At 30.3% G+C, this 106,733-nt stretch overlaps 6 protein-coding genes across 7 annotated transcripts; 1 reads left to right on the top strand and 5 right to left on the bottom strand.

Moving 5' to 3' along the window:
• Nucleotides 1-7,903: 7,903 nt before the first annotated feature.
• On the top strand, nt 7,904-14,316 carry LOC135959742 (uncharacterized). The gene is given in 3 exon segments (XM_065510771.1): nt 7,904-8,159; nt 8,272-8,463; nt 14,093-14,316. Coding segments are annotated over 3 exon segments (672 nt in total).
• Nucleotides 14,317-18,500: 4,184 nt separating this feature from the next.
• Nucleotides 18,501-48,287, bottom strand: LOC135961381 (juvenile hormone esterase-like). The gene is made up of 6 exons (XM_065512881.1): nt 48,221-48,287; nt 21,419-21,675; nt 21,210-21,353; nt 19,329-20,228; nt 18,973-19,271; nt 18,501-18,912 (listed from the first exon to the last, which is right to left on the bottom strand). The coding sequence occupies exons 1-6, from the start codon at nt 48,285-48,287 to the stop codon at nt 18,726-18,728; spliced, it is 1,854 nt and encodes a 617-aa protein (XP_065368953.1). The 3' UTR covers nt 18,501-18,725.
• Nucleotides 48,288-52,605: 4,318 nt separating this feature from the next.
• Nucleotides 52,606-76,323, bottom strand: LOC135961379 (uncharacterized). The gene is made up of 11 exons (XM_065512879.1): nt 76,000-76,323; nt 75,239-75,441; nt 73,507-73,653; nt 72,534-73,424; nt 71,962-72,260; nt 71,727-71,896; nt 58,680-58,918; nt 58,488-58,628; nt 54,447-55,337; nt 52,879-53,177; nt 52,606-52,815 (listed from the first exon to the last, which is right to left on the bottom strand). The coding sequence occupies exons 2-11, from the start codon at nt 75,437-75,439 to the stop codon at nt 52,638-52,640; spliced, it is 3,456 nt and encodes a 1,151-aa protein (XP_065368951.1). The 5' UTR covers nt 75,440-75,441; nt 76,000-76,323; the 3' UTR covers nt 52,606-52,637.
• LOC135960248 (juvenile hormone esterase-like) lies at nt 64,947-69,296 on the bottom strand. The gene is made up of 5 exons (XM_065511492.1): nt 69,062-69,296; nt 66,719-66,865; nt 65,732-66,622; nt 65,262-65,560; nt 64,947-65,198 (listed from the first exon to the last, which is right to left on the bottom strand). Exons 1-5 carry the CDS (start codon nt 69,260-69,262, stop codon nt 65,021-65,023), a joined length of 1,716 nt encoding a protein of 571 aa, XP_065367564.1. The 5' UTR covers nt 69,263-69,296; the 3' UTR covers nt 64,947-65,020.
• Nucleotides 76,324-78,844: 2,521 nt separating the features above from the next.
• LOC135960247 (juvenile hormone esterase-like) lies at nt 78,845-92,111 on the bottom strand. Of its 2 annotated transcripts, XM_065511490.1 has the most exons (6): nt 91,983-92,111; nt 88,074-88,285; nt 87,367-87,507; nt 79,588-80,478; nt 79,228-79,526; nt 78,845-79,148 (listed from the first exon to the last, which is right to left on the bottom strand). In XM_065511490.1, the coding sequence occupies exons 2-6, from the start codon at nt 88,281-88,283 to the stop codon at nt 78,950-78,952; spliced, it is 1,740 nt and encodes a 579-aa protein (XP_065367562.1). In that variant the 5' UTR covers nt 88,284-88,285; nt 91,983-92,111; the 3' UTR covers nt 78,845-78,949. The 2 variants fall into 2 exon arrangements, with proteins under 2 accessions (XP_065367562.1, XP_065367563.1); XM_065511491.1 differs by lacking the exon at nt 87,367-87,507.
• A 4,461-nt stretch (nt 92,112-96,572) lies between these two features.
• Nucleotides 96,573-103,079, bottom strand: LOC135960250 (juvenile hormone esterase-like). The gene is made up of 4 exons (XM_065511493.1): nt 102,590-103,079; nt 102,340-102,525; nt 98,346-99,186; nt 96,573-96,753 (listed from the first exon to the last, which is right to left on the bottom strand). The coding sequence occupies exons 1-4, from the start codon at nt 103,077-103,079 to the stop codon at nt 96,573-96,575; spliced, it is 1,698 nt and encodes a 565-aa protein (XP_065367565.1).
• Nucleotides 103,080-106,733: the final 3,654 nt, after the last annotated feature.

The raw sequence follows: 106,733 nt of genomic DNA, 5'->3' as shown, positions 1-106,733 counted from the left end.
ATTTGAAAATGGAGTTTTGAAACAGCCGTAAAAAAAAATTATTTTTTTTTGCCATAACTGCGAATAGGTTAACGGTATCCTACGAAGACAAAAACTCATATACAAGTAAATATGGACATATTTTAAGTAAAAATGAGCTTTTATTTTAATTTTTCTCGAAATATCTTAATTTTTTTCCTAATTTTTTTGTTCAAGTGGCCTGAAACATGTTAATGGTCTTGCGAATTTGTAATAACTTTAAAATTTTTTAATCAAATTTTGTCATTTATATCTCATTACAACGATAATTACGTACATATTTCGATTCTTTTGCATTCAATTGCAAAAGTATTTAGTTAGTAGCAAAATTTTGTCAAAAACTGAAAAATTTGCATTTTTCTCTAATTTTGGCGATAATACAGTTTTTGGGTCATTTTGAACCAAAGGAGATACAGGGTTAATTTCCAACATTTTTTTTTAATGTAATTAACATTAATATAAATAAATCTATATATTTCTAGAAAACAATGCAGAAAGTTAACGAGTTTCACCTATTTATTCCATATTAACAGTACAATTTTGCATATATCTGAACTTTGACCTCGATGCGCGTCCAGAAATCGTTGCCCGATTTGGCTCAAATTTTCAGCACTTAACATTTAGGCCTAGTGTCACAATATTCCACCCGGCACTCTTCAAAATTTTAACAAAAATTTTTTTCCATACAACTGATTGTCACTCTAATATACATACGTCGTTGCAAAGGACTTTGAAATATCTATCATTAGATATTCATATTGTCTATATTAATGACTTAGTAATCCAGATATAGGTCAAAAATAGGTCAAAAATCGAGGTTGTCCTGGTTTTTTCCTCATATCTCAGCCATTTGTGGACCGATTTTGCTGATTTTAAATAGGAAACTTCTCGAAAGCATGTCTGAAAGAATTATTGAAGATTTGGATCCCGAAGATATCTGGGGTCTTTAGAAAATTGATTTCAACAAACAAACATGGCGGACATGGCTTAATCGACTCCGCTATCTATAAGGATCTAGAATATATATACTTTATAGAGTCGGAAAATTATATTGTGGAAATTACAAACGGAATGACAAACTTATATATACCCTTCTCACGAAGGTGAAGGGTATAAAAACTAATTGATCATGGTGCGATAACGATCTCCATTGACCGTAATGCCACCGGCTTCATTTTTGAATGAAGCGTTTAAACAGCACCAAACTGAATATAATGGAGTCTGTAGTGTCTGTTGTGGATTGGTGCCATTCCATATATGCCAATTTTGTTTATTAACATACCCATTAAGCCAAAAATCAGCCTAATCGATGAACACATTTTTGCGATAAAACAGTCGTAAATTTGAAGAATTTGAAAGCGTTGTTCAAGCTCCAATCTATTCATCATGATTTGCTAGAGTATACTGATCGTAAATGTCAAGAAGTGCAATATGACAGTTCGTTAGACGGTTGACGCTTTCGTAAGTTCAATCGGGCTTAAAAAACACCCTTTAGTTAAAACAAGTAAGGAAGTATAGTCAGTCGAGAAAACAAAAAAATCAACATAGAGGATCTGCTAGCCAGCTAGCTTCTTTCTTTCCACAGATAGACAAACGGACAGACATATGTAGCTAGAACATCTTAGAATCTTATGAGGACCCAGAATATATATACTTTATGTGGGTATTCAAACGTAATGACAAAATCAATATAAAAGCAATATATTCTTTGTTCAAATTAATCTAAAATAAGTGAGAGTTCCATATTCTGCTGTGCCGTCTCTTAGATTCTATATGAAAAATATTAATTTTTGGTGAAAAAACAATTGGAGTTAAAAAAAATTTTGGATGAAAAATTCGAAGTAGTCGCCATTTGCGTGCCGATTTTAAATAGTAATCTAAGCTGAATTATAACGTTGACGTATTTAGACAAAATAATGACAAAACTTTGTCGTTACAAAGTTAGAGAACTTCTATACTGATCACATCTTTAAAAATGCTGGATTTACAATAGATGGGATATCTTCTTAACGCAGTTTTTATTTTTAACTAGCTGACCCGGTGCGCTTCGCCACCCCAATTAGAAGAAAGAAATAGTACTATCAAGTCTCACTTTGTGAAACTAATTGTAAATGTCTAATTTCATATTTCTGGGTCCATTATTATAGAAAATGCAAAATGTGTTCCTAATTTTAAATTTTTAGGTTTATTATTATAAAATATTCAAAAAGTACCATTGCAATAAGGAAATAGTACCATTGATTATCAAGTTTGAATTTTAGATTTGTATATCATTTCCTATATTATCAACTAATTTTGTTTCTATAATACTTAAGATTTAATAAATTATCACAAAACCGAAACCGATCGGTTTTTAATTTTTTAAAACCGAAACCGCGGCTTTGGAAACTCTAGGTCCATTATTATAGGAAATCCAAAAAAGTACCCTTAGAATATATAAAAAGTACCAAAAATCCCCCACTCACTCGGGTCCATATAAGCTTAATTTCATGGCTTTAGGTTCATTGGTGTAGAAATTACAAAAAGTACCATTCGAATAAAGAAAAAGTACCAAAAAGTCTCCCCTAGAATTCTAACTCACTTAGGACCATGTATGTTTAATTTCATGTTTATAAGTCCATTGCTATAGAAAATTAAAAAAAAGTACCATTAGAATAAACAAAAGGTACCATGAGGTATCCGCTTGAATTTTCAATCACTTAGGACCATATACGCTTAATTTCATATTTCTAGGTCCATTATATTATAGAAAATTCAAAAAGTACCATTATAATATAGAAAAAGTACCAAAAAGCACCCACTTGTAGTTTCCCACTCACTCGGTTCCATATAAGCTTTATTTCATGTTTCTAGGTTAATTGGTGAAGAAATTACAAAAAGTACCAATCGAATAAAGAAAAAGTACCACAAAGTCTCCCCATAGAATTCTCACTTACTTAGGACCATATATGCTTAATTTCATGTTTCTTAGTCCATAGTTATAGAAAATTCAAAAAAGTACTATTAGAATAAACAAAAAGTACCAAAAAGTCTCCCCCTAGAATTCTCACTCACTTAGGACCATATATGCTTAACTTCATATTTCTATGTTCATTATTACAGAAAATTCAAAAAGTACCATTCGAATATAGAAAAAGTACCAAAAAGCAGTCACTTGTAGATTCCCACTCACTCCGGTCTTAATTTCATGTTTTTAGGTTCATTGGTGAAGAAATTACAAAAAGTACCATTCGAATAAAGAAAAAGTAAAAAAAGTCTCCCCCTAGAATTCTTACTCACTTAGGACCATATATGCTTAATTTCATGTCTCTAAGTCCATTGTTAAAGAAAATTCAAAAAAGTACCATTAGAATATAGAAAAAGGACCAAAAAGCCCACACTTGTGGTTTCCCACTCACTCGGTTCCATATAAGCTTTATTTCATGTTTCTAGGTTCATTGGTGAAGAAATTACAAAAAGTACCAATCGAATAAAGAAAAAGTCTCCCCCTAGAATTATCACTTACCTAGGACCATATATGCTTAATTTCATGTTTCTAAGTCCATAGTTATAGAAAATTCAAAAAGTACCATTAGAATAAAGAAAAAGTACCAAAAAGTCTCCCCCTAGAATTCTCACTCACTTATGACCATATATGCTTAATTTCATGTTTCTAAGTCCATAGTTATAGAAAATTCAAAAAAGTACCATTAGAATATAGAAAAAGTACCAAAAAACCCACACTTGTGGTTTCCCACTCACTCGGTTTATATATAAGCTTTATTTCATGTTTCTAGGTTCATTGGTGAAGAAATTACAAAAAGTACCATTCCAATAAAGAAAAAGTACCAAAAAGTCTCCCCCTAGAATTCTCACTCACTTAGGACCATATATGTTTAATTTCATGTTTCTAAGTCCATTATTATAGAAATTTCAAAAAAGTACCATTAGATGAACAAAAAAGTACCTATAGTTCAGTTGACACATTTTGGTACCTAAATATTATCCCCTATTCCTAACACTAACTTCACTCAAATACATATCAGCTAACTTTAATGTCGATAACTGAAATAATTTAAAATTTTAAAAAAGTACCATTAGGAGAAAAGTACCAATTTCCCTTTTCTTACTTGAACACCCCTCAAGTTTGAAATTTAAAAATATTCCATTTTGCCAAAATTGTTTATGCTACAGGCATGTATCAAAATATTAAAATCTGTGTTAATGTGCCCAAGAATAAAAATTTTTTAAAAAAAGTACCAAACTGTTTACCCGGATTTGGCCCAATATACACCTTGGTACTCGAGTTCCAAATAACACCCTGTTAGTTAATTTTTGTATGAATCCAGGAACCAACGTTAAAAAAATTATCAAAATTGGCTTAATAATTTCAAATATAATGTATTTTCCCGATTTTATCCCCTTTTTTGCTCCTTTTTTTATCGCCATTGAGGTGGTACAATTTCATTCAAATAAATTTCTGTAACGTGGTGGGAGCTCATAATAAAATATTTGTATGTCTATGTCAAATTATAGAAAAACATATTTTATGAAAAAGTACCAAAAATTATCACAATTTTTATCCCTTAAAGGTTCGAATTTCCAAAAAGTACCAAACTTATATTTTTTATTTTTTGTTAATTAAAGAATACGATTTAAAATTTGTTTCTATGTTTATTGGTTTAAAAGATACATAGGGTGCAAAAAAAGTACCAAAATACAGTTTTTACCCGTTTTCTCCCCTAAAAGTTTCGAATTTCCAAAAAGTACGAAACACCTGTCAGCTTATTTTTTAAATGGAGTAACATGCTATTTTAAGTTTTTTTGTATCTTTATTAGTTTTGAAGATATAAGGTTACCGAATTTACCCGTTTTTACCCTTTTTTACCCCCTAAACGTTCGAATTTCCAAAAATCCCTTCTTATCGGATCGTTTTGGGGAGGGAGGAACCCACAGTTAAAATTTCGTGATTCTAGCTTCAGCCGTTTGGGCTGTGCGATGATGAATCAGTCAGTCAGTCAGTCATTCAGTCAGTCAGTCAGTCAGTCAGTAACGTTACTCTTTTATATATATAGATAATTAAATATGTAATTTTGAAGGGTACATATCTGTCATTTATTCTCACTTAGTTGTTGATCATTATAATGTAAAGAACAAAGTTTTTTTTGCTTCGAAAATGTCGAATTTTGTGCCAACAAGGCGTCATATGCGGAAAGTTTTTCTTTACTTCTTTAATTTAAAAAAAGTGATGCTGAAGCACTCCGATTGCTTACCGAAGCTTATGGTGAATGTGTTTCATCGACATTACTCCATGAAGATTGTTGTCAAATTCAACAAGAGCTTTCAAAATCATCAGTAATTCCAAAACCTTTGCAAGTAGCAGGCTTGATTCAAAAGCAGAGAAATTGGGTACCATACGAATTGAAGCTGAGAAACCTAGAAATACAAATTTGTATGTTTGAACTGCTGCTTGAACGCTATAAAAGAAAATCATTTTTACACCGAATCATTACTTGCGATGAAAAATAGATTCATTACGATAACCCGAAGCGTAAGAGAACCAGCCGAATCGACAGCAAAGCCAATTATTCATGGCGCTGAGGTAATTCTCTGTATTTGGTGGGAGCAAAAGGGTCCTTGCTATTATGAGATGCTGAAATATTACCAGAGCATCGCAGGAAACCTACATTAACAGAAAAACGCACAGAATATGCGGTCTGGCATGAAACTGTAATATTCCAGGCCACATGTTTCAATACTTGCTAAAAACTATTTAGAAAGAAGTGGTTGTGAAGTTTTGTCTCATCCGGCTTATAGTCCACACCTTTGCCCGTCCGACTACTAGTTGTTTCAATCGATGCATAACGCTTCCCTTCAGAACAGAATATCATATATTGACTTGATTCGTTCTTGGCCCCAAAAGATGAGCAGTTCTTTTGGCTCGGAATCCATATGTTGCTAGAAAGATGGAAAAAGGTCATATGATGCTGAAAATTATCCTATATTTAAATATTTCATATAATTGAAATAATTTAGTACTTTTAATCTCAAAACTGTACTATTACTTATCATTTGAGTTTAATTATCCATACCTGGACTAAAACAGTGACATGGTGGGAGTGGGTACAAATGTAATTTATAGAGAGAAAAAGAGAATAAAAATATTTAATTTGATATTTTTTGCAGGCGTTTTTTTGCAGTGATTATGAAAGTGTTTTATAATAAACAAGTAAGAGAGCTAAATTTTTTTTTTCCGATTTTGACCCATTCATTCTATGGTCTTATATATGTCGTTGCAAAGGTCTTTGAAATATCTATCATTAGATATCCATATTGTCTATATCAGTGGTGGCCAACGAGAGAGTGCTTAAAATGCATATGTAGTAGTGAAAAAATAAAAGAGTACACAAATGGAAATGCGTGTGCTTTGCACTGAAAAAATTTGTTAGGCGTTCATATTGTTGAGATTACGAACATTTTCGTGAATTTACACGTACACACAGCAAGAGCGTAAAAATACAAATAACTCATCTAGTTGGAAACAATAGATCGTAAAAATACAAATATTTCATTCTGTCGCTTGATGTTGTTGCGTATTTTTTATTTTTAACCCATACATGCATACAAATTACAATTTCTCTTTTTGCGCTTCCCTGGTATATATTAATGACTTAGTAATCCAGATATAGGTACAAAATCGAGGTTATCCTGGTTTTTTCCTTATATCTCAGCCATTTCTGGACCGATTTTCTCGATTTTAAATAGCAACCGAGCCGGAAGAATTCCGGAGATATGGAGGCTTCGGAAAGTTGATTTCAACAGACAGACAGACGAACATGTCTTAATCGACTCCGCTATCTATAAGGATCCAGAATGTATATACTTTATAGGGTCGGAAAATTATATTGTGGAAATTACAAACGGAATGACAAACTTATATACATATACCCTTCTCACGATGGTGAAGGGTATAAAAAAAACATACACATTTTGTTATTCAGTTCTGGTCAAATCAGCCATATCACTATAATTACTTTACGAAGTCCTTTTGGAATTTCTTTTGTTCTCTAACCTTTATTCATTTCAAGTTATCGCTAAATATTGATTTCAATAAATCTATGGTTACACGTAGCGTTAACCTGTTTAAACCACACCTCGCCCGGATCAATGTCGTGCATATTTTCAAACAAAAAATCATTGATCATGGTGCTGTAACGATTGCTATGGATTGTAAGAGAGCTTCGGCTTCATTTTTGAATGAATAAATAAGGTCTGATGATGCCACCAGCATATAAACCGCACCAATCGTGCATTTGGATGTAATGGAGTCTGTAGGGTCGTCTATAAGTTGCGCGAATCGATAACTGAATTTCAAAGTAAATTTGTATAATTTGATAGCATTGTTCAAGCGTCAATCTATTCATGATGGTTTGCCATAGTATGTCAAAAAGTGAGCTCAGTATAGATAGTTCGTTTGATAGTTAACCCTTTCGTAAGTTCTATAGGGCACCAAATTAAAGGTATTTTAAAGATTTGGGTGGCCCGTAATTTGCATTTGATACAAAAAAAAGAAACAGAATTTCATGCATTTTTGAAATCCCAAATTTGTAAGGCCACGCCACTGTGTTCATTGCAGAACTTTCGTTTACATGTTGAAATAATGTATGTTGTTTTATGATTTTTTTTACAACCTATTTTAAAAATGTTTTGAAAATAAAAAATAAGGACTCTATAACATGCAACAGGACTTGCAGGTAAACAAAACAACAGTAAAAATAACCCCAACACATAAATGAATCGATTAGAATTTTTGCAACTAAACAATCAGTTCATAAAACATACTGAAACCGTTTACATCACACAAAAATACAACGAACGGTGAAGACGTGAGTGAGTGAGTGACGTCATGGATTTAAAATCAAAACTTTTATGGTTAATAATACCAATCTATATGCTGCTCGTTGTCGATGAACTACTCTATACAGAAGCATTTTTAAAATCAGTAAGAATCGATGAAATTCCCTTTGCTTTATCTGTGAAAATTCGCAATAAAACTCGCGAAAGTTCATTAAGACATCCCGTGCCGGATGAATCGAAAAATATTTATGCCATGAAACGTTTGGATCAACATAAAAGTTTTCTAAAAATCTTCAATATTCCATGTAAGTTCCAATTGCTGTGAAAAGGACTTTTGAGGATCATATGCTTTCGCAAATCGCCATCATTATTCCATTCATGTTTGTTCATTTTTCATTGCATTCTTTCGACTCTTAGATATAATTTGCTTTTTTGCGGCCAAAGGTAAATGGCCGTTCATACCGCCGTTTATGCAAAATCGTGTTGATGCTGCCGCTCGAACACTGTTCAGTCAAAATGATAGTTTTATTAAAACGTTTTGTCAGAAATGGATACAGATTAAGGAATGCTTTCGCCCGCTATTTTGTAAGTAGTACATTGTTAATTGTGGTTTGTACATTAAACTGAAAGGGATTCAAGTTCTTTTATAAATACCTATACAATATTTGAGAATTGTAGCAGAAAAATGTTCCTGAAATACAAATATAACTTGATTGAGCTTCACAAATATATGTTTCAAAATATCTCGTATTGTATATCGATATTAAAACATGCAGACCGTGGGTGCAAATATCAAAATGGTCCTAGCATAGTCGAATAAACCATTGAAAGTTATTAAAAAAATGGTATTACTTTTTCGCGGTTGTCAAAAAAGTCCACCCACAAGAGTTTGGAGATACATTTTTTTTTATCCAAAAACGCAAATAGTTTTTTTTTATAAATATGTCAACCTGGCTCGAATCTACATTTAAAATTTGCGGCAACGGGAAATAATCCGCTTTTTTACTATTAAAAAATAAAACAAGTAAAAGAGCTATATTCGGCTGCGCCGAATTTTATATACCCTTCACCAAATTATACTTCAAAATAAAATTTTTTAATAATTTTAAGTAAACAAAATTTATTTATTATTTATAGATTTTTGGTAATTATTTGAACTTTTTATATATATATATGAATTAGGCTTCCCATATTCTAATTCCTAAAATAGTAAGTTAAATAGATGATATTTACCTTGACAATGAAGATTGTTGATGACGCCCTTGGCAGGGTAGAAAATGCATTCCAATTGGCCAATTGTCTAAAATTTTAGTATTCAGTGATATTCTTTGTATTATTACAAATAAATTATAATAAAAATGAAGTTAAGCCTAATTAAAAATTTACTTTTAAAATTTATTTATTTTTTCCCAGTTGTTTTTTTTATTTTTTGGAAAAATTTTTTTTTTGGATTTTTTTTAAATTAAATTTTTTTTTTGTTGTTTAAATTTTTTTTTAATATTTAGCGAAAAAAAATTTTTGGTGAAAATAAAAATCGGGTTATCGAGGTTGTCCCGGTTTTTTGCTTATATATCAGCCATTTGTGGGTCGATTTTGTCGATTTTAAATAGCAACCGAGCCGGAAGAATTTCGGAGCTATTGATGTATGTATCGTATATGTAAGTGCTTCGGAAAGTTGATTTCACCACACAGACGGACATGGCTATATCGACTCCGCTATTTATAACGATCCAGAATATATATACTTTGTGGGGTCGTAAATGAAAAATGTAGAAATTACAAACGGAATGACAAACTTATACATACCCTTGCCACTCATGGTGAAGGCTATATAAATCGTTTTTGTGGGTGAGGGTTTTATTCCAAAATGAGCCGAAAAAATTTTATTGTAAATAACACAACATTTGCCATCGCGTGGTGTCAAAATTTGGTTATAGCCCTAATGTGCATATATAAATTATAATTTATTATTATATGTATATTTGTTTCAATACCAAACAAACCGTATTTGTGGAATTTCAGCCAGCTAACTCATTTTGTTTGGGCCTCATCGAGTTTTCAATAGACAGACAGACGAACGGACTAAGCTAAATCGTCTTAAAATATTATGAGGACCCAGGATATAAATATATACTCGTTGGTTCAACGACCAATATTTTGATATGTTATAAACAGAATGACAAAATCAATATACTCCCCTTCTTTTTTGATGGTGGGTATAAAGACCGGAATTTCATTTGCACACCAGAAGGAAGAAAAGCTTAAACCTTTAGCTCTAAGCTACCATTATATCAAATACCGTGACCTCTATAGCGTTACAAATATTCTATAAATAATTTAAATTATAAAAATAAAATCTACAAAATTTTAAATATTGTTACGTTTTAACCTTTTCAAAGCGTTGGTTTATTTTTTTAATTAAACCGGATACTTTTGATTGCAAATAAAAGCCGTTTAGTAGTTTAAAAATTTTAACAACTCTTTATTTAAAATGTACAACAACAGAATTAAATAGTCAATCAATGTTTTTTTATACATGTTTATAAATTCGCAAAAATACAGGCACACTTTACAATGTACACGAATTCACTTGAAAAACACAGCACTCAGTTGATGTTTATTCGATAAGCGTCTCTGATAAACTCACTAACGACTGCAACCTCTGCCACTATTTATAACACTGCCATCTGCACTCTAGATTGCTCTTTAACTGTCAAAGCTCGAATATTCTAGATCTTACTAATACATACGCCATCTGTGGTGTACTTTCTACAATGTTCTTTAACTGAATATTCGAATTCGAATATACAGTCGCAGCAAACAGCGTTGCCAACTTACGATCAATGGTCAACTGAAAGCTTTTATTCAATGTTAATAATGCCCACAGATATGTTAAAATTTGGGCACATCTATTTGAAAGCTTTATGCAACTTTAAATCAGCTGTTAAAATCGTTATATTTGAATTCAAATACAATTTCGTAACAATATAATAAAATACCACCTTTTTCAATTGGTGTCAATTGTTATTGTACATTTTTGTACATTTTAGTAATAATTTAATTCAGGATGAAATTATCGTTACCAAAGTAACTGCAATTACCGTTAAAATACCGAAATTATCCAAATATATAAAAAGTCTGCAATTACAATCGGTTCATGTCCAGGTTTGAAGAGCATATTGAAAGTGTATACCATGGCGTATGATTAATATCATGGCGATTAATTAATATGTTTAATCATTTAAAAGAAATCACTTTGTAAAGGCTTGTTAAATTTATTTGAATTTAAGCTAAATAAAGATATACTTTTGAATATAAATTTGTAGAAAAGCGACCAACTACTATTATTCAAACAAATCAAATTGATTTTGAAATAATAAAAAATAAATTACATTTGCTGAAATCTAAAATTTATCAGTTCAAATCAAGGTAGTCTACCCTTGCACAGTGAAGTTCTATCGGAAAAAACGTTTTATCTTCTAAACTACTGTTCCGATTGCAAATTGATGTACGAACGAATCATACATAAGGTCAGGTGCTATCTGAAAATGATCTCCGATCGACTCAGAATTACTTTCTGATGTCATACCGAAATTTTTAATTTATATATATCTACACAATTTTATGAAGTTTGGTCCATAATTTCTCATAGCTCCCATATAAGGCAGACTTCCGAAAATCAGCCACTGAAATAAATTATTGCAATTTTAAAAGAACATTGTTTTTCTTATTTACTGAGTGTAGAGTCAGGGTCGACCGACCTTACTTTCATATTTGTTTAAAATTTGTAGATTCCATTAAAGTCAATTATTGAAATTAAAATTTTGTATTTTTCATTTTAATTATTTATAGAATATCGGTAACGGTATTTAGAGGTAATATTTTGATATGTTATATCGGTAACGGTAATTGCAGTAATTTTGGTGTGTTCAAATTTCACATAATTTCTATTTTTACTATTTTCTGGAAATTTTAGCAGCCTGTAGGTAGACAAAAAGAGGGGCTAAACTTTAAATAAATTTAGTATACGTAGATATTTTTAAGGCCTTATTCATAATCAAGTTTTAAATTTATTAAAAGTTTATAAAACAAATTTTGTATAGAAAATTTAAATTAAAAATAAAACTAAATAACAATATTAAAATCGTGTTCAATAATTTTAGACCAAATAATTGTTATAAATGCCCACATTTTCCACTACATCCGTTTATATTTAGTAGAATAAGAATACAGTATTGCCATTCATGAATACTAATCGATCGTGTCTTAGCTAAGACAAAAACCAATTAAAATAATGCCCCAAAGTATTTACTATGAAATGGGTACAGTAAAATACTGTAAGGTGGCCAGCTTGAAAATATTACAATTTTATAAGATTGTGAATAAAAATATATGTAATAATAAACACAAATGAATTTTTCATCAACAAATATTAAGGTAAACAAAATTTATTTTAATTCGTTTTTTATATTAAACAACGTGCTTTTTTCCCTGTTTAAATATTTGTTTGTTGGATGGTATAAATGGGTGTGGTTCTCTATAACACAGGTCAACAATTAAATAATACCTTTTGGAGCCGAGATATCGTAAATTTTTTTCCTACGATCTGCCTTTATTTGTCGATATTGGCTGTCATAAGTAAATTCGCGTGCCCGTTTCGCAATCTTATATGAACACTCAGTTGATGTTTATTCGAAAAGCGTCTCTGATAAACTCACTAACGACTGCAACCTCTGCCACTATTTATAACACTGTCATCTGCACTCGAATATTCTAGATCTTACTAATACATACGCCATCTGTGGTGTACTTTCTACAATGTTCTTTAACTGAATATTGGAATTCGAATACAGCGTTGCCAACTAACGATCATATCAACTGAAAGCTTTTATTTAATAATGCCCACAGATATGTTACAGATATGTTACAGTTTGCTATTACAATCGTTATATTTTAATTCAAGTACAATTTCGTAACAATACTAATAAATGAAGACTATACCTAATAATTTTTTATCTTGACAACCATTTTGAAGTTTATCATGATAAAAATTTATCAGGTATAGACAGGGGGTAATAAATGACCGAAATGTGTGTTCGATACATTTGTGCTGCATACAGCAAACATAGTGAAAAACACTTGTTTCAATTACTTTAAGATCGAGATTAAGGTTCTGAATAAGCCATGGGTTCCAAACATTACGTGTAAAGTGTGTAGTGAACATTTAAGACAGTGGGGAAGCTTTAAACGTATTCATTTTGGTGTACCCATGATTTGGTCGGAACCGAAAAAAACTTCTATTTTTGTGTTGTTAAAATACCAAAAAAAAAATATAAATCCTGATTAACCGACTGCTAAAAAGCCTCTACTGGACGGGACGTACCATCTCTTATTAATCAATCTAACAGATTTGTTGGACAGTGAGAGGTGGATGTTTATTTCGATTAACATGTGTGAAGTGTTAACGATGCCTTCACTTTTTTCGCAAGTTACCTTAAGTGACTTGATAAGAGACCTTGACCTTTAGACCTATAGTAAAAATAATATTTATTAGCAGGTATTTTTTAACATAATTAATAATGTTTAGGATATATTCAAAATACACAATTCATATTACAACCATATTTACGAAACGCTATTAAAACTAAATAATTTAACGTGATAAGTGACTAAACGCTATGTGTTTCGGAAAACTCCTCAATCTAAATTAGGTATGAAAAGCCTCAAAGTTCACTTATTCACTGAGATCCCCCAAATGTTTCATAAAATATATAAGTAACTAAGTATTATAACTTTTTCATTGACGTATTTATTGACGAAATAATCGCTTTTATTTGACTATTAATCTAAAATAGTAAAGTACCACCAACATTGGCAAATTCTTATCTGAACAACTGATATGCACAAGAAAAAGAATTTGGCATTGTACTGACTACAAATTAGCAAAATCATTCAAAAATTAAAGTTAATCAAAAATGCAGATCTCAAGTACATATTTTGCGTTTTGTCATTTAGGTATAATCAATTATAATTACACTATGCTACACCATAAATAAAAAGGGGTTTTTCATATTTTTAAACAAATTCCTATAGTAAAAATTTCATTTGTCAAATTTTCACATCCACAATTATTTAAATACCCCATATTACGTATTCATTTAGATCTCATTCATATTTAAACTAATCAACATTCTTTCGTTTTCTTTCACAGCTGCCACCACAACGGCCGCAAGTTTAGATGTGGAAACAGTTTCCAATCAACGCTGTAAATGCGCAAATCTTGTGGCTAATGATGCTCCAGTTCCTGTGGTTTATTTTGATCGTGATCATATAGGAAATATTAGTTTGGAAACAATTTCCAATACCATTGAGTTTTTGCAAAATTTTCTGCCACCACCCACCAGAAAAGGCAAACGAAAAAATCGTGTGCGTTCCCGTGTCGATGATATGGATATTGAATGAGAATTTTACAAATTGATTAAACGAATTTTAATAATTTAAATGTATTTAATTAAAACTATTCAAATAAATATTTAAATTAATTAAAAACTAGTAAGACAGTGATATATGGATGTGCCGAATCTTAGATACCCTTCACCAAATCATACTTAAAAATATTTTTTTTTAAATATTTTTAGGTAAACAAAATAAAAATTTAAATTTTTTTTTCGAAATTATTTTATAAAAAAGTTTTTTTTTAAATTTTTATTTTCGAAATTTTATTTAAAAAAAGTTTTCTCCAATTTTTTTTTAATATTTTTAAGTAAACAAAATTCAATTTTTTTTTTTGAAATTTTTTTATGACCAAAAAAATTTTTGATGAAAAAAAAATTCGAGTTAAAAAATATTTTTCCCGATTTCGACCCATTCTAGGTCCAACTTATTATAGCTTTATATACATCGTTGCAATGGACTTTGAAATATCTATCATTAGATCTTATATTGTCTATATTAATGACTTAGTAATCCAGATATATATCAAAAATAGACTAATCAGAGTGACTATAACTATAGCTGGTAGATCATTAATGACTTATGTATATTCATTGATACTGAATTCAAATGACAACATTGAGGGACTTCGAATAGTACTTGAAGAGCTTTCGACTTATAGTCTCTGAACCATACACATCAGAGTGTGTATGAATATATATATAAGGAATACAAGATACAGCATAAGGTCATGATTTTCTTTATCGAATTATTTTCTGAAATCTGTATAAATAGTATCAATGAAGTTATAAATTTTAAAAATCCAAAATCGTGAATCCGAAATGACAAATTTTCCATGACTCTGGCGTATAAATCGGGCTGAATTTGACCGATGGCATGGTTTATGTTGACTTTGAAGGCCGCCGTAGTTAGTGACTTGAAAAAGTATAATGAAACCAAATCATATGATCTTGGTAGTCAGTTCACATCATCTTCACGTAAGATGACCATGCCCTCAAATCGCTCGTGCAGATCGCTCGTACACAAGAAAAAGTATCGGCAGCCAGTTTACATCATCTTCGCGTGAAATGACCATGCCCTCAAATCGCCCGTGCAGAAACCCAACAAGAAAAAGAATAACGGGATCGAATCGCACGATATCGGTAGCCAGTTCTCATCAGCCCTAAAATCGCTCGTACAGAATGTTCAATGTCCTGTTGAAACCACATGGTGCTTTTGGATCTCATGTGTATTGGGATCGTCCCAAATTCAACAATTTTGTTGTTGACGTACCTATACATCCAGAAGTGTGCCTCATCTTATAATGGATAAACAATGTTAACAAATTGAATAAAATACAGGTGCCTATTATGAATTAAATTCGATTTTCGACTGTAGTCGAAATAGCTGATCTAACGAATTGTCATTTGGTATTATTGCGAACATTCGTTGCTTACAACCTTAGACCTGCATAAAATTAACGAAAATATTTCAGTTAGTGATATTTGGTCCACCAAAAACAAATAAAATTTCAAATAAGTACTTACATTTTCAACAATTTTTTTAATTTTATTTACAGTGTCGAAAGCAAAATTGTGTTATAATACGAATTTTACATTCCATAGTCGATATTCGATAGCCAACGAATATCGTTTGTCGAATGCAACTCATAATAGTAGGGGCCACAGTCATGTAGCTTCGGAAGTCCTTTAAGAAGACCCTTTATGATGTCGTTAATGAATGTTTTCAAAATTGCCTCTGAACTAAAATAACACAGGGCAATAAAATCGAAAAAAATTTAGAGGCTTTTTAAACCATTTGATGAATTGTGGTTCCAGTAGTACAAATATGGTACAAATTTTAAATTCTATGGAGAAGTATTTTTTTAATTTTTTTTTTTAAATTGTGAATTTTTTTAGATGTTTCTCCACATAATTTATGATAACTCAAAAACGGTAAGTCCGATATTATTGAAATAAACTTAGAAATGTTCAAATTTCCATAACCTTCAATATGTTTATATATTGCGTTTTAATCGGCTCAGTAGTTTCGGAGTTATAATAACAAATTGAAGTAAAAAAAATATTTTTTATGTAAAAATATCAAATTTTTTTGTTTTAAAAAAATCATGAAAAATCGAAAACAGCAGAACTAGTTCAGGTTTATTACTTTGTCGCAAAGCCACGTACAATAGCAACAAAATGAGATATTGGAGATAAAAATTTATTGATTCTTTTCGAATTTATTCACAATTAAGTTAATTCACCCATTTTCACAAAATTTTATTATTTTGTTTGATATACATACAATTAAGTAGTTAATGTTCTTCTTTGGATTGATAGAATTTTGAAAACATTTTCCCCATGCTATGTACAAATTTTCCTATATATATTGAGTTTTAATCGGCTCAGTAGTTTTGGAGTTATAATAACCAATTGAAGCAAAAAATATATTTTTTATGTAAAAATATCCATTTTTTTGTTTTAAAAAAAAATCATGAAAAATCGAAAAAGCCAGAAATTGTTTAGATTTATTGCTTTGTCGCAAAGTCACATGTAATAGGAACAAAATGAGATATCGGTCATGAAAATTGATGGATTATCTTCGATTTTATTCACAATTAAGTAAATTCGCTCATTTTCACAAAATTTAACTTTTTTGTTTGATATACATAAAATTGAGTAGTTAATGTTCTTTTTTCGATTGATTGAATGTTGAAACATTTTCTCCATGCTATGTACAAATTTTCACATATATATTGCGTTTTAATCCACTCAGTAGTTTCGGAGTTATAATAACAAATTGAAGCAAAAAATATATTTTTTATGTAAAAATATCCAATATTTTTGTTTTAAAAAAAATCATGAAAAATCGAAAACGGCAGAAATTGTTTAGATTTATTGCTTTATCGCATAGCCACATGTAATAGGAACAAAATGAGATATCGATCCTAAAAATCGATGGAGTCTTTACGAATTTATTCACAATTAAGTGAATTCGCTTATTTTCACAAAATTTTACTTTTTTGTTGGATATACACAAAATTGAGTATTTGATGTTCTTCTTTCGATTGATTGAATGTTGAAAACGTTTTCCATATGCTGTGTACAAATTTTCCTATATATATTGCGTTTTAATCGGCTCAGTAGTTTCGGAGTTATATAAAACAAATTGAAGCAAAAAAATATTTTTTTTATATAAAAATATCAACTTTTTTTGTTTTTAAAAAATCATGAAAAATCGAAAACGGCAGATATTGTTTAGATTTATTACTCTATCGTAAAGCCACATGTAATAGGAACAAAATGAGATATCGGTCTCTTGATGGATTATTTTCGAATTTATTCACAATTAAGTGAATTCGCTCATTTTCACAAAATTTTACTTTTTTGATTGATATACATAAAATTGAGTAGTTAATGTTCTTCTTTCGATTGATTGAATGTTGAAAACATTTTTCCCATGCTATGTACAAATTTTCACATATATATTGCGTTTTAATCGGCTCAGTAGTTTCGGAGTTATAATAACAAACTGAAGCAAAAAAATATTTTTTTTATATAAAAATATAAAATTTTTTTGTTTTTAAAAAATCATGAAAAATCGAAAACGGCAGAAATTGTTCAGATTTATTGCTTTATCGCAAAACCACATGTAATAGGAACAAAATGAGGTATCGATCATGAAAATCGATGGATTATCTTCGATTTTATTCACAATTAAGTGAATTCGCTTATTTTCACAAAATTTTATTTTTTTGTTGGATATACATAAAATTGAGTAGTTAATGTTCTTCTTTCGATTGACTAAATTCCGAAAACAGTTTCAACATGCTATGTACAAATTTTCACATATATATTTAATCGGCTCAGTAGTTTCGGAGTTATAATAACAAATTTGAGCAAAAAAATAATTTTTTTATGTAAAAATATTCAATTGTTTTGTTTTAAAAAAATCATGAAAAATCGAAAACGCCAGAAATTGTTTAGATTTGTTGCTTTATCGCAAAGCCACATGTAATAGGAACAAAATGAGATATGGATCCTAAAAATCGATGTATTATTTTCGAATTTATTCAAAATTAAGTGAATTCGCTTTTGTTTTTCGCGTTTTTGTTTTTCAGAAATTTCCAGTAAAGGGTTCCAACGAAATATATCTAACATGCTTAGTAAAGTCGAAGTATCGAAAAATAGAGGACTGTTGCTATAAATATATAACTCTTGAATAAACATTAATTTTTTTATTAACAACTTTGAATGTTTACTACAATTGCTTAATATTCTATTTTAAACTTAACTTAAAAACCCTAAACGTATAGTATACAATTATAAACCTACTTAAATACATATATTAAATATATTTACATCTATAACTAATACTTTTTTGGCATAAAAATTACTTAACTAAAAAATAATTTATTCGAATAAAGCGTAACTGAATCATTCATTTAAGATTTCATCCCAAAACTTCATGCGCTTCACATTGAATCTATTGTCAGTCTTTAAAATATTTGTGGAGGTCCCCAAACTGCAATTTTCAAACAGCTGATAGTCACAGATGGTTTCAGGTTTACGTTGAAATGTAGCTTTATTGCACCTTTTCAGGGGAGAATTCGATCGGGGTTCTCTGTAAAGTTTAAGAAATTTAAAATGTTGCTTCCAAAAGCCTCTTAGTTTTAACACTTACCGAAATTGAGCAAAATGCACAAAATTGCCTACAAATAATTGTAAAGCTTTGGCATGTCGAGAATCTTTAGGAAAGTCGGGAAACAACAAAGGAGATCTAAATAAATAGATAAGATCATCACAGTGTACTACACCATAATCTCGGGAAGGCAAACCTCCAGTATAGAGATTGGAGTATGAGTAAGGACCCGTATAATTGAAACTATATAAATATAAAGGATAGGTTTTTGTATCCATGGTATTGATATAGTCTTTGATGGCATTGTAGTAGGGATGGTGAAAGCCACGTTCAGTTACCAGCTAAAAAATTGAATAGGGTTATAAAATAATTTTTAAATTATGTAGAGAATTACTTACATCTAAAAATCCTTGACTAGTGTTATCATTTAATTCCTGTTCACCTTTAAAATATTCCTGTAAAATTCTTTTCATTTTCCCCACCAATTGTTGACCCTCAAAGTGGGTAGGAAAATCCAAAAATGTTTGCAAAATATTGTAGAAATCTTTGTTGAAAGACTGTTTTAATTCTGGTGACTCCATAATGGCCACCACTCTTACAGCTCCTTCTTTGGGCACTGTACCCATCATTAAAGGCACTGGCTTATAGTCTCCACTCTTTAAAATGTCTACGGGATGCCGGGTTAGGAAGGCATCTTTAATGTCTGCCGACTCTATTACCGGCCTATAATTCGTTATATGATCTACACTCCAAAATTTTAGGCCATCTCCTGCTCTTAACAATGTATCAACATCTACAGCTCTTAATTTTTCCAATAATTCTCTGCTACTTAAATATTTAGCATTTTCAATGCCACACAATTCGGCTGTGTTTATGGCTTGTTCCAGGGGTTTATGATTTATGGCGAAGGGCACATTTGCTGTGCCACTTAAAGCAATTACTCCCTGAAATAAACCCTCCGACTGAGGACTTAACATATGCATGTGAGCCGATACACCTCCTACACTTTGCCCAAATAATGTTACCTTTTCCTTATCGCCACCAAAAGCCGCTATATTCTTTTGTACCCATTTTATGGCCAAAAGTTGATCTTTTAAACCAAAATTACCGGACATATTGGCATCGCCTGTGGATAGAAATCCAAAAGCTCCTAAACGATAGGAAAATGTTACCAGTATAACTTGTTCGGTATCCATAATATATTCGGGTCCAGTGATGGCAGGATTTGCTGTACCACTAAACCAACCGCCACCATAAATGTAGATCATAACGGGAAACTTTTTTGAGTTGTGATGATGCTAAAGAAAGGAGGAAAAGATATATTTTTAAGATCAACAATTGGCAATAGAGTTAATTAGATTGTTATCAAATATTATAGCACAGATATGGAAAAGTTGAAGCGAGCGTACTATTCAAAAGTACCGTAGTGATCCCAGGACTATTTTTCTCATTCTTAATAGGAAATCGCTAGTAAAACAGTATTTTCTATAAAAAATCTTATGTAAAACTTTATTTTCTACAGAAAATCTTGTGTAAAGCATTTGCTATAGAAAATTTTCTGCTAAAGAATATTTTCTATAAAAAGTCTTGTATATAACAGTATTTTCTATAGAAAATCTTGTGTATAACAGTATTTTCTATAGAAAATCTTGTGTATAACAGTATTTTCTATAGAAAATCTTGTGTATGTCAGTTTTTCCCATAGAAAATCTTGTGTATAACAGTTTTTCTATAGAAAATGTTGTGTATAAAAGTTTTTTCTACAATAACTCTTGTGTATAACAGTTTTTCCCATAGAAAATCTTGTGTTTAACAGTTTTTCTATAGAAAATGTTGTGTATAACAGTTTCTTTCAATACAATTATTGTGTATAACAGTTTTTTCTATAGAAAATGTTGTGTATAACAGTTTTTCTATAGAAAATGTTGTGTATAACAGTTTTTCTATAGAAAATGTTGTGTATAACAGTTTTTCTATAGAAAATGTTGTGTATAACTGTTTTTTTCAATACAATTATTATGTATAAAAGTTTTTTTTTTATAGAAAATCTTGTGTATAGCTGTTTTTTCTACAAAAACTCTTGTGTATAACAGTTTTTCCCATAAAAAATCTTTTGTATAATAGTTTTTCTATAAAAACTGTTGAATATAGCAGTATTTTTTAAAGATAATCTTGTATATAACAGTATTTTCTATAGAAAATTATGTGTATGGCAGTTTTATTGTGTAAAACGGTATTTATATTCAAAAACAACTTGATTTTAATGATTTTCTACTCACCACTGGTCTATAAACATTTAAATACAAACAATCCTCACTTCCCGACACAGGATACGTCGGCAATAAATAATTCTTTTGTATGCAATCCGGTTTAGCATCAAAAGCATTGAGAGTATTTTCCCATTTCGGATACTCTTTCGGACTCTACAAAAAATAATAAAATATTAAATTTTTGAACATAAATTAACACTTCCTCCATTCATACTCACACTAAATCTTAAATCCCCCACTGGTGGCAGGGCATAAGGAATACCCATAAAGGCCTCAAATAATGGTGTTTTATAGCCGCGCATAAAACGACCGCGCATGCAGCCTGCATTGTCTGCACACACAGTTGAGGTAAAACGATCCTCAATAAACTGGCTTAAAACGGTATAGGCCAAAGGCATAATCAACATTAATAGAAATTTTAAGATCATATCTATAATTTTACGATAATGCTGATGTTGATGATAATAATGAAAATCTGCAATAAATTAAATTTATTTTAAAATTAATGAAAATGTTATAAAATAAAAAACAAATCTAAATGAATTTAATTTGCCAGTTAAATGTGATCTTCATTTGCATATTTAGACCAGATCATTTTAATTTGCATGTAAATTACTAAACATTTGTTTATATTCTACGGTTTTATGTTTGTTTATTATTTCTTTCTTTAATTTGCTATTGTTTACCTTAATAGTTTGTATGTGTGATAAATGTTGCAATAAAACGATCTGCTACTCTATAAAAACTTTTAATGTGTTCAATTTGTAAAACTATTCACACGCGAGCGGGCAATAAAATGAGTAGAATTTTTATAGGGGGAATACCCTTATGTTATTTTTAGAATTTTAATTTTAATACCCTTATGTTATTTTTAGAATTTTAATGCGTCGGTGTGTCTAGCCCATACAAATACTTAGAATCAATATAGAAAATTATAATAGGTGATCTTGTTCAATATGTAAATCAATTACAGAAAGACGTCAGTTCATTTTGTTTTAGTTTTATTATTGTTAAAGGCGAGATTAGAACCAGTTTTTAAGCGGGTTTGTACAAGTAAACGATCTAGCTGAGACAGTAGTTTTTTTGTCTCAGATTCTAAATACCATACCGTTGCATCATTTCACCAACTCAGAAGAGAAAAGATCGTTGAAAATATATTAGGCTTTAATTGAGAGGACATTTAAAGCATATATTGGAACTTGGTTTTTATTGACCGATCATTAGAGAGCAGAGCAGTCTGCAAGTTATATATGAAAGTAACAAAAATGCTATTAAAATTGGACAAGTGCGTAGGGTTCCTAATTCCCCAGACTTTTTCCTTTCCCGGGATAAAATTAAAAAATTATTTCATTCCCGGGAATTCCCGGTAATTCTTTAATACTATATTAAACCAAAAATTGCGCTATAATTTTACCAACACTTTAAAAGAATAACTATATTTGATTGTGCAATGTTGGTCCAACCCTTTTAAGGTTTTATAATTCGGTAATTTCATAGGCAATGCTTCTTTGCCAACTGACTATGTGTTGCTAGAACCAAAAAAATCTATGGATATAATAATATAATTCAATTAGCAACAAATTTGGCCATCACAACGAATCTGAATATTGTAACTTTAAGAAGAAAAAATATAAAGAAATTCCCGAAAATTCCCGACAAACATTTCCCGAAAATTTCCAAATGAAATATTTCCGGGAATTCCCGTGACATTTTTCCCGCGTAGGAACCCTACAATAGGGTTCGAATGTTCGAACAATCGACTTATTCATGAAAGAAAGTCGAAAAATCGAAATCAACTTTTTGGTCGGAAAAAAGTCGAACAATCGATTGTGTTATCTAAAAAGTCGAATAGTCGATAAAAGTCGAAAATAGTCGATAAAATTCGAATAGTCGATAAAAGTCGACTTTTTAGATTGTTAAAAACTAATATTTAATTGCAACAATATACTAAAACTATTGCAATTTTATACACTTGCATTTTTTGTAGTGTATGCTAATATATGTAAATAATATATAAATGTTTATAAATTAAAGCTTTTTTCTACACAAAATGCTTCTTCTAACTATTATCGCCTTGATAAATTAAATTTTTATTGCTAAACATTACAAAAGGTTCAGTAATAAATGTAGAAACCATGTATTTTTTACAAAAAAAAATGGTAAAAAGTTGCAAAAGTCGAAAATAGTCGGAAAGTCGTAAAAAGGTCGAAAAGTCGAAAGTTCGACTTTTTAAAATCGGAAAAAGTCGAAGGGTCGAAAAGTCGACTTTTTAAAATCGGAAAAAGTCGAAAAGTCGACTTTTTGTTTCAGCTATAGAACCCTACCCTACAAGTGCGGTCTGAGGATGAATGGTAATATTGATGAAGTAGAGACTATAGAACAAATCAGCAGACTCAAATATGTTCTCAAACGATTGTACGATCGACTGGATGATACCATTAGTTGCAGATGAAGTGATATTTACTGACTAATGGCTAAATTTCTATTCTATTTTTATTTTCATAAATAACTGTTTCAAACACGTGTACTTTTCCCATCCAAACATTTCAATTTATATGTATTTGCGATCAATGAATTTGCATTTGAATTAAATACTCGTATAGTTTAAGATTAGACATTTGATAGCCCCCATTAAACTACTATGATGTCAACATTTATTGCAGAAAGACGTCAATATTTCCACTTTAAAACTGTTTTAATAAATTATACAAATATATTTTGTTTGAATCTTTTGTCTTTTGTGGTCTTTTAAAAGCGTGAAGTATTTATCACCAGCAAACATTGTCCACCACATCACAATGATGATCATCGCTATTTTTGGAATTTAATTTCTATGAGTGGTTTTTTTAATCGTATCGTTTAGTTTTATGGGGCTTTTTAAATGATTAAATGAGTGGCTACTGTTGTTAAGGTGTTTCTTTTTGATTTTATTTTTTTGTCTTATTGATTTTAGTTTGTAGATTAATTTAAGTAGCAGACATTTAGCCTCCAGCTATATTTGGTAGCCGGCAGTTGTGGTAGGTCTAAAGTCATTGTTTGGTAACCAAATATGTACTGTCGCACAGTGGTTTAGAAACGTTTTTATTTTGGAAATAATTCAAAATAAAAGATATTGTTACGAAATTGCATTATGAATTTGAATTTAACGGTCTGTAAGGGCTACTTGCAACATTCATCATGTTGAGTAACATTTCCATCAGTAGAAACATTTACTTATAAACAACGTTGATAACAAGCTGTTACTAACATTGTTTATAAGTATGACAACATTAACTATAAAGCAGCTTTAGAAACTCTAGGTGTTCCTTGTGGAAACAGAACATTCGAGTTTTTCAGTTAGATAATTCATGAAACTACTAGAAGATGGCAGTGTTTATATAACTAGTAACAGTAAAAAGTTGCAGAGCAGTCAGCATATCGTAGGCGCTGTTAGAATTAATATTAACTTTGTATTCTTATAAAATATAAAGTTTGTGTGTTAAAAGAGGGTGACTACTAGGGTATTCGAATTATTCGATTTTTCTCTTGTTCGAATAAAACGAATAATTCGAATAAGAGATTTTAACTTGTTCGAATCATTCGATCACACGTTTAAAATTAATCGAATTATTCGAATAATTTAATTTTTTTAAAAAAAAGTAAAGAATGAAGTTTTGATGTCGGTTTTTTAATATTTTATTGTTAAAAAAAAAATTGATAATGTTAAAAAACATTCGAAAACAAAGTCCATCATTAAATTTTCAACAGAAATATTCTGATCAGATTAACTCCCGAACAATCTATAAAACAATTGACAAGCAAACCCATTAGTTTCCGTTTTGGAGCTATGCTTTAAAAAACTTGAGCTAGTTGGACATGATCCTGAATTCAAATACAATATAAATGTATTAAGAACTTTTTTATGTCGTTCATTAATTCACTATTTCTAAATTATTTATAACAAATTGTATTATATATCAAGCTCTATCAACGTTGGCGAATCTTTGCTTAATGAAGTGGTCTTGGGGAATTACACAATAAAGGGAATCTGTCCAAAGTTTGATATCATTGCCAGTGAACGTGGCTTATTTGAAGTCAGGCAGTGCATGATTGATGCATTTACAAATACGCAAAAATTTTATTACCATGTTAGACAAAGATGTTCAACGATGGTCAAAATCATGTAAAAGACGAACTCCATGCTTTTCTTGCAACAAAACTTTAGTTTGCAATATTTGTGTTTATCATTCGATTTATTAAATATTTTGCAACACTTACGTACGCGGTTAATAACATCACTTATTTACATATATTTTAAGATCATGGTCTTCATCTATTTCAATGTAATCATTAAAAATGTCATCTTCAATGTCACTTTCGACGACCCTTTCAAAATCACATTCTACATCACATTCAACTTCACTTTAATCTAAGTTAATATTTTGATTATTAATTGAGACTCTTCTAATACTTCGCCAGCTAAATAACAAATCTTTTATTCTGTACCTTTTATTTTCATTGGTTCAAGTCCTAAGTTAAAAATTTTGAAAGATTTGTTTTTTGAATTGTAACTTCTTGCAGTAATATTTATATATGGGGCATTTCACGTCAAGTGAACCAACTTTTGAAATCGATGTCTTCCGATCGCGATGAAATTTGCAGCAATGTTAGTTCTATTGGATAGTAATTCGGACACCATTTTTCAACAAGATCAGTCAAGAACTCTCTATAAATATATTTATAGAAGGAGCTATCGGAACACTCATCTACAGTGATCGAAAGTCCCTTTGTCTTTAGTTATTTGTCGAATTTCAGAAACAATACAATTTTTGTGAGTCATTATTACTTATTTAAATTTGAAATTATGAAGCATTTTAAGCAATTTAATAAATTTAAATATACATATATGTATGAACATTTATTCGTTTTATTCGATTATTCTACATAAAATTGTTCGAATTATTCGTTATTCGAAAATGGCCATTTTTAAATTGTTCGAATAATTATTCGTAAGAAATTATTCGATTAATCGAACGATCATTAGTCGAATGAATACCCTAGTGACTACTTATTTAAATTGTTGTGTTAAAGAGTTGTTACAAATGTTAAACTACTGGCCGCTTTTATTTGTAATTAAAATAATCCGGTTTATTCAAAGGAAATAAACCACAGTTTTTAAAAGGTAAAAGCGTAACAATATCATACTTCAAAGAGTCAATTGTATTCGTAGTTGGAATGGGAGATAGTGGGAGGCTCCCATGTAAATACAAATCAACTCAGCTTTAAATGTTTAAAATTTCATTAAGATATCTCGAATTGTTCACGAGCTACCGAATTGTTTTCCAAATAAAAACGTTTCTAAACCACTGTGTGCCAATGATATTAGTCATATTGGAATATTTATTACTGTTTTTAATAACACGTTGTTGTTTTCGTATTTAAAGTTTAAAGAAAGTTTAACATTTAAGAAAATTGGCCATGACCGATTATTTATGTCTGGCTATTTATGGTTTTGTAGAAAATAATGGGTTTATTCATTTAAATTTGTCATCAACAAAAGTCTGTGCAAAATTATTGCTTAAAATATAATTTCTATTAATAACATTTTGGTTAATAATAGAAAAACATTCCCATTAAGGCTGTCTTTTGAATAAGAATAAAATGCTTATATGTATTAGGAAATACTACTGTTTCTTTTTGTATGGATGAATAAAATATTTATTTGAATAATGAAAAAGTTTTTTTTTTACATGAAAATAAAAATATTTGTTTTAGGAAAGTTTTTGAGAAAGAACGTCAGACTATTTTTACCTTTCTAAGATTTATAAATGCTTTGTTAGGAATTTCGTCTAATTAGGATAACAGTTACTTATTGCCATCTAAGGCCTAAAAAATTTATTTTTTTAATAGCTTTTTAGAACTCCAATTAAACATTTCCAAAAAGAAATTCCAAAAACTTAAGTTGTTCTCTTTGGCATCTTATTGTAAATATATGTATAAGAGAAATAAAGGAACAAAATTTAGTCAATAAATCTTATAATTTAGTACTGCTGGAGATTTTAAATCTATGGATTTTGAAAAAAATAATTCTTAATTTGGTCAATAGCCTAATTAAGAGAACTATAGCAATCAAGAGAACTTTTTAAGGGTCAATTTTGGACCCATCCTAACAAAAGTTGGTAGAAAGATTTAGGTTCATGTAAAATTGATTTATTTCCAATTTCATCACAATTTCATTAATTACACTCTGCTACAAAATGACACTTTTTGTCAGAACTTGAAAAGCCACCTAAAGGAGTTTGTAGGCCTAGTTGAGGACATACTAAAACCGTTTTCAAAGATTTTAAAACACCCTCAAAATTTTGAGATATTTTGAAAAAACTGTTTTAGAGTAGGTCGTAGTACTTTAGTACCTCTAACTCACACCTATTTCAAAATTTTAAACAACTAAAGTTAGGTAAAGAATTAAGCTTTCATAAAATGTATGTATAAAATCTATATTCCTAGAAATTGTGAAAATTTTTATAAATAGATTCGCTTTCTTTTTTATTTTTTTCGTAATTTTTCAATTATAATTATTTTAATGTTTTTCTATGAAAACCTATTTTTATTTGCAAAGTTTTTTAAAGACAATTTTATGTAGACATAAATGAGATATTACTTATTAAAATCGGTTTATACTTGCAAAAGTTATTAAACTTTTTCGAAAAAAATTCCACAAAATTTACCCTGTAAATTAAAAATTGTACAGAATTTGTTTTTTGTATAGTTTTTTGTTTTTTTTTTATTCATATGGGCTGGGGGAGAAAATACTAAAAAAAGGTGTTAATGAAAAGTTGAATAACTTTTACAATTTTCATCCGATTTGAATAATTAAAGCGATGGAACTAAATTTCCTTAATACACTAGTATAAACTTTTATAAGCTTTCATATCAAAATAAACAATGAAAAGCGACTAAAATCAAAAATGTTGATAAATTTAGTTTTTCTTTTAGACATTCTTAACAAAAACAATACTTATGACTTACAAATGTATCAAAGAATGCACGTCATTTTAAAGCGCATTCAGTTTTCTTTCAAACCCCTTTTAAAAATTTAAAGTCGGACAGAGACTGACTGAGTTACAAATCGATAATTTGACGAACATCACTGAAAACGGTTTTTTCAGAATAACTTCTGAATTTGAGGGTGTTTCTGTAATCGATTTCCAAGTTTTTTTCCATCGTAGCACCGTGTTATTATAAGACAATTATGAATGTTCAAGACATATTCTGTGGGGGACCTTGTATGGGTACTAGAGGCAAATGGTGTCCCATTTTCGCTAATTTGTACAAAATTTTTATCAGAATTGCCGCATAATCAACATATTTAAAAGTTTAGTGCTGAAAATTTGAGCCGAATCGGACAATGATTTCTGGACGCGAATCAAGGTCAAAGTTCATATATATGCGAAATTTTACTATTTATATAATAAATAGGTGAAACTCATTAATTTTCTGCATTGTTTTCTAGAAATATGTAGATTTATTTATATTAATTAATATTACATTAATTTTTTTTTTTGGAAATTAACCCTCCTTTGGGTCAAAATTACCCAAAAACTGTATTATCGCCAAAATTCGGAAAAAATGCAAATTTTTCAGTTTTTGTAAAAATGTTGCTACTAAATAAATACTTTTGCAATTAAATGCAAAAGAATCGAAATGTGTACGTAGTTATCGTTGTAATGAGATATAAATGACAAAATTTGGTTAAAAAATGTTAATGTTATTACAATTTCGCCAAATCAATAACGTGTATCAGGCCACTTGAACAAGAAATTTAGGAAAAAAAAAATTATATAATTCGAGAAAAATTAAAATAAATGCTAATTTTTATTTAAAATATATCCGTATTTACTTGTGTATGAGTTTTTGTCTTAGTAGGATACCGTTAACCTATTCGCAGGTATGGCCAAAAAAGAATATTTTTATAACGGCAGTTTCGAAACTCCATTTTCAAATTTTTAAAAATTTTGTTAAACAAATTTCAGAATTTGTTGATCATCACATTTGGATTTATTGAGATCATAATAGAGAATAAAATGTTGAAAAATGTATGTCAATACCTTTTTACGTACCGTAATTTTACGATTTTCAAGAAAAACTAATTTTTTGTCCATATTTTGTCGAATGAGCCCAATTTCCTTACTGTTATTAACTTTAAGTAAAACCTGTTCAGAATATTATAGTGCGGGTAATTTTAAATATCGTCTGAAACTTTTACTAAAATCGGAAGTCGTTAACCCTTAAAATATGAAGGTCAAAAGTCAAATTTTTCAATATTTGCAATTTCTAATGAAAAGATAGCGAAATGTTATTTATTTTTGGGCCGATTTTGATGTAATATTCATTAATATAATTAAATCTACATATTTCTACATAACAATGCAGAAATTTAACGAGTTTCACCTTTTTATTTCATATAAATAGTAAAATTTTGTATATATCTTTGACTTAGATGCGCGTCCAGAAATCGTTGTGTATAACAATTAGAGCTAAGCTATTGTTATCCTAAAATACACTTTCAACTCGTGTTCCGACACTAGGGTTTTTAATTTACCGACCTTTTTTAATTCCCAGGAATCGGAAAATTTTTTGGTACGCTCCTGGATACCCGGGAATTCCCGAAATATTCAAGCTAAAATTTTTTAGATTCTCAAATTCAAATCAAAAAAAGAAAAATTGTTAAAATTCCCGGGAATTTTGTTCCGGGAATTCAAGGGATAAATACCCTAACCTTTACCGAAATAACTGCAGATACCGTAACCGATGTAATAGTAAACACCTTTAAATTATGTATAAAAATACAATATTTTTTTTAATTTTATAAATTGTATAATTGAATTTATTGAAATCTTCAGAATTTAAAACTTATTTTTATTTATTTTTTTTTTTGTAAATTATGATAATAATTTAACTCTCGATTAAAATACAGCTGCCGTAATAATAAGCAAGTATCGTTACCGTTATGTTACAAATTAGTGTTACCGTTACTTTTTAATTGTTTCGAATTTCGAATTGCTATATAAGTAGTTTGAACAAGTGCACAATGTCAAATGATCTGACCTGGTTAACTATAACTGTCATACTTGTTACATATTTAGGTATCAATTTAGATGTTTTTTGTTTTACCTTTACTTTGACGCCGTAATCCAGAGTTTAAAAGTTAATTTGTGTTTTCCGAAGTACAATAGATAATTTATTTTGCTTAGAAACAGGCGTTTTTTTTAATTTAAAAATTTAACAAATATATTTTATTTATACAATAGACATTCAAACTATTGCTATTAATTTATTTAATATTATAATTATTTTATTGTTGTTTACATTATTTTCGAGTATTGTTTGATTTATTTATAACTAATATTTGCAATGTGATATAATTTATTTAAATATTTATCTTAAACCGAAACACTTGTCTTTAAGTATTATAATTTGTTTTTCTTTTTTATTACTTTTATCTCTTTACAAAATCCTTTTTTATATTCTCGTTAAATTTTGTCTTTATTTTTTTTTATTTTGCACGTATAAAATTTCACGTATTGAACATTGATCTTAGACCATCAAAAACCGTCTGAAGTGTTTTACCTTTTTACTATACGGTTATATTCAAACTTTCAAACATCGCAACTAGAGACAAATGAAGCACATAACAACAACTAGAAAATAAAACTATATCAAACCCCTTGATCGATTAACAGTTTACTATCTATCGAACGCAACAAATTTGTTGAACGAGTTGAATAATAACAATAACAACAACCAAAAATTCACACTCGTATAAATCTGCTTGTTTGTCGTGTTAAACACAAACACCTGTTGGAGCATACAGTTCGGTATTTCTTGCACATCGTCATCTATTCATTTTCGTAAAACAACCAACCAATAACAGCAGCCAATTATGTTTACGAGTTTGCTTTGCAGACATCGTGTGTGAGCACGAGTCGCTTGCAGTTTGTCGTTGTTGTATTTTAATGAATATTGGACAGCTTTAATAGTTTTAATGTTAATTTAGCCGTGGACAGAAACTATAAGATCAGTTCGATCATGAGCTTTTAACCTTTATGGGTATCAGGATTATTTTTGGAGAATTTTAACCTGATAACGATAGATATAGTTATATCAATTTAAACGTATTTAAGAGATTTTCAGAATTGGACTTTAGTAAAATATGCACAGATCTAAACAAATGTATACTGCTATTCTAAAGGTATTTATGTACCATAGAACCATATTCCTGGCAGAAAATTTTATGGGGATTGGAAGAAATCATGAACCATTTCATTGTAATTATCTGTAATTTTTTTAAAGAAAATGACAAAATATTTTTTAAAAATATGGCTGCACATTTCGTATAGAAAGCTATTATGCGACCTAATTTCATAGAGATCGGTCCTTAATTAAACATAGATCACATATAAACAAATTAAAAGAAAATGTTTTTACCCTTTTCTCAGTGTAGGATATTATATAGTTCAGCTTGACCGACTATATTCTCCTGAATTATTATTTAAATTAGTATTATTCAAGTCTAAGGCATTCTGATGACTTAATAGTGGACATAACACTTGGGAAGTTTTATAAAATTGTAATTGTAAAATTGTAGGAATATTTGGTCGATTCACGACTCGGTGGCTCGGCTTAACTGAATGTAAATTTAATTATATTTTAAACTTGAAAAATATTTGAAAAAATTAAATACTATTTTTCAGAGACTCTGGGTGTATCTGCAGACAAGCAAACGCTTCGAAGTTTGTGTTTGTTGTTTTAAAAAAAAATTAAAAACATGTGTCTTCATATTATATTTCCTTATTACTGGAAAAGGCTGTTGATATAAAGTGTAATACACCTATAAATCTATTGCTTGATGCTGGCTTGAATTACACTTGATTTCAACTTTAAATCCAGCAAAATTGCTTATTGCGATTCCTTTAAATCTGTGGTCGTTTGGAAAAACTAGGTAACTCCACTTTTGTGAAAATTGAGATAGCACCAAAATTAGAAAGTACGTTTCATTTACTATCACTCTGTCAAATCGAAATTTTGATATAGTTTCTCATTTAAAAGTTTTTTTTATGTAAAATTTGCTAACTCCATGCATATTTTGAAAGAATAAGGTAACTCCATATTTTCTTAAAAAACTGAAAAATTAGAAATTTAAATCGATGTTGTTTCGAAAACTAAGAGAGAAAGATAGAAATTCGGGTCTTTGGGTTCAAATTTTGAACCTAAAACAAGAAAAAAAAACTCGGTTTAGTTTTTAATGTATATTACAATAAAAGGAAAAAATATTTTTTTAAAAAACTATGTAACTCCATTTTTTCATAAAAAAAACGGATAAATTGACGTACTGAGTAAAATAGTCAATGTTTTACAACAAATGATTACTAAATTTGCCTTAATTCCGTAAAATATAAAAATAACTTAAAATTTTTTTTTTTTGGAAAAACTAGGTAACTCCATTTTTCGAAAAAACAAGGTAACTGACATGGATTTTCGGTTCTAATGTCCAAAAATGAGTTCAATGGAACCAGAAATCTTCAACTTTATTTAAATTTATGTTTTGTATTAAATAATTAGTGAAATATGTTTAAAACTTTAAATGTGTTTTTTTCCAAACCACCACAGAAATGTTGTTTCGCTTTCAATATCAATTTTAAACCTAATTATATATTTTTCTGATAATTCGTCAATAGTACCTAATAAATTTATCCCATTTCGCGACATTTTATAGAAAACTCTCAAATATTCACACTTTTTATTATACCTTTGAATCCGGGGATAAATTTTAAATCTTTCTTGTTTTTATTAAAACTTTCAGTATATGTATATGTACATTATAATGTTGTGATATCTTTAACCGTTAAAATTTTATATTTTTATTCGTGGAAAATCACCATATGAAAGTTTTTTTAGTTTTTAAGGTAAATGAAGTCCCAAAATTTTATAAAATTATTTAATTTTACTAAAATATCAATCCTCAGGTCATAATGTTTTCAACAGTATCAAATACTTATATAAAAAGCCTTTATTTACTCCTCAGAAGTTCCACAAACCTTTCCCGCTTTGACAAATTTGTACATTTTTTCATATAATGCGTACAAAATGTTATTAACATATCAAATGTAAATTTTGAATTCAAACACATACTGACTTAACAGAAATTTTAGTGTAACAGATTTTTGCACGCATTATATGAAAAAACGTACAAATTTGACAAAGCGGGCAAGGTTTGTGGAACTTCTGAGGAGTAAATAAAGGCTTTTTATATAAGTATTTGATACTGTTGAAAACATTATGACCTGAGGATTGATATTTTAGTAAAATTAAATAATTTTATAAAATTTTGGGACTTCATTTACCTTAAAAACTAAAAAAACTTTCATATGGTGATTTTCCACGAATAAAAATATAAAATTTGATTTAATGTAAAATTTTAACGGTTAAAGATATCACAACAAAATTGGGAACTAATTTAGATCCAAATGTCCTTAAATTAATGACATTATAATTTTTGACATTTTTATTTTCAAATACCGAAATTCCTAAAACGGGGAAAATGTGTTCCAAAAACTGAGTTTTTTTAGAAAAGTGCCTACTGTGACGCTATTTACCGTGTGATAGTAAAACAACTTTTTAAGTATTTAAACAACATATAGGGTTATACAAATACGGAACTTTTTCGAGGATCGGTGCTTTGCCTTTTTAGAATTTTTTACTGAAACCTAAATATTTTTTTTTAAATTGTTCAAGTTTGGATAGGTCTGGGGGATACTGTGTCAGCTTAAGTGAGCCCAATTTTACTTTACATGCTTTTGCATTAAGTTTTCTTTCCGGAACATATAAAAATTGTATATAGTCCCAAAGAAAATTTGTTTCTACAAAAGAAAAAATATAGGGACTTTTTTAGGAAAAATCGTAAAAAATTAGGCCCATTTTACATGTTCCAACTTTGGATGCGTGTAACTTTTTACACGGACGAGATAACTGTTACCAAGTTTTATTTTATTTAGAATTTTATTGCCAATATAGCTGATATTTTGAAAAAAAAATTCGACCCTCCGTAGGGCCGCCATATCTAAAAAACCAAAAAAAATCGAGCAAAATTAAAAAAAAAAAAAAATAAACCTAAATCTCTCTTCAACTGAAGGAGATAACCTACACATGTAAGCGTATTTTTTGTAGACCTTCTCAAGGACTATTTATATTTTAAATTTCCGCTCATTCCGATCATAAATGAATTTTTGGGGATTTTTTTAAAAATTTTGAGACCCGAGGTGACCAACTTTGAGGGAGTACAAACTGGCCCGTATTACCCCTAGGAAGCTGAACAAATGTAATTCAACTCAAAAACACCTCAGCTCTAACCATGTGAAATTTTGTAATAATATCTCCAATAGTTCCCGAGATACCGAATTATTTCCAAAAAAAAAAGTTTCTAAATCACTGTGCAGTGGGAAAATACAAATTAACCCTTAAACGTACTTGGTGCCAAAATTGCCCCAATCATTTAAAACCATGTAAAACACTGTCATGGCATGACCATATTATGGCTGTAGCTCATGAAGTATTTGTGATCATGTCATGATTACAATTATAACAATATTTCTTCATATTTTTCATAATTTTGTTGTAGTTAAAATTTTCGGAATATCCAACTTAATATGGTCTTATATACTTCGTTGCAAAGGACTTTGAAATATCTATCATTAGATATCCATATTGTCTATATTAATGACTTAGTAATCCAGATATAGGTAAAAAATAGAGGTTGTCCTGGTTTTTTCCTTATATCTCAGTCATTTGTGGATTCCGGAGATATTGATGTATGAATCGTGTATGAAAGTTATGTGTGGACTTCGGAAAGTTGATTTCAACAGACAGACGGACGGACATGGCTTCTCACGAAGGTGAAGGGTATAACAAGTTATTATTTGATCATATGTCATTTAAGACAAATATTTATGACTGCGTACAATATCAACCATAGGCATGTCTTTTGGGCTCCATATAAACGCAGCCTCTCTAATGTTCATAAATAATACACATGTTCTCGCAACGAGTTGTCAAAATCAATGAATTTATAACAAATTTAAATCGAAGAAATACTAGTAACAAAATATCTCACCTACAATTTGAAACAAAACAAAAAAGAATGATCAAAAAATATATATAAAAAACAAACACCCAAACGGCCTTACAATTGCTCACGTACGCCATTCATACAAATTATTTATGAAATTATTGAAGAAAAAAAAAATAGTAAAAATTTCCACAACCGCGTTTTTTTCCTTTCATCTAAAGACTTGTCTGTAGCCAGCCAGCCTACTACTGATCGACCGACTGACTGACTGACCTCTGCACGTGTGTGACAAAAAATTGTAACAACATCCAGACATTTGACAAGATAATTAATTGCTACGAGTTGTTGTATTACGATCAAAACTTGTTAATCGATCGATCGATATAAAACAATTTACAACAACAACCGTTTCTTTGGCACGTGGTACACACACTCATTCGTAAATATAAACAATAAAAATAGAAAAAAAAATGTAAACAAATCGTTTAGATAAAAAAAAATATATAAAAACAATACAATACAATAACCTGTAAATGCAATTTAATACGAGTGAAGTGGGAAATATTTTGTTTTGAAACTAACTATTGGTAGCTGTGGAAGCAAACTATTTGAAAACATACCCTACACGCTAAATAATTTTATTTAATTATTTTTTTTTGTCAAAGATAAGTAAGCTTTAATTAACAAAGATCACAGTAGAATGTTTATTATTCTATGGTGTGACTTTGTTTACTCTTACAAAAGTTCTGTAAAATCAAATTATCATTTCATGGTTTGCGGTTAAATCGTAAAATATATCAAGAATAATAAATGTACCTTTATAAATAAACAATTTTAACTATCTAATAGATAAGAAAAGGCGGTAGGATAGAATTAAGTCGACCTTTAAAAAAAGATAACTGACTCATATGTATGTATATGAATCCGTGTGTGTAAATTTTATTTAAAACGTGTCTATAAATCGTGTATGAAAATATGTAGATTTAATTCATTAAAATATGTAAATAACTCTGTGATACTTAATATGTAATATTAAGTTGTAATAAAATTACTACATTGTTTATAATGTGAGAAATAATTAAAATTGTTTAACATGAGTCGAAATAAGTTTGCCCTACAACTGGTTAACTATTCGAGAAATAAAACGACAAAATTTTAATAAATAAAATATTATTAAAGAGAATAACACACAGTTGGGGAATTCCCAGTAATAAATCAGTAATTTCTAAACTGATAGTCTGATTTTAATAAAATTCCATTCCAATTCCATGGCTATAGAGGAGCTGTAGTTGAGTTTAGGTCCTCTATAAGCCAAAGTAAGGTCTCCCCGGTATATGAAACATTAAAAATTATGACAAGTTTTTGTTTTTGATCCGATTTGAGAAAATTTTTTTTTGGAATTTTTGAACGCATACCCTCTATTTTATACAGTATTGGCCATAACTAAAGCACCCCCTCAATGAATTTTTTTCATATGGTATTTTTTTGTATAAAATCAAAGTTTTAAATATCTATTATGTATTATTTTCATTTGTTAATATGTTTACTATTGATAAACAAATACTTTCAAAGTTAACCTTTCTATAAGAGGTAACTTAAAATCAAAAAATATTTTAAGGTAGAAAATGAAACGGACAAAACTAAAGCACCCCTTCAAGGATATACTATAAAAAAAATTTTAGTTAATTTTTTCTTGCAAATCCTTTGTTTTGGATGGCACAAGAACATCTCCTGGCATAGAAGATAATATGTTTTTATGGCGTTTTTCGATATTCCTTCCCAGGCTATTTTAACGGCATGTTTTACGATTTATTTTCATATTAACAATGTGCCACAAGTTCTCAATAGGATTGAGATAGGGAGATTGACCAGGCCAGTGAAGAACTAGAATCTTATTGCTGTGTAGCCAAGTCTTACAAACTTTGGAGTGGTGCTTAGGATCGTTATCCTGTTGGAAGCTCCCTATAATTGGCATCTCTTCACTGGCATAAGGCAACATTACAGCTTTCAATACATCACGGTACATGAACCGATCCATAATTCCATAAATTTTATGATTTGGCCCAATTCCTTGACCAGAAAAGACACCCCAGACCATTACATTGCCTCTTCCACGTTTAGTTGTTCCTTTGCAATACTTAGGATTCAGTCATTCTCCTTTTGGTATGCGTACACGCCTTGTTCCATCGGAACTTTTTAAGTTGTATTTGGATTAATCAGTGAACAGTACTGGCTTCCATTTTTGGACACTCTAGTCGATGTGCGCTTTGGCAAACTCCAGTCTAGCTTTCTTGTTCTTAGCTGATATAATGGGTTTTTTTTTGCTGGTCGTCAACTGAATAATCCGACTTCTACTGCTCTTCAACGGATTGTTCTTTCGCTAACGCATAATCTTAAACTTGTTCATACTTGACTAGATTAAGCTATAGGATATTTTTGAATTGCTCTTTTGATCAAGGAATCATAATATCGTGTTTTTTCCTCCAGTCCTCCAGAATGCACCGTTGATATGCGATCAGTCTGCAAAAACTTTGAAATGAGCCTGAAAAAAACTGATCTGTTAATTGAAAATTATTTACTCAATTCATGTCGTGATAAACCCGTCTTCCAATCTTCAATAATTTTAATTTTAAATTCACTGGAGTTCTTTTTCCATGCCATTGTTTTTATTACAATAAACTGTATAAAACTTAAATTTTGCACACTACGTCTTCCTATATTTTTATCTTTCGGAATTTTTAAGTCCATTCATTGTGATTCCCGTTAACTCACATTGCAAATATGCAGTACCGAGTCAAATTTTTAAACATCTTATAAGAGGTTGCTTTTGTTTTGTCCGTTGCGTTTTGAGTTTTTGTATGATTTATCATTTTAAATAATTTTTTAATATAATTATCTTTTACTAAAGGAATATTAAATGAACATTAACAATATTAGTTTATTAACTATATACAAAAATACATACCAAAAAAGCCGTTTTTATCAAAAAAATTATGATTTGAAAAAATCCATTGAGGGGGTGCTTTAGTTATGGCCAATACTGTATATATAAAACTATAGTTAAATATGAAATTTTGTCTTTCTATCATGATTGCAACCCGTGCCGACTTGCGATTTAGTTTTGAGGTGCATTTACAAGGGGAAAAAAATAATTTTTTTCGGTTTTCGTAAAAACTTTGCCATTAAATAATTACTTTTGCCATTTAATTTAAAAGAATCGAAATGTGTACGTAATTGTCGTTCTAATAAGATATAAAAGGCCAAAAAAATATTTTTTTAACGGCAGTTTCAAAACTCCATTTTCAAATTTTTTTAAACAAATTTTATAATTTTTTAGATCATCACATGGGGATTTATTGACAAAATAATAGGGAATAAAAATGTGAAAAAGTATGACAATACCTCATATAGTTTTCCGTACCTGCGATTTAAATTTGGCGAATGAGCCGAATTTTCTTACTGTTATGATTTTTAAGTAAATGCTATTCAGAATATTATAGTCCAGGTAATTTTAAATAGTCTGAAAGTTTTACTAAAATCGGAAAACGTTAACCTTTAAATCGTGAAGGTCAAAGGTAAATTTTTTTAATATTTGGAATTTCTAATGGTAAGATAGCGAAATGTTATATATTTTTTAAGATGAAACTTAAGAAAAATATAATATGATGTCTAGTATTTATAATAAGAGCACAAAAATTAAAATGAACCCTTAATAGCACTTGGGTTAAAAAAATCGCTTTAAAAAATTATATTAGGCTGTGCTGAGTCTTGTATACCCACCATCAATATGTGACAATAAAATATTATGGGGGATAGGGTAAATTATGGACCGATTCTCACACAAATTGGTAAAAAGATTTAGGTTCAAGTTTATTACAAAGCCGCGTATGATAGCAACAAAATGAGATATCGACCATTAAAATCGATTCATTATTTTCGAATTTATTCACAATTAAGTGAATTCGTTCATTTTCACAAAATTTTACTTTTTTGTTGGATATACATAAAATTTAGTAGTTAATGTTCATCTTTCGATTGATTGAATGTTGAAAACATTTTCCCCATGCTATGTACAAATTTTCACATATATATTGCGTTTTAATCGGCTCAGTAGTTTCGGAGTTATAATAACAAATTAAAGAAAAAAAAATATTTTTTATATAAAAATATAAAATTTTTTTGTTTTAAAAAAATCATGAAAAATCGAAAACATCAGAAATTGTTTAGATTTGTTACTTTATCGCAAAGCCACATATAATAGGAAGAAAATGAGATACCGATCATAAAAATCGATGGATTATTTTCGAATTTATTCACAATTAAGTGAATTCGCTTATTTTCAGAAAATTGTACGTGTGTGTACTTTGAGTGTAAATTTTACATGTGTTTTGTTATTGTAACAAAAATTTTAACAAAAACAAAAACTTTATAGATAATTTTAGAGTACTTAGAACTAATTTGTGCAAAATTGTATCAGGATTGCCGCATAACCCACATAAATATGGCTACTGAAACAGTTTTCCGGGGGAGATTTTTATGGGGGCCGCAGGCCGCCATGCAGAAAAACTTTATTTGCGAAGACAAGTGTTTTTACACTCAGTAGTATGGCTTGCAACTATTCGGTTTCGCAGGAAAAGGTTTTTTTATTGGAGGCCTGCGGCCGCTCTTAGGGGCTTTCTCCTATATGGAACGCGGCAGGCGGCTTCGCTAAATGAAGCCTTTCCTGCAAATGATTATAAAATATTTTTTTTGTCGCCTGTCACGAGAAAATAACTATACATATGTTTGTAATTATAACAAGCTATTTTACACTGATATGGCTTTATTTAAACTTTGACCAATAATTGAATATGACTTTAATTCACTCCATCGGTGGTAATAAAGTCATATGGTCTTATTTCTCAACACAATGTGTAATAAGGCTATATGGCCTTATTACCTATGGCCTTATTTCACTGCACCGTTACAAACGGAACAACAAAATCCATTTAAACCGATATTTTTTGATGGTGGCTATAAAACCAAAATAAATTTTATTTATGTACATATATTTTTCTGAAAGGAAACATTTTGAGAAATACTACAAAAGAAAATTAATTTAAAAATTTTTATTGCTACTAGGTCCAGATCCTTCCGAAGCAGACCTATTTTTTATGAACATTTCAAATTTTGCAGATCACAGCAACATTAGCCATTCATATTCATTCAGTTATAGATCAAACCTGTCGGAGATTGGGGCAATGAGGCAAAACATTTTAGAAAAAAAAGTTAATTTTTTTTAACCCTTTAAGCGCATTATTGTTTTATGGAAAAAAAGACCTTAGTTCACAATTTATGCTGTAACTTTGGAATGGAAAGCGATAAATTAATAATAAATATTAAAAATGATATGTATTACATGTATTTATATTTAATTTAATACATAAAAAACAACTTTAAAAAAATGGAAAAAAAACTTTTTTTTAACCTGTTTTGTTTCACCATATGTTTTTTACCAACAGGAGTTATTTCACTATAACTTAAATAAGTAAAAAACCTCAATAAACCCGCACCATTTTTTTTTTGGGATATAGTATAAGCTGAAATTTATACTATATCGCCCTGAACTTTTTAAACTCCATTTATATGTATATCGAAAAAACCCCAATAATGGACTTTAAAAAAAAACATAAAAATATTTGCAAAACATTTATCTAAACAAAAAATATTTATTTATGTCCTCAAATACCTGAAGTAAAATATAAAATATATATATATGAAAAATATAAGCTCTCGAAATATAAAAATTTTCAATTTTAACTACAGCAGGCAAAATTTGTAAAAAGTATTTGACTTTGACCGCTCACTGCCAATAAAGTAAGTCACTCACAACTGTACTTTTAGCAGTAAGTGATGTATTATTTAATGCACTTTAACCCAATACCAAACATGACTTTGACAGATAAAGTTCAGCTTTTGAATTAATCGCCACTTTTGCTACATTTCATCCCTCTGTGCGTTGTAGGAATCACTTCACTCCATCTGATCTCTTCACTATTTACACCACCTAAATCCGATAGAAAATAGAATAAAACTCCCATATATGAAACGGTGCTTCAAATTCAATTTTGGGGTCTTTTCGATCGCGTACAGGAGAGGGTGAAGGTGTTTATTGGTGACAGTACAGCACCGACTGCCGCTAAAACACACCGATTGCTCATCGAAGCTTGTGGTTAATGTTCCATCGGTTTTCAAAGTTTTGTACGGTTCAGAAGGGGTGTTTTTAATACGGAAGACAATGATCGCCCAGGCCAACTAAAAAAGTTTTAAGACCAAGATTGGGAGGTATTACTCCATGAAGATTATTGTCAAACTCAACAAGAGTTTGCAAAATCATTTGGAGCTACTCAGGCAGCAATTTGCGAGCCGCAGGATTGTATTGAAGCCGAGATACGTTGAAACACGATTTTGCATGTCCGAAATGTGCTTAAACGCTATAAAATAATATAATTATTTGCGATGAATCATTACTTGAGATGAAAAATTGATCCATTACGGTAACCCGATACGTAAGAGATCGTTTGTAAAGCTCGGCAATTAGTCGTATCGACACCAAAGCCAAATATCCATGGCACTGAGGTAATTCTCTGTATTTGATGGGAGCAAAAAGGGTCCTATCTTTTATGAGCTACTGAAATCCGACCAGACCATCACAGGGAACCTGTACCGAATGCAAGTGAAGCGAGCTTTGGCCGAAAAAGCCCTGAATATGCGGCCAGACATGAAAACGTAATATTCCATCATGATAAAAAGTATTTAGAATGAAGTGGTTGGGAATCTTTGCCTCAACCGCTCCATAGTCCAAACAGTAACAGAAATTTCCAATTAAATTTCAGAAATTTCGAATTATTTTTCAGAAATTTCCATTCTTTCCATTCTTAAGATTTTTTATCGAAAGAGCTTTATATTGTATATTAGCGGTTTGGTTTCAAATCAGACCAAATGTTTGACATAATGTTTATAAAATTATTATAAAAAATCATCAATACATGAGATTTATTGATTTTAGTTTCAAATTTTAAAAATCGGTCAACCGAGTGATATAAACCGAATAAACCAAAAATCAACATTTTAAATTTACCGAAATTTCGAAGAAAAACCGGGTTTTCGGTTAACCGATTAATAAACACTACACTCACTCTATATAGGATAAGCTTCTAGACATTTATACTTAAAATATACGTAACTAAATGATAATTATATTAATAGTGTAGACGATTTTCATTATAATTTTATAATTGATTGAATAATTAAAAATAATTTTTTTTGAACACAAAGTCTCACTAATTGCATTAGATAAACATTATAAACTTTATTAACCTTTAAAAACAGCTTTGCAGTCTGTTGATACGATTTGTTTGATATTAAATTTAAACATGATTTGATTTCAATAAAAATTACATGAATGGTGAGTATGAAATACAACACTGAACAACAAACACTCACACGAACAATAGTATTGAATCAAATTTTAAATAAAATATTCCGTTACTTTTCAATTCAACTTTATAGATCAATTGATGTTTAACAACTGAGCATTTCTTTGATTTCAATCTTTCTTTTATAAAATGAACAATAATTGTTTTTTTTCCGTTTTACTATTTTTGTTAAATATTTGTATTTTAATATTATTGTTATTGTTGTTGTTGTTGTTTTTGTTATTTGTATTATTATCAAAACCGATAACCACAGTGGCAGTAAATTCGTACATACAAGTCACAAATCAAAAAACATACAATTTAAATAATTATTCCATATTGCGCTGTCGTTCTTACACTCGACATACGAATTCCAAAAAAATGGAAATAAACGAAACTCCTTGTTATTATTCTTGCAACATTGTAGCGAGATCTTCTTACTCACCTACAACAATGTACGAATATCAAATTTACGCCGCAAAATGTGCCAAACAGACGGCCTATCTACCTCCTCTCTACGTTGGCTCCCATAATACCCATAATACGTGATTGATAAGTTTGAAAATATCTCATTATTCTAGTATATAAACCTGTAATCGTTGATTAAAGGCGATAGGAAATTATTTCATTTGAATTTTAATCAATCATTTTAAATTTAAATTATATTTCTACTTAATAGATAACTCAATAGTTGTAAATTGTTGTACGGTTGTGTGAATTTGTTTACAGATTAGAAATTTGATCGCACAACCAACACAAAGCTTCTAGCTTTTTATTTTGACAATGCTGTTCTGCACACTTTTGGTCTGAATCGATGAAACATAAGCCCGGATCAGCTAACATAGATGATGCAGTTCTACTTCGATGTATTATCTAATACAATCTCCAAAATAGCAGCAACATTTACGGTTGAATGCACAGATTGCAATCCGATCATAAAAATGTTACACTACTTACTAACTAACAAACGATATCTTTTCATAGTAGAGTTCCTAGTCGGGAAGTTATTCCCGGGAATTCCCATGAAGTTTTTGTCGGGATATTTCAGAAATATCTGTATAAGTTTTCTTCTTAAAGTATTAATATTCAGATTCGTTGTGATAACCAAATTTTTAGCTTTTATTTTCAAACATTTGTATTGGCCATTGTTAGTTATGAGCTATTCCCATCTTTCCGGTAACATATTCCGAGCCAAAAAAACTGCTTATCTTTTGATGCCAAGAATGAATCAAGCCAATTTAGGATACTCTGTTCTGAAGTGAAGCGTATCCCAGATAGAGCGTTCTGCATCGATCGAAACAAATAGTAGTCGGACGGGGCAAGGTCATCATTTCTTTCTAAATAATTTTTAACAGGTATTGCAATATGTGGCCGAGCGTAGTCATGATGGAATATTACGGTTTCATGTCTGGCCGTTTTTTAGCAAATACTCCTATCAAACGAATCAGTTGCGTTCGGTTCAGCAGCTCATAATAGATAGGACCCTTTTGCTTCCACGAAATATATAGTATTACCTTAGCACCATGGATATTTCGCATTGGTGTCGATTCGTCTGGTTGTACGGCTTCCATATGATGTCTTACGCTTCGGGATATCGTAATGTATACATTTTTCATCAATAGTAATGATTCGGTGCAAACATTTGATTTTAATTTATAGCGTTTCAAGGTCTATCGGCTTCAATTCATACAGTACCCCATTTCCCTGCTTTTGGATGAATCCTGATTGAGTATCTCCCAATGATTTTCCAAGCTCTTGTTGTGTTTGACCTCAATCTTCATGGAGTAATGCCTCCAATTCTTGTTCTTCAAACGTGTTTGGCTGGTCTGGCCGATATTTGTCTTCAATGTCAAAATCACCACTTCTGAAACCGATGAAACACATTCATCATGAGCAATCGCTGTGCTTCAGCGGCACTTTCTTTCAAATTTAATAATACTCACAATAGTTTAAATTTTAAATTATAAAATAAATCTTGAACTCTAATGAAACAACAACTAATCAATTTTATTACATTGCCGACTTTTGTTTTGCGTTAATCGATGTTTCAAAGTTTGACAATTTCATAAAATTCCCGAAAATATTTTGGTGTAAGTATTTTTTGTGCTAACTTTTTTAATTTTTGTGATTCTAAAAATACATTGGTTGGTGTTAGAACATCAATAATAGTGAACAATAAGGTAAAATAATTGTTTTGATAAATTAATTGAAAGTGTGAAACAAATTATATTAATACACAGAACTCCTCTTGCACGTCACGATCAGCTACAAGATACATATTTATTTGATGTTGTTATGTCAACAAATTTAAAAATAAATATTTAATTATTCTCACAGTGGACTTTCTTTAGATCTCTATTATATGTATATTGTTTTTGTGTAGTTATGTAAAATTACTACAGTTTCGTGTTCGGTTTTAATCGAAACCCAAACCGCGGGTTTTCAAGGCCTAAAACCGAAACCGACAATTATTTTTCGGTTTTTACTTTTAATCTATTTTCAGTAGAAAAATTAAAAATCTAGAAATGAAAAACAAACTTTTTTATCCAAAAATTCATCCAAGTATTTCCTGACAATTAAAATTCAAATGACTGTTTATTTATTTAATTTAATGCCCGTAACTTCAACAAATAGATATCTACGGTGTAAAATACCCAGCAGATAAATTTACCTAAAAGGTAACTTGACATTAATTTCAAATCAATATCTAAGGGTAAAAATTACCAAATATTTGTACTCCATAAGTAACTAAGCTCTGATAGATATCTATTTGTTGAAATTACGGGAATAAAAACAGAATGCAAAGTGTTTTTAACAAAGACTTAGTTATTTTCAAATATCCAATAAAAGTATGTTGTACTGGCTGACCCCAATTAGAAGTCTCCCTTTGTAAATTAATAATAATTCAGGACAACATGTCTCTCATGTCAAGTTTATTGGTTCATTGTAATGTGGATTCTAGCTCATCCGAAACGTGGGTCATAAAGACCGACATTTTGTATTCCCATTCAGCATCATGAATGCCTAATTTCATATTTCTGCGCCCATTATTATTGAAAATGCAAAAGAAATGTAACACTAAAGTCATCTTTTGCTAATTCTAACTCATTCTGAATCATGTGTGTCTAATTTTTAGATTTATTATTATAAAATATTCCAAAAGTACTATTACAATAAAGAAATAATACTATAACCAACTATTATGTACATAAGTAAAATAATTTAATATAATAAAAAGTACAATTAGAAGATAAGGTACCAATTTTCCACAATTGAACCCCCGTCAAGTTTGAAATCAAAGTAATTTCCTGATTATAGGTTCAATATTATAGAAAATTCAAAAACTACCATTTTGAAGAACGAAAAAATACTCCTTAGTTTGGTTTAGTTCTCTTTTTTTGGTATCATAATACCATTGAGTCCATTATTCTTGATTATTTCTTTACTGAGAAGTATATTAGCCAACTTTAATGTATATAAGCTAACTAATTTAATATATTAAAAAAGTACCATTCAATGAAAACGTACAAATATTCCATTATCCTCTTGAACACCCGTCAAGTTTGAATTTTAAATTTGTTAGCTTTTCCTATATTATCAACTGATTTTGTTTCTATAACACTTGATATTTAATTAATTAAAACCGACCGAAACCGATCAGTTTTCAGTTTTTTAAAACCGAAACCGCGGTGTTGAAATTCTTCGTTTTTTTTTGAAAACTCTAGAAATTACAATTAATTACTTTAATTTTTGTCTGTTTAATGAATTAAAGTATAAAAACCATGCAAAAATTTTAAAAAAATTTTGTTTTTTTACTTCTGACAATTCTTCTCCATCCCCTTGACGTATTTACCCCATGGGAGGTGCGATATCGCCGTTTTTGGTAAAAAGAAATAAGAAGAGATAGGCAAGATTAAAATAACTAAAGCTTATATGTATATCTAAGTATGTATTTGAAACCAGAACAACTTTAATAATCAGCCCAATCATAAATAATAAATCGGCGGGAGTTTCTTTCCTTTTTCCTATTGAAATTCAATGTTGAAAGTGGGAAAAGGAAAAAAACTCCCGCAGATTTTTTTTTATTAATAAATGGGCTGAATATCTTTTTTGGTTTGTAAAAGAGAGCGCATGGCCCCCTTCTATTCTACTGTTCTCTGTTCGGATACATCCAAATACAATTTAAGAGGCAGAACATTTGCATGACGACCGAAGGAAAAGAGACTGGACCCTAAGTTCACGAATAAAACAGTCAAAATTGGCGTTGACAATATTATGGTGGGATTGAGTCAGACACAGATGCATTTTAAACGATGTTATGTATAAATAGATTCCAGCACGACAATAATCCCAAACACACCTCTAGGGTGTATAACCGACCGTGTTATAACCGGTTACGTGTTTTGAAATAACCAAAATTATACTTCGAAGGAATCTTTTTCAGATGCAATTCTAAGGGAATGACACCAATTTGTGTGCCCCGATAGACTAGACGGTAGTGTGCTGGACCATCAATAAAAAAAGGAGACAATTGATTCTTTAATTGGTTAATGCATCGTCGATGTGAAGCAGTAATAAAGCACAAGGAATATAAGTATGACATTAACATTGATGCAGCTTTATAAGGTCTAGGTGATCATTGTGGAATTAGAACGGTTTTCCGTTATATTATTCATGAAACTTCTAGAAGATGGTGCTGTGTATATATTTAAATAGTAACAGCGAGTTGTGAGTGAATAGCAGTACTTTGTTATAGTTAACATCAACTGTGTTTTTAAAATGTGTAATATAAGTGTGTGTATTTAAAGAGAGTGACTATAAACTGTTGTGTATATTTTAATCAATAAATAATTGTTAGAAATGTTTAAACTACTGATCGCATTTAATTGCAATTAAAAGATTCCTGTTTATTTAATAAAAATAAACCACCGCTTTTAAAAGTAAAAACGTACCAAAATATAAAAATATTTTTGAAAAAACAACACTTTCGGAGTTTGCCTCACATTTTGATCCATAACTTTGGTTCTACCTTACAAATTTTCCCCATTTTCAATAACAAACTTTTCAGATAAACAAATAATATTTTGGGAAAAATTGATTATCCTACTTCCTTCCTTCGATGCAACTTGGTGCCTTCAATAGACAGACATAGATTCAAAAAACCGGTTTATCCAAAAAAGGTGTTTTGAAAAAACCGTAAAGTTAAAGAAAAACGAAACCGGTTGAGTTTACAAAGATGAAAATACCGGTTGACCGGTTTTGGATATTCTAATAAGAATCCAGAATATATATACTTTTATACTACCATATTTTTGGTGATTTTCAAATTAAACCTTTGCTACAAAATATTACTATCAATAGAGAAGTCAGATTACAGAGATATATTTCAGAAGAAAACAATTAAATATTTCCAGATATATATTAAAATCTGGCTTGAGATGCCCCCATTCCCATCATACTTAAATTTGTTTCGTTTATAATCAATGTGGGAGCATTTACTATAAATATCTGCAATTCATAAGACATTTTCTTAATACATACAGAATAATGTTATCATTAAATATACATACTTTCATACCCATATGCAGATCATTTCTCAATGTCATTTCCCTTCTTTCTCCTCCTACAAGTGGGTCACACGCGCTTTTTCTCGCACAACCAACGAACGTTATCGTATCGTAGTACGTCCTCCCTTCAAAACAAAAATGCACAAGAATTGGCTTTGAACTACATTCATGGATGTGAAGTGGAGTATGAAAATAATAAATGTTAATTTTTTGCAATAAAAATAAAAAGTTGACCTAAAAACTCACAATACGTTCGTACGACATTGCAAATTGATGCTAAAGAAGGGAGGAAGTTTTATTTCTTTTTTGAATTTATTAAATAAATCATGAGAAGTGGAGATTTGATTATCTAGAAAAATGGAACAATGACGAAATGGAATATTTAATAATATTCATTTTTACGGCTACATATAGAAATGTAGGTAAGAATTATTGAAATTAATTTAATGGGGTATGACACAGCCGTATCAGGAAACTCCAAACAATATGAACAAAAGCTGAAAATATTTAAATCTTTACTTTGCCTCGAATTGCGTCAGAATGAATGGTGACTTCAGCAGATGTCATGTATTTTGTATTTGATCTTTGTCTCAGAGAATCTAAAACAATAAGAAATAGATTATAAATTAAACTTTGTGTTTAGTTGTACCAGGTGAACAGAGGGAGTAGTTTCTGGGAACAAATTGTGACTTTTCAAGAATCGATTAATTAAAATTTTTAAAAAACATACTCAATGAGATTTATGAACAAGATCCAGAATAGATCACAAATAGAGTATCCAAAACCGAAAACCGGTCAACCGTTTTTTGCATCTTTGTAAAGTCCACCAGTTTTGGTTTTTTTTTTAAATATTGATTTATTTTATAGAAAATTATAGCATTTTAGAATATAATATATTTGCATAAAGATATATCCTTAAGAATTCAAAAATGCTAAATTTCCGAAGATTGAGTACACAATTCTTAACACATTTCCTGTTAGCGTCCAAAAATAAATTTAAGTATTCCTTTTTCATAATAAATAAAAATTTATTATAAACCGGTTAACAGGTTTTTTTGAAGACAAAAGCCGAAACCGGTTCACCGGTTTTTTTAAAAGACAATAATCAAAACCGGTTTTTTGAAAAAACACACTTTTTCGGTTAAATCGGAAACCGGTTTCTTAAATTTTCCTGTTTTTTGGACACTCTAATCACAAAGTATACAGAGGTGCGAATTTTGACGTTTCAAAAAAGCCAGAATCAGTTTCTCATAGAAAGACAAAGATATAAAAAGGTTGGGTACCTAATTTGTTGTGTGCAAAAGTAAATCGCTTTATGTTTCGTACAGCAAAAATATTAGCAAAAGGCAGTTCTGAAATAAAGAGAATCATATAACATCCCTGTATACTTTCTGACTAGATGCTAGTAAAAATAGTACTAAATTCAACACTGTTTGGTTCCTTATATCTCAGATAGATCGTTCAGAACATGTTCACCCAGAAATTTATCTATTAACAAACGAAGAGCCGAACATTCACTGAAGTTGATAACAGTTTCCTCCTTTCCGCAGTTCCAAATGGTGTAAAAGTAACTGTAGAAAGGAAGTCGCGTTTGACATCATCACATTTCCCTTGCATGTTTTCATTTTTCACCATCAGTCAGTCTCGTGAAGATAGTGACTGAGGATTTCGATCTCAATATTCCCAAACGGTATTGCAGTAGACCTGAGACAGATGTCGGATGGACATTCTTGCCTGGACTGTTCTCTCTTACACTGCACAGTGGGGCAGAATCGAAATTTTTTGGAAATAAATCTGGCATTTCTAAACGGCTGGTCCGATCGGGATAAAATTTATTTGGGCGTAGCCAAGGAGCATTCGAGTTTAAGTTATTAAAATGGGCCATACAAATGCTCCAGGGGCGTCGATACGGGGAATCAAAGTAGGGTAACTTCGACATGTAAAATTTTTATACACGTGCTATTTTTTGTTTCCCATCCGATTTCAAAGATTTTAATATTTTTGAAAAGCGCTCGTATGCTATTTATCTCTTCTAATTTTCGAGTTATTGGCATTTAAAAATTTAAATTTGAAAATTTGGCCATATCTTGTCCCCCTATTTTAAAAATATAGGGTGTAATTTTCGACCGAATGGACTCGAATTTTTTTGTTAGTTAGACAACTAAATTAGCAATAATATACAAAGGATTTGAGGTCAATATCTATTATGGATCCAAAAATAAACGATTTTCAATTTAAATATTAAAAAATAGTAGATTTTTGCTGTTTGTTGGGCTAAAAGGTGACTTAACTCTTTTTTTTTATTAAAAAAAAACATTTCTTTATGAACATATGTATATCAATTTTATGTTTTTCTATAAGATATCTTTACGGAGAACATTTTGGTATAAAAAACATGTCAAATTTTTCAAATATGTCGCCCCTACGTCCTTCGGAATTTGACCAATTTTTTATCAAAAATTCAACTTTGGGCCACATGTTCTAAAATCCTAAATCCATTGAGTTTCTAAAACTAAAATTTATATCAAAATTTTAATAGGATTGCAAATATTAGGAACAATTTGATCCACATTTATTCCGATTCAAAAAAATTCAAGTCAATATCTCAATTATAATCAAAAATATGCCACTTTAAAACTCCGTCTCTAAAAATATTGCACATTTTCATACTTAAAAATTTGTATAAATTTTCCTAATGTGACTGAGTCAGAACCAATGACTTGTGTTGCTTATAATTTGGAAATTGTAAAAGATAAATAGCACACTCAAGCATAGCGTTTTCCAAAAATATAAAAATCTTTGAAATCGGATTGGGAAACAAAAAAATGGCACGTGTTTAAAAATTGTACATGTCGAAGGTACCCTACTTTGAGCCTCCATAGCGCCGCACCTGGAGAATTTGTAGGGCCCATTCTCAAATACTCTTTGGCTACACCCACCTCACCCACCTCGGACCAGAAGCTCAGAAATGCCAGATTTATTTCCAAAAAATGTTGCTTTCTAAATGCATAGTCTGTAACGTGGTTTTGTCGTCGGCTGATGTAGTTCAGCCCAGTCCAGGGTAGACTTACGGATCCACAAACCTTAAGTGATAACACAATTGATTTACCCTTCCTGGGGTCGATAATATCTTTATTGAGTTAATATTTAATACAATTACCAACAGCTACGAAAGAGTTTAAGTTTTGAATTTGGACCTCAGAAGCTCACTAGGGGTGCGGCCAGGGGTCCCCAAAGTAGGACACCTCGGGTATGTTACATTTTTAAAACGAACCTATTACTTCGTTTGTGTTCCGATTTCCAAAAAAAAATACATATATAAAATCTCGTCTTCAATTATCTATTATCTCTTATAGCTTAGGAAATATTCGCATTTGAAAACTAAATTTTCAGAATTTTTCCCACCTTTCTTCAGTTTTTTGATTATTTTCCCGATTTTCTATATTTTTCTTTTATTGGACTAACAATATGTATGTCAATTGAAAAAGAATTGTTCAAAAATTATGACTTAGTCCAAAGTTTTTTGTAAAAAAGTACTTTTGTCCTTTTTAAGTTATCTAAAAAATTTCTAAAAATATTTATAAGGAATTTATACTTTTTGAAAAGCTAACTTTAGATCAAATATTTTAAATGAAACAAAACTTGAAAATTTTTGATACCGAGGGGACCAGGTCCATCCAAAAAACGCATATTTTTTATGTAAAATTCAACTTTAGGGCAAAAATTCTCAAATCGGCTAGTCGGTATCAAAATATAGTAACCCATTATAGATGGCCCAATATGTTTTTAATTAGTTTGTATAGGGTTCCCGCCACTGGTATGGATATTATAGCGAATTAATTAGGGAAAACTTAACATCTCGAAGAGAAAAAACCTTAACTAGGGGAACAGTTAGTCAAAGCAGTCGGCCGAAGCCCCTCTGTACTAAACAGACGACCGAAGTCTCTGTATTGAACAGTTGACCGAAGCCTCTGTATTGAACAGTCGGCCGAAGCCTCTGTACTGAACAGACGACCGAAGGCTCTGTATTTAACAGATGACCGAAGTCTCTGTATTGAACAGTTGGCCGAATCACCTGTACTGAACAGACGACTAAAAAAATTTTACTTTTATAACCAACTTAATTGCAGTTATGTCAACAGAGTTTTTGTAGCTACAATTGAATTCTACAACTTATATAGTACAGTTAAATTTTTCGAGTGACAATGAATTCTTTATCTTACTTCAGCTTCTCTCTTTTAAGTAAATAAACAAATTTTACTAAATCTATCAAATTAATGAATTTTTATAATCTTTATTTGTTGACATGTTATTCCAAAATATCATCCCAAAACTTCATGTGGGCCGTAGGAAATACATTATTTACTTTTATAACCAATGAATCATTCACACCGTTAGTAAATTCATTATAATCACACATTTTTCCTTCGCCCGGAAAAAATGTTGCCTTGCTGCACGGTGTAAATGGTTGATGAAATCTAGGTCTTCTACAAAGTTATTGAAAAATATACTATATTGAATATAAGTTTAAAACAAAATATATAACTTACCTCAGATGAGCAAAGTAGGTGAAATCATTCACATACTTTTTAACGACATCTGCTTCTACTGAAGTCGCATTAAAATCGGGAAATATACGACTCGTTCTAAGCAAATAGATGAGATCATCACAGTGAATTACACCGTACTCATACGCAGGTGGATGACCGGCATAAACATTGGCATATGTATAGGAACCGAGATAATTGAAATGATATAAATAGACAGGGAATTTATTTGTATCGATTTTATCGACATAGTATTTAACCGAATTGTAAAGGGGATGATAAAAGGCACGATGTGTAACAAGCTGTAGGAGAATACAATTTGTAAGTCATAAGTTCCGGTTATGAATACGTATTAAATATTAATGTTTTTATGGTTTTTTAAATACCGAATATTATAACCCAGATCAATGTTTAACTTTCATTAAACTTCGCCAATCACAATTCCAAAATTTCCCAACCGATTATTTAACTTAAACCACACTTTTATTTATATACAGTAGTATTTTCTATTCATTTTTATACCCTTCACCTTTGTGAGAAGTATAATATAATTGTCCGACCCTATAAAGTATATATATTTTGGATCCTTATAGATAGCGGAGTCGATTAAGCCATGTCCGTCTGTCTTTCTATCCGTCTGTCTGTTGAACTCAACTTTCCGAAGCCCCCAAATAACTTACATATACGATTCATACATTAATATCTCCGGAATTCCGGAATTTCCGGCTCGGTTTTTTGAGAAAATCGGTCCACAAATGGCTGAGATATAAGGAAAAAACCAGGACAATCTATATAAAATTGCCCCGTTTTAATGATATAAACGGTTCCGTTTTCATGCTATTCTACATCCAGCGCACAGTGGAAAATTTTGGTTATTTGCGGATCAAAAATCTGTATAAATTGAATGGATGAGGATTTTTGTAAGATTTTTCCTTTGTTGAATAGGTGGAACTTTAAGCTTTAATATGTATTTTTAATCATAAAAATCGAATTATTAAAATTTGGAGTTTTTGTATAAAAGTGATAATACTATCTGTACCTGTAACTCACATATTTTTAGACCGATTCAAAAATTTTAAACAATTATTTAGAGGCATCGAATTAATGTTTCATAAATATCTGAATATTTCATGAAATTATGTAAGTTGTATGGAATATTGTCTAATGATAGATATTTCAAAGACCTTTGCTACGACGTATATAAGACCATAGTAAGTTGGGCCTACAATAGGTCAAAATCGGAAAAAATATTTTTTAACCCGAATTTTTTTTTCATCAAAAGTTTTTTTTCTTGCTATATATTAAACAAAACCAAAAAAAAATTTAAAATTTAAAAAAAAAAAAATTTTAAATTCAAAAAAAAAAATTTTAACAAAACAATTCGAAAATTTCTTTTTATAAAAAATTAAAAAAACTACTTTGGAAAAAAATATAAATTTTGTTTACCTAAAAATATTTAAAATTTTTATTTTAAAGTATAATTTGGTGAATAATAATATATAATAATCGTCACAGCTGAATATAGCTCTCTTACTTTACAAATAATACATACCCACTTTATTTATACTCACATCCATAAATCCCTGCCTTGTACGATTAATTAGCATTGGTATTCCATCGAAATATTTATCTATAACCTTTTCCGTTTTCTCAATCTTCTGTGAAATATTGAATTTCGATGGCCATTCCAGAAATTTTAGCATATAATCATTGAAATGTTCATTAAACTGGCGTGTTAATCTTTCGGATTCTAAAATAGCAACAACCCGAACACCACCCTCATTTGGTACTCGACCAAACATTATGGGCACTGGCTTATAATTGCCAGTACGTAAATACTCATCGGGATGTTTGGTTAAAAATGCAGTAGGACTAGCTTGTTCAACGACCGGTCTATAGTTGACCAAATTATCAACATCCCAATATTTTAAACCATCGCCGGCATTAAGCAATGCATACGTATGCACTTTCTTCAGAGCTTTTACCAATGCCAAAGTGCTAATTGTATCCCAATTTGTTATGTTACAATATTTGGCTGTTTGTCTAGCCGTATACTCTGGATTATCATCGATAGCGAATGGTGCATTGCCCGTTCCACTAATTGCTATAATCCCATAAAATAGATCCTGCGATAGTTTGCTAAACATGTGCATATGGGCCGATACCGCTCCAGCACTTTGGCCAAACAATGTGACACGATCTACCGAGCCACCGAAGTAAGATATATAATTTTTCACCCAATTTAGGACCAAAACTTGATCTTTTAAGCCTAAATTTCCGGGAACTATGTCGTCACCAGTTGATAGGAAACCAAATGCACCCACACGATAGCCAAACGTTACAAGTATGATGTCATTATTGACCATTAGATGTTCGGGGCCGGTAAAAATCGGGCTAGATGATCCAGCAAAAAACCCACCTCCATATATATACACCAGGACGGGCAAATAATATTCTAAACCCTATAAAATTAAACAAAACAAATCATTTAATAAGTTAAATAACTATTAATTTCTCTAAATTTCGAGTTTCTCATTTTATGCCAAAAAATCTGATTCGAATATATAACACAGGGCAACAAATTCGAAAAAATTTTAGAAGCTTTTTAAACCACTACATAATTTTGATGTATTGTGGTTCAATAGTACAAATATGGTCCAAATTTTAAATTATATGGAGAAGTTTTTTTTAAATGTTTTTGTAAAATAGTGAATTTTTTTTAGACTTTTCTCCACATAATTTATGACAACTCAAAAAGCGTTAGTCCGATATTATTAAAATAAACTTAGAAAAGTTTAGATTTACATAATCTTTAATCGGTTTATAAATAGCTTTAATTGGGTTATTAGTTTAGGAGTTATTATAACAAATTGAAGGAAAAAATATATTTTTACGTGAAAATAGCAAATTTTTGTGTTTTAAAAAACTCATGAAAAATCGAAAACAGCAGAAATTGTTTAGATTTACTACTTTGTCGCAAATCCGAATATAATAGCAATAAAATGAGATATCGATCATAAAAATCCATTGATTATTTTCGAATTTATTCACAATTAAGTGAATTCGCCCATTTTCACAAAATTTTACTTTTTTGTTGGATATACATAAATTTGAGTAGTTAATGTTCTTCCTTCGATTGATTAAATTCTGAAAACAGTTTCCCCATGCTACGTAAAAATTTTCATATATTTCGTTTCAATCGGCTCAGTAGTTTCGGAGTTATAATATGAAATTGGGGCAAAAAAATATTTTTTTTACGTGAAAATACCAAATTTTTTTGTTTTAAAAAAATCATGAAAAATCAAAAACGGCAGAAATTGTTTAGATTTAATGTAATAAGAACAAAATGATATATCGGCCATAACAATGGATGGATTATTTTCGAATTTATTCACAATTAAGTGAATTCGCTCATTTTCACAAAATTTTACTTTTTTGTTTGATATACATAAAATTAAGTAGTTAATGTTCTTCTTTCGATTGATTGAATGTTAAAAACAATTTCCCTATGCCATGTAAACATTTTCATATATATATTTTATCGGCTCAGTAGTTTCGGAGTTATAATAACAAATTGGAGCAAAAACTAGCTAATTTTTTTGTTTTCAAAAAATCACGAAAAATCTAAAGCGTCAGAAATTGTTAAGATTTATTGTTTTATCGTAAAGCCACATGTAATAGGAACAAAATAAGATATCGCGAAATAAAAGTCGATGGATTATTTTCGAATTTATTCACAATTAAGTGAATTCGCTCATTTTCACAAAATTTAAGGTTTTTTATTTGATATACATCAAATTGAGTAGTTAATGTTCATCTTTCGATTGATTGAATTTTGAAAACATTTTTCCCATTCTATTTAAAAATTCAATCGGCTCAGTAGTTTCGGAGTTATAATAACAAATTGGAGCAAAGAAATATTTTTTTACGTGAAAATATCAAATTTTTTGTTTTAAAAAAATCATGAGAAATCGAAAACGTCAGAACTTCTTTAGGTTTATTACTTTATCGTAAAGTCACATATAAAGCAACAATATGAGATATCGGTCATAAAAATCCATGGATTATTTTCGAATTTATTCACATTAAGTGAATTCGCTCATTATCACAAAATTTTACTTTTTTGTTGGTTATATATAAAAGTGAGTAGTTAATGTTCTTCTTTCGATTGATTGAATTCTGAAAACATTTTCACCATGCTATTTATAAATTTTCACATATATATTGCGTTTCAATCGGCTCAGCAGTTTCGGAGTTATAATAACAAATTGGAACAAAAAAATATTTTTTTTCGAGAAAATATCCAATTTTTTTGTTTTTAAAAAATCATGAAAAATCAAATCGGCAGAAATTGTGTAAATTTATTGCTTTATCGCAAATCTACATGTAACAGGAACAAAATGAGATATCGGTCCTAAAAATCGATGGATTATTTTCGAATTTATTCACAATTAAGTGAATTCGCTCATTTTCACAAAATTTTACTTTTTTGTTGGATATACATAAATTTGAGTAGTTAATATTCTTCCTTCGATTGATTAAATTCTGAAAACAGTTTCCGCATGCTACGTACACATTTTCATATATTTCGTTCCAATCGGCTCAGTAGTTTCGGAGTTATAATAAGAAATTGGGGCAAAAAATTTTTTTTTTTTACGTGAAAATACCAAATTTTTTTGTTTTAAAAATATCATGAAAAATCGAAAACGCCAGAAATTGTGCAGATTTATTGCTTTATCACAAAGCCACATGTAATAGAAAGAAAATGAAATATCAATCATAAAAATCGATTGATTATTTTCAAATTTATTCACAATTAAGTGAATTCACCCATTTTCACAAAATTTTACTTTTTTGTTGGATATACATAAAATTGAGTAGTTAATGTTCTTCTTACGATTGATTGAATTTCGAAAACATTTTCCTCATGCTATGTACAAATTTTCATATATATCGGCTTAGTAGTTTCCGAGTTATAATAACAAATTGGAACAAAAAAATATTTTTTTTTCGAGAAAATATCCAAATTTTTTTTTTTTTTAAAAATCATGAAAAATAAAATCGGCAGAAATTGTGTAAATTTATTGCTTTATCGCAAAGCTACATGTAGTAGGAACAAAATGATATATCGGCCATAAAAATGGATGGATTATTTTCGAATTTATTCACAATTAATTGAATTCGCCCAATTTCACAAAATCTAACTTTTTGGTTTGATATACATAAAATTGAGTAGTTAATGTTCATCTTTCGATTGATTGAATTTTGAAAACATTTTCCCCATGCTATTTACAAATTTTCACATATATATTGCTTTTTATTCGGCTCAGTACTTTCGGAGTTATAATAACAAATTGAAGAAAAAAATATATTTTTTACGTGAAAATATCAATTTTTTTGTTTTAAAAAAATCATGAAAAATCGAAAACTTCAGAAATTGTTTAGATTTATTACTTTATTGCAAAGCCACATACAATAGTAACAATATGAGAAATCGATCATAAAAATCAATGGATTATTTTCGAATTTATTCACAATTAAGTGAATTCGCTCATTTTTAGAAAATTGTATTTGCATCTTAAGTTATATACATCACCAAACAAAGTACTTACCTTTGGTCTATACAAATTCAAATACAAACAATCCTCAGATCCGCTTACTCCCCAATTCGGTACAAAGTAATTCTTTTGAGCACAATCAAATTGAGCTTTCTTGGCCGAATACGTTCCATTGCCTTTAAATGGAACTGATGGCTGGAACAAACAATTAATTATATAGTTTTTAAGTTAATACATAGTACATACTTCAAATCGATCAGGTGGCATTGCATATGGTACCCCAAGAAATGCCTCAAATTCGTCTGGTTGATAGGCATTCAGGAATGTGCCGATAAAACACGCGCCAAATGGTAAACAAACTTTTGGATCATCAATACTTTGACATTGTAATACTAAATCAATGACCACACTTGCCATTAAACAACATGATAATACTTTTATGTGGACCATTACTGCGCAGAATGGAAACAGATTTATTGAGTCAACTAAATATAATGACAACCGAAGTTATGTATTGTATCGGTATGAGGGCAATGCACAGAGGGGTCGATTGCAAAAATAATAGTAACAAACATGTACACTAGGGTGTTTCTTTTATATATTTTTCGAATTTCGTATAAAACTAACTGCAACGCTGATAATTGTTTGACTTTTTCTGATATTTGAGCGCCACGAATATGATTTTTTTTGATATGAGGTAGTGGACATTTTTTTCCTCATGTCAAAATGGTCTTACAGATCCCTAATGTATAAGATTACACAGGTCAACAGCAAAAAAAGGCATCACTAACCACTATATAGATTTTATGTATCATGGTTACCTAAGTACAAAAATGGTAAAATTTTTGAATTCTATGGATAAATTTTAAAAAAAATTTTTTTTTTCTAAAATTGTAAATTTTACTAGATGTTTCTCCACATAATTTATGATAACTCAAAAAGAGTTAGTCCGATATTATTAAAACAAATTTAGAAAAGTTCAAATTTACATAACCTTCAATCTGTTTATATATTGCGTTTTAATCGGTTCAGTAGTTTCGGAATTTTAATAACAAATTGAAGCAAAAAATATATTTTTTACATAAAAATAGCAAAGTTTTGTGTTTTAAAAAACTCATGAAAAATCGAAAACGTCAGAACTTGTTCAGGTTTATTACTTTGTCGCAAAATTTTTGTTACAATAACAAAACACATGTAAAATTTACACTCAAAGTACACACATACAAATTTTCTGAAAATGAGCGAATTCACTTAATTTTGAATAAATTCGAAAATAATCCAATGATTTTTATGATTGATATCTCATTTTGTTCCTATAACATGTGGCTTTGCGATAAAGTAATAAAACTGAACGATTTTTCATGATTTTTTTAAAACAAAAAAATTCTATATTTTTACATAAAAAATATATTTTTTGCTTCAATTTGTTATTATAACTCCGTAACTACTGAGCCGATTAAAATGCACTATATACGTGAAAATTTGTAAATAGCATGGGGAAAATGTTTTCTGAATTTAATCAATCGAAAAAAGAACATTAACTACTCAATTTTATGTATATCAAAAAAAAAGTTAAATTTTGTGAAAATGAGCGAATTCACTTAATTGTGAATAAATTCAAAAACAATCAATCGATTTTTATCCCCAATATCTCATTTTATTGCTATTATATTTCGCTTTGCGATAAAGCAATAAACCTAAAAAATTTCTGCCGTTTTCGATTTTTCATGATTTTTTTAAAACAAACAAATTTTATATTTTTACATAAAAAATATATTTTTTGCTTCAATTTGTTATTATAACTCCGAAACTACTGAACCTATTGAAACGCAATATATATGTGAAAACTTGTACATAGCATGGGGAAAATGTTTTTAACATTCAATCAATCGAAAGAAGAACATTAACTACTCAATTTTATGTATATTCAACAAAAAAGTAAAATTTTGTGAAAATGAGCGAATTCACTTAATTGTGAATAAATTCGAAAATAATTCAAGGATTTTTATGGTCGATATCTCATTTTGTTGCTATTATATGTGGCTTTGCGATAAATTAATAAATCTAAACAATTTCTGCCGTTTTCGATTTTTCATGAGTTTTTTAAAACACAAAAATTTGCTATTTTCACGTAAAAAATATATATTTTGCTTCAATTTGTTTTTATAACTCCAAAACTACTGAGCCGATTAAAAAGCAACATATCATGGGGAAAAGTTTTCAAAATTCAATCAATCGAAAGAAGAACATTAACTACTCAATTTTACGTATATCAAACAAAAAAGTAAAATTTTGTGCAAATGAGCGAATTCACTTAATTGTGAATAAATTCGAAAATAATTCAAGGATTTTTATGGTCGATATCTCATTTTCTTCCTATTATATGTGGCTTTGCGATAAAGCAATAAATCTAAACAATTTCTGCCGTTTTCGATTTTTCATGATTTTTTTAAAACAAAAAAATTTACTATTTTCACGTAAAAAATATATTTTTTTCGCTTCAATTTGTTATTATAACTCCGAAACTACTGAGCCGATTAAAAAGCAATATATATATGAAAATTTGTACATGGCATAGGGAAAATGTTTTTAACATTCAATCAATCGAAAGAAGAACATTAACTACTCAATTTTATGTATATTCAACAAAAAAGTAAAATTTTGTGAAAATGAGCGAATTCACTTAATTGAGAATAAATTCGAAAATAATTCAACGATTTTTATGAGCGATATCTCATTTTGTTGCTATTATATGTGGCTTTGCGACTTGGACTTGAACAAGTCCTGCCGTTTTCGATTTTTCATTAGTTTTTTAAAACACAAAAATTTGCTATTTTCACGTAAAAAATAAATTTGTTGCTTCAATTTGTTATTATAACTCCGAAACTACTGAGCCGATTAAAACGTAACATATATAAACAGATTAAAAGTTATGTAAATTTGAAATTTTCTAAGTTTACTTCAATAATATCGGACTAACCCTTTTTGAGTTATCATAAATCATGTGGAAAAACATTTAAAAAAATTCACAATTTTAGAAAAAAAGGAGAAAATTAAAAAAATATATCCATAGAATTTAAAATTTGTATCATATTTGTACTACTAGAACCACAATACATCAAAATTGTGTAGTGGTTTAAAAAGCCTCTAAAATTTTGCATGAGTTGTTAGACATCGGGTCGTATGATAAATGAGTGTTTTCTGCAATTAATATTAAGTATACGTAATTTTGAACTGAAAAGATAAGTTACTTTTTAGTGACTGGCAAATATTCATGTATAAATTTGTCATTTCGTTTGTAATTTCTATAATAGTAATTTGCCAACCCAAATACTACTTATATTTTACATACTCATAGGTAATGAAGTCGATCTAAAGTTGTCTCATTAAGGTGTATTTGAAGCAGGCCAAAATGGCAAAAATTAATTTAAAGAATGTTAAAAAATATAGACATTAAAATTCTGCTTCATATTGTGAATTTTTAAGACTTTATGTTGAGATTAGTAATTTTGAGACACTGTCAAAGTCCGGAATATTTTGTTATCATCATAGCTTATGATCTGCTTTATGTTTCTTACATATTTATGTAAATTATTAAATAATACAGTAATTTAGATATTTATTACCATTATTTTTTCTATCGGACCCACTTTCACTTCACAAACGCATAATAATACAATATTTTGTTTAGCATAAACAAATTCATTATTTGGTTTTCCTTGTGCAAATCATTTATTAGTTCCTTTAAATATTTAACAAATATTTGAGATTTAAAAGAAACAGTGTACCCAATTCAGACCGTTTCCATGAAATATTCTAGTATTATAAACGATTTCAATTATTTCTTTACACTTTTTAAAGCAATTTTACACACTTATAATAAACTCTTTTTTCATCACTTTATTTCAGACTCTATAAAAGAGTTTTAAATACCATTGCCCGAAATTTTATATTTATATTCTTAATTTTAATTCTTTTGTACATTTAAAATCAATTTGTTCCACTTTAACTGAATATTTCACGTTTGAATTATAATTATTCCGTAACTAAAGGTTAATTTATTACAGTTTGTACTATAATGAATCGGTTGAGATGTTGATTCTTTTGAAAATGATCGTATCTATGATCGTAGAGTAAAATTTTACAATTAGTAGAATTAGCATAATGACCAATTATGGCTAAATTCTTATTAATTCTGTATGAAGAAACATTTCAAATAATATTGAATTCATTTCAAGAGATCTCATTTCTAACTATTAGTCGAGTACGATCCATGAGATAGTCTGATATGAATCGAGACCTAACTCTAACCAAATGAATATTTTTTTTATAATTTAATGTACTTTATTATTAGTATGTCAATCATACTAATATGGGAATGATGAAAATTTTATTTATTTAAGAATTCGATCAGGATTCCATGTGAATATATATTCAGTACCCGGAATTTCCTTTGAGAACATTTCATGTGAGTAAAGTGAAATCAAAGTTGATTTCATTTGTAAAATTTTAAGTCTAGGAGGAATTTGAAACATCATAGAGTATGGTTTTGTGTTGGAATTGTTTTTTTTTTTGGTTGAACCGACAAACAAAATTGTTGAATTTGGGACGATATCAATACACATGAGAGCCAAGAGCGTCCAATACATCCCGAAAAATTCACTGTTTGCTTCTTTAAGAACGCCGTTGGCAAGGCCATCACCGTCAAAAGCGAGCTCTGAATTGGATAATGTGGACACCAACGATATGTGGTTTCTTCAGCTATGAGACACAGTTCAAAATTGTCAAATTTGGGACGATAGCCAACCACATGAGATCCAAGAGCATCCAGTACATTCCGAAAAATTCACTGTTTGTTGGACCAGCACTCAGGGGATGACCCCTACTCATGCTATGCATTGTGTTGGAACTAGTAAAATAGGTTATGGGAAGGAGTGTTTGTGACATTTGATTTGTTTTTTCCTACATTGAAAGGAACAGGAAATACTTTGACAGAATGCTCTTTCCTTATAAGGACGGTACGGCTAAAGAACGAATTTTCCACTGACCAATCGACCACGAATGGATGAGCCATTGCTTATGAACGCGTATTTCGTAAAAGACTATGGGTAACGGGAACAAGTTCCCTAACACAGAACACATTCCATTATAGTATCGATAGAACAGTGAAATACAAACCACGTAGGTGGACGATAAGCACCTTCGTCATCTCCTGTACGCGGTTGAGTAATTCCAAAATAGACTTCGAAGCACCGGCCCATACATGAGAGTTGTATTCCATTTTGGTTCGGATATCAGTGATGTAAATAATAAGGAGATCAGATGACGTGAAGAATTTCTTAGAAAACCAAGGCACTTGAATGCTTCTTTCGATACATGAAAAATGTGTTTGTCCAGCGAACATCACACTGAATTCTCAAGCCTCGAACATCGAGAGCTTCTGATTCTTTAATATTTACATCAGCCATAGAAACAAATGAAGCAACATGATCTGTTGTGCGTTGATTCTGTTCGCGCAACCTCCTTCAGAGATTGTCACAAGATATTGATAAAGTTTTGCCTCATTACCCCAATCTCCGAAAGGCTAGGCCTATAGTTGAATGAATATGAATGGCAAATGTTGCTATCATCTGCAAAAGAATAGATAGGGTTGGAAGTTTGACTTAGAAGGTCATTTAGAAAAATAAGGAATAGAGTAGGAGAAAGAACGGAGCCTTGTACTCGTTTGATGAGATCCCATCTACAACAACTCGTATAGTGCGATCTCGGAGAAAGCTCGATAAAAATCGAGATAAGTCCTTAGAAATATCTAGAGCCACCAAATTAACTTTCGCCAAAACGCTGAATGTAACGACACCATTTCTCCGATAGGAAAGCAAGCAAGTCCCCGTAGAGCGTCCTCTATGAAAGCCGTACTGCCGGTCGTTAAGTAAATTGTTCGGCTCTAAATAGTTAACAAGATGGTAGTTAACCATACTATCCATAACTTATAACATATGTGCGGAACAAATTGCTATTGAGCGATTGGAATTAGCGTTACATTAGCCACCTTCTCAACCTGCTGAAAAGTTTTGCTAACGGACGGGCTAGTGTCGAAGAACATTGAGATCCGCTAAAACCTGTTTAATTGCGCAAAAGAATATACGATATTAATCCATTTCTTATCGACTACAAAAATTTGCATGTACAAGACTAAAAAATACAGAATTTTATATAGTAGATACGAGAAACTCCGATTTGTCAAAATAAAATACAACAAATCATATGTCTGAGTTAGAGTTAGGTTTTTGACAACAGACTTAGGTTTTTGACAATTACGTCTCGTCTCTATGTTACTCTATGCTAAAACCCGAATTCATAATGAATTTTCTTAATTTATCAAAGGCATTATAAATTTAAAAATTGATTATGAATAATGGGGTAAACAAACAAAAAAAATTTGAAACCCGGGACTTGTTGGGTTAAAAACAGATTTTGCAATTTCAAGTTCACTGAAAAAATTAAAGCTGACTTTAAGACATTATTTATTTATCCCCAACAGTTATTACATGTTTAAAACTATTCAATATGTATCCACTACATTTTTATTATTTCAAAATATTATCCCAAAACTTCATACGTCGCGTATTAAACTCATCATTCAGTTTTATAACCAAAGTACCATTATCGCCATTAACAAATTCTTGATATTGACATATTTTCCCCTCTGCTGGATAAAATGATGACTTGTTGCACGGTGTAAAGGGTTGTAAAGATTTGGGTTGTCTAAAAATTAACGAAAGTATATAAATATATATGTTAATAATGTAAGCTGATATAACATCTTACCTCCATTGAGCAAAATACACAAGATCATTTACATAATTCTTAATGACATTTGCTTCTGTTGAATTATTCTCAATATTGGGAAATATAAGAGGTGACCTTAACAAATAGATGAGATCATCACGGTGAACTACACCGTACTCATGACCGGTTGCATGACCTGCATACACATTGGCATATGTATAGGTTCCGAGATAATTAAATATGTACATAAAGGCAGGTGTAAGATCAGTCCGTTTTTTATCAACAAACATTTTGAGAGCATTGTAAAGGGGATGATGGAAGCCACGATCTGTAACAAGCTGTGAGAGAATTAAATTTTCATAAGTTTCGTTTAAGCTGAAAGAGTAATAGCAATATCATATGTAAGGACTTTGAATGTTATATCGAATGGCAATAAATAATATAAAACAATTGATATTGTCATTACAGGTATAATTCTTATATAACATCTCTGCTTTATTTATACTCACATCCATAAATCCCTTCTTAGTTTCATTGCTTAATTTTTTAACTCCATTAAAATATTCCTTTAATATCATATCCATTTTCTGGTCAATCTGTGAAGTATTAAATTTCGATGGAAATTCCAAAAATTTCACCATCAATTCATAAAAATTCTTATTAAACCTTTCCCTTAAGTCATCCGATTCCATAATAGCCACAACCCGAACACCGCCCTCATTTGGTACGGTACCAAACATTATGGGCACTGCCTCATAATTACCACTCTGTAAAAATTCATCGGGATGTTGGTCTAGAAAAGAATTTTTACCAGGTTTTTCTATTACTGGTCTATAGTTGACCATATTATCGATATCCCAATATTTTAAATGATCTCCGGCATGAAGTACAGTATTTGCTTTCGCATTCTGCAAGAGCTTTACCAATGCTGTTGTATTCAATGTATCCCAATCGGTTATGTTACTATATCGAGCTGTCTGTCTAAACGTATGTTCGGGTGTTTCATCAATACCGAATGGTACATTGGCTGTTCCACTTATTGCTATTACGGCATAGAATAAATTTTGCGACATTTTGCTCAACATGTGCATATGGGCCGATACTGCTCCCGCACTTTGGCCAAACAATGTAACACGAAGCCGATCGCCACCGAAGTAAGCTATATTGTCAGACACCCACGTTAGGGCCATAACTTGATCTTTTTGGCCAACATTTCCGGGAAGTACTTCGTCACCAGTTGATAGGAAACCAAATGCACCCAAACGATAGCCAAATGTTACTAGTATGACATCGCCATGGTCCATTATATATTCCGGGCCGGTCATAATTGGATTAGCTGTTCCAGCGAAAAACCCTCCGCCATATATATAGACCATAACGTTTAAATTACTTTGATTGTCCTGAAAAAAACAAACCATTGTCATGTTTAAATATTTGTTTAGAGTAAGTAAAATATTCGTTTTTTATCAAATATTTCCAACATGTTACAAACATACCGTTAAAATTGGTCTATACAGATTCAAATACAAACAATCCTCACTGCCAGTTATCGGTTTACTAGGTAGTAAGTAGTTTTTTTGCAAACAGTCGGGTTTTTCTTCCTTGACTGTGTGTGTTTTATTACTTACATAACGATTTGCTGGCTAAAACGAAAAAAAACAATTCAGAGAGCTATACATACACTTCGTCCCATAACTATAAATACAACATACATTTGTATAATTTCTCAAGTTAAAACAAATGTTAACAGTTTTGCCTGTATATCCGAAATAAGAATGAAGTTAAATTATGAAAAATAATAAAACAATTCAGTTCTTCTTTATTATACTATTTAAAAAAAATATAACAAAATTATTTAGTGTTTCAGAACTATAAATACAAATAACTTAAGGTGCAAAAATTCAAAGTAAAATTAGTTTTTAGTAATGTATAAGCCCTCCATTTGTCTGAATCAATTCGAAAATTCGATCAGGAATACTGCCAACAAGTTTTTTTCTTATATCTTCAGTTATTGATTTCCAGGCATCGATAACGGCTTCTTTAAGGTGAAAAACGGTTGCATATTGACGATTTTCAGCATAAATTTTACGTGATAATAGTCCCCAAATGTTCTCAATCGGATTTTGATCTGGGGAACATGCGGGCCATTGAAGTACGTCGATATTTTTTGAAGATAACCATCCCTTTGTCTGACGACTTACATGAACAGATGCATTATCTTGTTGAAAAATATAGTGTTGTTCATTACTGCTGTCCAAAAAAGGCACTAATTTATCTTCAATTAATTTTATATACTCCGTAGAATTCATTTTGGTACTTGGAAATGCCAAATCGAGCATACCGTCTGCACAAAATGCTCCCCAAACCATTAATGAACCGCCTCCAAATTTCTTTTTGAGAAATATCGTGGTTCTTTGCGAAGATCTCTCCAATAGCAACCATCTGGACCATCAAGACTGAACTTTTTCTCATCGGAAAAAATCACCTGCCAATAGACAAAAGTTCAATTTAATCTTACCATTAACAAGAGTTATTGACTTACCTTGCTCCAGGAAGTTTGTAGATTTCTTTTAGCAAATTCAAGACGTGCACTTTTGTGACGAGTTAACAATCTTGGCGCGGACAAGAGTTTTTGACGGACAATGGTCTTAGAATTCTTAAGAAGCCTACTTATGGTTGATTTCGACACATTTACTTGACACTCAATTATTATTTGGTTGAGACTCTTCATTGAGTTGCTGGCACAATTTATTATATTTAGCTTTTCTCTTTCAGACAGCTTTTTTTTGGGCCACCACTTTTCTTTTTACCATAAGAGCCCGAATTTTTGGCAAAATTTGTGACTACCACATATGAACAGTTGAGTTTTCTAGCAATTTCTCGAAAACTTAAACCATTTTTTAAATATACCGAAATTTTACCTTTTTCAAAATCGCTAAGATATGGACCACGCGGCATTTTACTTCAAATTGTTTTAAATTGCAAAATAAAAAAAAATAACTGTTTTATTTTCATGTCTTTACCATTCACCTTCGTTTATCACAAAGTGTAATTATAGTTATGAAACACTAACAAAATATTAATTCACAATTTCTCTTTTAAAAAAATTAAGTGATATTTCAAATTTTAGAAAATAATTAAAGATTTAAATAAAATTGTTCTAACTTTGAGAGAAATATCAAAAATAAAGTGTAATTATAGTAATGCAACGCAGTGTATTCCCTTCACCAAATTATACTTAAAAATATTTTTATTTAAACAAAATCAATTTTTTTTATAAATTTAAAAAAAAAAATTATTTGGAAAAAGAATTTATGAAAAAAAAATTTTTTTTTGATGAAAAAAAATTCGATTTATAAAATATTTTTCCCGATTTTGACCTATTGTAGATCCAACTTACTATATATAGCCTTCTAGATATTGATGTATGAATCATGTAAGTTATTTGGGGACTATGGAAAGTTGATTTCTACATACAGACGGACATGGTTATATCGAATTCGCTATCTATAACGATCCAGAATATATATGCTTTGTGGGGTCTCAAATTAAAACTGTAGAAATTAAAAACGGAATAACAAACTTACATATTCCCTTGCCACTCATGGTGAAGGATATTAATAATAAAATTATTAAAACGGATAATATTAACAAATTAAAAATTAGATCGGGTTAGATTTATCCGATCATTGTCAAAGGTTTATTATTAGGGAGAAAACAAAAATTTTCGGACCTTATCTGTTTCCAATTTGTTGAAACTTTTTACTTTTGTGTATAAAATGTGTCAAATTCGTACACAGTGTAATTTATAAAATATTACTAAAGTAAATAATACTTACTTCAAATCGGTTAGCTGGAGATGCATATGGTATGCCAAGAAATGCCTGAAATTTTCTTATTTGATAACCATCCATGGATTTGCCAATATAGCAACCGGCATCAGGTAAACAAACTTTTGGATCATCATTTAGGCATTGTAATGTCAAATCAAAGATCACAGTTGCGAGTAAACAACATGATAATAATTTTATGTAGATCATTACTGCGCAGAGTGAAACAGATTCAATGAGTCAACTAAACTTATTATGCGCACGGCTCGGCTCACAAAGGGAACGATTGTAAAAATTATGTTAACAAATAGGTGACTGAAAATGTCAGTCAAATCGTATAATGTAATCTATGACCCATCAGATCTAAAGATTTGAAATACAAGCTATTATTTTTGGAAACTATTTTAAATAAATTTAATTTTTCTCCTTTCTAAATTTATTTTAAAATTTCAGAGCAGATGCGGCACTGGTTAACATTATCCGATTTGACTAAATTTTTCAAAGTTGCAGGTTTATACAAATGCGAACAGCACTCCTCGAAATAATATCTCTATGTTTATACATATTTAAGTACGTTGTTTAGCATTGCTGTAATTCGTAAGATCGCAACGCCTTTTCCGAATTCACTTAAAGGTCACAGTGCACTTATATGAACTGCAGATATTATTTTTAAGTTTTAAAACAAAGTAAAACGGAGTATCCAATTCAGACCGTGTCTAAGAAGGATTCAAGTATAATGAACGATTTAGATTGTTTTTACCCTTTATAATATTTTTAATATTTTAATATTATTTAAACAATTTTACACAGTTTTAACACAAGTCTGTTAGTAATAATTTGAAATGCCACTGTCCCAAAATTTTGATTTACATATATAATCGAGTTTTTCCACTTTGACTGAATATTTCACGTTTGAAATATTACTACATACCTACTCCGCAACTAATGGTTATTTTATTAATAAATTTCACCAAAAAAACTATTTCAAACATTTAAGAGTCTGAATTGTAATATATAAATGGAGATGTTACCTTCCAGGCATTTCTCTGGAAATTCAATTTTCGTCCTTCCGGAAAGGGAAAGGTCTTTATGTTAATTTAGCAGTATTGTCTTAAGGAATTTAATGACGAATTGATTTTAAGTAATATCGGAGAAAAGCCTATGGCAATAATTGTTTAATTTTTGTCGACAACAACCCTTTTAACTCTTTCAGCCACGGTTTCACAATTGCATTTTTAATTTATTATGAAAAATAAGAAAAAATAAAAATACAGCTAAAGGTTTTTATGGATTGGGGTGGTTAGTTTATTAATCATTAAAAATAACTATGATAAATATTTTCGTAGCCAAAATAACAGCGTATACATTTTTTTGAAAGCTAATAATTTAGACTAAACAAACGAAATAGCTGTATAGGTGAGACATTCTATTATATCATTTGGAATACCCACACCTCATGTGTAACCACCCGGCTCCTCAAATTTTCCCCATTTTGGTTCCACCACAGTATTTTGCATAGATAAGTCACTACCATAATTATTAGCCAAATTTGATAGAGGTATGTCATTCAAAATTTAAATTTTAAAATTCTGTCATACCCTGGTCCGCTTTCTTAAAAATATAGGTCGTACTTGTGGATCGAATGGACTAGAATTTCTTTTGTTAGTTAGACAACTAAATTTCCAAAAACATACAGACGAGTTCAGAGCAATATCTATTATGGATCTAAAAATAAACGATTTTAAATTTAAAAAGTTAAAAAAAACCTGTAAAAAAACTTTTCAAAAAGAATCCCAAATTCCTAAAAATTGGTGCGAAAATCCCAAAAATGGTATTTTTTGCAATTTTACCCATAGGGTCCACATTTCTGTCGGAGCTGGGAAATACTTCGGGGATAATTAGAGAACACATCAAGGTTTCCAAATCTGCTTTCCGTTTTCTGATCTCAGCTTTGAGATTTTAGAGTTGAAATTTTGATAAAAAAATAGGCCCAAAAAACAGTAAAAATCGACTATTTATACCCTACACCACCATAGTGGGGAGGGTTAAATATAGGTATGGCAATTAATACATTAGTGAGAAACACAATCATTGGTTAAATCCCGGCAAAATATGTATGTTTCAGGTTTAATACAACAGCGTGTTAAACTAAGTTTAACTGACAAGTAAAAAACTGGCTCTAAGTCATTAATATAGACAATATGGATATCTAATGATAGATATTTCAAAGACCTTTGCAACGACGTATATAAGACCATAGTAAGTTGAACCTACAATGGGTCAAAATCGGAAAAAATATTTTTAACCCGACTTTTTTCACAAAAAAAAAAGATTTAAAAAACCAAATTTTTTTTTAAATTTAAAAAAAATGTTAAAATAACAATTTAAAAAAAAAATTCAAAAAAACAACTTGGGAAAAAAAAAAAATTTTGTTTACCTAAAAATATTTAAAATTTGTATTTTCAAGTATTATTTGGTGAAGGGTATATAAGATTCGGCACAGCCAAATATAGCTCTCTTACTTGTTTTTTCTTTGCATTGAAAAGAAATCTTGCAATTTTTAGTTTCCGATAAATAAAACTGACTATATGAATCATGACATTTATTTATCCCCCAGCAAGTATTCCATATTTAAAACTATTCAATATGTATCGTCTACATTATTATTATTTCAAAATATTATCCCAAAACTTCATACGTCTCGTATTAAATTCATCATTCAGTTTTATAACCAAAGTACCATTATCGCCATTAACAAATTCTTGATATTGACATATTTTCCCCTCTGCTGGATAAAATGATGACTTGTTGCACGGTGTAAATGGTTGAAATGGTTTGGGTTGTCTAAAAATTATTGAAAATGTTTACATAGAGTTATGTTAATAATGTTAACTGAAATAACATTTTACCTCGAATGAGCAAAATAGACAAGATCATCTACATAATTCTTAAGGACATTTGCTTCTGTTGAATTCTTCTCAAAATTGGGAAATATAAGAGGCGACTTTAACAAATAGATGAGATCATCACAATGAACTACACCATACTCATGTGAGGTTGCATGACCGGCATATAGATCGGCATATGTATAGGTTCCGAGATAATTAAATATGTACATAAAGGCGGGTGTAACATCTGTCTGTTTGTTCTCCACAAACATTTTGAAAGCATTGTAAAGAGGTTGATGGAAGCCACGATCTGTAACAAGCTGTGAGAGAATTAAATTTTCATAAGTTTCGTTTAAGCTGAAAGAGTAATAGCAATATCATCTGTAAGGTCTTTGAATGTTATATCGAATGGCAAGAAATAATGGTTGATTTATCATAAAAGTTTTAGTTATTAATCTAAATTCAACAACCAACCGAAACCAATTATGTTTTCTAATTTTTTGTGAATTTTTCAATATATAAAATATACAACAATTGATATTGTCATTATAGGTATAATTCTTATATAACATCTCTGCTTTATTTATACTTACATCCATAAATCCCTTCTTAGTTTCATTACTTAATTTTTTAACTCCCTTAAAATATTCCTTTAATATCATATCCATTTTCTGGTCAATTTGTGAAGTATTAAATTTTGCTGGAAATTCCAAAAACTTCACCATCAATTCATAAAAATTCTTATTAAACCTTTCCCTTAAGTCATCCGATTCCATAATAGCCACAACCCGTACACCACCCTCATTTGGTACGGTACCAAACATTATGGGCACTGCCTCATAATTACCACTCTGTAAAATTTCATCGGGATGTTGGTCTAGAAAAGAATTATTACCAGGTTTTTCTATTACTGGTCTATAGTTGACCATATTATCGACATCCCAATATTTTAAATGATCTCCGGCATCCAGTACTGTATTTGCTTTGGCATCCTGCAACAGTTTTACCAATGCTGTTGTATTCAATGTATCCCAATCGGTTATGTTACTATATCGAGCTGTCTGTCTAAACGTATGTTCGGGTGTTTCATCAATACCGAATGGTACATTGGCTGTTCCACTTATTGCTATAACGGCATAGAATAAATTTTGAGACATTTTGCTCAACATATGCATATGGGCCGATACTGCTCCCGCACTTTGGCCAAACAACGTAACACGAAGCCGATCGCCACCGAAGTAAGCTATATTGTCGGACACCCAAGTTAAAGCCATAACTTGATCTTTTAGGCCAACATTACCGGGTAGTACTTCGTCACCAGTTGATAGGAAACCAAATGCACCCAAACGATAGCCAAATGTTACTAGTATGACATCGCCATGGTCCATAATATATTCTGGACCAGTTAAAATAGGATTAGCTGTTCCAGCAAAAAACCCTCCGCCATATATATAGACCATAACGGTTAAATTACTTTTATTGTCCTAAAAAAAAGCAACAAATCATTGCCATGTTTATATAAATATTCTTTTTTCGTCAAATATTTCCATCATTTAAGAAACTTACCGTTGAAATAGGTCTATACAGATTCAAATACAAACAATCTTCATTGCCACTTATCGGCTTACTGGGTATTAAGTAGTTTTTTTGCAAACAGTCGGGTTTAGCTTCCTTGACTGTGTGGGTTTCATTGCTTAAATATTTATTTGCTGGCTAAACCGAAAGTAAAAAAATATTTTTAAACAAAAATTAGGTAAGAAGGTAAAGTCGGACATGCCGAACCATATTTCGAATGAATCTAAGACGAAGCCACTCCTTCATCAGCGACAATTCAGACAACGGTTAGCCTCGGAGACAATTATAAATACCCTGCTGTATCACAATGTGATCAGTTTTGAATGGACCCAAGTGAGCTGCTGCTGCACAGTTATTATTTTTATACCCTTCATCTTTGTGAGAAGGGTATATGTATATAATTTTATCATTGCGTTTGTAATTTCCACAATATAATTTACCGACCCTATAAAGTATATATATTCTGAATCCTTATTTAGCCGATTAAGCCATGTCCGTCTGTCTGTATGTCTGTTGAAATCAATTTTCTGAAGACCCCAGATATCTTCGGGATCCAAATCTTCAATAATTCTGCCAGACATGCTTTCGAGAAGTTTCCTATTTAAAATCGGTCCACAAATGTCTGAGATATGAGGAAAAAACCAGGACAACCTCGATTTTTGAACTATATCTGGATTACTAAGTCATTAATATAGACAATATGGATATCCAATGATAGATATTTCACAGTCCATTGCAACGATGCATATAAGACCATAGTAAGTTGGACCTACAATGGGTCAAAATCGAAAAAAATATTTTTTAACCCGAATTTTTTTTTTCAAGAAAAAATTTTTTTTAAAATTTAAAATAATAATTCGAAAATAAAATTTTCCAAAAAATTAAAAAAAACAACTGGAAAGAAATACATTTTGTTTACCTAAAAACATTGAAAGTTTTTATTTTGAAGTATAATTTGGTGAAGGGTATATAAGATTTGGCACAGCCGAATATAGCTCTCTTACTTGTTAAACATATATTTGACACATATATATATTTGTTGTTAGTCCAATAAAAGAAAACTGGAGACAATCAGGAAATATTTGGATCCGCTGTTATAAAAAAACTGGAGTAGGATGGGTAAAAATGTTGAAATATTAATTTTCAAATGCGAATATCTCCTAAGTTATAATAGATATTGAAAGCTAATACGTGAATATTCTATATGTGTAATGTAGTGCCAATCGGCCCGTGACATTTCCGTGTTAAATTCAGCAGTCAAACAAATTGCGAGTGGGTTTAAAATTCACTAGTAGTAGTTCTTAGCGGTCAACTAAATCGACGTGTCGGAACTAGTTTAATGAACTACAGGCTATTTTGATGTGTGTCGCAATCTTTTTTTTTTTAAAAACATTGCCGGATTAAATTGTATATACCTATAGGCACAAGGAAATGCATTTAGCCAATATTGGAAAAATTCAAATCTCGAGTATAGCTAAATTCTGGAAAGTATTGACCTAATTAGATATCATTAATATTCTATTAGATATATTTCATAAAACTACAGACAGCTTATTTTTTTAAATTTATTTAACAAAATTTTAAATTAATTTCGGAAGGACAATTGGGAGTCATGTAAAATAATGGTTACCTTTCAAACATTCTAAAATTAAGCCGAAACTTATTCTATGATGATTATTAGACTTTAAGCAATTACTAAACTCTAAAGTATATAAATACTTACCTCAAATCGGTTAGCTGGAGATGCATATGGTATGCCAAGAAATGCCTCAAATTTGTCTATTTGATAACCATCCATGGTTTTGCCAATATAACAGCCCGCATCTGGTAAACAGACTTTTGGATCCTCACTTAGGCATTGTAATGCCAAATCAAATATCAAACTTGCCATTAAACAACATGATAATAATTTTATGTACACCATTACTGCGCAGAGAGAAAACAGATTCAAAGTGTCAACTAAATTTATTGGTGATATCGATTGGAAAAATAATTGTAATAAATATGTGTCTTCTAAACTATTGATCCGAGACATTTGAAATACCTTTCATTTGATATATGTATGTACATTAGACAATATATATGTACAATGTCCATTATACATTGTACATATATATTGTCTATATATAGATTGTCTATATCGGATATATTTCAACCAACGCTATCTGTAGGGCTACTTGTTAGAAAGATAATTTTCTCTAGAAGCTTAGTTTATTGCAAATGTTTAAAAAACAGTATTTAAATAGGGATTAAAATATCGAAAAAAGTACCATTATTTACCGAATTTTAAAACATTCAATCGATTTCCGGCAAGTGTTCCAGTTATCCGATTGCACTTAAATTTTGCATTACATAGTTAGTTTTAGCTACTAATGAACAAAATAAGACCCATCCAAAGCAAATCTATTTTTTAAGGGAATGTCTAATGTATATGTTATTGAGCAATTCAATAGTTTAGGAGATATATACATATTTATCTATTACCGTTATAGTTACGATCGGCAAAGATTGATAATCACTTTAACTGTATAATTTGTTCAAGAAAGTTTCGCAATATTTTTTTTCGAATTTTTTTGGATTTACTATTCTCTTGTAATAGTATTCTTCACAATAGTTTGTTTCGTTAACTGTTTTAGTTGTTTTTATAAATAAATAATTCAATAAAACTAAAACAGAGCTGCCAATTCTAAACGATTCAAAAAAGGATTCAAACTCTATGAACGATTTAAATAGTTTTTTTTAACAAATAATCACTATGTTCTATATTACTATTGTCCAAGTAATTCTAAACACTTTTTTTGCACTTTATTTCAGAATCTAAAAAGAGTTTGAAATATCACTGCCCGAAATTTTATATTTATATTGATAATTTTATTTTTCTATATACATATAATCGATTTTTACCACTTTAACAAAATATTTCACGTTTAAAATTGAAATAATCCGAAACTAAATAATAGAAAGTTCTTTTAAAAAAAGTCTAAAGTTCTAAATAATTTATAATAATAAAGTTAAATGTCTAAGAATCAAAAAAAGTACTTTTTTCCTACTAATAGTACTTTTTGTAGGGTCATTTCCTTTAGGAAATAGGGTCACGGATGAGGCAAAATTGCCCCACCACTTCATTCTAAATACTTTTCAACAGGTATTACAACATGTGGCCTAGCGTAGTCATGATAGAATATTACGATTTCATGTCTGGCCATATTCTGGGCGAATCAGTTGAATCAGTTGCGTTCGGTACAGGTTCCCAGATAGGACCCTTTCAGGTTCCCCTAAATACAGAGCAATATCTTAGCGCCATGGATATTTGGCTCTGGTATCAATTCGGCAAGTAATGATTCGGTACAAAAATTATTTTCTTTTATAGCGTTCAAACATCATTTCGGACATGCAAAATCGTCTTTCAAGGTCTCTCGGCTTTAACTCATATGGTAACCAATTTCTTTGTTTTTTGTTGAATCCTGCTGCTCACAAAAGTTTTGAAATTGCTGCTGGAGTAGCATGCAATAATGTTGCAAGCTGTTGTTGAGTTTTACTATAATCTTCATGGAGTAATGCCTCCAATTCTTGGTCTTCAAACTTTTTTGTCTGGCTTGGGCGATCTTTGTCTCCCGTGTATAAATCACCACTTCTGAACCGCACAAAACATCTATCGCAGGTTTAAACCGATGGAACACATTCACCATAAGCTTTGGTGAGCAATCGGTGTGCTTCATTCGCACTTTTTCAAATTAAAGAAGTATATGACGCTTGTTGGTACAAAATTTGACATTTTAGAACAAAAAAAAAAAACTTTGTTCTTTACACTATAATGTGAGAATAAATGACAAAATGACATATAAGTCATTAAAAACAAGAAGCGCGTTTAAAAGATACGCCATCTATTGTAAATCCCTCATTTACCACTAATAAAATATTAAAAAAATAAAAATTTCATAAAAATTTTTTTGGATTTATACCTATTAGTTAAATAGTTGGAAAAGTTTCCATTGTATTGTCAACTACAGTATCTATCAGCTCATTATCCGCCTGACTCAGCTAATTATACTTCCACAACAAAAGGCATCGAAATCATCTCAGATATGACTTAACCCTCCGTTAGTCGCAATCAATTTCAATCGAGACTAGTCATATCAATGTATCAAATTGATATCAATAAAAAAAGGGGTGTTTCAAAAATAATCTCTTCACTTTTTATTTCACAAACATAAAAACAATATTAAATGCAATGTATTTAAAAGAGTAATACAAACAAAAATTGCTGTAAAAATATTATTTTATCAAAAAATAGCTTAAAATTTAGGGTGTTTAAAAAATATTTACAATAAAAAATGTTTGTCTGTATCAACCAGATCCGTTGCGAGTAACGGAGGGTTAATATAGCTTTATTTACCCCCTGTCTATACCTGATAAATTTTTATCATGAGAAACGTCAAAATTGTTGGGCGGAGCTGTGGGGTCTCAAAGTAGAGTACCTTCGACATGTAAAATTTTTAAACACGTGCCAGTTTTTGTTTCCCATCCGATTTCAAAGATTTTTATATTTTTGGAAAGTGCTTGAGATATTGATTTGAAATTTTGTTTGTAAGACCAAAAATTAACTTATCTAAACCAAAAAAATTAGTTCGGAATAAATATGGACAAAATTTTGATACAAATTGTAGTTTTAGAATCTCAATAAATATGAAATATGTAATAAATTCTTTATTTATTAACAAAACTCAATGAAATTTTCAACATTTTTTTAACTTGTCATTCTTAATAACAAATTTGTCAAAAGGTCAAAGGGAATTCCGCAATTCCTAAAAATTGGAGCGAAAATCCCAAAAATGGTATTTTTCCAATTTAGCCCATAGGGTCCAAATTTTCTTTGGGGCTGGGAAAATACTTTGGTGATAAATAGGAAACATATCAATGTTTCCAATGCTGTTTTCCGATTTCTAATCCCAGCTTTGGGATTTTAGAACGTGTGGCCCAAAGTTGTAATTTTGATAAAAAAATAGGTAAAATTCCAATGGGCGTTGGGCGACATATTCGAAAAATAGGACATATTTGTTATACTTATTCTTAAAGAAAGTTCTTTTTTTCACTGTGCACTACAATCCTGTACTTATCCTGTCTAGGGATAATTTTCCCACAGATGATATATATTTTGAAACACAACTGTTTCCGGATGTACTACAATCCAGCTAGAAGAGAAATAACTTACTGAATGTAAAATAAAATATTGTTACCCTTAATAATAATAATGAACTTCATTTCAAAAGAGATTGAACAATTCAACTAATAGAAAATTGAATTTTTTAAGTGAACAACTTTTTTTTTATTTTTTAATAAAATAAAATATAAATTTTGCAAATTAATATTAATAAATTTCTTTTATTTGAAGACTTCGTAATATAATAAATAAATTTTTGGTGAAAAAAAAACATTAATACATGTGTTTCTTAGGATCCAAAATATCATCCCAAAACTTCATACGTCTCGTATCAAATGCATCATTAATTTTAATATCTAATGATGTAAAATCCATACCGTTAATAAATTCATGATAATCACATATTTTCCCTTCTCCGGGATAAAATGTATCCCTGTTGCACTCCCTGAATTTTTTATGAACTTTTGGTCTCCTAAAATAATATAAGATGGAGCAATTTAAACATTAAATATAATACTAAATAATAATAATTATAATAGTAATAAACCTACCTTAGCTGAGCAAAATGAACTAAATCACCTACATACTCTTTAATAACACCTGCTTCCACTGAACCCTTATCAAAATCGGGAATTATACGAGGCGCCCTAAACAAATAGACGAGATCATCACAGTGAACTACACCATACTCGTAATCGGTTACATGACCGGCATAAAAATGGGCATATGTATAGCTTCCGAGATAATTAAATTCATACATATAAAGAGGGTTTTTAGTTGTATCTATCCGATTGACAAACATTTTAACCGCATGGTAAAGGGGATGATAAAAACCACGATCTGTAACCATCTGAAAGAGTAGAAATTACATAATTTATCTCGGGAAATAATAATAATTTGTTTATACTTACATCCATAAATCCCTCCCTCGTTTGATTATTTAATTCTCTTACATCATCAAAATATTCTTTTATTACCAAATTCACTTTTTCGATCTGCTGTGAAACGGTAAAGTTCTTTGGAAATTCCAGAAATCTTCTCAAATAATCATTAAAATGTGCATTGAACTCATTTCTTAATTTATCAGACTCCATAATGGCTACCACCCGAACACCGCCTTCCTTTGGTACACGACCAAACATTATGGGCACTGGCGTATAATCACCAGAACGCATAGATTTAACAGGATGTTTGTCTAAAAATGCAAAAGGACCCGGTTTCTCAATAACTGGCCTATAGTTGACCATATTATCCACATCCCAGTATTTTAAACCATCGCCGGCATTTAACAGTACATATGGGTGCACATTCTGCAGTTCGTATGCCAATCTTTCAGTACTCTTTGTATCCCAATTTGATATATTAGCATATTTGGCTGTCTGTCTAAACGTATACTCAGGCGTTTCATCGATATTAAATGGTACATTGGCCGTTCCACTTATGGCTATAATGCCATAGAATAAATGTTGTGATATTTTGCTCAACATGTGCATATGGGCCGATACTGCTCCCGCACTTTGTCCAAACAATGTAACACGATAGCGATCGCCACCGAAAAACCCGATGTATGAATACACCCACCTTAGGGCCATATTTTGATCTTTTAAGCCCAAATTTCCGGGAAGTATATCGTCACCAGTTGATAGGAAACCAAATGCGCCCAAACGATAGCCAAACGTTACCAGTATGATATTGCCATGATCCATTATATATTCGGGGCCGACAAAAATCGGACTAGATGATCCAGCGAAAAACCCGCCTCCAAATATATAAACCATAACGGGTAACGGATCTACAATATTCTAAATAAACAAAACCTTTAAATCAAATAAAATTTCTTTAAATGTTATGTTTTATCATAGATTGCAATTGTTAATAAAAAATATCGTTACCATGTTACATATAAACAAAGGTTCGAAGAATTTTATTCTTAATTCCATTTTCGAAATCAAAATACATTTGAACTCTTCACCATTTCATTAAATAATTCATAGGCTTAATTCCTTATTGCTTCGATTGTATTGAATTCATTCCTTAGAGAATTCATTCTTTATAGAATTAATTATTTTTGAATCATTCAAATTTTCTTGAATTTAAATCCATTACAAAATACTCGTAGCTTAAAAATCTATATACCCTTCATCTTCGTGGGAAGGGTATATATAAGTTTGTCATTCCGTTTGTAATTTCCACAATATAATTTTCTGATCCTATAAAGAATATAGAAGAAGAATATAGTTAACCTACTTGTTTTCAATTAATTTTGTAAATGATTAAAAACAAAACTGAATAAAAAAAGTTTTTTAATTCGATTTGTATTAGATTTGAATTAACAAAACTGTAATCCTTTAAAAGTTGAATGAATTCTGTTGGGGCAGAATCAATAATTTTTGGAAATAAATCAGGTATTTATAAACCGCTGGTCCTGTCGGCATACACCCAGCCGAGCGCTTTCCAAAAATATAAAAATATTTGAAATCGAATGGGAAACGTGTTTAAAAATTTTACATGTCGAAGGTACGCTACTTTGAGCCCCCATAGCGCCGCCCCTGAAGCATTTATAGAACCCATTTTAATAACTTAAACTCGAATACTCATTGGCTATGAACAGGTCAAATTTTATCCCGATCGGACCAGTCGTTTAGAAATGCCAGATTTATTTCCAAAAAAAATTGATTCTGCCCCACTGTGCAATACTGAATGAATTCTATTTAAATAAAGCTTTTGATTGAAGCAAAAGAATTAGATATTGGCAATGGATTTATGTAACGAATGGCTGAATATTTTTTAATTTCGAATTAAGATTTTAGTGAATTAAGTCCAAAGTGAAGCTCTATAATATCTTTAACCCTTTCACGACCATTAGACTATTTGGAGAAAAGTGATCATTTTGACTATTTAGTGTGAATCAGTTAGCGCCAAAAAAATATATTTTGAAATTAAAACAAAACATTTTTTAACGGATTTACTGGAATTTTGGTGGTAAAGTGGCAAATTTTCGTTCCTCATACTCATGTTTTTTTGACTATATATCAATGCACGCAACATGAATAATGATTTTATAACTTTTTGTAACAAAAATGCTCTTACCAGGCAAAATATATATCGCAATATAAAATTTAAAAAATCAATTTTAGACTTAAAAAGATTTTTGCACAATTCTTGAATACAATACCAAAATAAAACTGTAATTTTCAAAGACAAAATAAACGCTTTAACCGAACTTTTTTTAATCTAAACACATTAATAAGACACATTTTTACGAACTAATTAAAATGGCACCCATTCGTTTTTTCGTTGTTGAGTTATTCAATATTTTCGTTTTGGGACACCGGTGTCCCCATGGTCGTCAAAGGGTTAAGGAAAAGATATGTCAGAAGTTTTGCTTTACTCTTTAATTTAAAAAAAAGTGCCGTTGAAGAACAAAAGTGTCGGTTTAGAAGTGATGATTTTGACACGGAAGACATAGATCGCCCAGGTCTGCAAAAAAGTTTGAATACCATGAATTGGAGACACTAATCCACGAAGATTGTTGTCAAACTCAACAAGAGCTTGCAAAATCATTGGAAGCAACTCAATCCGCAATTTTAAAACGTTTGCAAGCAGCAGGATTCATACAAAAGCAGGGAAACTGGATACCATTCGAATTGAAGTCGAGAAACATTGATAGATGATTTTGCATCTCCGAAATTAAGCTTGAGCGCTATAAAATAAAATCATTTTTGCACTGAATCATTACTTGCGATGAAAATTGGGTCCATTACAATAACCCGAAGCGTAAGAAATAGTATAAGTCCGGCCAACCAGGTATGAAAAAAAAAAAGTGGGAAATAAATCTGTAACTTCTAAACCCTTAGTCCGATTTGAATGAAATTTGACATGCGCTAAGAACAAGTGTGTTCGAGACATGGGTGCGGCCATTGTTTCCCAAAGTAGGACACCTCGGGTATGTTCAATTTTTAACACGATACTATTTTTTCGTCTGAGTTATAATTTAAAAAAACTTACACATTGAATCTCCTCATCGAGCACTACAAAAATAGATATCAATTATCTCTTATAACTTATATCTCCTAAGTTATAAAAGATAATTTACAAATGTCCCCTCGAAATTGGACTTTATCGGTCATAAATGTTTAATTTATCTATGTATCTACACAAATTTCGCTCCAAATAAGTTTTATATATACAAAATTCATGTCACCAAATGTTGCTACGATGGGTCCATAATTAGTCATAGCTCCCATATAGACCCGCTTCCGAAAATCACTTTAACGTGCATAAATCGCTTAAAAATTCAACATTCAACATAGTTAACTTTAATAGAGACATAAATCACACGACCTAATTTTATGGTGATCGGTCCATAATTGGTCATAGCTCCCATATAAGGTCCACTTCCGGTATGGTATGGATATTATAGCAAAAAACTAAAAAAGTGAATTTTTGGGATTTTTCAACACTTTTTTGGATTCCTGATTACAAATTTCAAAATTTGTTTTTAGTTTTCTATTTTCAATGGCAAAATCTATACAACAGTATAATTTTATTTAAAAACTATTCAAAAATATAAATTTAATTTCAATTGAAAAATTTGTATCTTTAGAAAAACTCAATAAAAAGCAATTTTTGTCATGTTTTTCAAAAAACTATTCCATGAATTTTTTAATTGTCAAAAGTTATATATATTTTTGAAAAATAGACAAAATCCCCTATCCATTGATATATAACATGTCTACCTTATGTTTTTTTTCGTGGCAAATAAATTAGGGAAAACTTAACAACTCGCAGAGAATTTACCTAATGCTATGTTCACACTTGGGGTTTTAAACGCGTTTAAGCAAAATGTTGATTAAGTTAATCAAAACCGTTCACATTACATTTGAGATGATTAAGCTGACAGTAAAGTGATTAAGTTGACAAATAAAAAAACAACAAACAAATTTATATTTCTTTAAGGCATTAAATAGGGAAATAAATACTTTATTAAAGATATCAGCAGATTATTTTAAACTTTTTAATTATGAAATTGTGAACATTGATGAATTATTTAAGGTTTTTTAAGGAAAAAAAAAACTTCTGTCAAAATTTATTTATCGGTACTACACTAAAAGGTGGCCGATGCTACATCATCATCAGTTTGAGGTATGTTCAGTTGATTCTACGTGATTAATGTGAAGTGATTAAGATTTAATCATGTCAATTTGAAGTGTTTAACAAATCATTTAAATGTATGGATAATCATCTCGATTTTGAAGTGATTAGAGCTTAATCACGTTTGAGATGATTAACTCTGCAAATGTGAACATTAGGGTGGCCCTTAATAAACGAAAGTTGGATTTTGGCCATTCTCACCCCCCAGTTTGGTGAACATTAGTAAAAAAATCATCCTGAAAAAATTTTAGGTAAATCGGTTGGGGTTAAGACGTGCCGCAAGCCCTCTGAAGTTTTGAGATGCATTTACAAGGGGAAAAAATTCATTTTTTTCAGTTTTTGTAAAAATTTTGCCATTAAAAAATTACTTTTGTAATTCAATTTAAAAGAATCGAAATGTGTACGTAATTGTCATTCTAATGAGACATAAAAAACAGAAATCGGTTAAAAAATTTTAAAGTTATTAAAAATTCGCCAGGCCATTAACGTGTCTCAGGCCACTAGAACAAGAAATGTTGGAACAAAATTAACATATTTTGAGAAATATTAAAATAAAAGCTCATTTTTACTTAAAATATGTCCATATTTACTTGTATATGAGTTTTTGTCTTCGTAGGATACCGTTAACCTATTCTTAGGTATGAACAAAAAAAATTAATTTTTTTAACGGCAGTTTCAAAACTCCATTTTCAAATTTTTAAAAATTTTGTTAAACAAATTTCAGAATTTTTTGATCATCTCATTGGGATTTATTAAGAGTATAATAGGGAATTAAATCGTGTAAAAATTATGAAAATATCTCTTATAGTTTTTCCGTACCTGCGATTTAAATTTTGAAATTTTCGAGAAAAACCAATTATTTGGCAATTTTTAGGCCAATGAGCTCTATTTTCTTACTCTTATGAATTTTAAGCAAAACTTAATTAGAATATTATAGTCCAGATAATTCTAAATATACTCTGAAACTTTTACTAAAATCAAAAAACGTTAACCCTTAAATCGTGAAGGTCAAAGGTCAAATTTTTCAATATTTGGAATTTCTCTTGGAAAGATTTTGAAATGTTCGAAATGTTGTATATTTTTGGGCCGATTTTGATGAAATTTAACAAAAATATAACACAAAGCCTAGTATTTACAAAAGCAGCAGAAAAATTAAAATTAACCCTATATAGCACTTGGTGTTAAAATGACCCCAAACTTCTAAAACCATAAAAAATTATGATTTTAAAAGTTTGGTGTCATTTTAACCCCAAGTGCCATTAAGCGTTAATTTCCATTCTTGTGCTGTTATTATAAACCCTAGAGTTTATGTTATATTTTTGTTAAATTTCATCAAAATCGGCCCAAAAATATACAACATTTCGATCATTTCGAAATCTTTCCAAGAGAAATTCCAAATATTGAAAAATTTTACCTTTGACCTTCACGATTTAAGGGTTAACGTCTTCCGATTTTAGTAGAAGTTTCAGAGTATATTTTGAATTATCTGGACTATAATATTCTGAATAGGTTTTACTTAAAATTCATAAGAGTAAGGAAATAAGCTCATTGGCCTAAAAATTGCCAAATAATTGGTTTTTCTCGAAAATTTCAAAATTTAAATCGCAGGTACGGAAAAACTATAAGAGATATTTTCATAATTTTTTCACATTTTTATTCCCTATTATACTCTTAATAAATCCCAATGAGATGATCAAAAAATTCTGAAATTTGTTTAACAAAATTTTTAAAAATTTGAAAATGGAGTTTTGAAACTGCCGTTAAAAAAATTAAATTTTTTTGTTCATACCTAAGAATAGGTTAACGGTATCCTACGAAGACAAAAACTCATATACAAGTAAATATGGACATATTTTAAGTAAAAATGAGCTTTTATTTTAATATTTCTCAAAATATGTTAATTTTGTTCCTACATTTCATGTTCTAGTGGCCTGAGACACGTTAATGGCCTGGCGAATTTTTAATAACTTTAACATTTTTTGACCGATTTCTGTTTTTTATGTCTCATTAGAACGACAATTACGTACACATTTCGATTCTTTTAAATTAAATTACAAAAGTAATTTTTTAATGGCAAAATTTTTACAAAAACTGAAAAAAATGCATTTTTTCCCCTTGTAAATGCATCTCAAAACTTCAGAGGGCTTGCGGCACGTCTTAACCCCAACCGATTTACCTAAAATTTTTTCAGGATGATTTTTTGCTAATGTTCACCAAACTGGAGGGTGAGAATGGCCAAAATCCAACTTTCGTTTATTAATGGCCACCCTAGTGAACATAGTATAACATAGAAATTCATAAAAAAGTATGTTGCCAACATAACAGCATTTTTATGAATGTAAATAACAGTGCTAGGTAAATTCTCTGCGAGTTGTTAAGTTTTCCCTAATTTATTTGCCACGAAAAAAACATAAGGTATCGGACTAAGGGTTTAGAAGTTACAGATCTATTTCCCTCTTTTTTTTCTCATACCACTGTGTGGCGCTAAATTAATGCTCTGTATTTTGTGGGAGCAAAAGGGCGCTATATATTATTAGCTGCTGAAATCTGACCAGACCATCACAGGGAACATGTAGCGAACGCATTTTTTGATACCAAATGTAAAGGTGAAAACAAATATACGATCTATGAAAAAAGTTCGCATTTTTTTTAAAAATTTTGCTCATAAAGTTTACATTTGGCTGCTAAAAGATATGATTACTTTGGAATACATTATAGTATCTAACACTGTTGCTCTGGGATTTTAGAACACTTAGCCCAAATTCAAAATTTCGATAAAAAAATAAGTTAAGTTTGGAAGGGCCTAGGGAAACCACTATTAACATATAGGAGGAGTTTTCTATTTTAAAGTTATCTTTGTTGAGATACTTACTTTTCAAACAAATATAAAATCTTTATAAGTTTCCAAAGAAACTTTTTTTCTTGAAAGCAGTTTTCCGAATTTTCAAATTCAAAATCGATTATTTTTGGACATATTGCTTAAAAGTGTTTTTCATGTGATTTTCTTGTTCATTGTTTAACTAACAATTTCATTTGTAATTTTCTAAATTTCGATTTGAATTTCTCAATTTCATTTGGAATTTTCTCAATCTAAAACTGAATATCTCAATTTCATTTGGAATTTTCTCAATTTCAAATGGAAATTCTCAATTTCAAATGGAAATTCTCAATTTCAATTGGAATTTTCTCAATTTAAAATGGAAATTCTCAATTTCATTTGGAATTTTCTCAATCTGAAATGGAAATTCTCAATTTCATTTGGAATTTTCTCAATTTCAATTTGAAATTCTCAATTTCATTTGGAATTTTCTCAATTTCAATGAAAAATGGTGTAGAACCGAATTCTCTAGTTAAATTAAAAATCTGGTTCCGCTTATATCTCGGATATTTCAGGCCTAACAGTGGACAGTTATTTTAATAAAATTACTTTAAAGGTAACGATATTTTGAATTAAAATAGCAATGATAAACAGCAACAAACATAATGATTAAATTGACATTTGTCAGCAATAAAATTAATGAATACAAACTTCTTACCAGTGGTCTATAAACATTTAAAAACAAACAATCCTCTGAGCCACTTATCGGTCTATTGGGTAATAAATAGTTTTTTTGCATACAATCAAATTGTAATTTCTTGACTATATGCGTTTTATTACTTTTATAACGACTTGGTGCCTAAAATAGAAAACATTGGTTATTTTCTTTAAGAAAAAACAAGTAAGAGAGCTATATTCGGCTGTGCCGAATCTTATATACCCTTCACAAAATTATACTTCAAAATTTTTTTTTTAAATTTTTTCAATTTAAAAATTTTGTTTGGTGAAAAAAATATTCGGGTTGAAAAATATTTTTTCCGATTTTGACCCATTGTAGGTCCAACATTTTATGGTCTTATATAGGTCGTTGCATATGTCCATAATGTCTATGTTAATGACTTAGTAATCCAGATATAGGTCAAAAATGGATGTTGTCCTGGTTTTTTCCTCATATCTCAGCCATTTATGAACCGATTTTGCTGATTTTAAATAGCAAACTTCTCGAAAGCATGTCTGACAGAATAATTGAAGATTTTGATCCAGAATATATCTGGGGTCTTCAGAAAATTGATTTCAACAGACAGACAGACAGACAGACGGACATAGCTTAATCGACTCCGCTATAATAATAAAATATGTATAGTGGTGTAGGCTTTGATAATTCATAAACAAAAATTAGTACGTCATAAAGTCATTACTACTTACTTCGAATCGTGCAGGTGGAAATGAATATGGAATTCCCATAAATGCATCAAATTCACCAGATTGATATCCGTCCATACGTGTGCCAATATAACACCCAGCATCATGTGTACAAACTTTTGGATCATCATCAGCATAACATAGGCATTTTAATGCCAAATCAAGGATCACACTTAACATTAAGCAACATGACAATAATTTTACGTAGATCATTACTAAGCAGGCAAAACAGATTCATTGTGTCAACCGAATTCGTATTAATCGAAGATTTCAATATGCTTAAACATGGCTGCCGAAATTCGGTTGACATAACCCTTTCGCTACATTGTATCCATATGGATACATTTTAGATTTTTGCACATAACTTCGACATTTATGAATATTTTTAAAAAATTGTTTTTGAGTCTATTTTTGGAATATATTCAGAGATGTTTACAATTTATTTCATTGAATTATCGCTATTCGTGTTCGATTGATAGCAATTTGAAAATGTGTGAAAATAGATTTATGAATCCAACATTTTTTTTTTTTTAAAAGGGCCTTCGATTTTTTGCATATAAAATTTGTAAAAACTATAATTTTGTAACAAAAATGATTTAGAATGCTTAGAAACATATTAGGGAAATACAAAAATAAAAAATATTTAAAAAAATCATTGGGGGCTTCAGGTTAAGCTTCCAGGACTAAAAATTTAATTTGTTATAACGGATAAACCAGGACACGTAGGACCTTAATATTAATATCAGTCAATATTGATATCAATACCAACCATATGATAAACTTAAAACATCTATTAACACCTCCAGTTAAAACTTGTAGCGAAAGGGTTAAATGAATGAATTTGTGTTACATATTTAAGCTGCCTATTTGATTTTTGGTAATAACTACTAGGTGACAAACAAATGTTGGTGAAAACTATTGTGGGAAACAACCAAAATTTTAGTGAAAACTAAAATTTGGTGAAAAAATCGAGATAGTTTCGGTGTAGCCTATATCTTAGCCATTTGTGGGCGATTTTCTCGATTTTAAATAGCAACCTAAGTTTGACTATAACGGATATATTGCTGTATCAAAAACGTATGAACAGCACGGCCTTTATACATGTTCCAACTTTGGATGCGTGTAACTTTTTATATGGATAAGATAACTGTTAGAGTTTTATCGCCAATATAGCTGATATTTTAAAAATAAATTTTGACCCTCCGTAGGACCGCCATATCTAAAAAACCATAAACCATTTTAATATTTAGTGAAAAAAAATGTAGGTTAAAAAATTACTTTTCCGATTTTGACCCATTGTAGGTCCAACTTACTATGGTCGTCGCACAGTGGTATGAGAATAAAAAAAGAGGGAAATAAATCTGTAACTTCTAAACCCTTACGCCGATTTGAATGAAATTTCACATGCACAAAGAGGAAGTGTAGTCGAGTTTAAGTTTTGAAGTTGGACCTCAAAATTGCGAAAAATCGCCTTTTTTAATTTGTTTAAATTCAAATGAATATAACTTTGGACTCAGCCATCTTTCTTTATTTAATATATAGATCTATTGTTAATCCTATAAAAGAAAAATGGATAAAATCGGGGAATATTTGGAACCGCGGTCACCAAAAAACTGGAGTAGGATGGGTAAAAATAAATAAATAAATGAGGTTTTATGTAGTGCTCGACGAGGAGATTCTATATGTGTAATTTTTTTTTAAATCGTAACACAAACGAAGAAATAGGATAATTTTTAAAATTGAACATACCCGAGGTGTCCTACTTTGGGAACCACTGGTCCCGCTCCTGGTGGGCTCATGAGGTCCAAATTCAAAACTTAAACTCGACTACACTTCCCCTTTGCGCATGTGAAATTTCATTAAAATCGACGTAAGCGTTTAGATGTTATTTATTTCCATCTTTTTTTATTCTCATACCACTGTGCAATGTCCGCCCGTCCGTCTGGCTGGCTGTACCAAAAAACAAGTTAGAACGGTATATTCGGCTTAGCCGAATCTTATATACCCTCCACCTGCATAAATATTTTTTAGGTTGATATATATGGGATCGGCCAATTATAGGCCGATCATCATAGAATTATATATAGCGATTTTGGTATTTATGGGGATTATTTATGACGAATTTCAACTTAATAGCTATATTTATAAGATATTTGTGCTAATTTAAGTGATGTTCGGAAGTGAACTTTATATGGGGGCTATGGTCAAATATGGGCCGATCCACAAAAAATTTAGCGTTGTGATTTCTTTTAGCACGAAACTTATTGTTGCTGAATTTTGTATGGATACTGCAATTCTGAAGGCATTTATAGACCATAGAACCATATTTCGGGAAGAAATTTGTATGGGGGCTATGAGAAATCATGAACCGATTCTTATAATTTTCACTAGAGTTAGTCCTTTTATTATAAAAATAATGTGTGTAAAGTTTTATGGTATTATCTGCAATATATATTTAAATATGTGAAAATTGTAAATTTTTTTTTAGGTTGTCTCACATTTTGGTTCATAGCTCTGGTTCTACTGAACCGCTTTTGCTGATTTTCAATACCAAACTCCTTAGGACAACAATAAAATAAATTTTGTTTCCGTATTTTGGACGTGAGCGTGTTTTACACAGACAAACAGACGGACAGATGGACAGACGGACAGACAGACGGACATGGCTCAATCGACTTAGAATTTCATAAGGATCAAGAAAATATATACTTTGTTGGGTCTCAGATGAATATTTCTCAATGTTACACACGGAATGACAAACTTATATATACCCTCATTCACCACTTGTGGTGAATGACAAAATCCATTTTAATTTTTTTTTTTAGAAGGACTAGAATTCCATTTAAATTAAATTTCTTGGATATGGGACTCAAAAAAGTACTAAAACTTGGGTTTCGCCCACTATATCCCCTTAAAAGTACAAAAATCAAAAAGTATCACACACCTCTCCAATTATTTTTTGCCTAAATTTATATATATAAAAATTAAATGGTGCATATATGTAATGTCATCACGTGAGAACGTCTGGAGCGATTTGGCTGATTTTTTTTTTTATTCGATTCGAAATTTTCAGGTGATGGTTTGTAAAGAAAAAAATTACGGCTTTTTTGAGTCCAGTCAACTGTAATAAAAAAGCCCCTAAAGTATGCAGTACAAATTTAAATATTTTATTTGCAAATAAATAAGAACAGGCGAACTAACATTAGTAAATGCTACCGGGCGAAGCCGGGGCGATCAACTAGTTTAGAATAAGTTGGAGTTTTAGTGCTAGCTTTATTAGTTCGGGAGATATAGAGATGCCGATTTACCCGGTTTTACTCATTTTTTACCACCTACACAATGTGTAGATCCACTAAGAAGGGATTTTTGGGAAAAAAATTTGTGTGGAAAAATTCTAAAATTTACTTTACTAATGTAGTATTTTAGAAAATTTTCTTTCCAATGAAACTGGTTTGGAGCTAATCGGTTTGATGGTTTCAGAGTCTATAACGGACATAGGTAGAAACATTGTTTGTGTTTTATATATATTGATATATTTAATATATTTTGCAAATATTGGTTTCTTTCTAAACTCTAGACTTTAGAGTTGATACGTTGCAGGTTAACATTATACGTTTTCGAATTTTCAACGTTGCAGTTTTATAACAAATGTCACACAAATTCGAGCAGCAAAATTCCAAAAAAACACCACAAGTCACATTGATAAATATTTTCGATACTAGTTGATGTAATCAATACTAATAATTTTCTATAAAGCACGTAAAACTAATATTGGGTATATATAGTAAAATATTAATATTTTTGTCAAGGATTTAAAAATTTTCTGAAATTTCGAAGACCACTGTTTTCAAAGACATTTTTAACGTGCATAATTAGTTATTTTATATTTGTTTAGTACATAAATACGGGTACCGTATTATTTCCCTTTTAAAAAAAAGGGTTCAGCTATTATAAATTGTCCTTTTTGATCCAATTTTTTTTATTTCTAATCAATTTAAGACACTTTTAATTAACTTTACTTTTTATTAACGACACTTTATAGAAGAGTTTGATATACCACCGCTTAAAATGTTATATTTATATTATTGTTTATATAAAATCAATTTTTTCCATTTTGACTAAATATTTAACGCTTTAAATGTAAAAACTCCATAACTAATAGAAATTTAATACATTCATTTCACTCTTTTATTTTTGTAAATAACCTTTTTTAAATAATTAAGAGTCTGGAAATTTTTAAAAATATTCATCATCAAATTAGTTTGGCTTCAAAGGGTAATGTACTTAGTTCACTTTCACTCGTAAGCCTCCAATAAGTTCATTGTGAATCCCCGATGAACAAATTTAGGGAATATGTGTTCTGGCTTTAAACCCCCGATATCTTCTAATCATACTGTTTGTTATTTGTACACTACTGGCTACTGTATATTCGTATTTTGATTATAGTACTCTACAGATATTCTGGCCACTAGAATTTTCTTCAATTCAACCATATAGTAGTCAGTTTTTATTAAAATTGGACCATCCGTTTCGAAGTTACTGATTTATTTCCAATTTGTTCAATCCCCCCATTGCACAGTGGGGCAGAATCAAAATTTTTTGGAAATAAACGGCTGATTTTTATATTTTTGGCTAGGACTTGAAAAAACATGCTTGCGTGTGCAATTTATCACTTATAATTTCCGAGTTATAGACATTTAAAAATTTAAATTTTAAAATTTTGCCATACCTTGGTCTCTTTTTTAAAAATATAGGGCGTACTTTTGAACCGAATGGTCTCGAATTTGTTTGTTAGTTAGACAACTAAGTTACCATCATTATACAAACGATTTCAGAGCAATATCAATTATGGCTCCAAAAACAATTTTCGATACAAACATTAAAAAAATAGTAAATTTTTTTCTGTTTTTTTGGGCGAAAAGGTGACTTAACTCTTTTTTATCAAAAAATTTTGTGTTTTCCTGTAAGTTATCTTTACGGAAAAGATGTTGGTATAAAAAACATGTCCTATTTTTCGACATGTTGTCGTCCCTACGCCCTTCAGAATTTGACCTATTTTTTTATAAAAATTTCAACTTTGTTCTAAAATTCCAAAGCTGCGATCAGAAAACGGAAAACAGTTTTGGAAACTTTTATGTGTTCTCTATTTATCCCCAATGTATTTTCCCAGCCCCAAAGGAAATGTGGCATAATTTTTAGAATTTTCGCTCCAATTTTTAGGAATTGCGGGATTCCCTTTGATCTTGTGACAATTTTTTTACACTTTACACACAATGATAAATTTAAAAAACGATTTAAAAAAGATTTTATTACATATTTATTGAGTTTCTAAAACTAAAATTTGTATAAAAATGTTAATAGGATTGCAAATATTACGAAAAATTTGATTTCCGAACTAATTTGTTCTGTTTTGATAAGTTAATTTTTGGTCTTACCAAAAAATTTCAAGTCAATATCTCAATTAGATTCAAAAATATGCCACTTTAAAACTCAGTCCTTAAAAAATATTGCACTTTTTCATATTTTAGTATAAAATGTGACTACAAGATTGTTTTCCAAAAAAATTTGGATTCTGCCCCACTGTGCATTGTGCCCAGAAATTAAAACTAAAAGGTTTTTTTACCAAGAGCCTATGATTTCATGGTGGTTTGGCATATTTTTCAAGTGACCCTATTAGATTCAAAACAAACAGTTTTAGTTAGTATTCAGAGCTTCAATTTTACATCAAACTTATTTCATTTTAATTATGTGCCTACAATTATTTATTGGATTTTTCGGAGTATTACTGAAATATTCATATATGATTGATATTACCTACCAGTCTACGTCTATAAACTAAAATCGCAAAACAATTTAGATTACACAGGGCAACAAAATCGAAAAAAATTTTGGAGGCTTTTTAAGCGACTACACAATTTTGATGTATTGTGGTTCCAGTAGTACAAAAATGATAAAATTCTTAAATTCAATGGATAGATTTATTTAAAATTTTTTTTTCTAAAATTTTGTATTTTTTTAAATGTGTTTCCACATAACTTATGTTAACTCAAAAACCGTTGGTCAGATATTATTGAAGTAAACTCAGAAAAGTTAAAATTTACATAACCTTTAATCCGGCTATATATTGCGTTTTATTCGGCTTAGTAGTTTCGGAGTTATAATAACAAATTGAAGCAAAAAAAATATATTTTTTACGTGAAAATAGCAAATTTTTTTGTTTTAAAAAATTCATGAAAAATCGAAAACGGCAGAACTTGTTCAGGTTTATTACTTTGTAGCAAAGCCACATAGAATAGCAACAAAATGAGATATCGATCATAAAAAGCGATGGCTTATTTTCGAATTTATTCACAATTAAGTGAATTCGCTCATTTTCACAAAATTTTAGTTTTTTGTTTGATATACATAAAATTGAGTAGTTAATGTTCTTCTATCGATTGATTGAATATTGAAAACATTTTCCCCATAATATGTACAAATTTTCAGATATATATTGCGTTTCAATCGGCTCAGTAGTTTCGGAGTTATAATAACAAATTGAAGCAAAAAATATATTTTTTACGTGAAAATAGCAAATTTTTTTGTTTTAAAAAACTCATGAAAAATTGATAACGGCAGAACTTGTTCAGATTTATTACTTTGTAGCAAAGCCACATATAATAGCAACAAAATAACATATCGCTCATAAAAATCTATTGATTCTTTTTGAATTTATTCACAATTAAGTGAATTCGCTCATTTTCACAAAATTTTACTTTTTTGTTTGATATATATATAATTTAGTAGTTATATATATATATAAAATTGAGTAGTTAATGGTCTTCTTTCGATTGATTGAATGTTGTAAACATTTTCCCCGTGCTATGTACAAATTTTCGCATATATATTGCTCAGTAGTTTCGGAGTTATAATAACAAATTGAAGCAAAAAAAATATATTTTTTATGTAAAAATATCCAAATTTTTTGTTTTAAAAAAATCATGAAAAATCTAAAACGGCAGAAATTTTTTTTCGTAAAGCCACATGTAATAGGAACAAAATTACAAAAATTTTAACAAAAACAAAGCACATGAAAATGTACACTCAAAGTACACGCTTTTAAAAACAAAAAAATTTGATATTTATACCCTAATGCGTTTGTGCAGATGTGTGTAACGCCCAAAAATATTAGTCTAACACCCACTTTAAAGTATACCGATCGACTTAGAATCACTTTCTGAGCCGATTAAACGATGTCCGTCCGTCCTTCCGTCTTGTTGGCTGGCTGTCCATGTAAACCTTGTGCGCAGAGTACAGGTCGCAATTTTGAAGATATATCTATAAAATTTGGTACATATAATTTTTTCGGCCCAAGGACGAAGCCTATTAAAACTGGCTGAAATCGGTCCATTATTTCACCTAGCCACCATACAAATGTCCTTCCGAAATTGGACTTTATCGGTCATAAATGTTTAATTTATATATGTATCTCCACAAATTCCGCTCTAAATAAGTTTTATATACACAAAATTCATGTCACCAAATTTTGTTACGATCGGTCCATAATTAGTCATAGCTCCCATATAGACCCACTTCCGAAAATCACTATAACTTGCATAAATCGCTTAAAAATGTTGGTATACTCACAAAATTCAACATAGTAAACTTTCATATAGACACAAATCACACGACCTAATTTCATGGTGATCGGTCCATAATTGGTCATAGCCCCCATATAAGGCCCACTTCCAAAAATCACTCAAAAATATAAATTATTGAAATTTTAAAAGAAAAATGTTTTTGCTGTTTTACTTAGTGTAGGGTATTATATGGTCGGGCTTGACCGACCATACTTTCTTACTTGTTTTATATAAAAAATATATTTTTTGCTTCAATTTCTTATTATAACTCCGAAACTACTGAGCCAATTAAAACGTAATATATAAACATATTAAAGGTTATGTATATTTGAACTTTTCTAAGTTTACTTCAATAATATCGGACTAACTCTTTTTGAGTTATCATAAATTATGTGGAGAAACATATAAAAAAGTTCACAATTTTAGAAAAAAAAAATTTTTTTAAAAAAACTATCCATAGAATTCAAAAATGTTACCATTTTTGTACTTAGGTAACCATGATGCATCAAATCTATATAGCGGTAAGTGAAGCCTTTTTTTTTGCTGTTGACCTGTGTTATTGAACATGTCATGTTATCTCGAAAGACAATGTTTGCAGTCCAAACATTTCTATTTAGTATTCTGAGCTTCAATTTTACATGAAACTTATTTCATTTTAATTATGTATGTGTCCACAATTATTTATTGGATTTTTCGGAGTATTACTGAAATATTCAAATATGATTGATATTACCTACCAATCTACGCCTATCAATATCATTATTATCTGTTTAATCCAATATACCCTTTTGAAGAGAAATACCATTTATTTGTAATAATTAATTTTATTATTATAATTCTATTGCAATAGTTAACATAATATTCCAAACTTTATTTTCAATCCTTAATATTTCATTACTTCATCCCATAATTTCATACGATCGACATGGAATGATTTATTCACCACACGTTTATAACCATCATCCGAATTGGCGAATTCCAAATAATTGCACATTCCTTTTGGCCCAGATGTTATAAACTGCTCCATGGTACAGGAACCAACATCGTCATAATGCAAGGGTTTGCTAAGAAAATATAACAAAATATTAAAGAATTCAATAACATATTAAAGGATTTGGATTAAGCTTAATGTAAGTTTACAGTATTCCAAAATTTTATGAAACTATAACAAACCCCTAATTTCATTAAAAATGTTTATTTGTTATTACATGACTTTTGTAAGAGTAAACAAAGCACAGTGTTTTAGAATATTTTTCTTTTGGGAATAATTCGGTAGCTCGTGAACGATTGGAGATATCTTAATGAAATTTAAAATAATCAGGACTGATGAGCTTTGAGTTGATTTGTATTTATATGGGTTCGTAGTTCTGACTGTTGAAAATTTCGTTAAGATATCGCAGGAGCTACCGAATTATTTTTAAAATAAAAACTTTCTAAACGGCTGTGTAACGTTAAACAATATAATCATAGAGAAATGCACATAGAGCGGAAAATAGAAAAAACTAGTAAGAGAGCTATATTCGGCTGTGCCGAATCTTATATACCCTTCACCAAATTATACTAAAATATTTTTATTTAAACAAAATAAAATTTTTTTTTAAATTGTTTTTAAAAATTTTTTTTTTTCCAAATTGTTTTTTAATTTTTTTAAAAAAAGTTTTTTTTTATTTTTTTTAAAAAAAGTTTTTTCTAATTTTTTTTTAAATTTTTTTAATTTAAAAAAAAAATATTTTTCAAAAATGAATTTATGACAAAAAAAAATTTTTGATGAAAAAAAATTCGGGTTAAAAAATATTTTTCCCGATTTTGACCCATTGTAGGTCCAACTTACTTATATACATCGTTGCAACGGACTTTGAAATATCTATCATTAAATATCCATATTGTCTATATTAATGACTTAGTTATCCAGATATAGATCAAAAATAGGGCAAAAATCGAGGTTTTCCCGGTTTGTCCTAATATCTCAGCGATTTATGGGCCGATTTTGTCGATTATAAATAACAAACGAGCCGGAAGAATTCCCGATATATTGATGTATGAATCAACATACAGACGGACATGGATATATCGACTTCGTTATCTATAACGATCCAAAATATATATATTTTGTGGTGTCGCAAATGAAAAATGTAGAAATTACAAACGGAATGACAAACTTATATATACCCTTGCCACTCATGGCGAAGGGTATAAAAACTAAACCAAAAAAATTACTCAAAATAATCACTCAGGTTTTTTTGTTTTCGTTTTCACATACTTTTTTTAACTAATACATTTCACCACTTAAGTTTTTGACAAGTGAGTTAGGTCTTTGACAGGAGAGTATCCAATCTATGTGTATTTATCTATGAATATAATAATTTCTTAATGAAAGCCTGCTCAATTAAATAATTTTTCTATTCAAATGAAAGTGAAAAATGCAAAAGTCATAGAGAAATACACATAGTGCGGAAACTAGAAAAAATCGCAAACAAAAAAATATACTCAAAATAATCACACATACATTTTCACACACATGTTTTTGTTTTCACACACTCTTTTGTACTAATACATTATCACCACTTAGGTTTCTGATATCTGAGTTAGGTCTTTGACAGAAGAGTTTCCGATCTATAAATATCTAGATCTATAAATATACAATTACACTACCTACCCAGTTTTAACAAATCCCAACAAAATATCCACAAACTCCTTCGACAGTTTAGCATCAATGGATTCCTTCTCAAAGTCGGGAAACAGGGCGGATTGACGAAATTGATAAAGTAAATCATCAAAATGCACAACATCATAACGATTTGTAGAACCTCCGGTATAAACCGGTACATAAGTATGAGGTCCATGATACGAAAATTTATAAATATACACTGGACCCTTAGTGACATCAGCATAATCGAAATAATGCTTTAGAGTGTTATAAACAGGATAATAAAAATAATAATCACTAAACAATTCCAAAAAACCATCACCGGTATTCGTATTTAGCTCATGAACTCCCTCCATATATTCCTCAATAAATCCATTAAATTTCTCTTCACTTTTTATATCTAACAACTTCATCATTTTCTCGTCAAAATTTTCATTCAATTCAGCTCTCAAAGTCAGATTATCGTAAATGTTTAGAGATATAGGTGCACCTTCTCCTTTGTACGATACCAAACCCGTAAACCAGGGTTTTAAATCATAATTTCCATGGCGTATGGTTTCGTAGGGATGTTCTATTAAATAGGAATTTGTTTCGGTGGCATCTTCTATAACTGGTCCAAAGTTGAAAAGTATATGATTGAACCAAAATTTCAAAGAGTCCCCAGCATGAAGTATGGTATCGGCATCTAGGGTTCGTAGTTTATCGACCAGATCTTTGGTGTTTTGTGTCAGCTCTGCATCGATACCTAGTGCATGGGCTATGGTATGCATTTGTTCCAACGGCTTATCCACGATACCCACATAGGGAGCCAAGACGTTACCGCTACTTAATATGGCTTGTTTGAAAAGATCTGTAAGAAGAAAAATTTTATGTAAATGTACAGTCTTCTATAGCTAATCTATATATATAAAAATGAAATGGTCCATTTATGTAATGACATCACGTGAGAACGGCTGGAGCGATTTGGCTGATTTTTTTTATTCTTTTGGAAATTTTCAGGAGATGGTTTGTAAAGAAAAAAAATTCAAAAATTCCGGATAAAACTCGGAAATTTTTTTTGAGTCCAGTCATCTGTAATAAAAAAGCTCCCTAAAGTATGCTGTACAAATTAAGATATTTTATTTGCAAATAAATAAGAACAGGCAGGTTTATTTGGGTTGGGGAAACTTGAAGAACTAACATTAGTAAATGCTACCGGGCGAAGCCGGAGGGGGCGGTCAACTAGTTTAATAAATTAATCAATGAAACAATAAAAGTTTCTCATCTCCTTGTTGAAACTAGTTGTAAATGTGATAATTTGGAAATAAAATTCCCAGATGAAAGAACTAGATCTAAGATTGTTTCTATGAAAGTTAGTCTGTACATTAAAGTTTACTCAAACCTAGTTTAAACAGTAAAAAATTCTAATAAAAATGAATGGGTAAAGAAATGAAAGCTCAAGCTGCAACAAACCGCACTAGAGATCTGTACCGCATAACGAAGAAACTTACGACAAATTCTTTCGTTTCCTCGAGGTCAAAAAAATGAACATCTAGAGTTATGGACAAACCACTACACGGAACTGCTTGAATCACCAAGACAGCCCAATGCAATTCTATGCAACTGTGCTGAGCATACGGTAAGGCCGGATATATCAATTAGCAGTCCTTCAGAGCTGGAAGTCACCAACGCTATCATGGCCTTAAAAATCAACAAAGCCCCTGGAACTGACGACACCTCTCGCCAGAAATGCTAAAAGCTGATCCCAACGTCAGTGCGCGATTAATCCTTCCGATAATTGCAGACTTTTGGAGAACTGAGTGCCTTCACGATGAGCTAAAAGAGGGTATTATTGTTAAAATACCAAAAAAGGGGAATTTGTCGGAGTGTACGAACTTGAGGGGAATTACACTTTTGTACTTTTGTACATAAGCCGACTAACATCCGCCTTTGAACCTGAACTCCGCCCGTGGCTTTCGACCACGAAAATCCTGTGTGGATCAAGTAAACACCCTAAGGGTTGAACAGTCTGTTAAGTGGATATCTCCCTTATATCTCGTAATTATAGACTTTGAGAAGGCATTTGATAAGCTTGCTCATAACACCATTTGGAAAGCACTTGAATGCAAAGGCAACCCCGCCAAATCTAATTTCTCTTATAAGAAGCCTATACAATGGCGCTACTTGTAGGGTACTCCATGAGAACATTCTCGGCAACAGGATCAACGTAAATACAGGGGTACGGCAGGGATGCGTCACCTCTGCTGCTGCTTGATGTAGTGATGAGGACCGCAACGGAAGACTCCACCGGCATTCAGTGGGGCCTATACAAGCGGCTAGGTGACTTAGATTACGCAGATGACATTTGCCTACTGTCACACACGTTCAACGACATGTCTCAAAAATTAAGACTCCTAGAGGCAGCGACAGCGAAAGCAGGTTTAAAGATAAACTTAGACAAGACTAAATCCATGCGCGTGAATACCGGCAATACACAGCCCCTTCAGTTGAGCGGCACCATGGTTGAAAATGTTACCAGCTTCTGCTATCTTGACAGTATTATCAACAACAATGGAGGATCTAGTGCTGTTATTGAGAACCGCATCAAGTGTGCCCGACGGTCATTTGGTATTTTAAGCCCTGTATGGAAGGCTACTCACATCAGAAAAACGAAAATCAGCATATTTAATTCCAACGTGAAGTCAACATTATTGTATGGATGCGAGACTTGGAATTCTGCTGCACGCGACCTAAACGCACTCCAAGTATTTGCCAATAGATGCCTGAGGAGAATTTTAAGAATATTTTGGCCAAATGTTATATCCAACTGCGACATGTGGACAACCACAAATTATGTCCCTCTGCGCACCGAAATACTGAGACGTAAGTGGAATTGGATAGGTCACACACTACGTAAAACCGCAGATGACCTAACGCGGGCAGCCATTGAGTGGATCCCACATCGAACAACAGAAGAGGAAGACTCGCCACAAGTGGTGAAGACAGTTGGATTCTGAAGTAGAAGTTACATGGAAGTTGTCGAATGAAATCCAACTAATAGCTTGTAACAGATCACATTGGAATACATTTGTAGTGGCCCTATGCTCCAACTCGGAACGACGGGAATAAATATATATAACAAGTAAGAGTGCTATATTCGGCTGTGACGAATCTTATATACCCTTCACCAAATTATACTTCAAAATTTGAAATATTTTTAGGTAAACAAAATTTATTTTTTTTTCAGTTGTTTTTTTTCATTTTTTCGAAAAAAAAAATTTTCGATTGTTATTTAAAATTTTTTAAATTTTAAAATTTTTGCTTTTGTTTTTTAAATTTTTTTTTTGTGAAAAAAAAATTCGGGTTAAAACATATTTTTTCCGATTTTGACCCATTGTAGGTCCAACTTATTATGGTCTTATATACGTCCTTGCGTCTTTAAAATATATATCATTAGATATCCATATTGTCTATATTAATGTCTTAGTAATCCAGATATAGGTCAAAAAATCGAGGTTGTCCTGGTTTTTTGTCATATCTCAGCCATTTGTGGACCGATTTTGCTGGTTTCGAATAGCAAACTTCTCGAAAGCATGTCTGACAGAATTATTGAAGATTTGGATCCCGAAGATATCTGGGGTCTTCATAAAATTGATTTCAACAGACAGACAGACAGACAGACGGACATGACTTAATCGACTCCACTATCTATAAGGATCCAGAATATATATACTTTATAGGGTCGGAAATGAAAAATGTAGAAATTACAAACGGAATGACAAACTTATATATACCCTTCTCACGAAGGTAAAGGGTATAAAAAGAACTGGTTCAAGTGCTGGTACTTCTTTATAACCGTTTCTGGAGAAAAGTTTTAAAATCAAGTTCTAGGAATTCAGAAAATATATAAGGATTTCTTCTCATACAAATCTGATCACTTTCTATAATATCTCATAGCGTTCATCTTAGGATATATGGAAATGAATTGAATATTTCATTATGCCTCCACCTTCCTGTTACTTACCTTTAGTTTTGGGATTAATCATATGAAAATGTGCCGCACTGGCACCAGCACTATGGCCAAATAACGTAATTTCATTGGGATCGCCACCAAACGCAGCAATATGTTCATTAACCCATTTCAAGGCCAACAATTGGTCTTTCAAACCAAAATTACCCGGCATTTCACCACAACCAGAACTTAAGAAACCTTTTGAAATAAACAAAACAAATTAAAACACAAATCAAAAATCTCTAAAAATTAAAAATTATACCAAAAGGACCCAAGCGATAGGTAATCACCACCACCAACACTTCAGCCGTATCCATAAAATACTCCGGACCTATAACAGCGGGATTCGAAGAACCACTGAAAAATCCACCACCATAAATGTAAAATATAACCGGCAATGGTTTTTCAATGACACCTTTGGGTCTATAAATATTCATATACAAACAATCCTCATCGCCCACAATGGGCCAATGGTGTATTAAATAATTTCTCTGTTTACAGTCGGGCTTTGCTTCTACGGCCGACAAAACGCCTTGCCACGATTCAATCGGCTCTGGATTACGAAATCTTAAGTCACCTATGGGTGGTTTGGCATACGGTACTCCCAGAAATGCCAGAAAGTCACCACCATTATATCCAGGCTTTTCGGTGCCCATAATACAACCCAAGTTGTTTAGGCAAACTTTTAATTCCTCATTACTTTTCACCAGAATCACACATATTAACAGGATTATTTTTAACTTTAACCACATTGTGATTGTGGCACTATAACAAATATATTTGTTAACGTTTGCTTGACAATTTAATATTTAAATGAATATTCATTCATAATTTAAGTTAGTTTTATAATTTTTTTTAACAATAGAAATGCAAATCTTAAGTTGCATGTCGTTTATTTAATATTTACAATATTAAGTTGTGAAAAACTCATTGAAACTGTTTACGTTTAATTGTATATAATTAATAATTTACACTCAAAAACTAAAATATCGTTAGCTTATTATTGTTTTGAACTCAATATCGATTTTAATAAGAGATTTATTCACCCAAATTTTCGTATGTAGGCCTTATATGGGCACAATGATCAATTATGGGCCGATTTTTATAAAATTTTGTGATATCATTTTTACTAACATAAGACCTATTTACGTTGAATTTTATTTGAACACCGACATAAAAAGTAAGTCAAAATAAACTTATACACACTATTCCAGCCAAAACTTATCGTTGGTCCAACAAATTATACTTTTTTAATCACGTTAGCTTTTAACAAGTATAAGAGCTATTTTCGGCTGTGCCGAATCTTTTATACCCTTCACCAAATTATACTTCAATATAAAAATTTTATGCATTTTTTTTAATTTTTTGGAAAAAAAAAATTTCGAATTATTTTTTTAAATTCAAAATTTTTTTTTTTAAATTTAAAAATTTTTTTTGTGGTTTTTATTTTTTTTTAATATTTAGCGAAAAAAAATCGGGTTAAAAAATATTTTTCCGATTTTGACCCATTGTAGGTCCATCTTACTATCGTTTTATATACGTCAGCAAAGGTCTTTGAAATATCTATCATTAGATATCCATATTGTCTATATTAATGACTTAGTAATCCAGATATAGGTCAAAAATCGAGGTTGTCCTGATTTTTTCCTCATATCTCAGCCATTTGTGAACCGATTTTGCTAATATTAAATAGCAAACTTCTCGAAAGCATGTATGACAGAATTATTGAAGATTTGGATCCCGAAGATATCTGTAGTATTCAGAAAATTGATTTCAACAGACAGACGGACATGGCTTAATCGACTCCGCTATCTATAAGGATCCAGAATATATATACTTTATAGGGTCGGAAATGAAAAATGTAGAAATTACAAACGGAATGACAAACTTATAGTGGTTGACAAAACAATAGAAACTTTTCCAAATATTTTATTAGTGGCCTAAAATCTGAAATAATTTTTAAAAAAATTTTAATATTTTTGTAGTATTTTATTTGTATACTTTTATTAACTTAACTTAATAAAAAACAAAGGACATAATTAATTAAATTCTAAAAATGAGAAAACAAAATTAAAAGATTTCTTTATTACGGCATTGAAAAAACAATGAAATTTAGGTATTATTTTAACAAATATGGTATAAACTTTGCAATAACTCAATATTTTGTTGGGTATCCCTTATTTTTTATAACTGCTACACATCGACGATGCTTTGAACCAATTAAAGAGTCAATGGTCTCCTTTGAAAAATTTTGCCATTCTCTTATAACCGCCTCCGATAAATCTTCCTTCCTGGTGTAATTTTGGGTCCTTATTTTACGATCTACAATTTCCCATAGATTTTCTATGGGATTGAAATCTGGCGATTGGTGTTGGAATTTTCAAACTAGGGGCATATTTTCCTCAGCGTATGGATACATAACATCGTTTAATATGGTTCTGTATCCTATACCTGTCATGGTATCTTTTATAATATGAATTGGGCCCATACCTTGTCCTGAAAAATATTCCCATACCATAATATTGCCACCGCCAAACTTTACAGTCTTATTTGTGTACTTTGGATCTAATCTTTTTCCCTTTGGTCGTCTTACAAATGTTCTCCCATCACTGCCTCTTAAATTGTATTTGGATTCGTCGGAAAAGAGGACAGTATTCCATTTCTGTATCGACCAGTTTAAATGATCCCTGGCAAATTGTAGACGAGCAGAACGGTTCTTTTTAGAAATGAGTGGTTTTTTCACAGGACGATAGCAACCAAGACCAGCCTCATTTGCCCTGCGACTAACTGTTCGGGTACCTATTTCTAATTTTAGGCTATTAACAACCTCTCGAGGAGTTATTTTTGGGAATTTCTTGAACTCTCTCGCTATTAAATTTTTTTGTCTAGGAGTAGTCTTACGAGGTCTTCCACCTAAATGATGAGTTATTACAGAACCGGTCTCACGAAATTTCTTTATAATTTTTGAAACTGCTGATTTATTTATTGAATATTTGTCACAGATACTTTTTTGTTTAAAATCGTTAATTATTTTATTTTTTAAGTCTTCACAAATCTTAACTTTAGCCATTTTCGTTAAGTTTGAAAAAAAGCAATTATGCGAAAAACTTTGAAAAAGAAATTGTGAAAAATTACCAGAATTTAAAAATAAAATAAAATAACTGTAAACAGGATGCTTTTTACATCGTTCTTTTAAATATTATTTTCGTTTTACACTTCTTTCTTGCAGAAGTTTAAAAGTTTCCATTGTTTTGTCAGTAGCGAAATAGTGAATATTTTTAATTTTGTTCCCTTTTTTCAGAATATAATTAATTATGTTGTTTGTTTTTCAGTTAATTTATATACATAATTAAAACTATACAAGTAAAATACTAAAAAAAAATTTTATTTTAAAAAAATATTTTAAATTTTGGGCTACTATGGAATATTTGGAAAAGTTTTCATTGTTTTGTCAACCAATGTATATATGTATACTCTTCTCACGAAGGTGAAGGGTATAAAAATATATCAGACTGTTATTTCGGTCAAAATGGACAGCGAAGAAGAAGTAAATAAACAAAATTCAATAGCAAAAGATTAGAAGGTTCAAAAAAAGGAATAACAGATATTGCTAATGCTAAACAAGTCAAACAACTCTTTCGAAGAGAACCGAACACTTCTATCAGAAAAGCAGCTCGTAAAGTTAAATGCTCTGATTCTTTTGTATGCAGAGCCAAATCTGATGCTGGGTTGAAGTTGTATAAAGTTCAGAATGTTCCTGTTCGGAATGCGGTAACAAAACTTAGAAGCAAAAGAACGAGCGAAAAATTGAGGTCACCTAGAACTTTTAAAGCTAGAAAATAGCTGTGGTAAATTTCACATTGCTAGAGGATAACGTATTCTCCGAATGTGGACCTTATATAGAAGCTATTTACTATTATGGATCGGTAGTCACAAGCCCCAGTAGAATGAAATATGCATAGCTGAAACAATTTTGTATTAAATTTTTTATCAATATCGATATTTATGAGATATTTTCGGATGTGGGCTTTATATATGAACTATAACCAATTAAGGAGCGATTGTCATACAATTTTGTGCTCTGATATCTATGTATCTTATATGGGAGCTATGGCAATGGCAATGTGTTCGGAAGTGGTCCTTACGTGAGAGCTATGACCAATTATAGGCCGATCTTCACAAGATTTTGATACGGTGATTTCTATAATTTGCACCAAGGTTAGTTAGCTCTTTCTTCAATCTTTAGAAAAAAAAAATATTCAAAAAAAAATAAAAAATTTTTAATATTTTTTTACCTTTTTATCTTTTTTTTCTTAAAATAAAGCTTAGATATTTTCCTTGAAGACCTATTTGGTCACTTAGTGGGATGCGAGTGGGATATCTATCAAAATAAATGTAACTCAAAA

The sequence above is a fragment of the Calliphora vicina genome, chromosome 5, assembly GCF_958450345.1.
Source record: "Calliphora vicina chromosome 5, idCalVici1.1, whole genome shotgun sequence".
Taxonomy (NCBI): Eukaryota; Metazoa; Arthropoda; class Insecta; order Diptera; family Calliphoridae; genus Calliphora; species Calliphora vicina.
Note: the sequence above shows the minus strand (reverse complement) of the source record. Positions and strands in the feature narration are given on the sequence as shown.

What these genes read in the sequence shown, in the direction of transcription:
- LOC135961381 (XM_065512881.1), bottom strand. Translation starts at nt 48,287, where the DNA reads ATGTCTTATGAATTGCAGATATTTATAGTAAATGCTCCCACATTGATT. An exon ending in TATAAACGAAACAAATTTAA is followed by an intron (nt 21,676 to 48,220) that starts GTATGATGGGAA and finishes AATTTATTGCAG; the next exon opens with ATTTTCATTATTATCATCAA. An exon ending in GTGCATTTTGCTCAATTTCG is followed by an intron (nt 18,913 to 18,972) that starts GTAAGTGTTAAA and finishes TAAACTTTACAG; the next exon opens with AGAACCCCGATCGAATTCTC.
- LOC135960248 (XM_065511492.1), bottom strand. Translation starts at nt 69,262, where the DNA reads ATGATCTACATAAAATTATTATCATGTTGTTTACTCGCAACTGTGATC. An exon ending in CTCCAGCTAACCGATTTGAA is followed by an intron (nt 66,866 to 69,061) that starts GTAAGTATTATT and finishes TTTTCGTTTTAG; the next exon opens with CCAGCAAATCGTTATGTAAG. An exon ending in TGTATAGACCAATTTTAACG is followed by an intron (nt 66,623 to 66,718) that starts GTATGTTTGTAA and finishes TGTTTTTTTCAG; the next exon opens with GACAATCAAAGTAATTTAAA.
- LOC135961379 (XM_065512879.1), bottom strand. Translation starts at nt 75,439, where the DNA reads ATGGTGTACATAAAATTATTATCATGTTGTTTAATGGCAAGTTTGATA. An exon ending in CTCCAGCTAACCGATTTGAG is followed by an intron (nt 73,654 to 75,238) that starts GTAAGTATTTAT and finishes CTTTCGGTTTAG; the next exon opens with CCAGCAAATAAATATTTAAG. An exon ending in GTCTATTTTGCTCATTCGAG is followed by an intron (nt 71,897 to 71,961) that starts GTAAAATGTTAT and finishes AATAATTTTTAG; the next exon opens with ACAACCCAAACCATTTCAAC.
- LOC135960247 (XM_065511490.1), bottom strand. Translation starts at nt 88,283, where the DNA reads ATGATCTACGTAAAATTATTGTCATGTTGCTTAATGTTAAGTGTGATC. An exon ending in TAAATGTTTATAGACCACTG is followed by an intron (nt 80,479 to 87,366) that starts GTAAGAAGTTTG and finishes TTGTTTATTTAG; the next exon opens with AATATTGTAGATCCGTTACC. An exon ending in CGAGGGAGGGATTTATGGAT is followed by an intron (nt 79,527 to 79,587) that starts GTAAGTATAAAC and finishes CTACTCTTTCAG; the next exon opens with ATGGTTACAGATCGTGGTTT.
- LOC135960250 (XM_065511493.1), bottom strand. Translation starts at nt 103,079, where the DNA reads ATGTGGTTAAAGTTAAAAATAATCCTGTTAATATGTGTGATTCTGGTG. An exon ending in GATTAATCCCAAAACTAAAG is followed by an intron (nt 99,187 to 102,339) that starts GTAAGTAACAGG and finishes TTCTTCTTACAG; the next exon opens with ATCTTTTCAAACAAGCCATA. An exon ending in TTGGGATTTGTTAAAACTGG is followed by an intron (nt 96,754 to 98,345) that starts GTAGGTAGTGTA and finishes ATATTTTCTTAG; the next exon opens with CAAACCCTTGCATTATGACG.